We start from the raw sequence: 129,366 nt of genomic DNA, 5'->3' as shown, positions 1-129,366 counted from the left end.
TTGACGTTGAGACTGGTGTTGAGCGGGCACTATTTAATGAAGCTGCCAGTTGACGATTTGTGAGGCGTCTGTTTCTCAAACTAGACACTCTAATGTACTTGTCCGCTTACTTAGTTGTGCAACTGGGCCTCCCACTCCTCTTTCTATTATAATCAGCACAACAGTTTTCAACTGTGCTAACATAATTGCAAAAGGGTTTTCTAATGATCAATTAGCCTTTTAAAATGACAAACTTGGATTAGCTAACACAACGTGCCATTGGAACACAGGAGTTGTCAGGTTATCCCTAGGAGAGGTGGGTGTGGTGTCAGGCGCAGGAGAGTAAGAATTGCAAGAATGGCGTTTTATTGTAAGTCCATCAACAGAACAGGCACAGGACCACAACAGCAGCCACTAAAACCCAGGAACGCAGTCCAGTACAACACGGAGGAAACACTCCTAACCGAACGTGCGGGAAAACAGTCCCGTGAAAACACCTGTATAACAGAACAAACAAAAACGCAACACAAACCAACAACAGATACACAAACACTCCCGCACAAAACCTAGCGGGTATGGCGAGATAAATACCCCACTGATTAACTTAAACTAGACACAGGTGAACACAAGCCAGACATAACCAAACAAAAAAGAAAAGGGATCGGTGGCAGCTAGTAGACCGGCGACCGCCGAGCGCCGCTCGAACAGGGAGAAGAGCCACCTTCGGTGGAAGTCGTGACAGTACCCGCCCTCTGATGTGCGCCGATGCCGGCCTCGAGGACGACCCGGAGGGCGATGCGCAGGGCGATCTGGATGGAGGCTGTGGAACTCACCCAGCAGAGATGGGTCCAAGATGTCCCCCACCGGCACCCAGCACCTCACCTCCGGACCGTACCCCTCCCAATCCACGAGGTACTGCAGGCCCCCCACCCGACGCTTAGAGTCCAGGATGGAACATACTGTGTACGCAGGGGGCCCCCTCGATGTCCAGGGGGGGCGGAGGGACCTCCCGCACCTCAACGTCCTGCAGTGGACCAGCTACCACCGGCCTAAGGAGAGACACATGAAACGAGGGGTTAATACGATAGTAAGGGGGAGCTGTAACCCCACAAACCGTGGGCCCAGCTTCCGCCGGGCAGGCAGAGGGGCAGGTTTTGGGTTGAGAGACAAACCCGGTCCCCCAGTGCGAACACGGGGGCCTCACTGCGGTGGCGGTCAACCAATGTCAGCCTTTAAATGCCTATTGTCCTGCTAATAGCCCATCATGGGTGGACGGATTCTTTTCTATTCCAATGTTTTGAATGAATGTATTAATTACAGTAATTTACCATTCTCATTCTCGGAGTCTTGGCTGATTTCTTTTGATTTTCCCATGATGTCAAGCAAAGATGCACTCAGTTTGAAGGTAGGCCTTTAAATACATCCATAGGTACACCTCCAATTGACTCAAATTATGTCAATTAGCCTATCAGAAGTTTCTAAAGCCATGACATCATTTTATGGAATTTCCCAAGTTTTTTAAAGGCACAGTCAACTTAGAGTATGTAAACTTCTGACCTACTGGAATTGTGATACAGTGAATTATAAGTGAAATAATCTGTGTGTATATAATTGTTGGAAAAAGTACTTGTGTCATGCACAAAGTAGATGTCCTAACCGACTTGCCAAAACTATCGTTTGTTAACAAGAAATTTGTGGAGTGGTTGAAAAATGAGTTTTTATGAGTCCAACCTAAGTGTATGTAAACTTCCAACTTCAACTGTATATATTTTTATTTATAACCATTTTCTTTTTAAACAATCTTGGTCTTTAATGCAGGGCTGACAGACATGTTCCTTACTTTTCCCCCTTCCACTTGATAAAGGTTCCAATTGATAACGTCTTTTCATAAACCATGTGCCATGGAATCGGTACATCGAAAATCTCTTCTCAACTATTTTGCGATCTAAATTTTATTTATTTTTATTTCACCTTTATTTAACCAGGTAGGCCAGTTGAGAACAAGTTCTCATTTACAACTGCGACAAAGCAGTGCGACAAAATCAACAACACAGAGTTACACATAAACAAACGTACAGTCAATAACACAATAGAAAAATCTTGGACAGTGTGTGCAAATGTAGAAGAGTAGTGAGGTAAGGCAATAAATAGTCCACGGAGGCAAAATAATTACAATTTAGCATTAACACTGGAGTGATAGATGTGCAGATGATGTGCATGTAGAGATACTGGGGTACAAAAGAGCAAGAGGATAAGTAACAATATGGGGATGAGGTAGTTGGGTGTGCTATTTACGGATTGGCTGTGTACAGGTACAGTGATCTGCTCTGACAGCTGATGCTTAAAGTTAGAGAGGGAGATATAAGACTCCAGCTTCAGTGAGTTTTGCAATTCGTTCCAGTCATTGGCAGTAAGGCGGTCAAAGAAAGTGTTTGGGGGTGACCAGTGAAATATACCTGCTGGAGTGCTACGGGTGGGTGTTGCTGTGGTGACCAATGAGCTGAGATAAGGCAGGGCTTTACCTAGCATAGATTTATAGTTGAACTGGAGCCAGTGGGTTTGGTGACGAATATGTAGTGAGGGACAGCCAACGAGAGCATACAGGTCGCAGTGGTGGGTAGTATATGGGGCTTTGGTGACAAAACGGATGGCACTGTGATAGACTACATCCAATTTGCTAAGTAGAGTGTTGGAGGCTATTTTGTAAATGACATCGCCGAAGTCAAGGATCGGTAGACTAGTCAGTTTTACGAGGTTATGTTTGGCAGCATGAATGAAGGAGGCTTTGATGCAAAATAGGAAGACGATTCTAGATCTAATTTTGGATTGTGAGTCTGGAAGGAGAGTTTACAGTCTAACCAGACACCTAGGTATTTGTAGTTGTCCACATATTCTAAGTGAGAACCGTCCAGAGTAGTGATGCCAGTTGGGTGGGAGGTTGCGGGCAGCAATCGGTTGAAGAGCGTGCACTTAGTTTAACTTGCATTTAAAAAGCAGTTGGAGGCCTCGGAAGGAGTGTTGTACTGCATTGAAGCTTGTTTGGAGGTTTGTTAGCACAGTGTCCAAGGAAGGGCCAGATGTATACAGAATGGTGTCGTCTGCGTAGAGGTGGATCAGAGAATCACCAGCAGCAAGAGCGACATCATTGATATATAAAGAGAAAAGAGTCGGCCCGAGAATTGAACCCTGTGGCACCCCCATAGAGACTGCCAGAGGTCCGGACAACAGGCCCTCCGATTTGACACACTGAACTCTACCTGAGAAGAAGTTGGTGAACCAGGCGAGGCAGTCATTTGAGAAGCCAAGGCTATTGAGTCTGCCGATAAGAATGCGGTGATTGACAGAGTCAAAAGCCTTGGCCAGGTCGATAAAGACGGCTGCACAGTACTGTCTTTAATCAATGGTGGTTATGATATTGTTTAGGACCTTGAGCGTGGCTGAAGTGCACCCATGACCAGCTCGGAAACCAGATTGCATAGTGGAGAAGGTACGGTGGGATTCGAAATGGTCGGTGATCTTTTTGTTAACTTGGCTTTCAAAGATTTTAGAAAGGCAGGGCAGGATGGATATAGGTCTATAACAGTTTGGGTCTAGAGTGTCTCCCCCTTTGATGATGGGGATGATCTCGGCAGCTTTGCAATCTTTGGGGATCTCAGACGATACAAAAGAGAGGTTGAATAGGCTAGTAATAGGGGTTGCAACAATTTTGGTGGATAATTTCTAGAAAGGGAGGATCCAGATTGTCTAGCCCGGCTGATTTGTAGGGATCCAGATTTTGCAGCTCTTTCGGAACATCAGCTGTCTGGATTTGGTTGAAGGAGAAGCGGGGGTGGGTGCTGAAATGTTGGCCGAGGTAGGGGTAGCCAGGTGGAAAGCATGGCCAGCCATAGAAAAATGCTTATTGAAATGATCGATTATTGTACATTTATCGGTGGTGACAATGTTTCCAATCCTCAGTGCAGTGGGCAGCTGGGATTAGGTGTTCTTATTCTCCATGGACTTTACAGTGTCCCAAAACTTTTTGGAATTAGTGCTACAGGATGCAAATATATGTTTGAAAAAGCTAGCCTTAGATTTCCCAACTGACTAAGTATATTGGTTCCTGACTTCCCAGAAAAGTTGCATATCGCGGGGGCTATTCGATGCTAATGCAGAACGCCACAGGATGTTTTTGTGCTGGTCAAGGGAAGTCAAGTCTGGAGTGAACCAAGGGCTATATCCGTTCTTAGTTCTACATTTTTTTGAATGGGGGATGCTTATTTAAGATGGTGAGGAAAGCGCTTTTAAAGAGCAACCAGGCATCCTCTACTGACGGGATGAGGTCAATATCCTTCTAGGATACCCGGGCCAGGTCGATTAGAAAGGCCTGCTTGCTGAAGTGTTTTAGGGAGTGTTTGACAGTGTTGAGGGGTGGTCGTTTGACTGCAGACCCATTACGCAAGCAGGCAATGAGGCAATGATCGCTGAGATCCTGTTTGAAGACAGCAGAGGTGTAATTAGAGGGCAAGTTGGTCAGGATCATATCTAAGAGGGTGCCCATGGTTACAGATTTAGGGATGTACCTGGTAGGTTCCTTGTTAATTTGTATGAGATTGAGGGCATCTAGCTTAGATTGTAGGACGGCCGGGGTGTTAAGGATGTCCCAGTTTAGGTCAACAGTATGAACTCTGAAGATAGATGGGGGGCAATCAATTCACATATGGTGTCCAGGGTACAGCTGGGGGCTGAACGGGGTCTATAACAAGCGGCAACAGTGAGAGACTTGTTTAAGGAAAGATGGATTTTTAAAAGTAGAAGCTTGAATTGTTTGGGCATATAACTGGAGTAGTATGACAGAACTCTCCAGGCTATCTCTGCAGTAGACTGCAACTCCACCCCCTTTGGCAGTTCTATCTTGTCAGAAGATGTTATAGTTAGGGATGGAAATTTCAGGATTTTTGGTGGCCTTCTTAAGCCAGGATTCAGACATGGCTAGGACATATGGGTTGGCGGAGTGTGCTAATGCAGTGAATAAAACAAACTTAGGGAGGAGGCTTCTAATGTTAACATGCTGGAAACCAAGGCTTTTACTGTTACAGAAGTCAACAAATGAGAGCCCTGTAGAATGGGAGTGGTGCTGGGACAATAGGGTTTTGCCATTTTTAAAAAATCACCAAAAAAAAGTCCCCATGCTCTGTCATTCAATGATATTTATTCCCTTTTGTCCTGCTGATAGTTGAAATAAACATCTGCATTTTGAAAGAGTATTTTTTATCATTTTATTAACGAAAGCATAAATTCTGTACAGTATATGCTTGATCTGACATTTTGCGGTTGCATGAGATTACTAGTTACAAATGTAAAACTTTAGAGTACTAAATACATTGCACATTTGGGGAATTATTTTCACACCTACTGTAGCCGAGCTATTACACTATTATTCTGCCCTTGAGTTGCGTTCCCATGCAAAACTATACAGATAGCTAACAACTAAGTCTTCAATAAAACTCCCAAGGCGTGACTTTTCTTGAATGAATATATTGAAAACGTTTATGTTGTAAAACTGCAAAATACAGAAAAGAATATACTTTAGTATTCAATTCACACCGACATACTGTAGCTGTACATTAAACATTTCAAGTTGCATAAATACAAAGCACATGCTAAGGTACCATGCATCTGGCATGATGCCAAACCATATAGCTAATTGTTAACCATAGGGTAATTGGTTCCTTTCATTACTCTAATAATGTACAACCATCTATGTAGAATAACAAAGCATATTACACTAGAAACAGTAACAAAACTATAGTATTGTATATTTTACAATTCGTTTGCATGACGCAGGAGCAAAGTAATACAGCTAACGACATACATTAAAGGCATTGCAATTTGTGAGTAAATGCAACCAACCAACATTGATATGTAAGCAACTCTATCAATAACAAGATTATCATCTTAGCTAAATGCTTGAATCGAACTGACAAACAAATATTTTCCAAGGCTGAAGCGTGACAAGAAATAACAACATTGAAAGACCTGCACCGTAGCGTTGTTTGTAGCTGCTTCTATATGCGTGCAGAACAATACAGTGCCACTGACACGGCCTGCAATGAAAACATGCGGTCTCTCCTTCACTGCAGCCGAGGTGAAACAAACATCTTTCTGGTAAGAAGAGGGGCGGGGGCGTATGCCTTATGACTAACGTGACATGGTGTGATGAAAGAAACATACAGGAACTCAAATCCTTCTGTTCACCTGATTTAGAATTCCTCACAATCAAATGTAGACCGCATTATCTACCAAGAGAATTCTCTTCGATTATAATCACAGCCGTATATATCCCCCAAGCAGACACATCGATGGCTCTGAACGAACTTTATTTAACTCTCTGCAAACTGGAAACGATTTATCCGGAGGCTGCATTCATTGTAGCTGGGGATTTTAACAAGGCTAATCTGAAAACAAGACTCCCTAAATTTTATCAGCATATCGATTGCGCAACCAGGGGTGGAAAGACCCTGGATCATTGTTACTCTAACTTCCGCGACGCATATAAGGCCCTGCCCCGCCCCCTTTCGGAAAAGCTGACCACGACTCCATTTTGTTGATCCCTGCCTACAGACAGAAACTAAAACAAGAAGCTCCCACGCTGAGGTCTGTCCAACGCTGGTCCGACCAAGCTGACTCCACACTCCAAGACTGCTTCCATCACGTGGACTGGGAGATGTTTCGTATTGCGTCAGACAACAACATTGACGAATACGCTGATACGGTGTGCGAGTTCATTAGAACGTGCGTTGAAGATGTCGTTCCCATAGCAACGATTAAAACATTCCCTAACCAGAAACCGTGGATTGATGGCAGCATTCGTGTGAAACTGAAGGCACGAACCACTGCTTTTAATCAGGGCAAGGTGTCTGGTAACATGACTGAATACAAACAGTGCAGCTATTCCCTCCGCAAGGCTATCAAACAAGCTAAGCGCCAGTACAGAGACAAAGTAGAATCTCAATTCAACGGCTCAGACACAAGAGGTATGTGGCAGGGTCTACAGTCAATCACGGACTACAGGAAGAAACCCAGCCCAGTCACGGACCAGGATGTCTTGCTCCCAGGCAGACTAAATAACTTTTTGCCCGCTTTGAGGACAATACAGTGCCACTGACACGGCCTGCAACGGAAACATGCGGTCTCTCCTTCACTGCAGCCGAAGTGAGTAAGACATTTAAACGTGTTAACCCTCGCAAGGCTGCAGGCCCAGACGGCATCCCCAGCCGCGCCCTCAGAGCATGCGCAGACCAGCTGGCCGGTGTGTTTACGGACATATTCAATCAATCCCTATACCAGTCTGCTGTTCCCACATGCTTCAAGAGGGCCACCATTGTTCCTGTTCCCAAGAAAGCTAAGGTAACTGAGCTAAACGACTACCGCCCGTAGCACTCACATCCGTCATCATGAAGTGCTTTGAGAGACTAGTCAAGGACCATATCACCTCCACCCTACCTGACACCCTTGACCCACTCCAATTTGCTTACCGCCCAAATAGGTCCACAGACGATGCAATCTCAACCACACTGCACACTGCCCTAACCCATCTGGACAAGAGGAATACCTATGTGAGAATGCTGTTCATCGACTACAGCTCGGCATTCAACACCATAGTACCCTCCAAGCTCGTCATCAAGCTCGAGACCCTGGGTCTCGACCCCGCCCTGTGCAACTGGGTACTGGACTTCCTGACGGGCCGCCCCCAGGTGGTGAGGGTAGGCAACAACATCTCCTCCCCGCTGATCCTCAACACTGGGGCCCCACAAGGGTGCGTTCTGAGCCCTCTCCTGTACTCCCTGTTCACCCACGACTGCGTGGCCATGCACGCCTCCAACTCAATCATCAAGTTTGCGGACGACACAACAGTGGTAGGCTTGATTACCAACAACGACGAGACGGCCTACAGGGAGGAGGTGAGGGCCCTCGGAGTGTGGTGTCAGGAAAATAACCTCACACTCAACGTCAACAAAACTAAGGAGATGATTGTGGACTTCAGGAAACAGCAGAGGGAACACCCCCCATCCACATCGATGGAACAGTAGTGGAGAGGGTAGCAAGTTTTAAGTTCCTCGGCATACACATCACAGACAAACTGAATTGGTCCACTCACACAGACAGCATCGTGAGGAAGGTGCAGCAGCGCCTCTTCAACCTCAGGAGGCTGAAGAAATTCGGCTTGTCACCAAAAGCACTCACAAACTTCTACAGATGCACAATCGAGAGCATCCTGGCGGGCTGTATCACCGCCTGGTATGGCAACTGCACCGCCCTCAACCGTAAGGCTCTCCAGAGGGTAGTGAGGTCTGCACAACGCATCACCGGGGGCAAACTACCTGCCCTCCAGGACACCTACACCACCCGATGCTACAGGAAGGCCATAAAGATCATCAAGGACATCAACCACCCGAGCCACTGCCTGTTCACCCCGCTGCCATCCAGAAGGCGAGGTCAGTACAGGTGCATCAAAGCTGGGACAGAGAGACTGAAAAACAGCTTCTATCTCAAGGCCATCAGACTGTTAAACAGCCACCACTAACATTGAGTGGCTACTGCCAACACACTGTCAATGACACTGACTCTACTCCAGCCACTTTAATCATGGGAATTGATGGGAAATGATGTAAATATATCACTAGCCACTTTAAACAATGCTACCTTATATAATGTTACTTACCCTACATTGTTCATCTCATATGCATACGTTGATACTGTACTCTATATCATCGACTGCATCCTTATGTAATACATGTATCACTAGCCACTTTAACTATGCCACTTGGTCTACATACTTATCTCATATGTATATACTGTACTCGATATCATCTACTGTATCTTGCCTATGCTGCTCTGTACCATCACTCATTCATATATCCTTATGTACATATTCTTTATCCCCTTACACTGTGTATGACAGTAGTTTTTTTTTGGAATTGTTAGTTAGATTACTTGCTCGTTATTACTGCATTGTCGGAACTAGAAGCACAAGCATTTCGCTACACTCGCATTAACATCTGCTAACCATGTGTATGTGACAAATAAAATTTGATTTGATTTGATTTGATTTGAGTAAGACATTTAAACGTGTTAACCCTCGCAAGGCTGCAGGCCCAGACGGCATCCCCAGCCGCGCCCTCAGAGCATGCGCAGACCAGCTGGCCGGTGTGTTACGGACATATTCAATCAATCCCTATACCAGTCTGCTGTTCCCACATGCTTCAAGAGGGCCACCATTGTTCCTGTTCCCAAGAAAGCTAAGGTAACTGAGCTAAACGACTACCGCCCCGTAGCACTCACATCCGTCATCATGAAGTGCTTTGAGAGACTAGTCAAGGACCATATCACCTCCACCCTACCTGACACCCTAGACCCACTCCAATTTGCTTACCGCCCAAATAGGTCCACAGACGATGCAATCTCAACCACACTGCACACTGCCCTAACCCATCTGGACAAGAGGAATACCTATGTGAGAATGCTGTTCATCGACTACAGCTCGGCATTCAACACCATAGTACCCTCCAAGCTCGTCATCAAGCTCGAGACCCTGGGTCTCGACCCCGCCCTGTGCAACTGGGTACTGGACTTCCTGACGGGCCGCCCCCAGGTGGTGAGGGTAGGCAACAACATCTCCTCCCCGCTGATCCTCAACACTGGGGCCCCACAAGGGTGCGTTCTGAGCCCTCTCCTGTACTCCCTGTTCACCCACGACTGCGTGGCCACGCACGCCTCCAACTCAATCATCAAGTTTGCGGACGACACAACAGTGGTAGGCTTGATTACCAACAATGACGAGACGGCCTACAGGGAGGAGGTGAGGGCCCTCGGAGTGTGGTGTCAGGAAAATAACCTCACACTCAACGTCAACAAAACTAAGGAGATGATTGTGGACTTCAGGAAACAGCAGAGGGAACACGCCCCTATCCACATCGATGGAACAGTAGTGGAGAGGGTAGCAAGTTTTAAGTTCCTCGGCATAAACATCACAGACAAACTGAATTGGTCCACTCACACAGACAGCATCGTGAAGAAGGCGCAGCAGCGCCTCTTCAACCTCAGGAGGCTGAAGAAATTCGGCTTGTCACCAAAAGCACTCACAAACTTCTACAGATGCACAATCGAGAGCATCCTGGCGGGCTGTATCACCGCCTGGTACGGCAACTGCTCCGCCCTCAACCGTAAGGCTCTCCAGAGGGTAGTGAGGTCTGCACAACGCATCACCGGGGGCAAACTACCTGCCCTCCAGGACACCTACACCACCCGATGTTACAGGAAGGCCATAAAGATCATCAAGGACATCAACCACCCGAGCCACTGCCTGTTCACCCCGCTATCATCCAGAAGGCGAGGTCAGTACAGGTACATCAAAGCTGGGACCGAGAGACTGAAAAACAGCTTCTATCTCAAGGCCATCAGACTGTTAAACAGCCACCACTAACATTGAGTGGCTGCTGCCAACACACTGACACTGACACTGACTCAACTCCAGCCACTTTAATAATGGGAATTGATGGGAAATGATGTAAATATATCACTAGCCACTTTAAACAATGCTACCCTATATAATGTTACTTACCCTACATTATTCATCTCATATGCATACGTATATACTGTACTCTATATCATCGACTGCATCCAATACATGTATCACTAGCCACTTTAACTATGCCACTTTGTTTACATACTCATCTCATATGTATATACTGTACTCGATACCATCTACTGTATCTTGCCTATGCTGCTCTGTACCATCACTCATTCATATATCCTTATGTACATATTCTTTATCCCCTTACACTGTGTATAAGACAGTAGTTTTGGAATTGTTAGTTAGATTACTTGTTGGTTATTACTGCATTGTCGGAACTAGAAGCACAAGCATTTCGCTACACTCGCATTAACATCTGCTAACCATGTGTATGTGACAAATAAAATTTGATTTGATTTGAGAACTAATTCTCTACTTCCTGTTTGCGTAGTCTTTCTAAGTACCAGAAAGCTCCACTAGGGGGCAAATAACACCATTGAACACAATGAAAATCCAATTGAACCATTGGAATAAAATAATCTGTTACCTTCTAACAGGATGGCAGCACAACTATCCTTTTGTAAAGGTTGAAGAGTCTATTGTTGTGCTAATAGCCCTTCCTGGAAATTCCTCCAGCTGTCCATCACTACTGTAAATAAAAACACAGATTATTTTAGGGGTTTTTAATTCATTAGAATGCAGGGTTAATAATAATAATAATTTTGACACATAAATGACAAATCAAGTCGTTTTCCGATTTTCGTTTTTCAAATTTAAAAACAAAACAAATTAGCCGTTTTCCGTTTTTTCCAAGACATCTTTTGAATCAAATAACCAATTATCCATAAGCACATAGACCATTTTTGTTCAACCTCCCCTTACTCAGAATATATCATTTTCATAGTCATGGCATGCTTTGTGTAAGAGCTATTCAAGATTGAAATATTAGATCCTATTATTTAAAACAAAACCAAAAAAAGTGAAGATTTTTATCCCTCCAACCCTGTTTCAGAATATACCTTATTCAAAGTTATGGCATGCTTGGTTCAATAGCTATTTACGAGAGAAAACCGAATATCCACCAAACATCCAGTAAAAAACGAATTTAGCATCGGCGCTAAACCGAGCCCACGCCCTCTCAGAAGCCCTTCCCCTAACGTCTAGCCTACAGTCCCAGGAGTCTCTACTTTGTGCGCATGGGCAGAGAAACTACCGCTTGTTATTATTGTAAGAATAATTCCTCTTATGAAAATGGCGTCGAGTCAGGGAGGTGTGGGAGCTGTAACTGCTCTTCCAAACCATCACTTATCCAACGGACCTCACTGGAACCCGGGGATCAACCAGCATCAGCTCCACACGGCCCGGAGTTTAGACCGCGCTCTGGAGGATGCTGTGTGCTCAGGGACGTTGAATCTTAGCGGGAGGAAGCTGAGAGACTACCCTGGACTGTGCTATGATCTTACTGATACAACGCAGGCAGGTGGGTTTCCGAAGTGCTCGCTGTTCCTGAGACCCGCTGGCTTCAGCTGGTTGAACAAATAGGCGTGCCATGCAACAAGGTAGCAAAATATGTATACAATTGAACGTGGTGCGCACTATTATATTAGCCTACCATGGGCTATTTTCACAAACAGCTCTGTTTGATGAATAGTGCAATAGACACAGTGTTGCATTGGCTTTCTTATCGTGGTGTCTTCGCAAGGAATACAATGGCTGAGCTGAATGTGTAAAAATGTGCCATAGTATTCACGTTCTCTACAATTGTGATTGCAATGCCGCGGCAACGGTTTGTTTAGTTGTTTTGGTCGTTTACTCCCCAATTGCTCCCTTGTTGATACCATATGCATGAATGAAATGACAAGAGCAACCAAGTCAGGGCGATAGAGTGGCTTTACATTAACCTACATTTAGATGGTGAGTAGCCTGGCTAGGTGAAGCAAATTATTAGCGAATGGGAAGATGAATCGTAAAACCTTGCCCAATGAATATTTATGCATGTTCACTGAAATGCTATTTTGTCTCCGGCAGACGAAGACAAAAGATACACCCCTCATTGTGGCTATGGAGACGGCGTATAGGCGCATTACCCCCTTAGGGATGTACGAGATCGAGTTGGATTGAACAGACACATTCGTTTAATTTCTGTTGAATCATAATTTTAAGTGAATAGATATGACATGAGTAAATGTATATTTTATTCTCAAGAGGTCAAATATCACATGTCGATTTGAGAGTACAATGTATGCTGTTCACGTGGTTGAACACATAGCAGGCCTATACTATACACTGTCAATAGCCTACAGTTTATTGAATCCATGTAGATAGCTTATGTATGTTTTGGCAGAATGAAGCATTAATTTGTCTTATGAAATGATGATGCTGCTGGATTCCCACACTGCAGGGTCTAATAGCCAACTGTACATCATGCATGTGGTGCCTGATTGTGTGGCCTCTGAAGCCAGGTGGTGGAATTATTGATGGTGGTGATGAGAGACAGAATGCAGTTTAACATACTGAGCTTCATGCTTGTTATTACTTGGCTGGACAATTTTTAGGGCCTTCCTCTGACACTGCCTGGTGTAGAGGTCCTGGGTGGCAGGTAGCTTTGCCCCAGTGATGTACTGGGCCGTACGCACTAACCTCTGTAGTGCCTTGCGATCGGAAGCCGAGCAGTTGCCATACCAGGCAGTGATGCAAGCAGTCAGGATGGTGCAGAGGTAGAACCTTTTGAGGATCTGAGGACCCATGCCAAATCTTTTCAGTCTCCTGAGGGGGAATAGGTGTTGTCGTACCCTCTTCATGACTGTCTTGGTGTGCTTGGACCATTTTAGTTTGTTGGTGATGTGGACACCAAGGAACTTGAGGCTCTCAACCGGCTCCACTACAGCCCCGTCGATGAGAAAGGGGCGTGATCGGTCCTCTTTTTCCTGTAGTCCACAATCATCTCCTTTGTCTTGATCACGTTGAGGGAGAGGTTGTTGTCCTTGCACCACATGGCCTGGTCTCTGACCTCCTCCCTATAGGCTGTCTCGTCGTTGTCGGTGATCAGGCCTACCACTGTTGTGTCATCGGCAAACTTGATGATTGTGTTGGAGTCGTACCTGGCTATGCAGTCATGAGTGAACAGGGAGTACAGAAGGGGTCTGAGCATGCACCCCTGAGAGGCCCCTGTGTTGAGGATCAGCATGGCGGATGTGTTGTTCCCTAACCTTACCACTTGGGGGTAGCCCGTCAGGAAGTCCAGGATCCAGTTGCAGAGGGAGGTGTTTAGTCCCAGGGTGCTTAGCTTATTGATGAGGGCACTATGGTGTTGAACGCTGAGCGGCCAATAGCATTCTCACATAGGTTATTCCTTTTGTCCAGGTGGGAATGGGCAGTGTGGAGTGCAATAGAGATTGCATCATCTGTGGATCTGTTAGGGCGGTATGCAAATTGGAGTGGGTCTAGGGTTTCTGGGATAATGGTGTTGATGTGAGCCATGACCAGCCTTTTAAAGGACTTCATGGCTACAGATGTGAGTGCTACGGGTTGGTAGTCATTTAGGCAGGTTACCTTTAGTGTTCTTGGGCACAGGGACTATGGTTGTCTGCTTAAAACATGTTGGTGTTACAGACTCGGACAGGGAGAGGTTGAAAATGTCAGTGAAGACACTTGCTAGTTGGTCAGCACATGCTCGGAGTACACGTCCTGGTAATCCATCTGGCCCTGCGGCCTTGTGAATGTTGACGTGTTTAAAGGTCTTACTCATATCGGCTGTAGAGAGCGTGATCACAGAGTCTTCCGGAACAGCTTGTGCTCTCATGCATGTTTCAGTGTTATTTGCTTCGAAACGACCGTAGAAGTCATTTAGCTCATCTGGTAGGCTCTTGTCACTGGGCAGCTCTCGGCTGTGCTTCCCTTTGTAGTAGAGGTCGACCGATATGATTTTTCAACGCCGATACCAATTGTTGAAGGACCAAAAAAGCAGATACCGATTAATCGGCCTATATATATATATATATATATATATATTTTTTTTTAAAAATATGTATTTGTAATAATGACAATTACAACAATACTGAATGAACACTTATTTTAACTTAATATAATACATCAATAAAATCAATTTAGCCTCAAGTAGATAATGAAACATGTTTAAAAGTGCAATATGTGCTATGTAAGAAAGCTAACGTTTCAGTTCCTTGCTCAGAACATATGAAAGCTGGTGGTTCCTTTTAACACGAGTCTTCAATATTCCCAGGTAAGAAGTTTTAGGTTGTAGTTATTATAGGACTATTTCCCTGTATACCATTTGTATTTCATTAACCTTTGACTATTGGATGTTCTTATAGGCACTTTAGTATTGCCAGTGTAACAGTATAGCCTCCGTCCCTCTCCTCACTCCTCCCTGGGCTCGAACCAGCAACACAACGACAACAGTCACCACATCGAAGCAGCGTTACCCATGCAGAGCAAGGGAAACAACCACCCCAAGGCTCAGAGCGAGTTAAGTTTGAAACGCTATTAGCGCACGCTAACTAGCCAGCCATTTCACTTCGGTCACACCAGCCTCATCTCGGGAGTTGATAGGTTTGAAGTCATAAACAGTGCAATGCTTGACGCACAACGAAGAGCTGCTGGCAAAATGCACAAAAGTGCTGTTTGAATGAATGTTTACGCGCCTGCTTCTGCCTACCACCGCCCAGTCAGATACTTCGATACTTGTATGCTCAGTCAGATTATATGCAACACAGGACACACTAGATAATATCTAGTAATATCATCAACCATGTGTAGTTAACTAGTGATTATGATTGATTGTTTTTTATAAGATAAGTTTAACTTCTTGCGTCGAGCCATCCCGGATCCGGGATCGTGAATACAGCCTCAAGCTCATTACCATAACGCAACGTTAACTATTCATGAAAATCGCAAATGAAATGAAATTAATATGCTAGCTCTCAAGCTTAGCCTTTTGTTAACAACACTGTCATCTCAGATTTTCAAAATATGCTTCTCAACCATAGCAAAACAAGCATTTGTGTAACAGCTAGCGCAGCTAGCGTAGCATTTAGCATTAGCATCAGCAGGCAACATTTTCACAAAAAACAGAAAATCACTCAAATAAAATCATTTACCTTTGAAGAACTTCAGATGTTTTCAATGAGGAGACTCTCAGATAGCAAATGCTCAGTTTTTCCTGAAAGATTATTTGTTTAGGAGAAATCGCTCCGTTTGGAGCGTCACGTTTAGTTACGAAAAAAACCTGTATCCAGGAGTGTAATTATCCCCGCAGCTCATTAGCATAACACAACGTTAACTATTCATGAAAATCGCAAATGAAATGAAATTAATATGCTAGCTCTCAAGCTTAGCCTTTTGTTAACAACACTGTCATCTTAGATTTTCAAAATATGCTTCTCAACCATAGCAAAACAAGCATTTGTGTAACAGCTAGCGCAGCTAGCGTAGCATTTAGCGTTAGCATCAGCAGGCAACATTTTTACAAAAAACAGAAAATCATTCAAATAAAATCATTACCTTTGAAGAACTTCAGATGGTTTCAATGAGGAGACTCTCAGTTAGATAGCAAATGCTCAGTTCTTCCTGAAAGATGATTTGTTTAGGAGAAATTGCTCTGTTTGGTGCGTCACGTTTGGCTACCAAAAAAAAACGAAAATTCAGTCTTCAAAACGCCGAACTTTTTTCCAAATTAACTCCATAATATCGACTGAAACATGGTAAACGTTGTTTAGAATCAATCCTCAAGGTGTTTTTCACATATCTCTTCATGATATATCGTTCGTTGAAAGCCTCCTCTCTCCTCTCAATCACTGGATGACTGCGTGCAGCTTGTAGATTACGCACCAATTTAGACAAAGGACACCGGGCGGACCCCTGGTAAATGTAGTCTCTTATGGCCAATCTTCCAATGATATGCCTACAAATACGTCACAATGCTGCAGACACCTTGCAGAAACGATAGAAAGGGCAGGCTCATTCCCGGCGCATTCACAGCCCTATAAGGAAAATTCTAAAATTCTGCCCATTTCCTGGTTGAAGTTTCATCTTGGTTTCGCCTGTAGCATGAGTTCTGTGGCACTCACAGATAATATCTTTGCAGTTTTGGAAACCTTAGAGTGTTTTCTTTCCAAAGCTGCCAATTATATGCATAGTCGAGCATCTTTTCGTGACAAAATATTGCGCTTAAAACGGGCACGTTTTTTAATCCATAAATTAAAAGAGCGCCCCCTATATCCAAGAAGTTAATGCTAGCTAGCAACTTACCTTGGCTTACTGCATTTGCGTAACAGGCAGTCTCCTTGTGGAGTACAACGAGAGAGAGGCAGGTAATGGTTTGCAAGCCCTGCCACATCCAACGAACACCAGTGCCGGTGTAGTACGATTCGATCTTAGTCCTGTATTGATGCTTTGCCTGTTTGATAGTTCGTCTGAGGGCATAGCGGGATTTCTTATACGCTTCCGGGTTAGAGTCCCGCTTCTTGAAAGAGTCAGCTCTAGCCTTTAACTCAGTGCAGATGTTGCCTGTAATCCATGTCTTCTGGTTGGGGTATGTATGTACGGTCACTGTGGGGATGACATCATCGATGCACTTATTGATGAAGCCCATGACTGATGTTGTGTACTCGTCAATGCCATCGGCGGAATCCCGGAACATATTCCAGTCTGTGCTAGCAAAACAGTCCTGTAGCTTAGTATCTGCTTCATCTGATCACTTTTTTATTGTTCAAGTTATTGGTGCTTCCTGCTTTAATTTTTGCTTGTAAGCAGGAATCGGGAGGATAGAATTATGGTCAGATTTGCCAAATGGAGGGCAAGGGAGAGCTTTGTTTGCATCTCTGTGTGTGGAGAAAATGTGGTCCAGAGTTGTTGTTTTTTTAAAAATTTATTTATTTTTTCCTCTGGTTTCACCTTTAACATGCTGATAGAAATTTGGTAAGATCGGTTTGTTTCCCTGCATTAAAGTCTCCGGCCACTAGGAGCGCCGCCTCTGGGTGAGCGTTTTTCTGTTTGCTTGTGGCTGAATACAGCTCATTTAGTGCAGTCTTTGTGCCAGCATCAGTCTGTGGTGGTATGTAGACAGCTACGAAATATACAAATAAAAACTCTCTAGGTAGATGGAGTATCTCATGATAAGCTGTAGACCACACTAACTCAGGCGAGCAAAACCTTGAGACTTCCTTAGATATTGTGCACCAGCTGTTTATTTATAAAAATACATAGTCCACTGCCCCTTGTCTTACCAGATGCTGCTGTTCTATCCTGCGAGTACAGTGCACAACCACCCGGCTGTATGTTGATAATGTTGTCATTCAGCCACGAATCCGTGAAGCATAAGATATTACAGTTTTGAATGTCCTGTTGGTAGTTTAATCTTCCACGTAGGTCATCAATTTTATTTTCCAAAGATTGCACGTTTGCTAGCAGAATGGAAGGCAGTGGGGGTTTATTCGATCGCCTATGAGTTCTCAGAAGGCAGCCCGCCCACCGGCCCCTTTTTCTCCGACTTCTCTTCACGCAAATGACGGAGATCTGGGCCTGTTCCCAGGAAAGCACTATGTTATTCAGGTTGGACTCGTTAAAGGAAACAAAGGATTTTGCCAGTTCGTGGTGAGTAATCGCAGTTCTGATGTCCAGAAGTTATTTTCAGTCATAAGAGACCATATCAGCAACATGTACAAAATAAGTTACAAACACCACAAAGAAACAAACAAAAAACACAATTGGATAGGAACATGTAAAACGTCAACATTCTTCTCCGGCGCCATCTTAGCTGGTAAGCCTGCAAAAATCACTGAAGCTGGTGACTCATATCTCCCTCACTAGCTTTAAGCACCAGTTGTCAGAGCAGCTTACAGATCACTGCTGCACCTGTACATAGCCCATCTGTAAATAGCCCATCCAACTACCCCACCCCCATACTGTTATTTTATTTATCTTGCTTCATTGCACCCCAGTATCTCTACTTGCACGCTCATCTTCTGCACATCTATCACTCCATTGTTTAATTGCTATATTGTAATTATTTCACCACAATGGCCTATTTATTTCCTTACCGCCCTTATCCTACCTCATTTGCACACACTATATATAGACTTTTTCTATTGTATTATTAACTGTATTTTTGTTTATTCCACGTGTAACTCTGTGTTGTTTGTGTCGCACTGCTTTGCTTTATCTTGGCCATTTCGCAGTTGTAAATGAGAACTTGTTCTCAACTGGCCTACCTGGTTAATTTTTAACATTTTTAAAATTTCACCTTTATTTAACCAGGTAGGCTAGTTGAGAACAAGTTCTCATTTGCAACTGCGACCTGGCCAAGATAAAGCGTAGCAATTCGACACATACAACAACACAGAGTGACACATGGAATTAACAAAACATACAGTAGAACAAAAGAAAACAAAAAGTCTATATACAGTGAGTGCAAATTAGGCAAGTTAAGGAAATAAATAGGCCATGGTGGCGAAGTAATTACAATATAGCAATTAAAACACTGGAATGATAGATCGGCAGAAGATGAATGTGCAGGTAGAGATACTGGGGTGCGAAGGAGCAAAATAAATAAATAAATACCAGTATGGGGATGAGGTAGGTAGATAGATGGGCTGTTTACAGATAGGCTAAGTACAGGTGCAGTGATCTGTAAACTGCCCTGATAGCTGGTGATTAAAGCTAGTGAGGGAGATGTGAGTCTCCAGCTTCAGAGATTTTTCCAATTCGTTCCAGTCATGGGCATCAGAGAACTGGAAGGAAAGACGACCAAAGGAGGAATTGGCTTTGGGGGTGACCAGTGAGATATACCTGCTGGAGCACGTGCTACGAGTGGGTGCTACTATGGTGACCAGTGAGCTGAGATAAGGTGGGGCTTTACCTAGCAGAGACTTGTAGATAACCTGTAGCCAGTGGGATTGGCGACGAGTATAAAGCGAGGGCCAACCAACGAGAGCGTACAGGTCGCAATGGTGGGTAGTGTATGGGGCTTTGGTGACAAAACGGATGGCACTGTGATAGACTGCATCCAGTTTGATGAGTAGAGTGTTGGAGGCTATTTTATAGATGACATCACCGAAGTCGAGGATCGGTAGGATGGTCAGTTTTACGAGGGTATGTTTGGCAGCATGAGTGAAGGAGGCTTTGTTGCGATATAGGAAGCCGATTCTAGATTTAATTTTGGAGAGTTTACAGTCTAACCAGACACCTAGGTATTTGTAGTTGTCCACGTATTCTAAGTCAGAACCATCCAGAGTAGTGATGCTGGACGGGCGAGCAGGTGCGGACAGTGATCAATTGAAAAGCATGCATTTAGTTTTACTTGCGTTTAAGAGCAGTTGGAGGCCACAGAAGGAGAGTTGTATGGCATTGAAGCTCGTCTGGAGGTTAGTTAACACAGTGTCCAAGGAGGGGTCAGAAGTATACAGAATGGTGTCGTCTGCGTAGAGGTGGATCAGAGATTCACCAGCAGCAAGAGCAACATCATTGATGTATACAGAAAAGAGAGTCGGCCTGAGAATTGAACCCTGTGGCACACCCATAGAGACTGTCAGAGGTCCAGACAACAGGCCCTCCAATTTGACACACTGAACTCTATCAGAGAAGTAGTTGGTAAACCAGGCGAGGCAATCATTTGAGAAACCAAGGCTGTCGAGTCTGCCAATAAGAATGTTGTGATTGACAGAGTCGAAAGCCTTGGCCAGGTCAATGAATACGGCTGCACAGTAATGTCTCTTATCGATGGCGGTTATGATGTCGTTTAAAACCTTGAGCGTGGCTGAGGTGCACCCATGACCAACTCTGAAACCAGATTGCATAGCGGAGAAGGTATGGTGGGATTCGAAATGGTCAGTAATCTGTTTGTTAACTTGGCTTTCGAAGACCTTAGAAAGACAGGGTAGGATAGATATAGGTCTGTAGCAGTTTGGGTCTAGAGTGTCACCCCCTTTGAAGAGGGGGATGACCGCGGCAGCTTTCCAATCTTTGGGAATCTCAGACGATACGACAGAGGTTGAACAGGCTAGTAATAGGGGTTGCAACAATTTCGGCAGATAATTTTAGAAAGAGAGGGTCCAGATTGTCTAGCTCGGCTGATTTGTAGGGGTCCAGATTTTGCAGCTCTTTCAGAACATTGGCTATCTGGATTTGGGTAAAGGAGAAATGGTGGGAGCTTTGGCGGGTTGCTATGGAGGGTGCCGGGCAGTTGACCGGGGTAGGGGTAGCCATGTGGAAAGCATGGCCAGCCGTAGAGAAATGCTTATTAAAATTCTCAATTATAGTGGATTTATCGGTGGTGACAATGTTTCCTAGCCTCAGAGCAGTGGGCAGCTGGGAGGAGGTGCTCTTATTCTCCATGGACTTTAGTGTCCCAGACCTTTTTTTAGTTAGTACTACAGGATGCAACTTTCTGTTTGAAAAAGCTTGCCTTAGCTTTTCTAACTGCCTGTGTATATTTGTTCCTAACTTCCCTGAAAAGTTGCATATCACAGGGGGCTATTCGATGCTAATGCAGAATGCCACAGGATGTTTTTGTGCTGGTCAAGGGCAGACAGGTGTGGCGTGAACCAAGGACTATATCTATTCCTAGTTCTACCTTTTTTGAGAGGGGCATGCTTATTTAAGATGGTGAGGAAAGCGCTTTTAAAGAGCAACCAGGCATCTACTGACGGGATGAGGTCAATGTCATTCCAGGATACCCAGGCCAGGTCGATTAGAAAGGCCTGCTCGCAGAAGTGTTTCAGGGAGCGTTTGACAGTGATGAGGGGTGGTCGTTTGGTTGCAGACCCATCACCTAGTAGCACGAGCTCAGAAGATAGATGGGGGGCAGTCAGTTCACATATAGTATCGAGGGCACAGCTGGGGGCAGAGGGAGGTCTATAGCAAGCGGCAACAGTGCGAGACTTGTTTCTGGAAAGGTGAATTTTTAGAAGTAGAAGCTCAAATTGTTTGGGTACAGACTTAGCCTGCAGAGTTCTGTATTACTCTCTATCTTTGCAGTAGATTGCAACACTGCCCCCTTGGGCAGTTCTATCTTGGCGGAAAACGTTATAGTTAGCAATGGAGATTTCAGGGTTTTTGGTGGTTTTCCTAAGCCAGGATTCAGACACGGCTAAGACCTCTGGGTTGGCAGAGTGTGCTAAAGCAGTGAGTAAAACAAACTTAGGGAGAAAGCTTCTAATGTTAACATGCATGAACCCAAGGCTTTTACATTTACAGAAGTCAACAAATGAGAGCACCTGGGGGGTGGGAGTGGAGCTAGGCACTGCAAGACCTGGATTAACCTCCACATCACCAGAGGAACAGAGGAGAAGTAGGATAAGGGCATGGCTAAAGACTATGCAAACTGACCATCTAGCACGTTCAGAACAGAGCGTAAAAGGAGCAGGTTTCTGGGCATGATAGCATAGATTCAAGTCATAGTGTACAGACAAAGGTAAGGTAGGATGTGAGTACATTGGAGGTAAACCTAGGCATTGAGTAATGGAGAGAGAGATATAGTCTCTAGAGATGTTTAAACCAGGTGATGTCATCACATATGTAGGAGGTGGAACAACATGGTTGGTTAAGGCATATTGAGCAGGGCTAGAGGCTCTACAGTGAAATAAGACAGTAATCACTAACCAGGACAGTAATGGACAAGGCATATTAGAGAGAGGCATGCATAGCCAAGTGAAGATATGGGTCCAGTGAGGGGTTGGGGACACGGCTAACAAGCTAACAGTTAGTAGGCCGGAGCTAAACAAGCTAGCAGCTAGTAGACCAGGGCAAGCTAGCAGTTAGCATGGGCTAGCAGTTAGTTGACCAGGGCAAGCTAGCAGTTTATTTATTTTATTTATTTATCCATTATTTTACCAGGTAAGTTGACTGAGAACACGTTCTCATTTGCAGCAACGAACTGGGGATTATTAGGTGACTGATGGTTTGAGGGTCAGATTGGGAAGTTAGCCAGGACACCGGGGTTAACACCCCTACTCTTACGATAAAGCCTGCTGACACCGTTGGTAGACCTCAGAAAAGCAAACAGTTACTGAATGTACTGAACAAGACTCCTATTCCTTTCAATCTTTTACCAAGATTTGAGCAGAGATGCATATTTAGTTTATTTAAAAAGGAGGATGCAGATAAATGATTGTTGACATCGATTAAGCATAATGTTTATGGCTCTAGATGGTAGGAAAAAGTAGTTTCATGTGCTTGAAATTTTTTTTAAATTCTCCAATTTAGCCCACCTCCGGTCCACCCCAAAGCCTTCCTCATGTAATTTGTGCCCCCTCAGATTATGGTGGTGCATGACTCCCCTGGTGTTCAGTACTGTAGTGGGATGAGTCTCAATTCTTCTGTGAATAGGACAGTGATCTAGTATGACAATGATTCTAAAGGGCTATTCATAATGTGCGTGTTATGTAAAGTTGTCTGTTTTGGTTGCAGTCGTCTGCTGTCAAGGCCTCTGATGGAGTTAGTGCCCATGTGTTAAAACACAACTAGCTGTTTCTGGGTCAACCCCCTGTCAGCTCCTGAATTAACACACCCACTGTTTCTAAACAAGTCACTAGTTTCAGAGGAACAGAGTCTTCCTTTTGCAAACCCAGGGTAACTAACTCAAGAGGAAGTGACTGTATAGGAGTTGGTTTGTGTTTCTGTGTGTTTGTATTTGTTGCTTGGGTGTCTGTAATTATGTCATTGCATGGTCTTGGTGGGCAATGTAGGCTACTCGGGTGAGCTAGTTGACAAATGCAAACACATCAGGCAGTGTCTCATAACAAATGAAGGGGAAATGGCAAACACCAGCCTAGTCAGATTGAAAATAGCTCCTAGCCTGTGATGTTAGGGAAATTATTTAAATCAGGTTTCACAAAGGTCTTAGTTAAAATGAATACAGAGTAATAAAGTTCATTCCCACTGGGCACATACTGGTTTCTGTTGAACCAACGTGGAATAGAAATTGATTTGAGGTAAAGAATTGTGTCCTATATGCAAGAGTCCCCTCTACTTATACTGAACAAATATATCAATTAAATGCAACATGCAAGAATTTCAAAGATTTTACTAAGTTACAGTTCATAGAAGGAAATCAGTCAATTGAAATATATTAAGCACTAATCTATGGATTTCACATGACTGCGAAAACAGATATGCATCTGTTGGTCACAGATACCTTAAAGGTAGGGGCCTGAATCAGAAAACCAGTCAGTATCTGGTGTGACCACCATTTGCCTCATGGAGTGTGACACCTCCTTCGCATAGAGTTGATTAGGCTGTTGATTGTGGCCTGTGGAATGTTGTCCCACTCCTCGTCAATGGCTGTGCAAAGTTGCTGGATATTGGCAGGAACTGGAACACGCTGTCGTACACATCGATCCAGAGCATCCCAAACATACTCAATGGGTGACATGCCTGGTGAGTATGCAGGCCATGGAAGAACTGTGACATTTTCAGCTTCCAGGAATTGTTTACAGATCCTTGCGACATGGAGCCGTGTGGATGAATGGCATGACAATGAGCCTCAGGATCTCGTTGCAGTATCTCTGGATTCAAACTGCCATAGATAGAATGCAATTGTGTTCGTTGTCCATAGCTTACGCCTGCCAATACCATAACCTCACCACTACCATGGGGCACTCTGTTCACAACGTTGACATCAGAAAACCACTCACACACACGACCCAATTCACATGGTCTGCAGCTGTGAGGCCGGTTGGACGTACTGCCAAATTCTCTAAAACAACGTTGGAGGCGGCTTATGGTAGAGAAATTAACATTAAATTCTCTGGCAACCGCTTTAGTGGACATTCCTGCAGTCAGCATTCCAATTGCACCCTCTCTCAAATTGAGACATCTGTGGCATTGTGTTGTGACAATTGCACATTTTAGAGTGGCCTTTTACTGTCTCCAGCACAAGTAGCACCTGTGTAATGATCATGCTGTTTAATCAACTTATTGATATGCCACACCTGTCAGGTGGATGGATTATCTTGAGAAAGGATAACTCACTAACAGGGATGTAAACAAATTTGTGCACAATTAGAGAGAAATAAGCTTTTTGTGTGTATGAAACATTTCTGTGATTTAAAAAAAAAATATATATATTAGCTCATGAAACATGGGACCAACACTTTACATGTTGCCTTTTATATATATATATATATATATATATATTTTTTTCAGTGTAGATAGGAGAGACCTACAGTATGCCTACTAGACTGCCACAGAGATGTTAATTTATTCTCGCCTACTTTGAAGTGCTGTGTTTGAATTATACATGGAATGTTCCTTCAGCCAGCTAACGAGATACTTGTTGGTCTATTTTTGGAACGAGATGCATTTGTCAGCTGCTAAAAACAAACATACTAACGTCACAGTTTGATCAGTTCAACAAATTATCTGACTGACTTAAATCTTGTGACATGATGACCGTGTGAGTTGGTTTCAGCACATCATAGTAAGTGTTAAGTGTATACTGTTGCTATGGTCTACCACTGGACAAGAATACCAGGGTGACGTGTATAATTTTTTTTTTTAAATGCATCATACAGAGTCATGAGTAGCTGTGCATACAGGAAGTTTGTGAGCACTATTTCTGGCATGGCTGTGTGTGTGTGTGTGTGTGTGTGTGTGTGTGTGTGTGTGTGTGTGTGTGTGTGTGTGTGTGTGTGTGTGTGTGTGTGTGTGTGTGTGTGTGTGTGTGTGTGTGTGTGTGTGTGTGTGTGTGTGTGTGTGTAGTGGTGACCGAGCAGGCTTGTCTTATCAGGTAGGATGTAATGTTCCTGTCAAAGGCAAAACCTGCCAGTGAGAAGTTACTTGGCGAGTTATTTAAGTGTAAGGATAGTGAGGACCTGTGAAAGAAGAGAGATATGCCATCCATGTTGACATTGAACACATGGAGTGTTGATAGTGATTTAGAGTGTTGTTGCAGACAGTATGTAAGGCAAGAAGACGATTGGCTGAATATACTGCTATGGGTGTGGTGTGTTTGGTCAGTGCTGCTACATTCACCTTTTTCTCTGTGCTACAAAAGGATATGTTTGCTGTAGATTAGTGCTGCTAAAGGACAAGCAGATGGATAAAGAAGGTTGTTTTGGTTTTATAGAAGGTGCATTTCCATTCACACATGATTGTAACACCTTGTAGTGTAGAATGTGAGGATAGGTGAACAGTGGCGAAAAAGGCTTTTGCGTAAAAAAAAAATGGCAGAGCCTTTTCCTTTTTGCCATCTTCCACAAGGGATTCCTCTTGATGATGACTTTGTCATATTTGAGAGAGAAAGAAATGGAAGGCATACAATGTTTAAGCTGGCATACAATGTTTAAGCTGGCATTATCAAATCCTCCATTAAATCTCAACTGGCAGATGGAGATAGTCCTGTTCAAAGAACACTGTTGGGATGAAAGGAGAAATGCGTCAGTTGCATGGATAATGTGTTCTATTTCTGCGCTGATTTTAAGTCCAAGTACATGACTTCTGGTTCAGAAAAAGAAACCTCTCTATTTTAGTTTTAGGACGATTGAGTCAGTAGCGCTTTGAATAGCAGTTGACAGACGAATCATGTAAAGTGAAGGTTTTAATGATTGTGATTTCTTTATCCAAGATGCTGTAAGTCAGACAATTCTTGCACATGACACTGACAGTCATGACATGAAAATAATTGTCATTAGTTCAGAAAAACACATTATAGATAGATGGTTGGATGAACCAGGGCAGGCACTTCTTCTCTTCTTCAGGAGGATATGTTCATGGTAATTTCCATGAAGAAGGACACATGAGCACCAGGGCATTTCCATGTAAAAGGACACATGAGCACCAGGGCATTTCCATGTAAAAGGACACATGAGCACCAGGGCGTTTCCATGTAAAAGGACACATGAGCACCAGGGCGTTTCCATGTAAAAGGACACATGAGCACCAGGGCGTTTCCATGTAAAAGGACACATGAGCACCAGGGCGTTTCCATGTAAAAGGACACATGAGCACCAGGGCGTTTCCATGTAAAAGGACACATGAGCACCAGGGCGTTTCCCATGTAAAAGGACACATGAGCAACAGGGCGTTTCCCATGTAAAAGGACACATGAGCACCAATGGAAAAGGGGTCTTAGAAATCCAGCAGAAAAAGTCTTTAGACTATCAGAAATAAATCAAAACACAAGCATGTTGAAGTAAAGACCCCTGACAACTAATATCAACACTTTTATATTTAGTTTGGGAGAAATTCCGTTACCAAACATTTTGCACCACCATCAAACCCTGCACCTATACACTATCCCCAAAATCCACCACCCCATCCCACTACTTTGTCCCTAAACAATCCTACACCAGGCCGTCGGCCTGGGAGGATGGAACCCCTTCTCTCATCTCAAAACTTCCTGTAGATTTTCTGAACTAAAATATCTCTTACATTTCTCTGCTGCTGCAACTACCACATCCATCTTCTGTGATTTCCACTCCTTCAGCGCAGTGCAGTTGATCAGCATGGCTATAAATGCAAGAAATCCAATCTTACTTAAACGTGTACTTTCTGGATCTCTCTCTCGTCAGGCCTACTCACTGGGTGGCTCCGAGTCAAATCACTCACGCTTGGGCTATCCTCTACTCTCTTCACTGCGTCAGCATAGGAAACGTATTGCCCCACACAAACTCTGACACTCTCTCAACATGTTTCTCTCTCACAGGGTACTTCAAATCAGCAAGTGTGGCAACTGGCGCAAATACCTTAGGTGATGCAACTGGCCACAATGCTTCATCAAGTGCCACGACTGGCCCAAATGCCACTCTCTCTGACTATGCCCTCCTGCACATTTCTCACATCATGGGTTCTTCTTTCTACACACTGCTGCAACATGTCCGAATCCTTGGCACCTAAAGCAACATAGTGGGCCCGGGATTTTTTTGTTGTTGTCAAAGACTCCATCCACCCAAGTCATAGACTGTTCTCTCTGCTACATGTACAAATGACCTCGGCTAACCTGTACCCCTGCACATTGACTTGGTTCCGGTACCCCCTGTATACAGTAGAGCCTCCTTATTGATATGTAATCTTATTGTGTTACTTTTTATAACATTTTTATTATTTAGCAAATATTTTCTTTACTCTATTTCTTGAACTGCATTGTTGATTTAATGGCTTGTAAGTAAGCATTTCACAGTAAGGTCTGCACCTGTTGTACTCAGTGCATGCGACACTTTAAAAAAATTTGAATATAGGGCCTCTCAGAATAGCAAATATAACCTAACCTGACATAATCAGGTGGAAACTATAGCGGTTTCTCAATATGCATATTACCATGCTCCATGCTCTTGAGTGCATTCTCCAAGGACGTTCTTATGAGGACGAGAGTGTGGATAACGCATAAAACATGGATGTATTAACATATCACGATATGCCAGATGATTCTGTTTTGTCATTGTATGCAGTAGCGTTAATATTTATCTTCCCTGGAACTAAGGGGCCTAGCCCAAACCATGAAAAACAGCCCCAGACCATTATTCCTCCTCCATCAAACTTTACAGTTGGCACTATGCATTCGGTCAGGTGGAGTTCTCCTGGCATCTGCCAAACCCAGATTTGTGATTCATCACTTCAGAGAAGGTGTTTCCACTGTTCCAGAGTCCAATGAGAGTGAGCTTTACACCCACTCCAGCCGACGCTTGGCAATGCGCACGGTGATCTTTGGCTTATGTGCAGCTGCTCGGCCTTGGAAACCCATTTCATGGAGCTTGCTTCCAGAGGGAGTTTGGAACTCGGTAGGGAGTGTTGCAACCGAGGATAGAATTTTTACGCGGTACGCGTTTCATGACTCAGGGGTCCCAATTTGTGAGCTGGAATCCACTCTCCCAAACTTTTACTCTCACCGGTCCAAACTCTTCTCTGGTAGGATTCTACCACACCTGTCACTGCAGGTAGACCCACTTCGTCCTGGTCTGGCTCAACTTCAGAGTGCTCACCACTGCCAACCTACTCCACTTCGAGATCATCAAGGTTCTGAGGAAAGCAAGAAGACGTAACGTGACATTTTTACTTAGTTTATATTCAGGAGATGAAGATGTGTACTCCGGAGATAAAGGTCTAATCTTAGCGACATTCTTAAGCTTTCAGGTCATTGGGCTTGGGCCAGGAAACATGAGAAATGGCCATTAGACCGGTGGATATCTGTCCTTTTGGTCTGAGTCCAAATTTGAGATTTTTGGTTCCAACTGCCGTGTCTTTGTGAGATGCAGAGTAGGTGAACGGATGATCTCCACATGTGGTTCTCACCATGGAGGAGGTGGTGTAATGTTGTGTGGGTGCTTTGCTGGTGACCCTGTCAGTGATGTATTTAGAATTCAAGGCACAGCATGGCTACCACAGCATTCTGCAGCGATATGCCATCCCATCTGGTTTGTACTTAGTGGGATTATCATTTGGTTTTCAACACAACAATGTCCCAACACACCTCCAGTCTAAGGGCTATCTGACCAAGAAGGAGAGTGATGGAGTGCTGCATCAGATGACCTAGCCTCCACAATCACCCAACCTCAACCCAATTGAGATGGTTTGGGATGAGTTGGACCGCAGAGTGAAGAAAAAGCAGCCAACAAGTGCTCAGCATATGTGGGAACTCCTTCAAGACTTGTGAAGCTGGTTGAATGCCAAGAGGTGTGCAAAGCTGTCATCAAGGCAAAGGGTGGGTAATTTGAAGAATCTCAAATATAAAATATATATTTGGATTTGTTTAACAATTTTTTTAAAACTACATGATTCTATGTGTTATTTCATAGTTTGATGTCTTCACTATTTTTCCATAATGTAGAAAATAGTAAAATAAAGAAACTCTTGAAAGAGTAGGTGTGTCCAAACTTTTGACTGGTACTGTTGACTGGCACATAGGGCGGGGCGCACAATTGGCTCAGGGTCGTCCGGTTTGGCCGGGGTAGGCCGTCATTGTAAATAAGAATTTGTTCTTAACGGACTTGCCTACTTAAATAAAAATAAAAATGTATTCAGACCCTTTGCTATGAGACTCAATTGAGCTCAGGTGCATCCCATTTTACATTGATCATCCTTGATGTTTCTACAACTTGATTGGAGTCCACCTGTGGTAAATTCAATTGATTGGACATAATTAGGAAAGGCACACACCTGTCTACATAAGGTCCCACAGTTGACGGTGCATGTCTGAGCAAAAACAAAGCCATAAGGTCGAAGGTATTGTCCATAGAGCTCCGTGACGGGATTGTGTCGAGGAACAGATTTGGGGAAGGGTACCAACAACTTTCTGCAGCATTGAAGGGCCCCCAAGAACACAGTGGCCTCCATCATTCTTAAATGGAAGAAGTTTGGGACCACCAAGACTCTTCCTAGAGCTGGCTGCTTGGGAAAATTGAGCAAACGGGTGAGAAGGGCCTTGGTCAGGGTGGTGACCAAGAACCCAATGGTCATTGTGACAGAGCTCCAGATTTCCCCTCTGGAGCTGGGAGAACCTTCCAGAAGGACAACCATCTCTGCAACACTCCACCAATCAGGCATTTTATGGTAGAGTGGCATTTTATGGTAGGAAGCCACTCCTCAGTGGAAGGCATATGACAGCCTGCTTGGAGTTTGCCAAAAGGCACCTAAAGACTCTCAAACCATGAGAAAAAAGATTGTCTGGTCTGATGAAACCAAGATTTTAAATCTTTGGCCTCAATGCCAAGTGTCACACCTGGAGGAAACCTATCACCATCCCTACGGTGAGTCATGGTGGTGGCAGCATCATGCTGTGGGGATGTTTTTCAGCGGCAGAGACTGGTAGACAAGTCAGGTGCGAGGGAATGATGAATGGAGCAAAGTACAGGGAGATCCTTGATGATAACCTGCTCCAGAGTGCTCAGGACCTCAGACTGGGGCGAAGGTTCACCTTCCAACAGGACAACGACCCTAAGTACACAGCCAAGACAAGTGGCTTCGGGACACGTCTCTGAATGTCCTTGAGTGGCCCAGCCAGAGCCCGGACTTGAACCTGCTCGAACATCCCTGGAGAGACCTTAAAATAGCTGTGCAGCGACGCTCCCCATCCAGCCTGACCGAGTTTGAAAGGATCTGCAGAGAAGATTTGGAGAAACTCTCCAAATACAGGTGTGCCAAGCTTGTATCGTCATCCAAGAAGACTCAAGGCTGTAATTACTGCCAAAGGTGCTTCAACAAAGTACTGAGTAAAGGGTCTGATGACTTATGTAAATAAGGTATTACTGTTTTATTTTTAATATATTTGCAAACATTTCTTAACCTGTTTTTTGTTTTGTCATTATGGTGGATTGTGTGTAGCTTAAGGAACAATTAACCTTTTCCCCCCTTTTTTTTGGAATAAGGCTGATTCAAAAAATGAGGAAAAGATCAAGGGGTCTGAATACTTTTCGAATGCACTGTAGACGCACCCTATGTTTGAATAAAATCAATTATACAGTATCTAGGCTAATTTGACTGATGCTTTAAGCACTGAAATTTAAAAATGAAGACACACAAATGACTAAAGAGGCAGCCAGAAACCAATACGACCTAACCAGAAGAAAAAACACAGTTCCCCGCTGCTGCTAGCCTTCGTGGATTCTGCCACACCAGCGGTCAGCAACCTTTTCCATTTGGAATGCCATATTTTTGTACCATTTCCACTGATCCGCGTGCTAGTTAGGATTTCATATGCACATTTTGGAACAGTTTCAATTCATTGCAAAAAAAAAGTCTTCATATAGCGAAATCAATGTCATGTGGTTAATTCAAATTATATCTCAATGAACATTATACAACTCTAAAAGTAACTTATTGCCATTACCAATATGTAAAAATTGCCTACATAAAGCCAACAAAAACATTGCAGCCCACAGGTAGAAAATATCCTTATTAAAAATAAAAAAAATCCTATAAATCACTTTGGCTATGCATGGCCTGTCAGCAAGGAACTTGAAACATTGTATCAATTAACTTTGATACAGCCGGAGGTTCACTCTAGCAACATTGTGTAAAATGGTCTGAGCCCCCAGTTTCCTGTGCCAGCAGTCTCTGTACAGACACATAGCTGTAGGCTAATTCCGCAAGAGTTGAGTAATCAGGTAGGCATTTTTTTATTTTCTTCACAGGATCATCCCAGCAGCCTCAGCAATGGACTAGTCCACTGAGACGGGCGTGAATCAGACCGGTGTCTCGTGCGCCATAACATTTGAAAATATATATATATTTGCCACTGCTCGACTAACAAAAATCTAGCGACCAAACAATCGACATGTCAACTCTTGACAGAACCCCTGACGACGAGAGAACCCCTGACGACGAGAGAACCCCTGACGAGAGAACCCCTGACGAGAGAACCCCTGACGAGAGAACCCTGACGACAGAACCCCTGACGACAGAACCCCTGACGACAGAACCCCTGACGACAGAACCCCTGACGACAGAACCCCTGACGACAGAACCCTGTATATAATATACTCCACCTCCCAGGTGGAATCCTCAGCAGACAGAACTCTCAAACAGAATCATCAAAGATGGAATGCTGGAGCATGAAACCACACCACAGAATACAATCAGAGTACTTTGAGAATGCTTCACAACTTAGAGCAGCACAGCAACAGTGTTGTAAAATAATTAGAAGAAAAATGCTATTTCCATTGTTCTTTAGTGGTTGGGTTCTTGCAGGAGCTGTCAACATAGACCTAGGCCATGTGTTCATGCAAAACTCATGAGATGGAGCGTGTGTGTGTGTGTGTGTGTGTGTGTGTGTGTGTGTGTGTGTGTCGTATTTACATGAGATGCATACAAAGACCGAGAAAGGCAAGGTGTGTGTGTGTGTGTGTGTGCGCAGTATGTTGTTGACAGTTTGCCGGCAGTTCAGTTTGTTTTCCCATGGCAATGTGTGAGAGCTGTAAGCCGATGCCCTGACCTTGTAGAGAGGCTGGAGAGCAGATGCCCAACCTGCCAGATGTTTAAGCCAACATGCTGCTGCATGACCCTACTCTACGCTATGCAACTCTACCCTACCTCAAAGGGCACCAACACACTGCACTGCACATACAAGAGAACAAGAGAGACTTTCCCTCCAACAAAAAACAATGATAGGATGGGGGTAACTGCTGTAGATATAGGATATTTGAACATGATCACTTTATATTATTGTTTGATTTTGTCGTGACTCCTGAGCACTATAGTATTTCACTGTCAGTTGAAATTTGGCTACAGTGGTGAAGCTTGACTCTCTGTCATGTGATCACTTACAACCAATGAAAACAAAAGAGGGTATGGTTATACTGGACACCAACGCTCCCTCCATATACACATGTAAACACTCTTCGATTTTCCCAGCCGACCAAATCGCACAACCCACTACTCCCACACACACACATATAAATACACATTCCGCTGGCTCCGGAATGCTAACACTTTCCCATTTTACGCACACGTATTGACTCATGAAGCTGCCACACTCTTGGCAATCTGATTAGGATTTTCACAGATGGCTGAAACTCCTATTTCGTCCCTAGGGGTTTTGTGTAGATTTGCTAGTCTGCGTCAACATGTCTGGGGGGAAAACTGTCTGAACACATGCATGCCTGTCAGACAGGCCAGAGTTCTATTGTTACAAATTTTGCTGATGAAGTCTACATGCTCATTGTTAACATACAATAACATTAAAGAGAATCAAATATCAGTATTTTTTTTGCCAGTGACAATATTATATTTCCAAAACTGTTGATTTATACATTCTATGCCACTTTTGCATTAATTGACACTTATCCATGCTAGTCCATTGACACTTATCCATGCTAGTCCATTGACACTTATCCACGCTAGTCCATTGACACTTATCCACGCTAGTCCATTGACACTTATCCATGCTAGTCCATTGACACTTATCCACGCTAGTCCATTGACACTTATCCACGCTAGTCCATTGACACTTATCCACGCTAGTCTACTAATTCGTTACAAGTAACAGAAAGGATCATGTGAGAAGGTTAATCCAGTACACAAAATGAAATGATGGAGGCCTATATTAGGCGAGAAGAGCTCTCACCGTCACCCCCCTGTTTCTGTTGATGCCCGGTGTGCTTTAGACTGCTGATGATAATTCTATTAAGGACAGAATTCTATTAGGGAGTTTTATCTCGGTCCAAATGAATGTGATTAGCTGAGGAGAACATTGCTTAGAATGCTTTTAATTTGGAGCCATGTGTGTGCTGTGGTAACTTCAGAGGGCCATGTGTGCGGAGCAACTGCCCACAGGTCATCTCCCTCGATCAGCAGCTAGCATTCTGGAGACGCACATCAAATTAGCCCAGCAGCCCCAGTCAAACAACCACTGATACGATACTGTCTCCTTTGTTAAGCTGCTTTGCAGGAAAGGCAAACGGACTGAGTTGCTACATTTCATTGGAGCCAATCTCTCTTGCTCCATACAATGTACCATGTTTGCATAATGCATTTTAAGACAGAATTTACACAAACTGAATTGAAAGGAAATGTTCCAGTAAACCTTGGTGATAAATGGCAGCCATTTTGCAGCCGAGTACACCCCACCCCACTCCACTCTACCGGAGGGGTAATTATCTGATGTTTGAACCAGATAGTATGAGCTAAATGTCATGGTTTGGTTAAGTCTAGTTCATACGTCCACTAAAATCAAGGCTTGATATGTGAATAGGTAATGCCCCCGTCACACCTTCTCCAGTGGATGTGGTCTATCGTCTCGCAACAGACCGATGTAAATTAGCCTTGAGATAGGCTTGATATGTGAATAGGTAAGGCTAATTTACATCGGTCTGTTGCGAGACGATAGACCACATCCACTGGAGAAGGTGTGACGGGGGCATTACCTATTCACATACCACTACAAGTTCATTCAACCCTCCTACCTCCTCCTGCTCTCAGCGTCACTACAAACCAGGCTTCATCTATTAGTCTGAATGTCCTTTGAATAAAAGAGCCCTTTCTGGACTTGATGAAGAGGCTGCAGCATGATGGTTTGGCTGGGGGGGTAGTCAGCCGTGTTTTGCTGGAACTCTGTGGGCACTAACAAATGGACAAAGGACCTGCTGTCTGCCTGCTTCCCTGCTCCTGCCACAGATGGCGTTTGGTCAGGAGCAAGGATGGAGACAGAGAAACGGACAGCATCACAAAAGCAAAGCAGCACTCTTCTCCCCACCCCCTTCGTCATCAACCCCGTGCACATCAAACGCTCCCCAAACAATAGTGGCTAGGTCTTTGTTGAGCCCGGCGGGGGGGCTGGGTGGGGGGCTCCCCTTCATTTACAGATGGGAGCCGGCATCATCAAAACTTCCAGTTGTAGAAGAGGGCCCGGGCCAACTTTGGTCTTCCCCTCAGGGGGAAATGGGAATGTCTGTTAGTTTTATTTAATGGGAGAGATCCCTTTGCCTTTCCATTCACAGCACATCCACCCGACCTATCTCTTCCTGCACATATTAGCAGAAGAGTGACGTGATGCTCGAGTTGGTCACTCTCATATCGGTCTCTTATGTCTGTCTAGCCGGCCTGTCTGCTCCCATGATCCTCTCTGTCTTTCCCCCAGCTTTGTCGGTGTATCTCTCTCTGTCAGTCAGCCATTCTCACTGTCTGTGTCTGTGGGTAAGGTCTGGGTTATGTTGAGTCAGTCTGTGGAAAGGGGAATACCTAGTCAGATGTACAACTGAAATGTGTCTTCTGCATTTAACTCAACCCCTCTGAATCAGAGAGGTGCGGGGGGCTGCCTTAATCGACATCCACGTCATCTTGGCCCGGGGAACAGTGGGTTAACTGCCCTGCTCAGGGGCAGAACGACAGATTAATATCTTGTCAGCTCGGGATTCTAATCAGCAACCTTTCAGTTACTGGCCCAACGCTCCAGGTAGCTAGGCCCTGTGTGCCTGGGCCATGTGAGAGAACAAAGGCATGTAGAATGGACTTCTCTCACACGGTGCTCCCATGCAGCGCTCCTACCTTCTGACATCACAGGATTGGGACGAGGGGGTAATATCTGCACACGCATACGTGCATTTTGGATGCGTTTTCATGCCAGAAAGGGGAAATCAATGCACACCTGTGCTGTACAACATGAATGATGCATGTAGGAAGAATATCTCTCAGTATAGAATTGGCCGCAAAGCCTTTACGAGCTGTTAAAGATGTGTCGGACACCTTAAGCCTCCCATTAGGGGGTCCGAGAGAGAATTTATCTGTCTGTATGTTTATTCATTTTTCTTTTATTTAACCTTTTATTTAACTAGGCAAGTCAGTTAAGAACACATTCTTATTTACAATCACGGCCTACCCCGGCCGAACCCTAACCCGGACGACGCTGGGCCAATTGTGCTCCGCCCTATGGGACTCCCAATCCCGGCCGGTTGTGATGCAGCCTGGAATCAAACTAGGGTCTGGAGTGACGCCTCTGGCACTGCGATGCAGTGCCTTAGACCGCTGCACGACTCGGGAGCCCTAATATGTCTCTGTGTTTAGCCTGAGAGACTGAGATCAAGACCGTATTGGCTATGTGTTTGTGTGGGATAGAAAAGAGATGTCTCCTGAATCTACAGGACTCTACATACATACAGTACTTCCCAAAAGCTATGGGCTTGTATTCAGTTAAGCCAATTCATGTATTGCCCAATAGTTTATTTGGTGCTGCTGTACTTATGTACGTGTATGTATTAATGGAGATTGTGTGTGTGTGTGTGTGTGTGTGTGTGTGTGTGTGTGTGTGTGTGTGTGAAGCCATAAAAAGAGTAATTGAAAAGCCTGTGCTGTGTGTGTTTACCAGGGGCTGTGCAGCTCCTTAAACGGGTCTCTAATTACTGTATCAGCTCAGGCCCCAGCACACACAGGCCCACATGGGCCAATTAAACCTGCATCAGCAGAGACTCATCACCAGCACACACACACATGACAATATGTGTGTCGAAGTGCATGAGTTTCTGGGAATGGGTGTGTCTTAATGCCTCTCATAAATGCGTCAAGATTTTGTGTGAATAAACGCATTTCTCTTTAGAAACCGTGCAAACACAGCATAAATCAACTCGCAATCTTCCAATGTTTATGAGATGTGGGTGCAAGGACATGAGATAATTTACCAACCCATGATTTGGTCGCACCATTTTTGGTTGTTGTTGTGGCGTATAGTTACATTGTTGCTTCTGTTTGCTGTGAGGAAACAATCTAATCTTACTTCTGAAAGTCGCGTTTTCATTCAACTGGCATCTTTAGAAGGTCATTCACAGTGCTTTATTAAGAAGTGAAATAGACTACTGAGATGGTTTTCAACAAATGTTTTATTTGACATGGTGTGATTCAAAATATTTGAATGTGCAGCCTAATCCAGTGATTGTCATGAATTGTAAGTTGACAATGTTATATTTTACTGTTAAAATAGGGCTCCAGAATGTTCCGATTTTTGTTGTTGTTGTTCAGTAGATACATTTGCCTGCATCTATGCGCACTGATATCGAAGGCTACTTATTCGGGGCTAATTCACCACCTCAGTAAGTGGAAACACAAAACACATTTAGCTAGATCGCTAACTCTAAAAATAATAGCCACTGCTAATAGCCATGCATTAATCTAACAGTATGTAATGTAATGTCCCAAATAACTTTGCAGTTGTAGCCTAGACTACTACCTAATGAGGCCTATGCAATCGCAAAATGACCGACGTGCATTTTGCGCGCTCTGTACCTCAAAGCCATATCAAATATATTGGTTGTAAAATAGTCGCTATTGAGCTCAAGCATTATACCTGCACAAAACTGAGAACCTCTTCAACTGTGACAACAGTTGCTGTGTTTTCCCCCGCAATTTGATTTTGAAATCGTATACAGTCAGACCACACTTTCTTTCTCACTGGGCAGCTGTATCGTGGTGTCACCGACCGTAGCTAGTAACGTGGCCCATTTTTCCTCCCTTCCCAAGATTATATTTCAAGTAGGATAACAGCTAACACAAGAAATAACTAATATTGGTAGCCATATACACTGAGTGTACAAAACATTAGGAAAACCTTTCTAATATTGAGTTGCACCCCCTTTTGCCCTCAGAACAGCCTCAGTTAGGGGCATGGACTCTACAAGGTTTTGAAAGTGTTCCACAGGGATGCTGCCCATGTTGACTCTGTTTCCCACAGTTGTGTCAAGTTGGCTGGGTGTCCTTTGGATGGTGGTCCATTCTTGACATCACATGGGGAAACTTGAGTGTAAAAAACCCAGCAGTGTTGCAGTTCTTGACACACTCAAACCGGTGCACCTGGCACCTACTACCATAGCCCGTTCAAAGTTACTTTAAATCTGTTGTCTTGCCCATTCACCCTCTGAATGGCGCACATACATAATCCATGCCTCAATTGTCTCAAGGCTTAAACATCCTTCTTTAACCCATCTCCTCCCCTTCATCTACAACAAGTAACATCAATAAAGGATCATAACTTTCACCTGGATTCACCTGGTCAGTCTGTCATGGAAAGAGCAGGTGTTCCTAATGTTTTGTGCACTCGGTGTAGACGTCACTGTGATACAAGTCTACTCAACGGGGAGAGCATTTACGGCAACAACACTGAGACACAGTGTCCCTCGCTCCTGCTATCCCACAATGCCGTGGGAAGTAGCTACAAGTGTAGCCAATGTCAGGGGGTGACAGTCACAGCAAGCACACTCATGCAACGCATACAAGCACTCTTCAGTACTTTCATCAAAAACAAACAGCTGTCAGTTTTACTAACTGAAACTGTGCAATTATTCTGTGTGTAAAATGAACTGTGAACTCTGACTCTTCCTCTCTGGTCAAACCCAAACTCTCGCACTAGTTCAATGGTAAACTCGTCAATAAAACTGGTTGCTACTGCGACCCGTAAAACGAGTAAGTAGCCAGGAGCCAATCGAAAGACTGGGCGAGTTTTGCCTGGGCGGTTCTTGCATGCTCAGGTAAGAACCGTCCAGGGCGGGTCGCAGTCAGACCATATTGTGCGAAACCGGTACTGGGGCAGGCAGAAACTTTAATTACAGGAATCATGAGCACCGTATCATGGTTTTAGCCTTCCCAAAAAATCTGATGTTTTTAAGTGAGGTGACCATGTGCAATGTTCAGCTCGCACTGATGCCAATAATTAAAATCAAATGGTCACAGTTTGGAGCCCTGCTTTGGACAGGACTATTTTTCATTCTGATTAAATCACCTAAAAACAGAGTATGTAGGTCAAGGTTGTGGTGATTAATGAAGGCTGGGGGTTGCATCTCTGCTGTGGTCCACTGCCCCCAAACAATGCTGTGGGCCTGCTTTCTCCCCTCATCCCCTCTGGCTATTAGAGGAGAAGAGCCCTACATGTATCCATTTGCAGCTCTGTCTCTCTGGAGAGGTGTAAGTGATACATCCTCAGTTTGGGGGGCAGGTTGTGCGTGGGAGTGAAATAGGGTGACCCTTCTGTGGAGGGAGATGGTCCATGGAGGGGTGACATTGGGCATGGGGATTATACCCCCCTCTGGAACACACCTGAGACGATGGGTACCCCGCCCCCACCCCTTTCCATCATGAGCAGCCCCGAAACACAACCCTCTACCTGAAAAGCTGTGAAATAGGCCACGGTAGCGACTAATGTAATTTCTCTACTTTACATAAACGCACACTCTAAGCAGTAAGGCAGTATCAGGGGTTAGTGTGTGTGTGTGCTAGCCCACAACCATGGTATTTATTTATTTATTTTGTATTTCACTTTTATTTAACCAGGTAGGCTAGTTGAGAACAAATTCTCATTTACAACTGCGACCTGGCCAAGATAAAGCATAGCAGTGTGAACAGACAACAACACAGAGTTACACATGGAGTAAACAATAAACAAGTCAATAACACAGTAGGAAAAAAATGAAAGAGTCTATATACATTGTGTGCAAAAGGCATGAGGAGGTAGGCGAATAATTACAATTTAGCAGATTAACACTGGTGTGATAAATGATCAGATGGTCATGTGCAGGTAGAGATACTGGTGGGCAAAAGAGCAGAAAAGTAAATAAATAAAAACAGTATGGGGATGAGGTAGGTAAATTGGATGGGCTATTTACCGATGAACTATGTACAGCTGCAGCGATTGGTTAGCTGCTCAGATAGCAGATGTTTAAAGTTGGTGAGGGAGATAAGTCTCCAACTTCAGCGATTTTTGCAATTCGTTCCAGTCACAGGCAGCAGAGAACTTGAAGGAAAGGCGGCCCAATGAGGTGTTTGCTTTAGGGATGATCAGTGAGATACACCTGCTGGAGCGAGTGCTACGGGTGGGTGTTGCCATCGTGACCAGTGAGCTGAGATAAGGTGGAGCTTTACCTAGCATGGACTTGCAGATGACCTGGAGCCAGTGGGTCTGGTGACGAATATGTAGTGAGGGCCAGCCGACTAGAGCATACAGGTCGCAGTGGTGGGTGGTATAAGGTGCTTTAGTAACAAAACGGATGGCACTGTGATAGACTGCATCCAGTTTGCTGAGTAGAGTATTGGAAGCTATTTTGTAGATGACATCGCCAAGGTCAGGTAGGATAGGACAGGTAGGATAGTCAGTTTTACTAGGGTAAGTTTGGCGTTGTGAGTGAAGGAGGCTTTGTTGTGAAATAGAAAGCCGAATCTAGATTTGATTTTAGATTGGAGATGTTTGATGTGAGTCTGGAAGGAGAGTTTACAGTCTAGTCAGACACCTAGGTACTTATAGATTACTCTAGGTCGGAACCATCCAGGGTGGTGATGCTAGTCGGGCGTGCGGGTGCAGGCAGCGAACGGTTGAAAAGCATGCATTTGGTTTTACTAGCGTTTAAGAGCAGTTGGAGGCCACGGAAGGAGTGTTGTATGGCATTGAAGCTCGTTTGGAGGTTAGACAGCACAGTGTCCAAGGAAGTGCCAGAAGTATACAGAATGGTGTCGTCTGCGTAGAGGTGGATCAGGGAATCGCCCGCAGCAAGAGCAACATCATTGATATATACAGAGATAAGAGGCGGCCCGAGAATTGAACCCTGTGGCACCCATATAGACTGGGTCCAGGGTGTCTCCCTCTTTGAAGAGGGGGGTGTCCGCAGCAGCTTTCCAATCGTTGGGGACAACATGCCTTCCGATTTGACACACTGAACTCTATCTGCAAAGTAGTTGGTGAACCAGGCTAGGCAGTCATTAGAAAAACCGAGGCTAATGAGTCTGCTGATAAGAATATGATGATTGACCGAGTCGAAAGCTTTGGCCAGGTCGATGAAGACGGCTGCACAGTACTGTCTTTTATCGATGGCGGTTATGATATCGTTTAGTACCTTGAGCGTGGCTGAGGTGCACCCGTGACCGGCTCGGAAACCAGATTGCACAGCGGAGATGGTACGGTGGGATTCGAGATGGTCAGTGATCTGTGTGTTGACTTGGCTTTCGAAGACCTTAGATAGGCAGGGCAGGATGGATATAGGTCTGTAACATTTTGGGTCCAGGGTGTCTCCCTCTTTGAAGAGGGGGATGACCGCGGCAGCTTTCCAATCGTTGGGGATCTCAGACGATACGAAAGAGAGGTTGAACAGGCTGGTAATAGGGGTGGTATAAGATGTATATTGGTGTATTTGCCTGGCTGCCTCTGTGATGTAGCCAGGCAGGCCAGGGTTATACAGCAGTCCTCTCAGGCATCACATGCCCCACCTCTCTGGCTGTGCTGTGCTGTGTTGAATAGGAGGTTGAGGATTAGAGAAGTCACTGTCACATGGGGTTCCCATCACTGCCTCTCCCATCTGTCTGTCTCTGTCTGTCTCATGCCAAACCAAATGACTGTGTTGCCAGGTCTAGAACACTGCTGGTTTGATCTTTGTTATAAAGATTATCACTAACGAATGCATTATGTAATTATTAGAACAATTCTTTCTATGTTTGGCAAGGATGGGGTTTAGCTTAGGTTGAGGAACTGTTGTGCTTCTCTTCCTGTGTTACTCTGAATGATTCCTCTCGGTGCTGTGCTCTACATGTCTACAGGCAAGGTGATGATGGGGTGTGGAGAAAATCAATGGGACTCTTAAGACATGAAGCACGCAGGAATGGGATTTCAGATACACATAGAGAATGGGGAGGAAGAGTTGTGGGTAATGTAGTTTGGTTTGGGGACACCCATTTCCCACATTGTGTGGGTGCTGGCTCCCCTCTCTATATCCCATAAGGGCTGAAATCTAGGCCAGCTCTGAGTGCATACCTGAGCTCATCTCTCGCTCGCTCTTTCTCTCTCTTGCGCTCGCTCTCATATGCGTGCCAGTCGTATGCTGACCTCACTGAATGGGCTGCCGTCTGAATATTTGAGGTGCCCAGGTTCCCTGCAGGCAGGAGTAGAGGAACGGGCTGGTGCTGCTGCTGTGGTGGACTGGTGAGAGGCAAGAAGGGTCTCTTCTATTATGGTAATCGCTAATCCTCATGTTGTGGAATGGAAAAGCACACAGTCTCCAGACCCTAGTTGACTAACTGGCAACTTCTCACCGATGAAGTGGGTCAAGTTCACCTGTCAAGGATATTGAATTAGCATTATTCATTATTCTACAAGGACACTGACTTTGATATTTTATTGGAATAAGTGTAGGTATACAGTACCAGTCAAAAGTTCAGACCCTTCTACTCATTCCAGGGTTTTTCTTTATTTGGACTATTTTCTACATTGTAGAATGATAGTGATGACATCAACACTATGAAATAACACACATGGAATCATGTATTAACCAAAAAAGTGTTAAACAAATCTAAATATATTTTATATTTGAGATTCTTCAAAGTAGCCACCCTTTGCCTCGATGACAGCTTTGCACACTCTTGGCATTCTCTCAACCAGCTTCATGAGGTAGTCACTTGGAATGCATTTCAATAAACAGGTGTTATTTGTGGAATTTCTTTCCTTCTTAATGTGTTTGAGCCAATCAGTTGTATTGTGATAAGGTCGGGGTGGTATACAGAAGATATCCCTATTTGGTAAAATACAAGTCCATATTATGGCAAGAACAGCTCAAAGAAGCAAAGAGAAACAAAAGTACATCATTATGTCAATAAGAAGAGACACGAGCAATGGACATTATACCGGTGGAAATCTGTCCTTATTGTCCAAATTTGAGATTTTTGGTTCCAACTGCCATGTCTTTGTGAGATGCAGAGTAGGTGAACGGATGATCTCTGCATGTGTTGTTCCCAACGTAAAGCATGGAGGAGGAGGTCTGATGGTGTGGGAGTGCTTTGCTGGTGACACTGTCAGTGATTTATATAGAACATTTAACTACTTAACCAGCATGGCTACCACAGTATTCTGCAGCGATATGCCATCCCATCTGGTTTGCTCATAGTAGGACTATCATTTGTTTTTCAACAGGACAATGACCCAACAAACCTCCAGGCTGTGTAAGGGCTATTTGACCAAGAAGGAGAGTGATGGAGTGCTATATCAGATGACCTGGCCTCCACAATCACTCGACCTAAACCCAATTAAGATGGTTCGGGATGAGTCGGACCGCAGAGTGAAGAAAAAGCATATGTGGGAACTCCTTCAAGACTGTTGGAAAACTATTCTTCATGAATCTGGTGGAGAGAATGCCAAGAGTGTGCAAAGCTGTCATCATGGCAAAGGGTGGCTACTTTGAAGAATCTGAAATATAAAATATTTTGATTTGTTTAACACCTTTTTTTTATTGGTTATTTGATTCCATGGGTGTAATTTCATAGTTTTGATGTATTCACCATTATTCTACAATGTAGAAAATAGTTTTTTTTAAAAATGTAAACCCTTTTGACTGAGTAGGTGGGTACAAACTTTTAACTGGTACTGTATTTCTTGAGGACCCGTCTCACTGGAATGCAGATTGTGCTCCCTGTGCTACAGAGTCTTTGATGTGGTGTGCATGCTGACATCTCTGAGAAGGTTATTGGGGTTTTGTCCCATTTCACCAGTTGTGTGATGTGTTCTACTGAACAGCCTGGCTGGTGCTCTGTGTGATGGAGAGACAGATCTGTTGGTCTCCTCAGCTCTATTTTTGGTCTGTACCTTTTTGTACCGGACTGTGTGCGCGTGTTAGTGGTGGCTGTTGTTCTGTGGAGCAGGGATGTATCTCCGGCTCAGAACTCTCCTGACCCACTGCCCCAGGAATGGAGTTAAACACTTCCTTATGCAAAATGTCTCCCACACAGTTACTGCTGCAATTTGTAACAGGCTTGCTCAGAGATGGCCCTCCTTATGTTCAGCCAAAACAACTTGTCATATCTCTTGCTCTCTGAACAGAGAGTGGGTGACTGAAAAGTATTGATGTTTGTTGTGTTCCCACTCTGCCTAAAATGGCTTGTCTGCCATGTGAGATCTGACTGGATGGTTGCCCCAGTTTCCTCTTATTCTCATTTGCCTGACTCGTTATTCCCAGAAAACCCGAAAGAAAGGAATACGTTTCTTGTGAGTGGAGGAGATCAAATTGGAATTCATTCTGATTGGGCTTTAACATAGCTTAAAGATGTACACAAGAGACTCAGTCAAATATCTGGATTTTAGATTTTCTTTTTAAATGCAAGGATTCGTTGGGCTCTTTATGCAGTCTTGGGTTTAGTGATGAGAGACAAACGGGGCCATTATACCAGGTAGGCTGCCAAGGACTGTTAGTGGCCTAAAGTTTTAGTCCTGCCGTATCTGCCCTCTCTCTAATTAAATAGCCAATGTTGTTTTGGCAGCTAACACCCTCCTACTCACCATGCTGAACACTCGCTCCTACACACAGACACAGGGCTGGGGTCAGTTTATTAGTCTGTTCAGGAACCAACTCCCCCTGTATTTGGGGAACTCAACCTTTGTTAAAACCTGTTGTAACTCCCCATCCCGTGTCTGGGATCGTTGTCATCATCTGACACGAATTAGCATAACGCAACGGACATAACACAAGTGAAATATATTGAAACACAGCTTAGCCTTTTGTTAATCACCTTGTCATCTCAGATTTGGAAAATATGCTTTACAGCCAAAGCAAGACAAGCATTTGTGTAAGTTTATCGATAGCCTAGCATAGCATTATGTCCAGCTAGCAGTAGGCAACTTAGTCACGAAAATCAGAAAAGCAATCAAATTAAATCGTTTACCTTTGAGCTTCGGATGTTTTCACTCACGAGACTCCCAGTGTTCCTTTCTTCCAAAAATATTATTTTTGTAGGCTAAATAGCTCCGTTTGTTCTTCACGTTTGGCTGAGAAATCGACTGGAAATTGCGGTCACGAAAACGCCGAAAAATATTCAAAATTCGCTCCATAATATCGACAGAAACATGGCAAACGTTGTTTATAATCAATCCTCAAGGTGTTTTTCAAATATCTATTCGATAATATATCAACTGGGACAGTTAGCTTTTCAGTAGGACTGAGAGGAAAAATGGCTACCTCTGTATTTTACACAAGAATCACTCTGAGAGCCATCAGGTGACCACTTACGCAATATAGTCGCTTACGCTCATTCTTCAACATAAATGCGTGAAACTACGTCAAAATGCTGTAGACACCTTGGGGAATACGTAGAAAAAGGAATCTGGTTGATAGCCCATTCACTGCTCAATAGGGACGCATCGAAACGCAGAGCTTTCAAAACATGAGTCACTTCCGGATTGGATTTTTCTCAGGTTTTTGCCTGCAATATCAGTTCTGTTATACTCTCAGACAATATTTTTACAGTTTTTTTAACAGTTTTAGAGTGTTTTCTATCCTAAGCTGTCAATTATATGCATATTCTAGCATCTTGTCCTGACAAAATAGCCCGTTTACTCTGGGAACATTATTTTTCCAAAAATGAAAATACTGCCCCCTAGTTACAAGAAGTTAAGCATTCATTTAGAAATCAGTTGTATCAGCACAACCTCCTTCCCCCCTTTGCATGCACTACTGAAGCAAACAAAGACGCACACAAATGTCACGAGAATGTACAATCCCAACGATAATAACTGACCATCAATAGCTCTGCCCAATCCCCGAGATCTGTAAGACCATGGGTTTAATAATAATTGGTTTTATTTGGTCCCCCAAGTTTTTTTTGTACTTGTTATTTTCATTTTTGGAAATATATTCCAAAGTATTCCCATGCGTAATAGAGAGAAGGGATCGTATAATAATTGATTGGATTTATAAAGTACTTTTCTACTAACTGAGGTACTCAAAGTGCTTTAGGGGGAAACTCACCTCATCCACCGTCAATGTGCAGCACCCACCTGGGGGATGCACGGTGACCATTTTTGTGCCAGAACGCTCACCACAGAGCTATCAGTTGATTAAGGAAAGGGGAATACCTAGTCAGTTGTACAACTGAATGCCTTCAACTGAAACGTGTCTTCCACATTTAACCCAACCCCTCTGAATCAGAGCGGTGCGGGGGGCTGCCTTAATCGACATCCGCGTCAAGTAGCGTATCTAGACGTTGTTAGAATAGACGTAATACATAATGAACAGAGGGAGAGTAAGCATTCCAATTGCAGTGTAAAGTATGTGATGGAATATCAGCCGTTTTATAATGTAAAGTGTGGTTGTGATAGAGTCGTGTGTGTAAATAAGAATTGAGGTGGTAAACCAGAGTAGCCAGCTTGTTGTGAATGGAGGGTTTTGAAGTAGGTATCTACAGTAGTTGTATTGCAGACAGTGTTATTTGTGTTATTTGTGAACGGAGGCTGCCAGATAGCACAGCTGGGGCTGAGGAGGGGTACAGTAATGTGTGCTGTGCGCTCCACTTGCTATCCACATGAATTATTGGACAGAGGGACGGGCCTCCTGCATCACAACCATTTTTATCTGAAGGGGACAGTGACCCGTGTTCTTCATGGCTGTCTGAAATTAGTGTTCGCTCTGTGAGTAATTAATTCAGCGAAATATTTGTCTCATGAGGGAAGCATAATTATACACTCCTTACCCTAACCTTTTTTATTTGTAGCGGGGTTAAATAGTACCTGTCATTGAAGCCTATAAAGTATTATGTGATGTCATGATGAGGTCTGGCTGATTTTAAATGTCTCAGATTCACCATTGGTCAGTGAATCCCTGGCATATATTTGATAAAGGTATCCACTGCAACAGCGCCACAACGGAGCAATTGCAAAGCTGTTGCACAGATATAGCAGCGGAATAGGGCGGACTCCTGTAATTCAAGCGACTATATCGAGATGGGCAAGACTGACTGGATCTGGTGATCGTCTGTGTGTATTGTAACTGTGCTAAGGCCTAGTGTAATTTCAGCTCTGTCTTTTGAGGATCATGCCTTGTTCCCATCGATCACTCATTCAGACATATTGATCAGTCAAGGCTGCCTGGTATCAATCTACTCTCCCAGAGGATTTCATCCGGCTCAGCCTATAGCCGTTTCTGGAGCCACTATTTGGATCCTTTCTTACACTACATTTTGGATAGATATTGCACACCTGATCTGTGCTACTTGATGAATGTTATTTACCATATATACTATATACAAAAGTACGTTGACACCCCTTCAAATGAGTTGATTCGGCTATCGCACTTGTTGCTGAGAGGTGTATAAAATCTAGTAGAATGGCCTTACTAAAGACCACTGTGACTTTCAACGTGGCACGGTCATAGGATTCCACCTTTCCAACAAGTCAATTTGTGGAGTGATTACAATGGAGGAAACCAAGTCTAGATTTAACTTTAGCCTGCAGCTTTTTTATGTGCTGAGAGAAGGACAGTGTACTGTCTAGCCATACTCCCAAGTACTTGTATGAGGTGACTTTAAGGTGACCTTAAGCTCTAAACCCTCAGAGGTTGTAATCACACCTGTAGGGAGCGGGGCATTCTCCTTACCAAACCACATGACCTTTGTTTTGGAGGTGTTAAAATAAGTTGAAGGGTAGAGAAAGCTTGTTGGACACTAAGAAAGCTTTGTTGAAGAGTATTTAACACACAATCCGGGGAGGGGCCAGCTGAGTATAAGACTGTATCATCTGCATATAAATGGATGAGAGAGCTTCCTACTGCCTGAGCTATGTTGTTGGTGTAAATTGAGAATCGCGTGGGGCCTAGGATTGAGCCTTGGTGTACTCCCTTGGTGACAGGCAGTGGCTGAGACAACAGATTTTCTGACTTTATACACTGCACTCTTTGAGTGAGCAAACCAGGCCGGCTCACAAGATTGGAATGGTCTACCGTATCAAAAGCTTTGGCCAAGTCAATAGAAATATAGTAGCACAACATTGCATAGAATCAAGGGCAATGGTGACATCATTGGGGACCTTTATGGTTGCTTTGACACATCCATAACCTGAGCGGAAACCAAATTGCATACCAGAGAGAATACTATAGACATCAAGAGCGCCAGTCAGTTGATTATTGACAAGTTTTTCCAACACTTTTGATAAACAGGGCATAATAGAACTAGGCCTATAACAGGTAGGATCAGCTTGATCTCCCCTTTTAATTAAAGGATGAACTGTGGCTGCCTTCCAAGCAATGGGAATGAGACAGGTTAAAAAGCTCAGAGATAGGCTTAGCGATGATAGGAGCAGCAACATTAAAGAAGAAAGGGTCTAAACCATCTGACCCAGATGTTTTTTGGGGTTAAGTTTCAGGACCTCCTCTAGCACCTCGGACTCAGTGACTGCCTGCAGGGAGAAACTTTGTAGCGGGGCAGGGGGAGAAGCATCGGGGATAGTCACTTTAAAATGGGTGAAAGATTAGGAAATCTTGGACAGGCAAGGAGGCATGACTGAGTCAAATAGGAATCCTGACTTAATGAAGTGGTGATTAAAGAGCTCAGCCATGTGCTTCTTGTCAGTAACAACCACATCATCAACTTTAAGGGACATGGGCAGCTGTGAGGAGAAGGGTTTATTCTCCGGGTCTTTAACCGTTTTCCAGAACTTCTTGGGGTTAGACCCACAGAGACAGAACTGCTCAAAGTAACTAACTTTGGCCTTCCGGATAGCCTGAGTACACTTATTTCTCATTTGCCTGAATAATAGCCAGTCAGCCTGAGTATGCGTGTGCCGAGCCTTTCGCTAAATGCAAATCTTGAGGTGGAGTAACTCTGCAAGATCACGGTCAAACCAGGGGCTGAAGCTGTTTTTAATTTTAATTTTTTTTATGGGGGCGTGTTTGTTAACAATACCATTGAAAATATCAAAGAAAGTCCATGCGTCTTCGACAGAGGGGGATCAAGCTGATTCTATACCATTTTACAGAGGCCAGTTCATGAAGGAAGGCTTGCTCAATAAAGTTTTTTAGCAAGCATCTATGACAAATCAGGACAGGTAATTTCACTGAGCAGCCATTACGATCACAGGCTGTAAAACAGTGATCACGAAGGTCATTACAGAAAACACCAGACTGATAACTATCAGGATCATTTGTGAGGATAACATCAAGAAGAGTAGCCTTTTCTGTGTGTTTGGAGTCATACCTTGTGGGATTGATAATAATCTGAGAAAGATTTAGGGAGTCCCATTGCTTTAGGACTTGGTCAGGTGGTTTAAGCATGTCTCAGTTTAGGTCACCTACCAGGACAAATTCAGATTTAGTGTAAGGGGCCAGGAGAGAACTTAGGGCAGGTAGGGTACAGCTCGGTGCTGGTAGAGGACGATAGCACCCAGCAACAGTCAACAAAGAGCAATTTGAAAGTGTAATACTTAAAACCAGCAAATCAAATTGTTTGGGGACAGACTTGGTGGAGACAACTGAACACTGAAGGTGATCCTTGGTAAATATTGCCACTCCCCCACCTTTGGAAGATCTGTCTTGCCGAAAAAGGTTATAACCAGAAAGGTTAACTTTAACTTTAACCCATCCCGTTAGCGGGATAATTGTCATCAACAACCGCTGAATTGCAAAGCGCCACATTCAAATAATATTACAAAAAATATTTATAGTCATGAAATCACAAGTGCAATATAGCAAAACACAGCTTAGCTTTTTGTTAATCCACATGTCGTGTCAGATTTTGAAAATATGCTTTACAGCGAAAGCAATCCAAGCATTTGTAAGTTTATCCATCACTAGACAAAACATTATGAACACCTAGCATCAAAGTAGCTTGGTCACGAAAATCAGAAAAGCAATACAATTAATCGCTTACCTTTGATCTTCGGATTTTTTCACTCACGAGACTCCCAGTTACACAATAAATGTTCCTTTTGTTCCATAAAGATTATTTTATATCCAAAATACCTCCGTTTGTTTGCCGCATTATGTTCAGAAATCCACAGGCTCGAGCGGTCACGACAACGCAGATGAAAATTCCAAATAGTATCCGTCATGTCCACAGAAACATGTCAAATGTTTTTTATAATCAATCCTCAGGTTGTTTTTAAAATATATAATCGATAATATATCAACCGGGCACTGTCTCTTTTTCAGTAGGAGAGGGAGAGTCAATGGCTGCCCCACTGTGTTGCGCAAGCAAAACTCATGCGAACACCCAGCTATCCACTGACGCGATGTTATCTTTCTCGCTCATTTTTCAAAATAAAAGCCTGAAACCAAATCAAATCAAATGTATTTATATAGCCCTTCGTACATCAGCTGATATCTCAAAGTGCTGTACAGAAACCCAGCCTAAAACCCCAAACAGCAAGCAATGCAGGTGTAGAAGCACGGTGGCTAGGCAAAACTCCCTAGAAAGGCCAAAACCTAGGAAGAAACCTAGAGAGGAACCAGGCTATGTGGGGTGGCCAGTCCTCTTCTGGCTGTGCCGGGTGGAGATTATAACAGAACATGGCCAAGATGTTCAAATGTTCATAAATGACCAGCATGGTCGTATAATAATAAGGCAGAACAGTTGAAACTGGAGCAGCAGCACGGTCAGATGGACTGGGGACAGCAAGGAGTCATCATGTCAGGTAGTCCTGGGGCATGGTCCTAGGGCTCAGGTCCTCCGAGAGAGAGAAAAAAAGAGAGAATTAGAGAGAGCATATGTGGGGTGGCCAGTCCTCTTCTGGCTGTGCCGGTTGGAGATTATAACAGAACATGGCCAAGATGTTCAAATGTTCATAAATGATCAGCATGTTCGAATAATAAGAAGGCAGAACAGTTGAAACTGGAGCAGCAGCACGGACAGGTGGACTGGAGACAGCAAGGAGTCATCATGTCAGGTAATCCTGGGGCATGGTCCTAGGGCTCAGGTCCTCCGAGTGAGAGAAGGAGAGAATTAGAGAACGCACACTTAGATTCACACAGGACACCGAATAGGACAGGAGAAGTACTCCAGATATAACAAACTGACCCTAGCCCCCCGACACATAAACTACTGCAGCATAAATACTGGAGGCTGAGACAGGAGGGGTCAGGAGACACTGTGGACCCATCCGAGGAAACTATGTCTAAAGACCGTTGACACCTTGAGGAAGCAATAGGAAAAGGAATCTGGTTGATATCCCTTTAAGTGGAGTGAAGGCAGGCTATGAAACATGGAGCTTTCAAAATAGAAGCCACTTCCTGGTTTGATTTTCCTCAGGTTTGATATTCCTCAGGTTTTCGCCTGCAATATCAGTTCTGTTATACTCACAGACAATATTTTTGACCGTTTTTGGAAACTTTAGAGTGTTTTCTATCCTAATCTGTAAATTATATGCATATTCTAGCATATGGGCCTGAGAAATAGGCCGTTTTACTTTGGGAATGTTATTTTTCCAAACGTAAAAATAGTGCCCCCTAGCTTAAAGAGGTTAACATCAGTATTCAAAACACTCTTTCTTAAGCACGTCTCAGTAAAGACCAACACATCTGGAATGGAGCTCTGAACCCACACTTTCAATTGATCCATTTTAGGTAAGGCTTTTACAGGAGCAGTAATCAGTGAAGCAGATATCAGAGCACAAGTCAGAATTGGGGCTAGCAACAGTAGATGAGCCAGGGTGTACTTGCGCATTTCCAGATATCATCAACCGAAATACAATCGAGGCACGGCATAGTACAGGGAGAGCACTGCAGTGCTGATTTATGACGTGAATGTGCATCAGATGGCAACAAGATCATATTGTACAGGAATTTCATCAGGTAACATGAATACAAAGCCTGTGAGAGGTGTTTAGAATGGGATGGGTGGCCAAAAGTCTGTGTAACCAATAGAAAGTCAGAGTCTCGAGTGTGGGAACAAACAGTCTGTCCCACGGTTGGGTAAAGAAAGTTTGTAGTCAACAAAGCATGCAGGAGTCCTGAGGTAAATAGAAAAATGCACAATACAAAAAATTAAATATATAACGACTTGGGGGAAGTCATTGTAAATTTAGAGTCACTCGCCCCAACAGTGCATGTGTGCTGGAGGCGAGTGAAAGCTCGGGAGAGAGACAGAGGGGGGAGACATGCCAGGGTAGATGGTGAACAGATCGCCAGGTAGAATCCAAGCAGCAGTGCAGCAGGCAAAGGGAGTAGGTGTCACCCACTTGTGGTAGCCAGCCAATTGTTGGGCTCAAAGGCTTCGACACCTCTCGCTTCACACGTCAGTGCTAATTGAAGTTGTCCTAGCAAAGCTTGGTAGCCTGAGCATTCAGTCCTTATTAAGTAAAATATATAATTGTAATGTATTTTTCTTCTTGGCTTTTGATGGTAACATTTTTTTGCTTCAGACTGAGCATTACTCACTCAGCTCCAGGTTGGATGGGGTTTTCAGGTCTGCTTGTTTGCCAAAACATTTGATGTATAGTTTGGGAATAATAATCCTTGAGTGTAGGAAGCATTCCAAGTAATTTTATCCAAACCAGGTTGTAGGTTTAGAGTTTCGATTTGAAATGAAGGTTATGTTGTTTAGTGTAGCATCCTGTATATGTTCATCCCCCCCCAAAAAATCTAATTTTGTCTAACTCTAAATATATCTATTTTTTTTAAAACATGCTGAAAAATGTGGGAACTCATCTGCTCGAGTGGAAATCCTTCCCAGAAGAGTGGAGACACCAAATGATATTCAATTTTCGGCGAGCAGGTGTCCACATACTAATGATCATGTAGTGTACATACAGTACTGTGTATATAGTTCCTGTGTACCCATGACCCTCACCTGCTGTCTGTCTCTCTTTCCCTCCCCCAGATATGTCGAAGAACAGGCTCACAGAGATTCCCCCAGAGGTGTGTCTGTTCGCCCCACTCGAGTCCCTCAACCTATACCACAACTGCATCAAATGCATCCCAGAAACCATCATCAACTTGCAGATGCTGACCTATCTCAACATCAGGTCAGTGATGACTCATGGAGCACTGTGGTGTGATCTGTTGACCCAATGACCTCATACTGTTTGATATCACCAGGAAATACAAAGGCCCACATTACAGTGTTTACAGCAAAGCTTTTGTTATACTTTGATTATTTTTTCCCCCTTTGACATGATCAAATAACTCAGGCATATATGGCAATGGCACCGAGTGGCCTTTAGGTGGAGCTGTTATTTGCAGTCTCACTTAAAAACTTATTGGATATAGGGGGCGCTCTTTTAACTTATGGATAAAAAAACGTGCCCGTTTTAAGCGCAATATTTTGTCACGAAAAGATGCTCGACTATGCATATAATTGAGCTTTGGAAAGAAAACATTCTGACGTTTCCAAAACTGCAAAGATATTATCTGTGAGTGCCACAGAACTCATGCTACAGGCGAAACCAAGATGAAACTTCAAACAGGAAATGAGCAGAATTTTTGAGGCTCTGTTTTCCATTGTCTCCTTATATGGCTGTGAATGCACCAGGAATGAGCCTGCCCTTTCTGTCGTTTCTCCAAGGGGTCTGCAGCATTGTGATGTATTTGTAGGCATATCATTGGAAGATTGGCCATAAGAGACTACATTTACCAGGGGTCCGCCCGGTGTCCTTTGTCTAAATTGGTGCGTAATCTACAAGCTGCACGCAGTCATCCAGTGATTGAGAGGAGGCTTCCACGAACGATATATCATGAAGAGATATGTGAAAAACACCTTGAGGATTGATTCTAAACAACGTTTACCATGTTTCAGTCGATATTATGGAGTTAATTTGGAAAAAAGTTTGGCGTTTTGATGACTGAATTTACAGGGTTTTTTGGTAGCCAAACGTGACGCACCAAACGGAGCGATTTCTCCTAAACAAATAATATTTCAGGAAAAACTGAGCATTTGCTATCTAACTGAGAGTCTCCTCATTGAAAACATCCGAAGTTCTTCAAAGGTAAATGATTTATTTGAATGCTTTTCTGGTTTTTGTGAAAATGTTGCCTGCTGATGCTAACGCTAAATGCTACGCTAGCTACGCTAGCTGTTACACAAATGCTTGTTTTGCTATGGTTGAGAAGCATATTTTGAAAATCTGAGATGATAGTGTTGTTAACAAAAGGCTAAGCTTGAGAGCTAGCATATTCATTTCATTTCATTTGCGATTTTCATGAATAGTTAACGTTGCGTTATGGTAATGAGCTTGAGGCTGTATTCACGATCCGGGATGGCTAGAATCAAGACGTTAAACCCTCATATCCGCCGGCCCTTTTGACTTAGAGACTTAAACTTCGTATGTAGGTATCTTCTCTTGTGCTGAACAAATTTGCTTGAAGGACCCATAAAGGTCCGTCAGGATAGATTTTCCTCAATCTTGGAAATTTTGGATAACCTTTTGAAAAATGTATTCTCATGAACCAAAAGTCCAAGTAACACCAACAATTAAATAAAATAAAATAGTGTTAGTCACATGCGCCGAATACAACAGGTATGCTTACTTACAAGCCCTTAAAACCTGTTAGGGCTAGGGCAGAATACTGCCCCCTTTGGCAGAATTGCGTGCCCATAGTAAACTGAACAAAAATCTGTCCAAAATTGCTAATATATGCATATAATAATTATTATTGAATAGAAAACACTCTAAAGCTTCTAAAACCGTTCAAATTATGTCTCTATGTAAAGCAGAACTCACAGGGCAGCCATTCTTCCAAACTCTCTCTGTGATCAGAAAAGTTGGGCCAACTTTGACGTCATCGCCCCCACCCTTCCCAACCAGCTACGGATCCAGGAACAGTTTCTATCTGTTCAGCGGGATGTCTCCTTTCAATTGCCCGTTTCATTGTGAAAATCGCGCGCTCCCTCACCCTTTGGCGCGAAGAAACCTTCGGGTCGCGCGAAAATACATGCGCGCGTCGGGTCTTGAGCTCCCTTTGTTCCAAGATTCACCAAACGATGTAGGTTTGTCTGTTCACGCTAAGGATTGTTTTCTATGTTTAGAACATGCTAAAGCTCGATTCTGCACTTAGTTTGACCAGTTTAGTCGACATATAATATGTAATTTTGAAGTTTTGATGCGCATCCACTAGAATTTTTGGTGCATTTCAGCCGGAATTTGTCGCGTTTGATAACCCAAAGACACACATTTGAAAGCCAAACGCAGTTTTTGGTAAGTATGACTTCTTCCACGACTTCTGATCGAAGAACATCAAAGGTAAGGGAATATTTATGTGGTTATTTTGTGTTTCTGTGGACTTCAACATAGCGGAGTCATGTAGCTAATCTATGAGCGCCGTCTCATATTATTGCCAAGTGAACAAATTCTGTAACGTTAAAAATAAATGTAACACAGCAGTTGTATTAAGAAGCAGTGTATCTTTCTAACTATATGTAGAACATGTATATTTAGTCAAAGTTTGATGTGTATTGCTGTTATCTGGCAGAGTTATCATAATTTCTCCGGACATTCTAGTAGCATTTTTTGAACATGGCCGTCAATGTAAACAGTGATTTATGGATATAAATTGCATATTATTGGAAAAAACATAAATGTACTGTATAACATGTCCTATTACTGTCATCTGATGAAGATTTTCAAAAGGTTAGTGAATTATATTTCTTTTAATCCTGCTTTTGTGATTACATCTTTTGTTCACAAATATGGCTATTTAAATTAGCCGTATCTTTGGTGGTGGTTTGACATAAATATGTGCTATGTTTTCGCCGTAAAACATTTTCGAAATCTGACTCGCTGGCTAGATGAACAATGTGTTTATCTTTCATTTGAACTATTGGACTTGTTAATGTGTGGAGGTTAAATATTTCTAAGAATATTTTTGCGTTCTGTGCGCCACTGTTTCAGTTGAGCAGGGGGCGGTGGTACCCCTAGGGGTACGTGGTAGCGTGAACTAGTTTTAACCAACAATGCGGTTTTAATAAAAATACCAACAAAAAAATGAATTAAAAGTAACAAATAATTAAAGATCAGTCATATTTTACATGTCCAATTAAAACCTTTGTCAATCCACTTCACAATGGCCTATCAATTTGAAACTTTTTAGGTTAATAAAGTACATTACCATGATGAACCATGTTATATCTTACAAAATAAGGAAACTATTAACAATTCACTTTTTGACTGTAGCCAATGCTTAAAATCATCATAACATATATTTTTCACAATGACTAAAAGTCATATTCACTACAAATGTGGTCTTTGGACTCATTACAATACAGTCTCTAAAGAGTTTGAGAAAATAAAGTTGATGCATTCAAATATACCACACTATACCAGTAGATGCATTTTAGCACATACGCTAATATGCTAAAAAATACTTTAAAAATCGTCTCATGAAGTCATAGGACCAAATGACACCAAATTCTAGGCCCATGGTATTTATCTTAACTATCAGATTTTATGTGTCTATTTAAACCACCGTAAATCCACTCCACAGTGGCCTATCAACTTGAAACTTGTCATCGCTATCATGGATGTCCCTAAGATGAACCACACTGAATGTGGTAATTCACATCTCAAAAAACATAAGTAAACGCTCCAAATCATCTGCAATCGTCTTCCAACCCGTGAAACATATACGTCAGATTCACTCCAGATTTTGTATTTCTGAATAATTAGATTAGAGAGTTTTTCATCAGTCTTTGATGGTAATGAGAAATAAGTTGCTGCATTTAAAAATGGCCGCACTCTACCTATAGATGCACATATGCTAATGCTCAAAATCATCTTCTCATGAACCATAAGTCAGATTGACTCCAGATTTGGTTTATAGACTCAATGATTTACCCTCGAATGAATTTGAGAAAGATAACCAACCTACAGCACTAGACTAACTTTTGTTGCACATAAAGATAGACAAGGAGTTGCAGTCAGTTTTGGAATGGGTGGTCAGTAATAAACTGGTCCTGAGAATCTCTAAAACTAAGAGCATTGTATTTGGTACAAATCATTCCCTAAGCTCTAGACCTCAGCTGAATCTGGTAATGAATGGTGAGGCTGTTGAACAAGTTGAGGAGTTACTTGGTGTTACCTTAGATTTTAAACTGTCATGGTCACAGCATATGGATTCAATGGTTGTAAAGATGGGGAGAAGTCTGGCCGTAATAAAGAGATGGGGAGAAGTCTGGCCGTAATAAAGAGATGGGGAGAAGTCTGGCCGTAATAAAGAGATGGGGAGAAGTCTGGCCGTAATAAAGAGATGGGGAGAGGTCTGGCCGTTATAAAGAGATGGGGAGAAGTCTGGCCGTAATAAAGAGATGGGAGATGGGGAAGTCTGGCCGTAATAAAGAGATGGGGAGAGGTCTGGCCGTTATAAAGAGATGGGGAGAGGTCTGGCCGTTATAAAGAGATGGGGAGAGGTCTAGCCGTTATAAAGAGATGGGGAGAGGTCTAGCCGTTATAAAGAGATGGGGAGAGGTCTAGCCGTTATAAAGAGATGGGGAGAGGTCTAGCCGTTATAAAGAGATGGGGAGAGGTAGCCGTTATAAAGAGATAAAGAGATGGGGAGAGGTCTAGCCGTTATAAAGAGATGGGGCCGTTATAAAGAGGTCTAGCCGTAATAAAGAGATGGGGAGAGGTCTAGCCGTTATAAAGAGATGGGGAGAGGTCTAGCCATTATAAAGAGATGGGGAGAGGTCTAGCCGTAATAAAGAGATGGGGAGAGGTCTAGCCGTAATAAAGAGATGGGGAGAGGTCTAGCCGTAATAAAGAGATGCTCTGCTTTTCTGACACCACACTCCAAAAAGCATGTCCTGCAGCCTCTAGTTTTGTCTTATATTGATTATTGTCCAGTCATGTGATCAAATGCTGCAAAGAAAGACCTAGTTAAGCTGTTGTGCTGCTCTGTTCTGGGCCAGATGCAGCTTGTCTTGCTCTTCATTGTAATCAGAGGGCTGATATAAATACTACGCATGCCAGTCTCTCTTGGATAAGAGTTGAGGAGAGACTGATTGCATCACTTATTTTTTTATTTAACAAATAATAATAAATCTGAATTGTTTGCACAGTCAACTTACACACATCTCTGACACACACACACACTTACTCCACTGGACATGCCAGCAGAGGCCTTTTCAGTCTCTAAATCCAGAACAAATTCAAGAAAGCATACAATATTACACTGCTCAAAAAAATAAAGGGAACACTTAAATAACACAATGTGACTCCAAGTCAATCACACTTCTGTGAAATCAAACTGTCCACTTAGGAAGCAACACTGATTGACAATACATTTCACATGCTGTTGTGCAAATGGAATAGACAACAGGTGGAAATTATAGGCAATTAGCAAGACACCCCCAATAAAGGAGTGGTTCTGCAGGTGGTGACCACAGACCACTTCTCAATTCCTATGCTTCCTGGCTGATGTTTTGGTCACTTTTGAATGCTGGCGGTGCTTTGCTCTAGTGGTAACAGCTCCACCTAGTGGTAGCATGAGTCTACAACCCACACAAGTGGCTCAGGTACTGCAGCTCATCCAGGATGGTACATCAATGAGAGCTGTGGCAAGAAGGTGTGCTGTGTCTGTCAGCGTAGTGTCCAGAGCATGGAGGCGCTCCCAGGAAACAGGCCAGTACATCAGGAGACGTGGAGGAGGCTGTAGGAGGGCAACAACCCAGGAGCAGGACCGCTACCTCCGCCTTTGTGCAAGGAGGAGCAGGAGGAGCACTGCCAGAGCCCTGCAAAATTACCTCCAGCAGGCCACAAATGTGCATGTGTCTGCTCAAACGGTCAGAAACAGACTCCATGAGGGTGGTATGAGTGCCCGACGTCCACAGGTGGGGGTTGTGCTTACAGCCCAACACTGTGCAGGACGTTTGGCATTTGCCAGAGAACACCAAAATTGGCAAATTCGCCACTGGCGCCCTGTGCTCTTCACAGATGAAAGCAGGTTCACACTGAGCACGTGACAGAGTCTGGAGACGCCGTGGAGAACGTTCTGCTGCCTGCAACATGACCGGTTTGGCAGTGGGTCAGTCATGGTGTGGGGTGGCATTTCTTTGGGTGGCCGCACAGCCCTCCATATGCTCGCCAGAGGTAGCCTGACTGCCATTAGGTACCGAGATGAGATCCTCAGACCCCTTGTGAGACCATCTGCTGGTGCGGTTGGCCCTGGGTTCCTCCTAATGCAAGACAAGACCTCATGTGGCTGGAGTGTGTCAGCAGTTCCTGCAAGAGGAAGGCATTGATGCTATGGACTGGCCCGCCCGTTCCCCAGACCTGAATCCAATTGAGCACATCTGGGACATCATGTCTCGCTCCATCCACCAACGCCACGTTGCACCACAGACTGTCCAGGAGTTGGCAGATGCTTTAGTCCAGGTCTGGGAGGAGATCCCTCAGGAGACCATCCGCCACCTCATCAGGAGCATGCCCAGGCGTTGTAGGGATGTCATACAGGCACGTGGAGGCCACACACACTACTGATCCTCATTTTGACTTGTTTTAAGGACATTACATCAAAATTGGATCAGCCTGTAGTGTGGTTTTCCACTTTAATTTTGAGTGTGACTCCAAATCCAGACCTCCATGAGTTGATACATTTGATTTCCATTGATAATTTTTGTGTGGTTTTGTTGACAGCACATTCAACTATGTAAAGAAATAAGTATTTGATAAGAAAATTTCATTCATTCAGATCTAGGATGTGTTATTTTAGTGTTCCCTTTATTTTTTTGAGCAGTGTTTATAGAGCCACGATTGCACGGAACTCTCATTTCATATTGCTCAAATGAACAACAAAACTGTTTTTTTTTTAAAAACAGATAAAGCAACACCTCACAGACCAACTCTCCCCTATTTGACCTAGATTTTGTGTGTATGTATTGATATGTACAGTTGAAGTCGGAAGTTTACATACACCTTAGCCAAATATATTTAAACTCAGTTTTTCATAATTCCTGACATTTAATCCTTGTAAAAATTCACTGTCTTAGGTCAGTTAGCATCACCTCAATATATAGTCAGTTAGCATCACATCAATCTATATTTTAAGAATGTGAAATATCAGAATAATAATAGAAAATTATTTATTTCAGCTTTTATTTATTTCATCACATTCTCAGTGGGTCAGAAGTTTACATACACTTAGTATTTGGTCGAGTTGTCTTTAATTTGTTTAACTTGGGTCAAACACTTAAGGTAGCCTTCCACAAGTTTCCCACTTTGGCCCATTCCTCCTGACAGAGCTGGTGTAACTGAGTCCGGTTTGTAGGCCTCCTTGCTCGCACACGCTTTTCCAGTTCTGCCCACAAATGTTCTTTAGGATTGAGGTCAGGGCTTTGTGATGGCCACTCCAATACCTTGACTTTGTTGTCCTTCAGCCATTTTGCCACAACTTTGGAAGTATGCTTGGGGTAATTGTCCATTTGGAAGACCCATTTGCGACCAAGCTTTAACTTCCTGACTGATGTCTTGAGATGCTGCTTCAATATATCCACATCATTTTCTTCCCTATGCTGCCATCAATTTTGTGAAGTGCACCAGTCCCTCATTTTATTTATTTTACCTTTATTTAACTAGGCAAATCAGTTAAGAATACATTCTTATTTTCAATGACGGCCTAGGGACAGTGAGATAACTGCCGGTTCAGGGGCAGAACGACAGATTTGTACGTTGGCAGCTCGGGGATATGAACTTGCAACCTTTCGGTTACTAGTCCAACGATCTAACCACTAGGCTACCCTGCCACCCTGCAGCAAAGCAGCCCCACAACATGATGCTGCCACCCCTGTGCTTCATGGTTGGGATGGTGTTCTTTGTCTTGCAAGCCTTCCCATTTCTCCTCCAAGCATGACGATGGTCATTCTGGCCAAACAGTTCTATTTTTGTTTCATCCAACCAGAGGACATTTCTCCAAAAAGTAAGATTTTTGTTTTCATGTGCAGTTGCAATCCGTCATCTGGATTTTTTAATGGCGGTTTTGGAGCAGTGGCTTCTTCCTTGCTTGACCGGCCTCTCAGGTTATGTTGTTATAGGACTCGTTTTACTGTGGCTATAGATACTTTTGTACCTGTTTCCTCCAGCATCTTCATGAAGGTCCTTTGCTGTTGTTCTGGGATTGATTTGCACTTTTTGCACCAAAGTACGTTCATCTCTAGGAGACAGAACGCGTCTACTTCCTGAGCGGTATGACTGCTGCGTGGTCCCATGGTGTTTATACTTGCGTACTATTGTTTGTACAGATGAACAACCAGACTTGTGGAGGTCTACAATCTTTGTAGACCTGGATGATTTCTTTTGATTTTTCCCATGATGTCAAGTAAAGAGGCACTGAGTTTGAAGGTAGGCCTTGAAATGCATCCACAAGTACACCTCCAATTGACTCAAATGATGTCAATTAGCTTCTCAGAAGCTTCTAAAGCCATGACATCATTTTCTGGAATTTTCCAAGTTGTTTAAAAGACAGTCATCTTTGTGTATGTAAACTTCTGACCCACTGGAATTGTGATACAGTGAATTCTAAGTGAAATAATCTGTCTGTTAACAATAGTTGGAAAAAAGACTTGTGTCATGCACAAAGTTGATGTCCTAACCGACTTGCCATAACTATAGTTTGTTAACAAGAATTTTATGGAGTGGTTGAAAAACGAGTTTTAATGACTCCAACCTAAGTGTTTGTAAACTTCCGACTGCAACTATACGTGTTATGTGTGCCATTTTTAAAATCTATACTACCGGTCAAAAGTTTTAGAACACCTACTCATTCAAGGGTTTTTCTTTATTCTTACTATTTTCTACACTGTAGAATAATATCTAAGACATCAAAACATTGAAATAACACACATGGAATCATGTAGTGACCCAAAAAGTGTTAAACAAATCCAAATACATTTTATTTTTGAGATTCTTCACATAGCTATCCTTGATGACAGCTTTGTACACTCTTGGCATTCATTCAACCAGCTTTATGAGGTAGTCACCTGGAATGCGTTTCTTTCCTTGTGAAGGTAGGGGTGGTATACAGAAGACAGCCCTATTTGGTAAAAGACCAAGTCCACATTATGGCAAGAACAGCTCAAATAAGCAAAAAGAAACAACAGTCCATCATCATTTTAAGACATGAAGGTCAGTCAATCTGGAAAATGTCAAGAACTTTAAAAGTTTTTCATGTGGAGTTGCAAAAACCATCAAGCACTATGATGAAACTGGCTCTCATGAGGACTGCCACAGGAATAGAAGACCCATAGTTACCTCTGCTGCAGAGGACAATTTCATTTAGAGCTACCAGCCTCAGAAATTGCAGCTTAAATAAATCATCTCAAAATTATTGATGATCATTGATCATTGGAGACCGTGTGAATCAGGCCTCCATGGTTGGATTGCTGCAAGAAACCACTACTAAAGGACACCAATAAGAAGAAGACTTGCTTGTGCCAAGAAGCACGAGCAATGGACATTAGACCAGTGAAATCTGTCCTTTTGGTCTGGAGTCCAAATTGGAGATTTTTGGTTCCAACCGCCACATCTTTGTGACATGTGGATGAACGGATGAACTCCACATGTGTATTTCCCACCTTAAAGCATGGAGGAGGAGGTGTGATGGTTTGGAGGTGCTTTGCTGGAGACACTGTCTGTGATTTATTTAGAATTGAAGGCACACTTAACCAGCATGGTTGCCACTGCATTCTGCAGCGATACTCCATCCCATCTGGTTTGGTCTTAGTCCCATTATCATTTGTTTTTCAACAGGACAATGACCCAACACACCTCAAGGCTGTGTAAGGGCTATTTTACCAAGAAGGTGAGTGATGGAGTGCTGCATCAGATTACCTTGCCTCCATAATCCACCGACCTCAACTAAATTGAGCTGGTTTGGGATGTGTGAAGGAAAAACAGCCAACAAGTGCTCGGCATATGTGGGAATTCCTTCAAGACGGTTGGAAAAACATTTCAGGTGAAGCTAGAGAGAATGCCAAGGGTGTGTGTAGCTGTCATCAAGGCAAAGGGTGGCTATTTGAAGAATCTGAAATATAACATATATTTTGATTTGTTTAACACTTTTGGGGGGGTTACACGATTCCATATGTGTTATTTCATAGTTTTGATTTCTTCACTATTCTACAATGTTGAAAATAGTGAAAATAAAGAAAAACCCTTGAATGAATAGGTGTTCTAAAACTTTTGACCGGTAGTGTATGTAGTTCTGTCTTTGAGCTGTTCTTGTCTATTAATGTTCTGTATTATGTTTCATGTTTTGTGTGGGCCCCAGGAAGAGTAGCTGCTGCTTTCGCAACAGCTAATGGGGATCCTAATAGAATACCCCAAAATATAGTTGCTGCGTGACAGAGTGCTTGCTTTGTTATCCAACTGATCATGTGTCCTTTCTGTCATGCTGTGAACCCCGTTCATTGCTGATCACAACTATATTCAGTTTTATTCTGCTTTATCTCAGGACAATGGTGTTCCCCTTTCAGGGACTTCACAGGATCAAGTAACAAGAGCATTTCCTCTTTCATAGTGTGAGAAATACGCTGTGATGTTGTTTTTAAAGTTTTGAAGATGATTATATCTAGACAGTACTGTTCATTTCCTAGAAATAATTAGATAGCAGTCTCCTCTGGTTTCACTAACATTCTTTTAAGATGGTTGTCCTTTGTTGCTCAATACTGACTATAGTGAATATGTGTATTTTGTGTTTCTGTAGCCGGAACCTTCTCTCAACATTGCCAAAATACCTGTTTAGCCTCCCCCTCAAAGTGCTGGTGGTGAGCAACAACAAGCTAGTGTCCATCCCAGAGGAAATTGGGAAGGCCAAAGAGCTGATGGAGTTGGTGAGCACTGGCCCAGAGCACATGAGTGTGTGTGTGCGTGTGTCTTTCCACATGTATTTATGATCTATGTCCAGTCATTTGTAGGCCTCTGTATGACCGCCTGCTCTCGGTCTTCCCCCTGTAGGACATCAGCTGTAATGAGATCCAGGTGCTGCCCCCTCAGGTGGGGAGGCTCCAGGCCTTACGGGAACTCAACATCAGGAGGAACTGTCTTCACATGCTGCCTGAGGGTATGTAGCAGTTTCCGTTCTCTCCCCTGGTCCTCTTCACTCTTTCTCTCTTCCCAAACACCTCTCTGGACCCCAGAGCAGTGACAGATACCAACTATATAGGTTTACCGTACTCTCTCTCCCTATTCTATATCCAACCCCATGCCTTTTATGCTTTCTTTCTTTTTCTCTACCCCTCGCTCTCTCTCCAGAGTTGGCGGACCTGCCACTCACCAGACTAGACTTCTCCTGCAATAAGATCACAGAGATCCCTCCTGTCTACAGGAGACTCAGGCAGCTGCAGCACATCATCCTCGACAACAACCCTATGCAGTCCCCACCTGCACAGGTGTGTGTGTGTTCTTGTGTGGCAACATCTGTGGTAGTTTGTGCTGTACTTGACATTTGGCGCTGCATGGGAATATCCGCTGCCATCTGGATGTGTATCAGGGATGCGGTTACAGTAATACACAGGTTAACCTCAGCTCGGCAATGTGCCTAGAACCCCCCCCACCCACCCACCCAGCTGTGACAGTATTCATGAAATACCACCATCTCCGAGGAACAATTGCACACTTCATTTCATCTACTATTTGTGTATTTCAGATCTGCCTGAAGGGCAAGGTGCACATCTTTAAGTACCTGAACATCCAAACATGTAGGTTGAATAAGAAGCCTGACTCTCTGGACCTCCCCTCCCTGGGCAAACGCTTCCTTCCCCAGCCTCTGACTGACAGGTACACTCTTATATCATATCATACTACTACGTATACTACAGACAAGACAATAGACCATATGCATCATGAATGGTGTGTTCCATTAAACTATAATGACAACTGGTATAACATATATTTGAAGATTAATGACACAGGTTTGACGTATTATGAAGTGCTTATGATGTCGTCATGATTGTGACTTGAACAAAACTGTCTGACTCTCTTTAATTTCTGACTATCCCTTTATATGTCTCTGCAGCATGGAGGATTTTTACCCCAGTAAGAACCACGGTCCTGACTCTGGTATCGGCAGTGACAACGGGGATAAAAGACTGTCTACGACGGAGGTCAGAGTTCACCCACTGTAGTCAGACTGTAGTGAGGCTTAGACTGTATGAAGCCTATTGGTGTGCGTTCAACCACGGCAAATTGATACTGCCCCTTAGTATTTATTCTATAGGCAGTGCCAGACTTGGACTGAAGTAGGTGCCGGTACTCATTTTAGGTGCTGGAACACCACAATATTTTGCAGGAACTAAAGCAGTAGAATATTTGAGGTGCCTGTACAATGTTCCTGTCAGCTCCGGCCCAAGTCAACCACCTTCTGTAGGTCATGCAGACATGTTCAGTACACTCGTTTATGGTTCACCCTCACTTACCTCTTAAGTTCCCTTCTCCTCCTCGCCCCTCCCTCTCTTCCTCTAGCCTTCTGACGATGACACCATCAGCCTGCACTCTCAGGTCTCAGAGACGGCCCGTGCCGACGCGCTCTCTCTCCTCTCCAAGATGGACTCAGGCAAAGGTAAGGCCTGTTTTTAGATGCAGTGGATTTGACTGTTCGGTAACAGTATTTGAGCAATATTGTGCTCAACTGGCAACAAGCACATAGTCTGAGGTTCAACCTGGTGTGTTGTGCCCGTAGATCAGGAACCCTATGACTTCATCGAGCCCAACCCAGAGGAGGATGCTGCCCTGTCAGAGGGGGACGGGCAGCAGAGTGGTGGACCCTACATCTCCTGTATAAAGGTACATCACAAGACATCCATAGGGAGCTGTATGGCCACTACACGTACACCAGTAACTAGCCTGTCTTCCTCTGTCGAGCTATCCACGGGTGAGGTACTGTGCTACCACTCTCTGTTTCTTTTCCACTATTAGCTCCGGGGTATAGGAGATTGTTAGTACAAGCTTAATCCGCATAAAACTTGCGATCCCATACCTGACATTCACAGCTCTTAAGTGCCCTAAATCAGGCAAAGAATTAAAGTACAATATATATATATTTTTTAATTGTTTATTTAACCTTTTATTTAACTAGTGTTTGGTTCTGAAAATATGAAATATATTATTAATGTCACTGAGGGAGAGAGGGGAATGTATAACATTTCCGTTCTGTCCCGATATGTTATTGTTAGCCATCAGGGATCCTATTCGAGGAGAATGTACCCAGTCTGGTACGAGTCAACATGACAGCCATGAGTTGGAGGAGTGAACATTTTGGGGCAGAGGTCAGGTTAGAGGAAGTGAGGAAGAACAGATATCACGAAGGTTCTGTCTAGCAACAGAGATGCATTGGCTGTTCAGATGTGTAGGAGGAGACTCAGGGTTAAATAGGGTTAAATATCAGTGCTTGTGTGAATATATTTTGTGTTATGCAGCTGTATGGACCCAATTGGTGAATAAACTTGGTTGGAGCTTTCATAGTGTCCATCGATTTCTTACTCTGATATTTAGAACCTAACACTAGGCAAGTCAGTTAAGAACAAATTCTTATTTACAATGACGGCCTATCAAAAGGCAAAAAAGGCCTCCTGCGGGGATGAGGGCTGGGAGTAAAAATTTAAAAAATTAAAAAATATAGGACAAAACACACATCATGACAAGAGAGACAACACTACATAAAGAGAGTCCTAAGACAACAACATAGCACGGCAGCAACACGTGACAACACAGCATGGTGACAACACAGCATGGTGACAACACAGCATGGTGACAACACAGCATGGTGACAACACAGCATGGTACCAACACAGCATGGTACCAGCACAGCATGGTACCAGCACAGCATGGTACCAGCACAGCATGGTACCAACACGAAACATGTTACAAACGTTGTTGAGCACAGACAACAGCACAAACTAACATGGTCCAGCACACCAAGACAGTCGTGAAGAGGGCACAACAAAACCTATTCCCCCTCAGGAGACTGAAAAGATTCAGATCTTCAAAAGGTTGTACAGCTGCACCATCGAGACCATCCTGACTGGTTGCATCACTGCCTGGTATGGCAACTGCTCGGCCTCCGACCGCAAGGCATTACAGAGGGTAGTGCGTATGGCCCAGTACATCACTGGGGCCAAGCTTCCTGCCATCCAGGACCTCCATTTGACCTCTGATTTGATTTGAAAGAAGGTAGAGACAACAATACATCACGCAAAGCAGCCACAACTGTCAGTAAAAATGTTCATGATTGAGTCTTTGAATGAAGAGATCTAACAGTCCAGTTTGAGTGTTTGTTGCAGCTTGTTCCAGTCGCTAGCTACAGCGAACTGAAAAGAAGAGCAACCCAGGGATGTGTGCGCTTTGGGGACCTTTATAGAATGTGACTGAACGGGTGTTGTATGTGGAGGATGAGGGCTGCAGTAGTTTGGCAGCTGGGGTGAAAGAGGAGTGATTACGATAGCGGAAACACAGTATAGATTTAACTTTAGCCTGCAGCTTTGATATGTGCCGAGAGAAGGACAGAAGTATGTGGACACCTGCTCATCGAACATCTCATTCCAAAATCATGGCCATTAATATGGAGTTGGTCCCCCCTTTGCTGCTACAACCGCCTCCACTCTTCTGGGAGGGCTGTCCACTAGATTGCTGCGGGGACTTGCTTCCATTCAGACACAAGAGTATTAGTTAGGTCTGGCATTGATGCTGGGCAATTACTCCTGGCTCACAGTCGGCGTTCCATGTTCAATGGGGTTGAGGTCAGGGCTCTGTGCAGGCCAGCCAAGTTCTTCCTCACCAATCTCGACAAACCATTTCTGTATGGACCTCACATTATGCACAGGGGCATTGTCATGCTGAAACAGGAAAGGGCCTTCCCCAAACTGTTGCCACAAAGTTGAAAGCACAGAATCATCTATAAGGTCATTGTATGCTGTAGCGTTAATATTTATCTTCCCTGGAACTAAGGGACCTAGGCCAAACCATGAAAAACAGCCCCAGACCATTATTCCTCCTCCACCAGACTTTACAGTTGGCACTATGCATTCGGGCAGGTAGCGTTCTCCTGGCATCCACCAAACCCAGATTATTCTGTCGGACTTCCAGATGGTGAAACGTGATTCATCACTCCGGAGAACACGTTTCCACTGCTCCAGAGTCTAATGCGAGCTTTACATCACTCCAGCCGACGCTGGTCATTGTGCATGGTGATCTTAGGCTTGTGTGCGGCTGCTCGGCCATGGAAACCCATGTCATGAAGCTCCCAACAAACAGTTATTGTGCTGACGTTGCTTCCAGAAGAAGTTTGGAACCCTGTAATGAGCGTTGCAACTGAGGACAGACGGTTTTTAACGCACTTCAGCACTCGGTGGTCTTGTTCTGTGAGCTTGTGTGGCCTACCACTCAGCGGCTGAGCCGTTGTTGCTCTTAGACATTTCCTCTTCACAATAACAGCACTTACAGTTGACCAAGGCAGCTCTAGCAGGGCAGAAATTTGATGATCTGACTTGATGGAAAGGTGATATCCTATGCCACATTAAAAGTCACTGAGCTCTTCAGTACAGACCGTTCTGACTTGCCTAGTTAAATAAATTCCATTCTACTGCCAATGTTTACATGTCTGTGTGCTCGATTTTTGTACACATGCCAGCAACACCTGTGAGCTGAAATAGCCAAATCCACTAATTTGAAGGGGTTTCGACATGACCTTTGCCATATAGTGTAGATTAGTGCGATTGTGGATTTGCCACAGAGCTTGTGTCGGCCTGTAGTCTGTTCATATATACTCTGTTACAAACTTCCGTGTTAAGCATTGTTGATTGAAGAGGTGAATTATTTCTTCCTGCTGTGCCAACCAGGTCCGCACTCTGAAGTGCGAGATATCCTGTGTGGTGGCTCGTGCCAAGCTGGCCAAGCCCAAGGGGAGGGGGGGGGTCTAAATGAGACGACCTATCTTTTTCTGCTTTATGCATGGTGTGATACTATTAATTGAAGTGTGCATATTTATGAAATGTCAATGGGGTTACCTTATTGTGGTTATTGATGATTTCAAGTATGTATTTTGACCGTGTATTTGTGATTTGGTCGGAAGAGGTTTCTTCTAAGGCGAAGGCCGTGTTGAGATGTATTTAAGCCCTGTCATTTCATTGTTGGGCAGACCGAGACGGGGTAAGGATGGAATGCTGCCATTGGTTTCAGGCATGATTGGGGTTTGTTTGATTTATTGAGCTCAACCTTTCTTTGATTTTATTTTCAGTTGTTTGTTTATGTTACCGGTCTACGCCCTGTTTGTTTAATTGTTTGTACAATTATACGTAGTGTACAGTTTGCCACTCCTGCACTGTAAATAAATGTCCAGCCTGGACATTGTACTTCTTCTTCTTGCTGCCTCCTCACTGAAACCTCCACCAAAAGTAAGGCCTGCCTTACGAATGAAAGAGGCAAATAGATCATCTTGGTAGTTTTTTATGGGGGGGGGGGGATCTTGTGGAATAAGCCAAGGCACAGCGCTTAAAGGCCAAGTTAAATGTGTCTCGACCTGACTTGGATCGATAATGGAAAACAGGCTTGTGATTGAACCTGGATAGTAGTGTAGGGGTTTTACACATCTTGTTATAAACTGGATGGTTCGGGCCCTGAATGCTGATTGTCTGACAACCGTGGTACATCAGACCGTATACCACGGGTATGACAAAACATTACTTTTTACTGCTCTGATTACGTTGGTAACCAGTTTATAATAGCAATAAGGCACCTAGCAATAAGGGCTGTATCCAAGCATACTGCATTGCGGCACACATAAGAACAGCCCTTAGCTGTGGTATATTGGCCATATACCACACCTCCTCTGGCCTTATTGCTTAACTATAACTTTCTTTTTTTTTTAATGCTTTTATTGAATTAATGAATCTGACTATTTGTTCTGTGTTTCAGGAATTGGAGAAGGTTCTTAACAAGTCACACCAAAGCAAAGATAAGGAAAGTTGGAAAGAGGAGTCTGGGTAAGTCCTCACTACATGGATAGACAGGAGGAGGAAGGGCAGAGAATTCACCTTCAAGTTATTTAAGTTTGAACTGAAATAATATTGATCTGTCAGTCTCCTTAGATAATTTATTTCCAACCCTAGTTAATGTACTGTAGGTGAGTTGATACTTAGCAGCTAGATGATAGCCGCTAGATGATAGTAGTTGTGAAATAATAACAACAGTCCGGGACAGTAGACATGCTGAGAAGGCTGCCGTTGGATAGCTGCCACTATAGTATGGCCACATTGTGAGTTCATGCTATTACAGTGTGAGTGTGAAGCAGCTGGCGTATGTTTCTGACTGTCATGTCCCTGTGGCCTGCAGCTCTGATAAAGATCAGCTAGCTGAGGAGGAGGAAGAGGAGGAGGAGGAGGAAGAGCTGAAGGAGGTGCTGGACCTGAGGAAGATTGCCGTCCAGCTCCTGCAGCAGGAGCAACAGAACAGGTGAGAGGCTGACCTCTGACCCCATGGTCGTTTCCTCCTCTCTGACCTCACCTCACTCTGATCCCTGCTCCTAGCCCCATATCTCTCTGTCCTCTTCGCCTCTGCTGAGCTCAGCATCCCCCGCCCTCACCTCTGCTGAGCTCAGCATTCCCCGCCCTCACCTCTGCTCGCGCTCTCTCACTCCATCCTTGACCCCTTATCAGTGAAAGGGCAGGAAGATCCTGGGATGTTCTTGGAGGAGAGGGTTGGAAGGGGGAAGGACTCTTCTTTTCATTCTACAAGACAGGAAAGAAAGGGACTTGATTTACAACCTTGACAGTCATGGGTTTCTGACTGGTTATTGGGGTTCTACCCATAGTTATTAGGTTAACAATAATCAATTGTCAGCGTGAGCCAGCCATAGCTGTTGCAGACAGCAGGTGATACGTGAATTGTGCACGTTATCATTTCTCTTGCATTGGGTCCTTCTATACGCTCTCAGAAGAAAGCGTTCCAAAAGGGTTATTCGGCTGTTCCCATACGAGAACCCTTTTTGGTTCCAGGATGAACCTTTTTGGTTCCATGTAGAACCCTCTGTGGGAAAAGGGTTCTGCCTGTAACCAAAGAAAAACAGTTCTTCAAAGGGTTCTCCTGTGGGGACAGCTGAAGAACCCTTTTAGGTTCTAGATAGAACCTTTTTTTCCAAGAGTGTATTACCTGTATTTTATCCATTGTATGCGCAGACCTTAGTTCCTTTCCAGACATTTTACTACTCTTCTTTCTCCTGAAGTTACTCCATCACCACGCTCTAACTATCTCTATTCCTGCTCTGCATCTAACGAACCTCCCTGTCATTGGCTCCCCTCTTCTCTCCTCTTATTCCCTCCCTGCTTCATCCATCTCCTGCTCCTCCTCCACCTCGCCTCTTCCTTGGACCTGATTGGTGCACACATGATGTGTGGCTACTAGACGACGATCCTTAATTTGTAGAGCAGAGAGTCTAATTCATCGAAGGAGGGTTGCCGGCCGTGCACACAGGTAGAGTCAGATGTGAGATTGTGAACGTTTAAGGAGGTGGATGTATGTTTAGAAAACTGTCAGGTTGGAGAATTAAATGCATGTTTCTGTGCCTTGTGAGATGAATGCACACCCTTCGATAGATTGTCTGTTGTTCTCCAGTTCTTAAATCCACCTGAACCCATTCTATATCATGACTGCCTGAACACATTGTGCCTGCAGAGAGAAAATGGAGAGGTGGTACTAACCACCCCTCTGTCTACCTGTCCAGGTTCCTCAGTCACTCTGGCAGCTCCGGCAGCAAACAAAGGTCCACCTCTCAGGCTATCCGCAGGTACGTACAGCACAGCTCTACCTAAACACATTACTTCTGCCCGTTACACTCTAAGACCTTGGGTCAAGTGCATAAAATTAGCCGGTTTCCTGGGCGCAAGTTGAGCCTAGTCATACACTCAAAATCATGCCATCATCGAAACTGTCCCAGTGACTCGTGTTATAGGATCTTGTCTAAAAAATACAGTGCATTCAGAAAGTATTCAGACCCCTTGACTTTTTTCACATTTTGTTACATTACAGCCTTATTCTAAAATGTATTAAATAATTGTTTTTCCTCATCAATCTACACTAGAGGTCGACCGATTTATGATTTTTCAACGCTGATACCGATTTATTGGAGGACCAAAAAAAAGCCGGTACCGATTAATCGGTCGATTTTTTTTATATTACGTCTATTTTTTATTTGTAATAATGACAATTACAACAATACTGAATGAACACTTATTTTAACTTAACATAATACATCAATAAAATAAATTTAGCCTCAAATAAATAATGAAACATGTTCAATTTGGTTTAAATAATGAAAAAAGAAAGTGTTGGAAAAGAAAGTAAAAGTGCAATAGATGTGCCATGTAAGAAAGGTTACGTTAAAGTTCCTTGCTCAGAACATGAGAACATATGAAAGCTGGTGGTTCCTTTTAACACGAGTCTTCAATATTCCCAGGTAAGAAGTTTTAGGTTGTAGTTATTATAGGAATTATAGAACTATTTCCCTCTATACCATTTGTATTTCATTAACCTTTGACTATTGGATGTTCTTATAGGTATTTTAGTATTGCCAGTTTAACAGTATTTTTTTATTTTTTTATTTCACCTTTATTTAACCAGGTAGGCTAGTTGAGAACAAGTTCTCATTTGCAACTGCGACCTGGCCAAGATAAAGCATAGCAGTGTGAGCAGACAACACAGAGTTACACATGGAATAAACAATTAACAAGTCAATAACACAGTAGAAAACAAAAGGGGGAGTCTATATACAATGTGTGCAAAAGGCATGAGGAGGTAGGCGAATAATTACAATTTTGCAGATTAACACTGGAGTGATAAATGATCAGATGGTCATGTACAGGTAGAGATATTGGTGTGCAAAAGAGCAAGTAAATAAATAAAAACAGTATGGGGATGAGGTAGGTGAAAATGGGTGGGCTATTTACCAATAGACTATGTACAGCTGCAGCGATCGGTTAGCTGCTCAGATAGCTGATGTTTGAAGTTGGTGAGGGAGATAAAAGTCTCCAACTTCAGCGATTTTTGCAATTCGTTCCAGTCACAGGCAGCAGAGTACTGGAACGAAAGGCGGCCAAATGAGGTGTTGGCTTTAGGGATGATCAGTGAGATACACCTGCTGGAGCGCGTGCTACGGATGGGTGTTGCCATCGTGACCAGTGAACTGAGATAAGGCGGAGCTTTACCTAGCATGGATTTGTAGATGACCTGGAGCCAGTGGGTCTGGCGACGAATATGTAACGAGGGCCAGCCGACTAGAGCATACAAGTCGCAGTGGTGGGTGGTATAAGGTGCTTTAGTGACAAAACGGATGGCACTGTGATAGACTGCATCCAGTTTGCTGAGTAGAGTGTTGGAAGCCATTTTGTAGATGACATCGCCGAAGTCGAGGATCGGTAGGATAGTCAGTTTTACTAGGGTAAGCTTGGCAGCGTGAGTGAAGGAGGCTTTGTTGCGGAATAGAAAGCCGACTCTTGATTTGATTTTCGATTGGAGATGTTTGATATGAGTCTGGAAGGAGAGTTTGCAGTCTAGCCAGACACCTAGGTACTTATAGGTGTCCACATATTCAAGGTCGGAACCATCCAGGGTGGTGATGCTAGTCGGGCATGCGGGTGCAGGCAGCGATCGGTTGAAAAGTATGCATTTGGTTTTACTAGTGTTTAAGAGCAGTTGGAGGCCATGGAGTGTTGTATGGCATTGAAGCTTGTTTGGAGGTTAGATAGCACAGTGTCCAATGACGGGCCGAAAGTATATAGAATGGTGTCGTCTGCGTAGAGGTGGATCAGGGAATCGCCCACAGCAAGAGCAACATCATTGATATATACAGAGAAAAGAGTCGGCCCGAGAATTGAACCCTGTGGCACCCCCATAGAGACTGCCAGAGGACCGGACAGCATGCCCTCCGATTTGACACACTGAACTCTGTCTGCAAAGTAATTGGTGAACCAGGCAAGGCAGTCATCCGAAAAACCGAGGCTACTGAGTCTGCCGATAAGAATATGGTGATTGACAGAGTCGAAAGCCTTGGCAAGGTCAATGAAGACGGCTGCACAGTACTGTCTTTTATCGATGGCGGTTATGATATCGTTTAGTACCTTGAGTGTTGCTGAGGTGCACCCGTGACCGGCTCGGAAACCAGATTGCACAGCGGAGAAGGTACGGTGGGATTCGAGATGGTCAGTGACCTGTTTGTTGACTTGGCTTTCGAAGACCTTAGATAGGCAGGGCAGGATGGATATAGGTCTGTAACAGTTTGGGTCCAGGGTGTCTCCCCTTTGAAGAGGGGGATGACTGCGGCAGCTTTCAATCCTTGGGGATCTCAGACGATATGAAAGAGAGGTTGAACAGGCTGGTAATAGGGGTTGCGACAATGGCGGCGGAAAGTTTCAGAAATAGGGGGTCCAGATTGTCAAGCCCAGCTGATTTATACGGGTCCAGGTTTTGCAGCTCTTTCAGAACATCTGCTATCTGGATTTGGGTAAAGGAGAACCTGGATAGGCTTGGGCGAGGAGCTGCCGGGGGGCAGAGCTGTTGGCCGAGGTTGGAGTAGCCAGGCGGAAGGCATGGCCAGCCGTTGAGAAATGCTTATTGAAGTTTTTTTTTTTTTTTTTTAAGTTTTCGATAATCATGGATTTATCAGTGGTGACCGTGTTACCTAGCCTCAGTGCAGTGGGCAGCTGGGAGGAGGTGCTCTTGTTCTCCATGGACTTCACAGTGTCCCAGAACTTTTTGGAGTTGGGATAGCTTCCATCCCTCTCCTCGCTCCTACCTGGGCTCGAAACAGGAACACATCGACAACAGTCACCTTCGAAGCAGCGTTACCCATGCAGAGCAAGGGGAACAACCACTTCAAGCCTCAGCGAGTGACGTTTGAAACGCTATTAGCGCGCACCCCGCTAACTAGCCATTTCACATCGGTTACACCAGCCTAATCTTGGGAGTTGATAGGCTTGAAATCATAAACAGCTGCTGGCAAACGCACGAAAGTGCTGTTTGAATGAATTCTTACGATCCTGCTGGTGCCTACCATCGCTCAGTCAGACTGCTCTATCAAATCATGGACTTAGTTATACCTGACAGTGCTTGAGAGGATCTGCAGAGAAGAATGGGAAAAACTCCCCAAATATAGGTGTGCCAAGCTTGCAGTGTCATACCCAAGAAGACTTGAGGCTGTAGTAATCGCTACCAAGGTGCTTCAATAAAGCACTGAGTAAAGGGTCTGAATACTTATGTAAATGTGATATTTCCATATTTTTTATATATAAATTAGCAAATAAAATGAACAAACCTTTTTTTTTTATTATTATTTAAGGGGTGGATCAGCTTAATATTGCGGAAAGAATGTTGCTTCCACCAATGTAATTGTCTGCATAATTTCCAATCCCCCATATATTTTTTGGGGTAAATATACATATCCATATACATACTTACATACACATACCTATATAGACATACATACTTTTTTAAGAATATACCTTTATTCCCCGCAAACCCTTACCACCCTTCCCCCAATTGGCGTAAACTAATAAACACTTAGGCTTTTACTTTCAGTTTATACATCTTATACAGGTTTTACAGACAATCTATTTTACAATAGTTATATTTTGTTTGTTTTTAGTCCTTCCTCTATTTCTGATGTCCATCCAGTTTGATTTCTATTTGTAACTGTGCTATTTCACAACATTTCTGAAACCATATACATTTTACAGACGCCGTATGTTTTACATTGGTTACATTGTTATTAGTCCCACCCTTCATCTCCATTCAACCTCTCCCATCCATTTTGGATTTCTATTTGCCATATATTTTTCAACTGTGCTGTGATGCTTCACAAAAGTACTGAACCTTTCTATTCTCATAGCTTCTACAGATTGTAAATGAAAAATAAAACATTTAGCTAAAATAATTATTATATTATTGATTGATTGACTGTTTTTTCTTTGTCATTATGGGGTATTGTGATGTCATTATGGGGTATTGTGATGTCATTATGGGGTATTGTGATGGCATTATGGGGTATTGTGTGTAGATTGAGGGGGAAAAACTATTCAATCCATGTTAGAATAAGGCTGTAACATAACAAAATGTGGAAAAAAGTCAAGCGGCCTGAATACTTTCTGAATGCACTGTAGCTATAACTACGAGTAATTACATTTTTACATGCGAGTCATTTAGCAGACGCTCTTATCCAGAGCGACTCAGAGTGAGTGAGTGCATACTTTTAGTTTTGTACTGGTCCCCCGTAGGAATCAAACCCACAACCGCAGCGTTGCACATGCTCTACCAATTGAGCTACACCAAATCAAGTCCAATTTTATTGGTCGCATACACATATTTAGCAGATGTTATTGCCGGTGTTGCGAAATGCTTGTGTTCCTCGCTCCGACAGTGCAGTAGTATCTAACAATTCACAACAATTCACACAAATCTAAAAGTAAAAGAATGTCATTAAGAAATATATCAATATTAGGATGAGCAACGTCTGAGTGGCATTGACTAAAATACAGTAGAATAGAATACAGTATATACATATGAGATGAGTAAAGCAGTATGTAATCATTTCATGAAGTGACTAGTGTTCCATTATTCAGGTGGCCAGTGATTCCATGTCTATGCAGTAAAGGTTCCATTGTCTGTTGTTATTGACTGTTGGCTGCCCTCGTGAGGACACACTGTCCAATAACTGAGGGTATTGTCCATGAAGGTAAATATGTGTGAGTCTGTGTTTTCCTGTCTCTCTCTCCTAGTGCCTCTCTGGATGAAGCGAGCAGTGGCACGTCAGTGCTGAGTGGTCATGTAAGTACTTCCTGTCCTGTTTTCCACAGGGAACATGCTACTCATTGTTCCCATTTTGTGCGAGTAATACTACACCGTGGTCATTGTTTTCAGTTCCCCTTTTTAATGTGTCCGCGTGCGAGGCCTTGGTTTTGGTGTCTGGGTTTCACTCATGTCGTTCACCTCTCTCTGTCTCCCTCTGGAAAGGACCCTGACTTCACAGACGACGACGACGCTTTCTCTGAGGTCCTCCATTTTCATTTGTGCCTTTTTGTTTCCTCACCCTCATCACCATCCATGTGAAGACATGGCTGTGTGCATGTTAGCCTTTTATAACTGAGTGACGTAGGGAGAGGCTTTAGGTCAATCATCTCTTTTAAATTATGTTCTAGTGCTGCTAAAGCCAAGGGGGTTTTGTCCATTATTGCATTGCCATTTGGTTAATACAGTGTCCAGTATCTTGACCTGTGTCTCTCTCTCTCTCTCTCTCTCTGCAGCCCTCCTCTTCATGCTCCTACGATGGCAGCCTGAAATCCGAGTCAGACACGGAGCCAAAGTGGCCAGAGGTTCCACCTGTACTCAACCAGAACGAGGAGCGCAGGAGGAACAAGTATCTGAGGAAAGATTATCTGAAGGTAAGGAGACCATGGCTACCACATTGCACTCTGAATCCCATGATGTTGATTTCTATATGTATTTATTAAGGATCCCCATTAGCTGTTGCCAAGGCAGAAGCTACTCTTCCTGGGGTCCAGCAACATTAAGGCTGTTTTATATACAATTTTAAATATTACATCACGTTACATTTCACATCACATTAAGTGTGTTCCCTCAGGCCACTACTCTACTACCACATATCTACAATACAAAATCCATCTGTACGTGCGTGTCTTATCATGTGCGTGTCTGTGTGTGTCTCTTCACAGTCCCCACTGTTCCATAAGGTGTATTTTAGTCTTTTTAAAAATGTATTTTGATCTGATTCTACTTTCTTGCATCAGTTACCTGATGTGGAATAGAGTTCCATGTAGCCATGGCTCTAAGTAGTACTTTGCGCCTCCCATAGTCTGTTCTGGACTTGGGGACTGTGAAGAGACCTCTGGTGGTATGTCTTGTGGGGTATACATGGGTGTCTGAGCTGTGTGCTAGTCGTTTAAACAGACAGTTGGGTGCATTCAGCTTGTCAACACTTCTTACAAAAACAAGAAGTGTTGAAGTCAATCTCTCCTACACTTTGAGCCATGAGAGATTGACAAGCATGTCATTAATGTTAGCTCTCTGTGTATGTTTAAGGGCCAGTCATGCTGCCCTGTTCTGAGCCAATTGTAATTTTCCGAGGTCCCTCTTTGTGGCATCTGACCACACCTGTAGTCCAGGTGTGACAAAACTAGGGCCTGTACGACCTGCCTTGTTGATAGTGTTGTTAAAAAGGCAGGCAGAGCAGCACTTTATTATGTATCAACATGTTTGACCACGACAGTTTACAAACCAGGGTTACTCCAAGCAGTTTAGTCACCTCAACTTGCTCAAATTCTACTTTATTAATCAGAAGATTTAGTTGAGGTTTAGGGTTTAGTGAATGATTTGTCCGAAATGCTTATAGTTTTTGAAATATTTAGGACTAACATATTCCTTGCCACCCTTTCTGAAACTAACTGCAGCAACTTCTTCGGAATCGGTATCCCTTCCACGGAACGGTTGAGCTAACGTAGGCTAATGCTATTAGCATTAACAAGACAATTTCCCAGGCCATAGACATATCTGATATTGGCAGAAAGCCTCAATTATTTTTAATCTAACTGCACTGTCCAATTTACAGTAGCTAGTACAGTTTAAAAAAATACCATGCTATTGTTTGAGGAGAGTGCACAATTTTGAACATTGAAAGTTATTAATAAATAGATTAGGCACATTTGGGCAGTCTTGAAACAACATTTTGAACAGAAATGCAATGGTTCATTGGCTCAGTCTAAAACTTTGCACATACACTGCTGTCATCTAGTGGCCAAAATGTAAATTGCACCTGTGCTGGAATAATACATTATTATCAAAGCAAATTTTATTGGTCACTTACACATGGTTAGCAGGTGTTAATGCGAGTGTAGCGAAATGCTTGTGCTTCTAGTTCCTACCGTGCAGTAATATTTAACAGGTAATCTAACAATTCCTAACAATTTCACAGCAACTACCTTATATACACAAGTGTAAAGGAATGAATAAGAATATGTACATATAAATATATGGATGAGCGATGGCCGAACGGCATAGGCAAGATGCAGTAGATGGTATAGAGTACAGTATATCCATATGAGATGAGTAATGTAGGGTATGTAAACATTATATAAAGTGGCATTGTTTAAAGTGACTAGTGATACATTTATTACATGCAATTTTTTATTATTAAAGTGGCTAGAGATTTGAGTCAGTATATGTTGGCAGCAGCCACTCAATGTTAGTGATGACTGTTTAACAGTCTGATGGCCTTGAGATAGAAGCTGTTTTTCATTTTCTCAGTCCTAGCTTTGATGCACCTGTACTGACCTCACCTTCTGGATGATAGCAGGGTGAACAGGCAGTGGCTCGGGTGGTTGTTGTCCTTGATGATCTTTTTGGCCTTTCTGTGTTGTAGGTGTCCTGGAGGGCAGGTAGTTTGCCCCCGGGGATGCGTTGTGCTGACCTCACTATCCTCTGGAGAGCCTTACGGTTGTGGGTGGAGCAGTTTCCGTACCAGGCGGTGATACAGCCCGACAGGATGCTCTCGATTGTGCATCTGTAAATGTTTGAGTGTTTTTGGTGACAGGACAAATTTCTTCAGCCTCTTGAGGTTGAAGAGGCGCTGTTGGCATTCTTCACCACGCTGTCTGTGTGGTTGGACCATTTCAGTTTATCCATGATGTTTATGCCGAGGAACTTAAAACTTTCCACCTTCTCCACTACTGTCCCGTCGATGTGGATAGTTGGCTGCTCCCTCTGCTGTTTCCTGAAGTCCACGATCATCTCCTTTGTTTTGTTTGACGTTGAGTGTGAGGTTATTTTCCTGACACCACACTCCGAGGGCCCTCACCTCTTCCCTGTAGTCCGTCTCGACGTTGTTGGTAATCAAGCCTACTACTGTAGTGTCGCCTGAAAACTTGATGATTGAGTTGGAGGCGTGCATGGCCACGCAGTCATGGGTGAACAGGGAGTACAGGAGAGGGCTGAGAATGCACCCTTATGGGGCCCCAGTGTTGAGGATCAGCGGGGTGGAGATGTTGTTTCCTACCCTCTCCACCTGGGGGCGTCCCGTCAAAGTCCAGGATCCAGTTGCACAGGGCGGGGTCGAGACCCAGGGTCTCGAGCTTAATGACGAGTTTAGAGGGTACTATGGTGTTGAATGCTGAGCTGTAGTCGATGAACAGCATTCTTACATAGGTACTCCTCTTTTCCAAGTGGGTTAGGACAGTGTACAGTGTGATTGTTGTCTGTGGACCTATTGGGGCGGTAAGCAAATTGGAGTGGGTCTAGGGTGTCCGGTAGGGTGGAGGTGATATGATCCTTGACTAGTCTCTCAAAGCACTTCATGATGACGGAGGTGAGTGCTATAGGGCGATAGTCGTTCAGCATAGTTACCTTAGCTTTCTTGGGAACAGGAACAATGGTGGCCCTCTTGAAGCATGTGGGAACAGCAGACTGGGATAGGGATTGATTGAATATGTCCGTAAACACACCAACCAGCTGGTCTGTGCATGCTCTGAGGACGTGGCTAGGGTTGGAGTCTGGGTTGGCAGCCTTGCGAGGGTTATTAACACGTTTAATTGTTTTACTCACATTGGCTGCGGTGAAGGAGAGGCCGCAGGTTTTGGTGGTGGGCCGTGTCAGTGGCACTGTATTGTCCTCAAAGCAAGCAAAGAAGTTGTTTAGTTTGTCTGGGAGCAAGACATGGCCTTTCTCTTGCATTTCAAAGATGATGGTACAAACAAAATACTAAAGAACAGGTGGTTTTTTATTTGTATTATGTTTTACCAGATATATTGTGATATATTCTCCTACATTACAAATTTCCACAAACTGCAAAGTGTTTCCTTTCAAATGGTACAAATAATATGCCTATCCTTGCTTCAGGGCCTGAGCTACCGCAGTTATATTTGGGTATGTCATTTTAGGCAAAAAATGTAAAAAAGGGGCGATCCTTAAGAGGTTGTTGCAGTCATTTCACTCGCTGTAGTAGCTTACATGTACAATACAGTACATTCGGGAAGTATTCAGACCCCTTCCCTTTTTCCACATTTTGTTACGTTACAGCCTTTATTCTAAAATTGATTAAATAAAAAAATGTGCTCATCAATCTACACACAATACCCCACAATGATAAAGTGAAAACAGTTTTTTAGAAATGTTGGCAAATGTATTAAAAATAACTAACTGATACCTTATTTACATAAGTATTCAGACCTATGAGACTCGGAATTGAGCTTTTAATTGACTTTTTACAACTTGATTGGAATCCACCTGTGATAAATTCAATTGATTGGACATTATTTGGGAATGTAAGGTCTATGTCTATGTAAGGTCCCACAGTTGGCCGTGCATGTCAGAGCAAAAACCAATTCACGAGGTCAAAGGAATTGTCCTTAGAGCTCCGAGGCAGGATTGTGTCGAGGCACAGATCTAGGGAAGGGTACCAAAAATAGTCTGCAGCATTGAAGGTCTTCAAAAACACACGTTTGGAACCACCAAGACTCTTCCTAGAGCTGTCCGCCCGGGCAAACTGAGCAATCAGGGGAGAAGGGCCTTTGTCTGGGAGGTGACCAAGAATCTGATGGTCACTCTGACAGAGCTCCAGAGTTCCTCTGTGGAGATGGGAGAAGCCAGATGGAAGCCACTCCTCAGTAAAAGGCACATGACAGCCCACTTGGAGTTTGCCAAAAGGCACCGAAATTACTCTGACCATGAGAAACCAGATTTTCTAGTCTGATGAAACCAAGATTGAACTCTTTAGCCTGAATGCCAAGCTTCATGTCTGGAGGAAACCTGGCACCATCCCTACGGTGAAGCATGGTGGTGGCAGCATCATTCTGTGGGGATGTTTTTCAGTAGCAGGGACTCGGAGACTAGTCAGGCTCGAGGGAAAGACATTGAGCAAAGTACAGAGAGATCCTTGATGAAAACCTGCTCCAGAGCGCTCAGGCCCTCAGACTGGGATGAAGATTCACGTTCCAACAGGACAACAGCCCTAAGCGCACAGCCAAGACAATGCAGGAGTGGCTTCTGGACAAGTCTCTGAATGTCTTTGAGTGGCCCAGTTAGAGCCTGGGCTTGAACCCGATCGAACATCTCTGGAGAGACCTGAAAATAGCTGTGCAGCGATGCTCTTCATTCAACCTGTCAGGGCTTGAGAGGATCTGCAGAGAAGAATGTGAGGAACTCCCCAAATACAGGTGTGCCAAGCTTGTAGCGTCATACCCAAGGAGACTCGAGGCTGTAATCGCTGCCAAAGGTGCTTCAACAAAGTACTGAGTAAAGGGTCTGAATACTTATGTAAATGTGATATATCAGTTTTTGTATTATTTCATTATGGGGTGTTGTGTGTTGATTTATAAGGGGGACGAATAGATTTTAGAATAAGGCTGTAACGTACCGAAATGTGAGAAAAGTTAAGGGGTCTGAATACTTTCCGAATGCACTATAGAGACACGGGCTTTACTCAAAGCTAATGGCATGTCATTAGTAAAGATTGAAAAAAGTAAGGTGTCTAGACTTCTGCCCTAAGGAATTCCTGATTCTACCTGGATTATGTTGGAGAGGCTTCCATTAAACAACACACACTGTGTTCTGTTAGACAGGTAACTCTTTATCTACAATATAGCAGGGGGTGTTAAGCCATAACACAAGTTTTTCCAGCAGCAGACTATGGTCAATAAGTCTAAAAAACAGCTCCCACAATCAATTTCTCTCAGCCAATCATCAGTCATTTGTGTGTAAGTGCTGTGCTTGTTGAGTGTCCTTCCCTATAAGCGTGCTGAAAGTCAATTTGTTTACAGTAAAATAGCATTGTATCTGGACAAACACAATTTTTTCCAAAAGTTTTACTAAGGTTGGTAACAGGCTGATTGGTTGGCTTTTTGAGACGGTAAGGGGGCTTTACTATTATTGAGTAGCTTAAGTACTTTTGCTTCCCTCCAAGCCTGAGAGCAGAATTCAGTCACATTGTTTTAGCACTATCTACAGAGTTTTTAAACTATGGCTCATATCTACTTTTTTCATTTTTTTTTTTTACAAATGTCTGGAGTCTTGAAGCAAACATTGAGATCACGTGAACTCTGCTAATGACCATACAAAAACAGAGTAACAGAGAGCAATTTTCAATACGGCGAACTAGGTTCTAGGGCATGGATTAAATCTCTTTCTTAATGCGTCTTCTCCTCACAGAACAAGTGCCAGAGTGCCCGACGAAACTCCAGTGGGAACGACGAGTGTGAGGTGAGATTAGCTATCCAATCACATGCACAGTAAAAGCACATTACAATCAAATTATGTAAGCACATGCTCAAGCAAATATCCTCATTGGTTGTTCTATCTGACCAATAATCAAATGATGTATTTTGTGTGCAGGAGGTATTGCGGAATGCTGAGTTCAGCACCACCCTCACAGTGTTTGGCCTTAAACCAAGATCAGGTAATTTGAATTATTTAACTTGTTCAGGGGTTAGTCTTTCCTTTTTATAAGGCTTTTATTTATTATTGTATGATTAGGCAATACAAGTGGCACACATTTTCAAGTCAAGGTTTTTAACTCTTAAGTAATTGTAAAACAGAGAACATGTGGTGGAGCAATGAGTTTGAACATGTTGTTGTGCAATTATGATGCAGGCTATTAATAGTGCCATTTACTGTATTTGGTATTGTAATATGGTGATTCTGGTGAAGTATGACAGCTTGTCCCAAGCATGGCTGATACATTGCTTATGACCTCTTCTGCATACTATTCTGCTCTCCCAAGCAAAAAGGTAGTAACTGCTCATAGTGGAGCTGAGAAAAAATGTCTTCAAAAGTTTTTTTAATTGTCTAGCCAAATGAATTCCAGGGAGATCATTGGCGATGCATGAGTGCTATGCATTGCCTTACTATGAGTACTTTTTTTAAATTCATGTTGACCCTGACCTATGACATGACCTCTGACCCTTAAACGGCAGTTACTGCCTTCTTCCTTGGCATGATATGTTATAAATTGCAGGGTAATACCAAAGCAAAGAGCAGTATCAGCCATTTTCATTCGTTAGTTTACTATACTTCTCATTCATGCTATTAATACAAGAGAAGTGTAATTACTGACAGTATAACAGAGATGGACCTGCATCCTTTGTGTGTCTTCCACGAAGACACCAGTTGAATTTAGAGATGTAGGTTCTGCGTCAGTCACATTACATACTGTGTTTGACAAGTAGCCCATGTCTTGTTATAAGAATAAATGTGAAAAGCAGCACTGCAATTGTTTGAATTACATGAAATGATTACCTGTCTTGTAATATATAACGATGGAACATGATAGAAGTATGACGTAGGATAATACGAATGATAAAAAATTACCATGAGATTGCTAATAACATTCTATTTGTATTTTTTTCAAATGACACTTCTGAATGATTAAATAAATAACAGCTTTAAGAATATATTTTAAACATATTTACATGTTCATCATCATACTGTTCAACCATCATTTCCCCCCTTGAATGCTGTGCTATGGTGTTGTATCTGTAGATTATCAATGTGTATGTGTGTAGCTGTCAATCAGTGTCATACAGGTTCGATTGCGTTACTTAAAATGACATGAAACCAAGGTAAAACGTAGTAACTGCAGCCAAGGGCAGGTTGAAACGAAGCTAAAAGGCAGTAAGTTCAGTTACTGCCATTTACCTTGGTTTCACAGTAACTTTTTGCAGTTACGGCTAATACGACCCCTATTTTTTCCAAAACACAATACAATAGAGGCAGGATACTTGTCCACATGATTAAGCATGTGTTTTAATGTAACAAAAATGACATTAACTCATTTTCAACCAAATGAACAGTTACCACCTTTTTGCTTGGGAGGGCAGAAGAGTGATGAGCTAAATGTCATACCCCAGTAGTTATCATTATGTGACACAAGATATTTTAGTTTGATGCAAATACAATCAATGTCAACTGTTGTGTGTGTACATTTGACATATTAGTAATTTAGTAGAAGCTCTTATCCAGTAGTCCGTGCATACTTTTTTGTACGCCTGGGCGGCTTTAAAGGGGCAATCTGTGATTGCTACATCTATTTAAGGATTTTAAATTAATGATATGCACTACCGGTCAAAACTTTTAGAACACCTACTCATTCAAGGGGTTTTCTTTATTTTTAACATTTTCTACAATGTATAATAATAGTGAAGACATCAAAACTATAAAATGACACATATGGAGTCATGTAGTAACCAAAAAAGTGTTAAACAAATCAAAATATATTTGAGATTCTTCAAATAGCCACCCTTTGCCTTGATGATCGTTTTGCACACTCTTTGCATTCTCTCAACCAGCTTTGAGGTAGTCACATGGAATGCATTTCAATTAACAGGTGTGCCGCCTTAAAAGTTAATTTGTGGAATTTCTTTCCTTCTTAATGCGTTTGAGCCAATCAGTTGTGTTGTGACAAGGTAGGGGGTATACAGAAGATAGCCTTATTTGGTAAAAGACCAAGGCCATATTATAGCAAGAACAGCTCAAATAAGCAAAGAGCAACGACAGTCCATCATTACTTTATGACATGAAGGTTAGTCAATACAGAAAATTTCAAGAACTTTGAAAGTTTCTTCAAGTGCAGTCGCAAAAACCATCAAGCACTATGACGAAACTGGCTCTCATGAGGACCACCACAAGAAAGGAAGACCCAGAGTTACCTCTGCTGCAGAGGATAAATTGATTAGAGTCCTCAACTGGCAGCTTCATTAAATCATACCCGCAAAACACCAGTCTCGACGTCAACAATGAAGAGGCGACTCCGGGATGCTGGCCTTCTAGGCAGAGTTCCTCATCCCGGAGTTGCCTCTTCACTGTTGACGTTGAGACTGGTGTTTTGCGGGGACTATTTAATGAAGCTGCCATTTCTCAGAACAAGATTAGACTGACGAGTTTCAGAAGAACGGTCTTAGTTTCTGGCCATTTCGAGCCTGTAATCGAACCCACAAATGCTGACGCTCCAGATACTCAACTAGTCTAAGGAAGGCCAGTTTTATTGCTTCTTTAATCAGAACAACAGTTTTCAGCTGTGCTAACATAATTGCAAAAGGGTTTTCTAATGATCAATTAGCCTTTTAAATGATTAACTTGGATTAGCTAACACAACGTGCCATTGGAACACAGGATTGATGGTTGCTGATAATGGGCCTCTGTACGCCAATGTAGATATTCCATAAAAAAATCTGCTGTTTCCAGCTACAATAGTCATTTACAACATTAACAATGTTTATACTGTATTTCTGATCAATATGATGATATTTTAATGTACAAAAATGTGCTTTTCTTTCAAAAACAAGGACATTTCTAAGTGACCCCAAACTTTTGAACTGTAGTGTAGTTGAGAGTGCAAGTGTGTGCAAAGCTGTCAAGGCAAAGGCTGGCTATTTGAAGAATGTCAAATATAAAATATATTTTGATTTTTTTTTAACACTTTTTTTTTGGTTACTACACGATTCCGTATGTGTTATTTAATAGTTTTGATGTCTTCACTATTATTCGCCAATGTAGTAAAAAATCTTGAATGAGTAGGCGTTCTAAAACTTTTGACCGGTAGTGTAAACCCATTTGTTTCTTGAATAATGTTACTTATAAATGCCTCATGAGCTTTGTTCAACCCGTACCCCATCAGAACATACGCTTTTTTTTACTCCATTGTTTGTAAACAATTTAATTGTAAAATAAAAAAAATAAGACATGTATAGCCTCAAAACATATAATTTTGATATCGTGATCAGTCCTTGCATCCATAGCTCTATGAATCTGTGAGTCATTACTTTTCTCCAGCCCCATCCCTCAGCTGTTTACCAAATCAGTGGCCACTTTGTTTGAACTACATATTGCCCTTTTAAAAATGAATAAATAAATAGAGAAGAGGAACTATTTAAGGATTTCGTAGCAATCCAACAAACAGGGCAATGTGTTCTTGACCGGTGCACTCTGTTCTGTGCTCCCCTGTCAATCACTGGACATTTTGACCACACTTTGACTGCAGTTCCAGTTAGCATTGCAAAAGAGAGTTCACGATGATGCACGAGGTGACGCTCTGAACTGTCCTTCCGAGTAAAATGGTTGGAGGAGTTCAGTGGAATTTCCAATGGTATTCAGCAATCAATAAATAGTTTGCGAAAAGAAGAAATGTTATGTTGAACCCACAGACAGGCTACGAAGGAGATTTCCTTAGAAGTAGCAATAGATTTGATTATATAATATATAGTATTTATTATCCTCCATGTATGTTCATCTTTAGTGAGGGCTCAGGATTTCCACACTAAAGGGAGTTACTAAACAAAACTTGTTTGATACTCAAATACACACTCCACTGGCCTAGAAGTAAACCCTGGTCTGAACATTCCAAAGTTACAGTAATGGTTGGAGTGAAGCCTGTGTGTAAATGTGACCGGTGTCGATTGCATTTTGATCAGCTTTACAGATGACAAGCGGATCAAGGTTGGTGTTGATCTTTTTGTTCTCTGATAATGACAGGAAAAGACTTCCATCAACAAATGCTGTGCTGCCCTAAGACGCCAAACTCCTGTCTTCCACATGGATACCGTAGACAGGGCTAAGAATAACAATCTCGTTTGACAACTATATAATGCAATGTACAGTATAAAATGTAGCTAATGTCCAGTATAGCCTACGGGCTTTAACATTCATCAACAGCCAGACGTTACGTACAGCTCGTACTAACAGTCAAATATCGTCAAAATATCATAAACACAGACATGACATACCCGATAAAGAAACAAACAACATCCATACATGAAGTGTTGTGCTGCCGTTGTGCACCAACTCAAGTGCAAATGAACATGTCCCCTTTTGAAATAGCCATGTTAGCCCAATGATGACATGTACAGAGGAAATGACAGTAACTAGCTAGCATGTACAGCATTCACAAATCAACAGATACAAAGTGAATAAATGCTTGAAGTGCATACATTTCACAATATACTGGTAGAAACCCCTAATATTACAAGGTCAGTGACAATATAAACTCAATATCTATAGGATTGATTAGGATTTTCATGGGAACATTTTTGAGTAACCTCCCTCTTCCACGTGGAAGAGGTAAGGGGGGTGTAAAAGGGGTAATGAAGAAAGATGTATGCAACATTTTAAAAGGGCACGTACAACAACAAAAGGAATGTACACTAACATCAGACATATCAGATTGTGTAATTTTACAACATGAATTTCAACACTTAATTCATGTCATTAAAAAGTCTAGACTCTGAGCTCATCTCGGCAGGGCCCAGGGGTATACCCAGGAGTCTACTGTTTGAAAGTTGTGTAATTTCAGTATGTCACACGCTATATGCTTCCCATATGTTGTCGCAGCTTTTTGCCGAAGCAGCCGCCAGGAGCCGTCAGACCCCAGTTTCACCATGAGGAGGAAGATGGAGCACCTGCGGGAGGAGATGGAGCAGGTTGGCCTCCTACGGCAGGTCAGGAGATTCAGAAAACACAGGGTGACACACCATGATCAAAAGACACCACCAATAACCTGATTAGACTTTATAGATGTTTGCAAAAGGTATTATGTAGCAGTCCTTTTCATTTTACAAATTTCCATCATTAATTTGGACCCTTTATTGGCCTATGTGGATGAGGATAAATTGAAATAATATTTCTTACAGAAGAAATATGAAAACGCATATGCATGACCATGGTAGCAATGCAAAGGGAAGAGTTTAGAGATGATGGTAAAACTATTAGACCAAAGGTGAGGACACAACAGTTCACCTCGATCCGTTCCGAACAACCCAGGGTATGGTGCCATGTCATCTTGTGACTGTACATCAAACGTAGTGATCGTAAAGGTTGATGCTGTATAGGACATGAGTTTTATGATATGGAAATGTGAAGTGCATGGCGTGCTTGTTTGACATCAAAGCGGTATTTGTTTTACTCCTCAACGTCTTATCTTTCAAAATACGTAGTCCTCTTTATTTATAGCGTTTCCCTCACTTGGACAACAAAAAATGTGCTAAAGTTGCACAATTAGCAGGAGGGCAACTTCTTGTCATTCGAGGTCCTCAAGTTCAGAATGGCTGTCAGTCAAAACCCATACAGCGCTGTGATGTTACTGTACACCTCCTGCATTACAATGTAGGTGTTTATCAATGCCCAAATATGCCCTTCATCAACCTGTATACGGGTACGAGTGAAATGGCTATGAAAATCAGCAGCTTTCCAACAGAGGTGTGAACAATTGCCAGTTGGCAGAGTTGACAGCGAGCAGTTGACAGAGTTTACCAAAGAATACAGTATAATACTGCAATTCTGAGATGTTTTCCTCCTCTGATGGGCCTTGAATGGGCTCTTTCATGTTGTCTGGAGTTTCTCAGAATTCTCAACGTGTCGCTACTTGTTCCTCAAGACAGCTGCAGGTAGCATGGTATCCCGGTGGGTCACTCTGGGTAACAATGTGGGTTACTTCAAACTCCTCCTGTAAAATAATCTTCGTCCATGTCTTGCGTTAGCAGTTGTAATAGGTGATCTACAGTATTCCACAGGGATCTACAGAATCCATGTTGAGTGTGTTGTTTCTGTGACTCCTCTTAGAACCTGGAGTCCAGACTGAAGGTCTTGCTGCCGGACGATGTGGGAGCTGCTCTGATGGATGGCGTTGTCTTGTGCCATCTGGCCAATCACATTCGTCCTCGGTCGGTGGCCAGCATCCATGTACCCTCGCCCGCAGTGGTAAGCACCAGTTGAAAACCTGTTGTTTGAAATCCCTAAAGCCGAAGCAAACCACCAGCCAAGAATAAACAAAAAATGCCTGTAACTGTTGACCAACTCTGTCCCACAGCCAAAGCTTAGCATGGCCAAGTGCCGCAGGAATGTGGAAAACTTCCTGGATGCCTGTAAGAAGCTGGGTGTGCCACAGGTAAACACACACCACTTAATTAAGCAATAAGACCTGAGGGTGTGTGGTATATGGTCAATATAGTTCTTATGTAGTTACAGTGCCTTGCGAAAGTATTCGGCCCCCTTGAACTTTGCGACCTTTTGCCACATTTCAGGCTTCAAACATAAAGATATAAAACTGTATTTTTTTGTGAAGAATCAACAACAAGTGGGACACAATCATGAAGTGGAACGACATTTATTGGATATTTCAAACTTTTTTAACAAATCAAAAACTGAAAAATTGGCCGTGCAAAATTATTCAGCCCCTTTACTTTCAGTGCAGCAAACTCTCTCCAGAAGTTCAGTGAGGATCTCTGAATGATCCAATGTTGACCTAAATGACTAATGATGATAAATACAATCCACCTGTGTCTAATCAAGTCTCCGTATAAATGCACCTGCACTGTGATAGTCTCAGAGGTCCGTTAAAAGCGCAGAGAGCATCATGAAGAACAAGGAACACACCAGGCAGGTCCGAGATACTGTTGTGAAGAAGTTTAAAGCCGGATTTGGATACAAAAAGATTTCCCAAGCTTTAAACATCCCAAGGAGCACTGTGCAAGCGATAATATTGAAATGGAAGGAGTATCAGACCACTGCAAATCTACCAAGACCTGGCCGTCCCTCTAAACTTTCAGCTCATACAAGGAGAAGACTGATCAGAGATGCAGCCAAGAGGCCCATGATCACTCTGGATGAACTGCAGAGATCTACAGCTGAGGTGGGAGACTCTGTCCATAGGACAACAATCAGTCGTATATTGCACAAATCTGGCCTTTATGGAAGAGTGGCAAGAAGAAAGACATTTCTTAAAGATATCCATAAAAAGTGTTGTTTAAAGTTTGCCACAAGCCACCTGGGAGACACACCAAACATGTGGAAGAAGGTGCTCTGGTCAGATGAAACCAAAATTGAACTTTTTGGCAACAATGCAAAACGTTATGTTTGGCGTAAAAGCAACACAGCTCATCACCCTGAACACACCATCCCTACTGTCAAACATGGTGGTGGCAGCATCATGGTTTGCGCCTGCTTTTCTTCAGCAGGGACAGGGAAGATGGTTCAAATTGATGGGAAGATGGATGGAGCCAAATACAGGACCATTCTGGAAGAGAACCTGATGGAGTCTGCAAAAGACCTGAGACTGGGACGGAGATTTGTCTTCCAACAAGACAATGATCCAAAACATAAAGCAAAATCTACAATGGAATGGTTCAAAAATAAACATATCCAGGTGTTAGAATGGCCAAGTCAAAGTCCAGACCTGAATCCAATCGAGAATCTGTGGAAAGAACTGAAAACTGCTGTTCACAAATGCTCTCCATCCAACCTCACTGAGCTCGAGCTGTTTTGCAAGGAGGAATGGGAAAAAATGTCAGTCTCTCGATGTGCAAAACTGATATAGACATACCCCAAGCGACTTACAGCTGTAATCGCAGCAAAAGGTGGCGCTACAAAGTGTTAACTTAAGGGGGCTGAATAATTTTGCACGCCCAATTTTTCAGTTTTTGATTTGTTAAAAAAGTTTGAAATATCCAATAAATGTCGTTCCACTTCATGATTGTGTCCCACTTGTTGTTGATTCTTCACAAAAAAATACAGTTTTATATCTTTGTTTGAAGCCTGAAATGTGGCAAAAGGTCGCAAAGTTCAAGGGGGCCGAATACATTCGCAAAGCACTGTATATAGTTCTCATAGTTCTTATGTACAACACAATGCGGAGAGCCTGGATACAGCCTTTAGCCATAGTATATTGGTCATATAACACAAACCCCAAGGTGCCTAATTGCTATTATAAACTTGTTACCAACGTAACTAGAGCAGTAGAAAAATAAATGTTTTGTCATACCCTTGGTATACAATCTGATATACCACGGCTGTCAGCCAATCGGCATTCAGGACTTGAACCACTCAGTTTATAATCACTACTATCTTTTTCTGTCATCACCCATAGTTCTGATATGCCTCTCCCCAGTTGTGGTACACTCCCTAACCAGTAGACCAGCTACAGATATGAAAAACATCTTTGGATAACCATCTGTAAATAAACTTTTGTCAGATTCCTGAAGTTAATAGGTTATGATGGATGGGTTGAGCTGTGCCACTCTTTTTGGTTTAGCCAACTGAGTTGTCTTACCAAAAACATCTTTCAACAAATAAATAGACTGGTACCCAGAGCAGCATAACAGACATATAAACATCAATTCACTTGTACTGTCCTTTTAAGTGTCTTGAAAGGTCTGGTGATGACTGCGTGCTGTGTTTTGGCCCTGGCAGGACAAGCTGTGTTTGCCCCACCACATCCTAGAGGAGCGTGGGCTGGTGAAGGTGGGCATGACCGTCCAGGCTCTACTGGATCTGCCAGCCTCCAAGCCCACCCAGCTGTCTGCTGTCTAACAGCAGCCTGGACACTGCCTCTACCCTCCCTGTCCAGTCCAGTCAAGCCATTCACCCCCCCAGCCCTACACCCCACAGAGGAAGGGGGCTTCCAGCCCGCTTCGCTCATCACCAGAGAACCCTTAGGGGCGAGGACCCGGGGGGTTGCAGGGAGTCCATTGTCAGCTGATTGAGCCAGGAGAAGGAGGGGTTGATTCAGATCCTCCCACCCTTCCTATATGATGTCAGCTGGGACCCGCCTCCCATCCCATCAGATTGTTAGCTTCTGTCATGTCCTACCCTCAGGGGACCCTACTGTACTGTGTGTGTGTAGAGTACCAGTGTGACTGTCTGTGTGACCTGCACAGTGTGGACTTCATGAGTGCTGGTGAACCTAAAGCCAGGTCAGAGGTCAGACTAAGGAGGGAATCGCAGTGAAGATGAAGACCTGTCTGTCACCATGGTGATATTGACTGGCCCATGGTCAGACACCATTGACCCTAGTGGTGCCAACACTGAAGTCACTGGGTTTTCAATTCTCTGTATTAAAATACATTGGTAGTGAAGTGATAGCTGTTTTAAAGGCATGTACTCACTCTTTCACTCAGAGAACTTAACTGCATGCTGGCCCACCAGCCATACCACATAACTCAAGTGGTCCTTAACCTCTTTGACTTTTCTTTTGTAGAACAAATTAGCATTCAAATTGGATTTTGAGTCATATTTGTACAAGAGCGTTGTGTTCTATCACAGTATACCTCTGTTTGATATCACAGAGGTAAAGCTTGGGATGTCCTTAACAGTGCTTTACCTCAGAGGAGCCACCAGTAGCTAAACCCCATTACACACACTTCTTACAGTCTGCATTTGACTAGAATTATTGTACTGTCAATAACAGTGCTATTTGGGGGAAGAATGCTAAGTTTACTTTTAAAAGCATGGTGTCCATGATTCAGATGGATGTTAAAACTGCCGCACATTCGGAAAGAGACTTTCTCACATGCAAAAGGTTGCTGATGGTGTTGGTCTCATGTCCAATGACCCATCTGTCTACTGCTCTGCTGTGGTGAAGGGAGGATGCTCTGAGGTACTGCAAATGGTTTTGATAGCTCACCACACTGTACAGTATACGAGAGAGCCATCCCACTGTCACGGGACGTTCTGTCAAATGCAGACCTAAAGACATAAGACTACTGTGACTGCATGTAGCTTTGATTCGAACCACATGTTCGTTTTGAATAATACTAGTTGAAAGCACAGGGGTATGTAGTTGGGATATTGTACCATATACACTTACAATCCTGAGATTGTATCTTTTGTCATTTGATGCAATGAAACATTTTTTTTTATGTTGAAATATTTCATCTTTAAGTTTACAACTTGCTCCTCTGGTTGGATTCACATCTGCAAAACGTCAAATAAGGAAAACAAAATAAGCAATTAGGTGATCCCATAGATTAATCTTGACCATTGAAATATTTTATCAGGGAAACTATTTATCTATTTATTTTTTCTATTTATGTGCTTTGTTTGATTGTGTTTCACCCCTGATGACACCCTTAAGTTATGTGACAGGAGTTTTCAGCTCCAAACTTATGATATTCTCCTGCTTTAATGCTGCATTTGTAAAAAAATACAAATAGTGGGAAGTGGTAATTTACCACCATAGAGTTAGATAGAGGACTCTAGATTGATAAAAACCTGTTCTGGCGTTGCCATTGAGGGCTTCACCATTTTTAAAGAAGTCAACTGGGTGGGACTTCCTTGTGGGTGAAGGAAGGATCACATCATTCCATCTGGGTAATCAGGAGGGATCAGCCAATAAATTTTACTCATGAGCAAACATTCCATAACTCTAGGTGGCAGTAAATTGCCATCCTTGGCTTTATACCTGTTCAAGCAACACACTCTAGATGGCAGTATGCACCCTTTCAGTTTGTTTACCAACTCACAGAAGTAGTAGATTAAGAAAATTGAAAACGCCCTCTATGGCGCTGCCCGTGCGCTCACAGAGGCCATAATGGAACATGGACAAAGATCTCTACGTTTACCACAAAGGACTAGGAAAAATACATTTGAACAGCCCTCCAACTGGTAATTACTAGTGGAAAACTTGTCTCATCCTTGAGTGGGAGGTAGGAATTTACCAGTTGTGAAATTGTAAATACCAGTTGGATGCATTCACTTGCCTTGATCTGGTTGAGAAACCCCCGATTTGCTAATAGACAAAAAGCTGTTTCAAACATTAACTAAAAGTCTAGCTATCAGGTTTGTATACAAATTATAGTGTTTAAAAACCATATTAATATATTAGCATTTGGGTACGGTTTGTTCTTACGTGTCTCAAAGTCCGATTCAATTAACCTCAAATTGCAGGAAATCTAAACCATTGTTCCTGCTGCGAATAGTTTCACTTAAAAGGAGTTTCATTTGGTTTCCATTTAGTAATGATGGTCCTATTATTGCAAATATCCATTCTTAACTTCAAATTTGCTTTTGTGTGGGATGCAGGAACAATGGTATTTCAAATCAAATTTTATTAGTCACATGCACCGAATACAACAGGTGAACAGTGAAATGCTTACTTACGAGCCCCTAACCAACAATGCAGCTTTAAAAAAAATGCGGATGGGAATAAGAAATAAAAGTAGCAAGTAAATAAATGGAAGCAGTAAAATAACAACAGCGAGACTATATACAGGGAGGTACCGGTACAGAGTCAATGTGCGGGGGGGGTGTGTTACTCACTGATAAATATCTAACTCCTTACTCATACTGCTGTTTATGTTGCCAATAACACTGTTGTTCCCACTCCCATGTCTATCTGTTTTTTTCTGTCACTTTGCCAATGAAGCTCATCTCTTATTTGCTGTGTGTGTGTGTGTGTGTGTGTGTGTTTGGAGCTCATGTATGGTATCACAGTTTTTTAATATGCTAAGCATTTTATTAATGACATGATGGTGGAACTACTGTAAATACATTACCTGTACAAGAGAGAACATTCCATTCTTTTAGTTGGCTTTGTGTCTGTGTTTATCTGTTAATTGGAACGTGCTGTGCTTGTACACACTGAAATCCGAGCTGGCCACGGAAGCCTGCTTTGACTGACGTTTTTGGGATTGTATCTCTGATGCAGTTCAATTTTCGTGTATAGATTATTTTATTATCTTCTAAGTGATGATTGGTGGTTTCAGTATGTATTCTGTTTGGCTGCCTCCCCTGTTCAGAATGCCTTGCACGTCTTTTACCTGCCAGTGACCACCCACCCCAACCCACTGCATCGCAATTGCCAGAACAAGAGCTGTTGATGTCTCTGACTCATAGTTACTGTGTTCCCATTTGTTTATCTCTATACTCATCCCAGAAACATGCAAGCCCATCTCCTCCTCTAATCAAAAGTGCCAAGGCCCTCAAGGCAACACTTCAACAAGTTGTAAATATAGTCATCAAGTAGCCTACCAATGTGACAAGACTCTTCAACTAGTGTTTGAGTTGGACAGAGATCATTCCTTAAGATTCTCTTGACACAAGACATAAAAATCTACAATTGTTTGTTGACAGAACATAATTACCAGCTATCGTTCCTTATTCTTTATATCAAACAACTTTCATACAAGCCTTATACTTCGGTAATCCTAATACCAAATGAGTTGTTCATCCCTAATTGGTTGCCATGTCAGAGCATTAGTAAGCTTTGTGTCATGGTATAATGTATATGTTATAAACCTGCCCCATTTTCCTCCAGACCCATCCACATTAGCCTAGTCTGCTTTCCCACTTGTCCCTCACATCTACGTCTCTCATGCTGTTTTGAGCTTTCAATTCTTTGATTAAAAGAGCAGGAAGAATCATCTACACACTATACTGCCGAGAAGCATTCTGATGTATTCTGTACATACAGGTTTTGTATTTAAAAGAAACAAAGCATGCAAGGATCCTGGATGACCGAGCCCCATGTGTGTGTGTGTGTGTGTGTGTGTATATCCTCTGTATAAATTGTGGGGTGTTTCTAAAAAATAAAAACATTGGAAAACAAAGGAAAAATAAAGTGTAAGTCTTTAAAATAACTGTTTACACTTGAAGATGGTCCTTTATTTTCTTGGGTGTAAATCATTGTTAAAAGCTACAAAGTATTACAAAATAATAGCATAGTAATTATATTTTTTATTGCCTTTGTGAAACATTTTGTATCGGGGTAGTTAGGTCTGACAGGTCTTGTGTGGATCTTTGATGTACCAACAAGTATGCATTATCATAAGTAGTTACTGTATGCCATTTTTTAGCATGCGCTTTTATCCAAAGCGACTTGCAGTCATGCATACATACATTTTTGGTATGGGTGGCCCCAGCGGGAATTGAACCCACAAACTTGTGTTGCAACCACCATGCTCTACCGAGTCACACAGGACAATGTAATTAGTTAAATGTCTGTCCGTCAGTATACAGGAAAGGGTAGCTACATGTTTCAACAATAACTCTAGTGCTAGTAACTGAAATTGGATCAAGGCTGACTGGTTGATACTGGTGCACCAAAGTACTTAGAGTCAATGTGTACGCCAAGTAGCTATAATTTACTGTGAGCTTCAAGAGAAGTGTTGCGACTTTATTCACAGGAACCAGGACCTAATTTCTGGGAACAGGAAAACCAAAACATCCAACAGGATGAGAAACCATTACCCTGAAGCACCCACCCATCTAGATCAGTGCCACAGCCCAGCCCTGATATCCCTTCCACCTCAATACATCCATGACCACACTCCGAGGCTGGAAGGACAGGTTGGCAAGGTCCAGAAGTACAAGCAGTGTACAGTACATGTCCCCCGCTGAGACCTTGACTCGATTCACAGTAAGTACTTCTTGTCTGTGGATATGCACTTTTGTCCTCTGTTCTTTCTGTTTTGGATCCAAATGATCTCATCTTTATATTCTCATAAACTGTTTATATAAAATGGTATGATTTTCATTGTGGGGTGCATTTGTATAGACATACTTTGGATTTAAAAGCATGCTTGCACTGTGTAAGCATTCTTTACCGTATATGCTTGAAAAACATGTAGTTTGTATATTAACTTTGTCTACTGTATTTTAATCCCTTACTCATTTTTAAGAATTTTTCCCACTGTGAATTTAATGAATATAATAGCTACTGTACAATAGATTATAATTTGTGTATATCAACGATATATTATTTTCACAATATTCTTTAAAACTGTGAATTGTAGTTTGCTTCACAGTCACGTGAAATATGTATGTCTGTTTTAATAGTTCCCTCTGAATATAAACAAAGATTTATATCAAGACTATTACACATTTAACCCTATTTTAAATAAGTAAGGGATAATCAACGAGGGGATTATACATTAAGGAAAATAATGAACGCTCATTATTTTCCAGAGAACGCATAGAGCCCCGATTTGATATGTCCCTTTTACACCGTGGCTATAATTGAATCCACTGAAGTAGTTAGCACGTTTACTGGCATTTATTATTATTATTATTATTAAAGATTGTCTTGAAGGGCATTCTAGAACGTACATCATTTCCCACGGTAGAATTCAGTGGCTATAGTTCATTCTTACATGTTCTATGTTTGAGCTGCATTTGAAAGCAAGTCGAATTGAAAACATTATTGGCATTGTTGAATTCGATTTTCACAATAGCAAGCCAGGACTGCTGGTTTGAAGCGAGTCTGTTTGTTTGGTTACCAAGGAAACTACTATAGATATCTGGTACATTTGCTAGCTAGCTACTTCAGTGGATGTTGACCATTTCCACCGGCACATTAACACATTTCTAGAGGCAAATGTGTTACATTATAGCCATGGTATTGTAGTATACCCTACTATGGGGTCGAGCGTGCTGTGGACACAACTGACACAGAGTTTGCAGTTCACAATAATCCATTTGGCTATTAAACACAGAATGTCACGCAATAACCCAGCAGAGTTCGTCACACTGTGAGTGTTCACGAAATCCTCTCTGTCCGAACGCCAAGTTTGTATTTAGGCAACGATTCTTCGGCTCCAGCCAGACTCCGTCTCTTAATGGACAATGCAAACCGCTCTCTTCTTTAGACCAATGTCCTGACAAAATTCAGTGAACACCCCTCTTCGGCCGATGCCAACATAGTCCTCCTAATCGCCCGCGCCCAATTCTTCAACCGAGTCCAGAAACGCAGGCCGTGTGAAATGGTTCCTCAGCTTCTAAATCTTCAAACGAATGCCAAACGCCCGTCTTCGCTGACAAACTGCAATTTTCGGCATAAACCAGGCTAAACTATGTTAGCTGGCGCAGCCTAGTCTCACATTACACGTTACATAGTAAACGTAAATCCAGAATGTTGGATGCAAGGTCCGATCACTTCTGACAACAATGTAATGAAACAGGCAGGGAGCAGGTCTCGAACCCTCAACCTTCTAGCCCGAAGTCCAGCGCAATCAACTGTGCCGCAAAAGAATGCTCCAGCAGCAGAGTTGATATTGGAGCTTATAACCCCAGGGTTGTTACAATATCATACCAATTGTCATTTGTAAACATATCATGAGAAATGGTTGTAGGACATGCACAAATTAATACATACCATAAGAAATGTATCATATCATACCAAATGGAGTGTCTCGGATTTACGTACAGAAATAATACTAAATGCTCTGAGTGAAGTGTCTTGAATTTATGTGAATAATGATGAGTGAGAAAGATATACACACAAATATCATAACCCCAAGACATGCTAACCAAGTGTTTCCCAAACTCTGTCCTCGGGACCCCAAGCATGCAAGTTTTGTTTTTCCCCTAGCCTTACACAGCTGATTAAAATAATCAACTAATCACCAAGCTTTGATAATTTGGATCAGCTGATTAGGACAAAAACCAAAGCGTGCACCCCTTGGGGTCCCGATGACCGAGTTTAGGAAACGCTGTGCTAACGTCTCACTATTACAATAACGGAAGTTAGCATTTTTATTTGGGCGGGGGTTATCATATTTGTGCTTCTTTAACTTTCTCACTCATCATGATTTACGATTCATTTAGGATTGTCAGTAATCATGGTAGCATCCACATTAATGTAGAAGTGTTTAGAGACATTGATAGGAGAATTATGTTCTCCAGGTACATCACCCAATTCAATTATATTACTCTGTCTGCAAACCAGAATTTGTAAGATCCTGGTCGAATGAAACAGACGGAGGCCCAGCTAAATAGTCATAAAAGTTTATTCACGGAATGTTCTGAAGTCAAGAATACAAATCAATTCATTTTATACTGACTTCACACGCCCGCACACACACACAAATATACCCACACACACATGCACACAAACAGACGCACACACATGTCCTGCTATGCACACACTGTCTCACTACCCAGCTGACAGAGATAGTGACCTTGTCCTTGAGACGTACTCCCCGTTCTCTCCCAAATCTCTAGTCAGGTCGGCACCAAGCTCAGACACAGTCTGTGTTTAAAATACCATAAAGACATATTGTCTTTACCCTAATTCTGACTAGGACTACACATTTATTGATTATGATTTTATACATTCTAATCAATTCCATACAATTTATATGTTTCAGGGCGGAATATTCCAATCATTCAATTAACAGATAATTCTCACCTATCAATCCACCCTAAATGACTGAATAATACACACTGATACATCAATTGTATACAAGAATAATCCAGACCAATACTTTGCTTATCATATCCTGCTGCCATATGTTACAACAGCCATTGCAAGCCCAACTATTGCCTAAACATTAACTACAAAAAATGACACGTCTATTTTTATTAATATCGTCAATCAAAATCAATCTCACAAAATCAATGTGTGTATTTTCATTCCTTATCCATCAATGACAGTTATAGGCCTACATTAAGTATCCGAACACTTCCGAAATCGGTCCGTACCTCATCATCTGTTGCACCACTGACCTCTCCAGAGTCCTGATAAGCAAAACTTTCATACAAGGGACCAAGCAACACCCACACAGAACCAAAATACTCATACAGGTGAAGGTTGCCCACAACACAGTGATTATGACATTTTTCAATTTCCCAAATACACTATCAAACCAATTTGTAAGAGAATTATCTACCCCAGAGTTCTCAGCCAATTCATGACCTAAGGTGGTTAAACCAGCCAGGGCCTTGGTCGCTGATCTGCCTGGAGCTGTGTTATCGGGGATAAACGTACAACATTCTACTTCCGTATATCACACACCCCACCACCCTTTTCAGCTAGTAACATATCCAATACTATCCTATGTAAATTCTATTGTTAAAAGATCCAGACGGAGCACTCCCTCTCTCTCTCTTCTACCTGGCTCTAGGTCTTTGTGTTTGATAAGGGTGAAGGGCATGCCTAACTGCACTAGTGTACAACTACCGGTTCAATTGGTAGGCAGGTTAGGCCCCAGCCTTACACCTCCACAAACCACCAGACATCTGTTCTAGGCCTTTTTATCTTACTAAAGTCCTCGGACTCAACCACCCAGTCAGGTCCCTCATTGTCTTGTCAGCTGTGACATCCTCTGTCCTATTGCAGGTTCGTACGTCCCATCCATTTGGGATGTATCGGGCCATACAATAATAGTGGCCACCTGTAACTGTGAAAGCCTGGAGGTGATGGGCACATGGGGATGCAGATCAATGCAACTGTCATCGTCTGTCTTCCCTGCCTTCATGAACAGCTTTACCATACAGGCCATTCCCCTAGGTGTATCAATTTCATCAAATGGAAAGGGGATGGTAGTTAGCTGAGGTTTGGCTGTGGCGCAGGCATAACATTCTTCTTTCGCTACTGATCTGGCTGTATAGTGGATCCATTCTAACCAAAGGTTAGAATCTCCATAACCACCTCAATCACTTCCTTAAGATCTTTCGTCTGCACTATCCACACCGGCCCTTGGCTCTGGACTAATCTGCTGTCAGTGTCTGTTGTGTCAGATGCTCTGCTAGTTTTCTTGCTGACGATAGAGTTAGCCCCTGTCCTAACCTCCTCTACCCGGAACCGTACTAGGGTGTTGACCGAAAACTGGTCAAATCCAACATACCATAACCCTAGATCCTCTTTCATTACATTTTTAAGGGTAAGGCGTATCTTTATGCAATACATCTCTCTCTCCGGATTGCAGTCAAAACCCTCACCTTCACTATACTTCCTGTCTATCCCGACCTACGGATCTATTATGCTTGGTTAATACAAAATCCTCATCGTCTAAACCATGGGTCAAGTTACCACCCTCTGCATACTCAGGTGGGGTGTTGTGTATCAGGAATATGGCTCCCACGATAAGACAGCTCAGATCAACCAGCACTCCTGTAAAGCCCCACCCTTTCCCGGAAAACATATCAGCAGCCAGAGGTCAGGCCATACTTCTATGAACAAACACAGTGATGAAATGACTGGATCACGGAATCTTCATTAGAGAGATGATTGTGATGACTGTGATTGTTCGACAGTGTCCGTGTGTCTTACCCTTTTGCAGTGTGTGATATGAACCCAGGTAGCTCCTTCAGCTATTCTCACAGCGAAGGCTGTCACCAGGAAGTACTTGGTATGGTCCCTCCCACTGTGGCTGCTTCCAGTCCTTTCTCTTTAGTGATTGGACCCAGACCCAGTCCCCTGGCCCAATCCCGTGGGTAATCTCCTTCTGTAGTTCTCCTCTAGGACATAAAACCTTTGACTTACGGGTTTGGTTAACAAACAGTCTTCTACTTGTTCTATCTAATCGTGTCTGCCAAGTAAGTTGGGAACGCTATAAAAAAATGGTTTTAGTATTATCCAAAAGGCCACAAAGTGTCCTATCCCATCCCCCCTTTGATACATGGCTTCGCCCCTGTATCAATATATATCTACTTTAAGAGTTACCTGTGCTGTTTTCTATGGGCTTGGATGTATATGTGCTTGTCTATGTAAACCGTAATCTTTCTCTCCTTTTTTATTTCACAGGCCCTAGTCAATGCTAATATTTCGGCCTGTTGTGCAGAATAATTTCCGGGCAACGCTTCCGTGGTTAACACCTTGTTTCCAGAAACCAACTAAGCTTTCATTCCCCTTTTGTCTCCCCACAGTAACTGCTATCTACCCATTCTGTTATCTTGCTCATGTCCTAGCCCCCCTTATTAACCTTCTCCTCTCTGCTCTCAAACCTTCAAGGTCTCAGCAGTGCGGGGAGGGCTCCTCTGTCTGCCCTTTCCCCTATCTGTCTGTAGCTCTTTCTCATAACAGTCCGTAACAACTATGTGTTGTGTCCAAACATTAACTAAGTGTCTCACTGTTTGGCTTTATCTGAACTCATGGATTTTTTGAAAAAACATGTCTATGGTGGTGATTTCTAAAGTCCTTACATAGGTTAATTAAGGTTATCTCGATCCTATCAATAATCCTGAATCACCACAGATGTCATATATCCCTGTCCACTTTATACTATTTAAATAAAAATCTTCTACTGATCAAATGAGGCCAAAACGAATGCTACCCATATCCCATGCTGTCTGTACTAATGAAATCTCTCCTTCGGGAGTCCACTGTATTTAATCTAACAATAACATGGGTTAACCTTAAAATCAGTCTCATCAATAATTTCATATATGTTGCATAGTGTGGGATACCTTATCAACAGTAATTTACCATCCCTAAGATCTGCAACTTATTTATTTTCATTAATAATTTGAATGCTTATAAAATCACTATTTTTCTATCATGTATTTTCCTGCCCTATTGGCTTAAAATATTTCCTGTCCAAACCTCAATGTACCATGTCTTCCCCTATTTATTATTGATGATAAATGGAATTTTTTTCCCCTGTTGTAATACTAAATCAATAGTAACCAATTCGAAACCTTCAGTCAGTGTTTACAACAGAATCCTGAACCTCTTCCTCTTCCTCACTAGAGTTTATTCCCCCGCTCCTCATAATTTCTCCTGCCTCAATTCCACTTTCTCCACTGTGGTTCAAACCTATGATTATGTCCAAGAGCTATAAACTCCATTATAATTAATTTACCTTAAAACCAGTATCACAAATGACCACAAATTCATTATCCAAATGGCCCTCCCCTGAGGCTGATCAAATCACAAGGGAAAGCCATGATAGAGGTCAAAGGTTATACCACCCTTTTACAGTCGTGTTCCATACTATATTAGACGTATTAAAGAACCCTTTATCTAAATAATTCATGTGTTTAATTAAAACTCAGAAAATAAAACTCCTAATATTCCACATGTGAGTGTACCCCTTTAAGATATCTTGTCTCTGGGAAACATGGAAATCTACTCCCTCCAATCATTAGTTTTAAATTTCCTCAATGTTTCATGTAACTCATTCAGTCTTTCTCCAAATAGTCTCCCCAAAATGCTTGATAGGAATACCCTGCCATTAGACACACACAACTGTGATAAATGTGCACTGTCCCTTTAAAATAAAATACCCTGATGATATTCAGCTACTTCTAAAAATGTATTTGGAACTTTTAGCAACTTTTGAAAAGGGTCTCAAATCTATAATGCACGCATTTTCCCTCTAAATTACACACAATTTTCTCTGTCACACCCTCAGTCACAACATCATTGGCTGGCTGCAAAGTGCATTGTGAGTGACGTCAGCAGCAGGCGCTCTGCCCGTACCCAGGCAGCAGCAATTTCAGCGATTTGCTATTTATTGTTGGCTGACTGCAACAGCAGTAGTACGGGTTCCACAAGCCAAACCCAATGAATATAGTTGGTCACAAATGTTTGATATTGAACAGAACTTATAACATCAATCAACATCTCTCAATCAATATTGTACTGCCAGAGGTACAGAAAAGAGTGGAAGTCTGTACCTGAACAACTGTCAAATCAATTTGAGTAACGTTATTGTGTATTCTACGTAATGATGCAGTTTTATGTTATCACGCAATGATATCACAACATCTTTTAGCAACAACTCAACCTTCCTCTAGCAAATTTACCCTGAAAATTAGTTGGCAACACTGCAACCAACTCTCCTATTCCTGCCTCTAGGCAAAAATCGAACCCCTATTCAGACTGAGTTCTGCTTGAATTCTATCGTAAGAGTGAAACCAAACTTTCCAACTTTCTCTTCTCTTTCGGCTTCCCATTTATGAAATGTCCAAAATGTAAAAGTACCATGTACTTCGCTAAATATATAACCTATGTCAGTCAATCTATCGCAATTATCTCTCCGCTAATATGTAGAATTCATTAGACTTGGGTTAACTGTCTCTTCTATGATTCAATTTAAATACGACTCCATTCCCAATACGTTATTCCAGCGGTCCATTGAGGCAAGACAACGCATTCCATCAAGATCGCCCCACTATTATTTTGAATGGATTAGTCTTTCAATTTAACCTAAACAAGCTATTAAAACATTCAGTTTATATCCTAAAGAAACACTAACTAACCGTATCTCTCCCAGCAAAACATATCAGTATTTGGATTACAATCAGAATGAATTTCAGTCTATCGGTGCCAAGGCTGAGATACGAACCCGAGTCTCCCGCGTTGGAAGACAATAGTCATAATTTAAAGGTCCAAGCGTTTCCCCAGCGAGGCTTCTCCTTACTCTCTCTCCCTTGGTTCTCTCTCTATCTCCTACTCAGAATTTAGGAATAATTACTATTATGACTTTTGATAAGTTATTAGGTCTCACACGCACATACTTTCCTCCCCCCTGCTGATATCCTTATTGTAACTTGCTCAATAAGGTTGCCAAATCCTGCCCTCTTTTCTTTTTAAAATCTTTCCTCCTATTTCCCCAAGAGTAGCAATAAATATTCGACTCCTGTCTGTCCGCTCTCTCTCTTTCTCTGCTCTCTATCTACAGCCCACTGTAAAACAACCGCTGCCCCCTGTCCTGGGGTCCCGTCTCCTTTGACAGCCGCCCATCCTTTTTCTGTCTCATCTTCTTCTACCGTTATTATCCTTATCCTATGTTGATAAATTCCTCCCATTAATCTTTCCTCAAATTTTACAATAATTATTTGTATGAATCCTGATATGTCATTTAGATCACACAATTTATACGACTACAAGTTCTACTTATTCCTAGTTGTTCCTTATGACTTCTGACTGATAAATATATCTATGTGTGTGCTTTTAAAATTCATTTTGATTAAATAACTCCTATGTGTTTCACTATTGATGTGTATGTCACTACTCCCTATGTGTGAGCTCACAGTCGACAGACCTCAATTATTAAGCTGTTTTTATTTATGGTAGTGCACATGTACTGTACCTCAGGTCATTGCGGACCTGTTCCCTCAATCGATCTGACTTTACTTTATTTTGCCTTCTATATTACGTGTTCCGGCTACTGTACTTCAACCAGCTTTACTTTTAGGTCTTACTGTTAGATACCGTACTTCAACCAGTTTTACTTTTAGGTCTTACTGTTAGATACTGTACTTCAACATTTCTTAATTAGATCTCTGACCCAGTGCCGCCAACACTAACATAGATATCTTTGTCTTAAACTTTCTCTACATTAGATTATATGGACGGTATACCCGATACAAATCTTACTTACTGTTAGTTTTACAGTTAAAAATCCTCCCTCACATTTATCTTGCTCTAATTTTTTGTAAGTTTAGAATTTAACCCCAAACTAATAAATAAAGATCACCGACCTTATCTTGCAGCTGAGAATTCAATGTTGGTTGGATTTAGTCCCTGTTTTCTGTCATGTACCAGTTTGCCACCGGCCTGAAATGGAACCTCAATTTCCAGAGGTCAGGTCTTTAACTTACGGATCTCTGATCCGTCCGTGCACGGTTTTTGGCGCTCCCATGGGATGACAGAAAACAGGTATTGAAATCCGGCTCGAAGGACCAATTGATAAGAGAATTTCCAATCCCAATGATAATAACAATCAATCAATAGCTCTGACCAATTCCCGAGGTTTGTAAGACCACTGTCTGTCTCACTACCCAGCCGACAGAGATAGCGACCTTGTCCTTGAGACGTACTCCCCGTTCTCTCCCAAATCTCTAGTCAGGTCGGCACCAAGCTCAGACAGTCTGTGTTTAAAATACCATAAAGACATTTTGTCTTTAGCCTAATTCTGACTAGGACTACACATTTATTGATTATGATTTTATACATTCTAATCAATTCCATACAATTATATGTTTCAGGGCGGAATATTGTAATCATTCAATTAACCTGTTGATCCTACCTCCTACTTTTTCGAACATTCTGTTAAAAGTCGTGCAACATTTCGGCGTCCTGCTACTCATGCCAGGAATATAGTATATGCATATGATTAGTATGTGTGGATAGAAAACACTCTCACGTTTCTAAAACTGGTTAAATCACCGCTGTGACTATAACAGAGCGTCTGTTTCTTCGAAAAGCGCAAGAAAAACGGATCACTGAAAACTTAAAAAAATATCCATGCGCCACTTGCATGTATTGTTCAAGGGGCACGAAATTAAATAGGGCCGAGATTGCAAGTCCTACAGCTTCCACACGATGTCACCACTCTTGTCAATTGCCTGGGAGTTGTTCCTTGGTCAAACGAGGAAGAGAGACCACTTTCCATCCGGTCTCCGACAGGATGTTTTGGAAGAGAGATTTTGGAAGATGATTTGAAGACGTGGAGCTATTGAATACACATCGCCTCGTGATCAATTTGATAGATTATTAACGTTTACTAATACCTAAAGTTGGATTACAAAAGTATTTCGAAGTGTTTTGTGAAAGTTTATCGTCGACTTTTTTAATTTAAAAAAATGACGTAGCGTTTTGAAACGGTGTTTTTTCTGAATCACACAGTTTCCATAGATGGATATTTTGGGTATATATGGACCGATTTAATCGAAAAAAAGACCCAATAGTGATGTTTATGGGACATATAGGAGTGCCAACAAAGAAGCTCGTCCAAGGTAATGAACGTTTTATATTTTATTTCTGCTATTTGTGTAGCGCCGGCTACGCTAATTATTTTGTTTACGTCGCCTTCAGGTATTTCGGGGTGTTGCATGCTATCAGATAATAGCTTCTCATGCTTCTCATGCTTTCGCCGAAAAGCATTTTAATAATCTGACTTGTTGGCTAGATTCACAACGAGTGTAGCTTTAATTCAGTGCCCTACATGTGTGTTTTGATGAACGTTTGAGTTTTAACGAGTGCTATTAGCATTTGGCGTAGCGCATTTGCATTTCCAGATGCCTAGATGGGACGTCTGCATCTCAGGTCGACGCAAGAGGTTTTAACAGACAATTCTCACCTATCAGACATTCTATTCTTATTTACAATAAAAGTGACTCCAAAATGACACATTATTTACCATTCATTTCTATTGGCCACAAAATAATCTGAAATGTCACCAAAACGAACAGCAAATGCATCCAAGAAATTTGTAGAGTCAAGCTTGATGTAGTCATTGCATGCTGTGAAAATAGCACCAAATACTTAACTTTTTACCATCTTTAAAACACATGTAAGTGAATGTCCCAATACTTTTGGTCCCCTAAAATCGGGGAACTATGTACAAAAAGTGCTGTAATACATATAACGCAAACATCTAGCAAATCAAAGGTTGCATGTTCGAATCTCATCACAGACAACTTTAGCATTTTAGCAACTTTTCAACTACTTACAAATGTTTTGCTACTTTGCAACTACTTAGCATGTTAGCTAACCCTTCCCCTCACTCTAACCTTAACCCTTTTAGCCATCCCTTCGCATAACCCCAACATTAACCCTTTTAGCTAACCCTAACCTTAACACTTTAACCTAACTCTTAAACTTAACCCTAACCCCTAATCCTAACCCCTAGCCTTGCTAACGGTAGCGAGCTAGCTAATGTTAGTCACCTAGCTAGAATTCTTAACATATCATACATTTGAGTAAATTCTTTACATATTTTACATTTAGAAAATTCATAGTATATTGTACATTTTGCAAATTCGTAACATATAATACCAATTGTAATTCTTAACATATCATACAAAATCGGTGATGGACATCCACAAATGAATACATACCATAGTAATACATGATACTGATTTCTCAGATTTACGTACAGAATAATACAAAATACTCTGAGACCATATTTCAACAACCCAACCCAAACAACTAATGAAACCACTAATTTTATTGCAAAAATAACAAATTGTAAGCGAAGTGGGCAGACCTGCCTAATTCTCAATTGAAACATTGTTTTTGTGTTTAAAAGGCTAAATCACACATTCTGTTAACATATGACCTCAGATTGATCTGTCTTGCAATTTGTAGTCTGATATTTCAGATTAAGATATGATAATTTTTCACAAAATTGTTTGGATGTGGTGAACTACTTTTTCAACGTGACTTTAGTTAAGTAAACTATGTTATTTATTTGTAGTTGTATTGTAGCTTAACTTCTTCCAGTGTTTATTAATAATTGGTATCTTAGTAAACTATATTTTCAGAGTACTGTAGCTTCCCCAACACTGGATAGATATGATTGATTTATCAATAGTAAATTCTACAATTACATTCTCATGATGTTCCAGGTCCCAGAAGAATGTTGAAGAGTAAAACGTGGCAGTTGACAGCCATATTAATGCTTATATCTGATTGGAGTCAGTGCATCAAGTCACAACAATTTACAGGTTAGTCTCTGCAGGTGTCTTTCCATTCATTAATCACTGTTTTACTGTGTAATATCTCATAATAACAGGCAGATTTCCGTTCAAAGTTATGTTTGTACATGAATGTGATGGGCTGTCAAATACACTGTACTATATTCATTTTTTATTTTACCTTTATTTAACCAGGCAAGTCAGTTAAGAACAAATTCTGATTTTCAATGACGGCCTAGGAACAGTGGGTTAACTGCCTGTTCAGGGGCAGAACGACAGATTTGTACCTTGTCAGCTCGGGGTTTGAACTCCCAACCTTCCAACGCTCTAACCACTAGGCTACCCTGCCACCCCTATATATAGGCTATATAGGTGGTTATATCCAGACAGCACATGGCTAGGTGGGTGGTGGTGAGTGTGGGAGGTTGAAATGAAAGCACACTGCACAGTCACATGGCCGCTCAGCATCACAGAGTGTGTTTGCACATTGGCAAGATGTCGCCAAGAGATCTGGATTAGATCACATTTTCCCTTCAGCCGCTATTTGGACGACGCATGTCAAAGCTCCTAAATTATACTGGCAATAATAAAAAGTTACAGTCGTGAGTAAATACATTTTTTATACTCTTCATTTTTCATACTTGTCCCCTGTGGGAATCAAAGCCACAAAGCTCCATGCTCTACCAACTGAGCTAAATGAGAATATAATAGATTGGAAATGACTTTGTTTGTGGGTAAAATGAAGAGGGAAGACTAGAGTTAATGTCAAGTTTATTAACCTATTGCTATACCATCAAATTCTTACAATTACTCCGGCACAAAGAAGAGAGGAACAAGGAACAGAGAAACAGAAACATCACATTTAACAAAAATCTAGCTTATGCAGGCTGAGGAACACACTATTTACCAAGAGGGTTTTCATCTATATTTTAGCTGTCTATTTACCACCACAAACTGATACTGCCACTGACCGCACTCAACGATCTGTATAAGGCCATAAGCAAACAAGAAAATGCTCATCCAGAGGCGGCAGGGCTTGCAAACTATTACGGACTACAAAGGAAAGCACAGCCGCGAACTGCCATTGACTCAAGCCTACCAGACGAGCTAAATTACTTCTATGCTCGTTTTGAGGCAAGCAGTACTGAAGCATGCTTGAGAGCACTAGCTCTTCCGCACGACTGTGTGATCATGCTCTCCGTAGCCGACGTGAGTAAGACCTTGAAACAGGTCAACATTCCCAAGGCTGCAGGAACAGACGGGTTACCAGGAAGTGAATCCGAGCATGTGCTGACCAACTGGCAAGTGTCTTCACTGACATTTTCAACCTGTCCCTGACCGAGTCTGTAATACCAAAATGTTTCAAGCAGACCACCATATTCCCTGTGCCCAAGAACACCAAGATAATCTGCCTAAATGACTACCGACCAGTAGCACGCATGTCTGTAGCCGTGAAGTGCTTTGAAAGGCTGGTCATGGTTCACAACACCGTTATCCCAGAAATCCTAGAACCCACTCCAATTTGCATACCGCCCCAACAGACCCACACATGAAGCAATCTCTATTGCACTCCACACTGTCATTTCCCACCTGGACAAAAGGAAAATCTATCTTTTCTATTTATTTACCTTGTTTTTTTTGTTTTACTTCAGTTTATTTTGGTAAATAATTTCTTAACAATTATTTTTCTTAAAACTGCAATGTTGGTGAAGGGCTTGTAAGTTAGCATTTCACTGTAAGGTCTGTTACCTGTTGTATTCGGAGCATGTGACGAATCAAATTTGATTTGAATATGTGATGAATGTATTTACAAAATAAGGTGAAAAGAATGCATGGGACAAGTACTGTAATCAGAAAACGCGCTTTTATTCATTTTTTTTAATGATATTTTCTGATAAATGTATTGCCAACCATGACCTGAAAATGTTGACTGTCCATCGGTAAGCTATGCCTAAAAGTTGCGATATGTGGCCCCCACGAGTGCAGAATGATTATACACCCAGAGAAGGCTGCATTGTGACACTCGACGCCAGTCAGCACGCAAATCTTTGGCCGACATATATAAATGCGTAGGGAATATGTCGTTTGGAGAGCGTTTGTACATTGGTAAAATGACGCCGAGACATCTGAATAGAATGTTGATGCCTGGCCTATTTATATAAACGATGTAGAATGTAGGCAATGTGCTAATGCTCTCAATACTATACCACATATTCCCGATGTATCATGTGTACATCGTAACTACGTTCGGCAGACGTGTGTGCTATTTGGGTCCCAATTTCAATACAACATCTACAGCCGACTCGTTGATGCTGAGGGGCCATGTGACGGTGTAGCGCGCATGCATTTTGACCTCCCACAGCCGCTTTCCCGCCGACCTAAACTGGCTGCAAGGACTGAGCATCCATAATAGCGAAATTATAGGGTCTAACCATGTAGAGGCTATAACGTGCTTATTTACAATTAAATTGTTTACAAACAATAGATAAAACAAGCTTATATTTTGGCTTCGGATGGGTTACAACAATATATATAATGAATTGATGAACCAATCACAGATTGCCTCTTAATGCTTACTGCAAGCTTGCAGGTGCCTTTTGCTCTATTAACCTTTGACCTGAAAATACTGTGTACCTCATTGACTTCCAGTGGATCCTCCTGAGAACATTGGGATTGATGACCCTGGCCACCTCGGGCCGCTCTACATCCACTGGACGGCTCCAGCCAGCCTGACCAACTTGACTGCCTGCTCCATGAGATACCATCTGGAGTACTTCAACACATATCAGAGCAGATGGACTGTAAGTCACTGGACACAAAACTAGACATTGTCAAACGTGTACCCACCTCCCGGCGTTCTTCTTATCCTGCCAACACTTGTCTGCCAGGACAGGACTGTGTGTCCTAATGCTACTGTATTCTTATACACAGAATAACAGAGGAACGTGATACACCATCCATAAACATCCTGCCAAAACCAGTTATGATTTACATCAGAAGTCAATATTTCCCAATGATATCATCTCCTAAGATCTGTCTAGATTTGTGGTTGACTAGCTGTAATTGTATTTAGATTCAATGGAATTATTCTGGGTTTTTTCCAGTGAATGTAAAACATCCTACAGCCTTTTTAGGGGGAGTAAGAATTAAATATTCATGAACGTATTCATGAGAACATCATGAATACATTGGAGATTTTTTTAAACTCTTTTCAATATAGTAGTAATGGCCAGGTGCCAGGTATGCATAATATTAATGTGATATTGTCTGTGAATGGTTAGGTGATCAGGACTGTACGGACATGGTACCGTGCTCAGTTTGACCTGGAGAAGGAGGTCAGGGTGCGGATTTCCACCTTACTGAAGGGAGGCTGCACCAACGGCACTGAGCTCAAGAGCCCCTTCACAGAGATGGTTCTGCCACCCAATAACACAGGTGAGGTCAGGAGGACAATGTGCTTTTGTAGATATGGAATTGTTTGGATTAAATGACACCAATAGGCTGACAGAAAGCGAGATTCGTTCTATCCTCTTATCATCCTATTTAGGAATGAACAATGATTGAGTGCTGTATAGCTGGAATTCTCTACAGGCACCATTATGGACAGGGGCGGAATGGGGCGGTTCGATTTGGTCGACCAGCTTCAACCATCTATTTATCTCTTAACCTCTTTTAATTTGCTTCCAGGCCCAGTTGGCTCCAGGGTCCAGGGGTTTGGTTGCGTGTTTTATCAGAAGGAGTTCATGGAGTGCACCTGGGAGACGGGCTTGGAGGAGCCAACCCAATCCCAGTACAGCCTGTACTTTTGGTAGGTCACCCTAAATGGGTACGTTAGAACATCTCTCCTAATGTATGGCCTACCTACATGTCTGTACCTGTTATATACTGGACAAATGTGGCGTGTTGATGCCTGAGTGTGTCTGTGTGCTTCTCCAGGCATCGGGAGATGGAGCAAGCTGAGGAGTGTCCTCAGTACATCCACTCCAATGGGGTCAGGACTGGCTGCAAATTCACAGAGGAATCTCTCTCAGAATTCAGTGATTTCAACATATGCATAAACAGCTCCTCTCCCAAGGTGGTCTTGAGGTTGGCGTTCTTCTCCCTGCAAATTCAGAATTATGGTACTTAACACTCAACTTCACAACAAGGCATGATATGCCTCACTTATTCAATGTAATGCTGCTAGATTTTCTTCACATAAACATTCTTCAGCTGCACACAATGTTATTTTTTATAACGTCCTTTGTTCATAGCACATCCAGATATTATCTGCACAGTCTAATCTCTCCTCCGGTCTCATTACACCCACCGGTACTTGCAATGACATCATTGTCTTCTCAGTTCTGGTTTCTTTGTAAATAATCCACTGACTCCTTTGGGCCTCTCTGTACTCTAGTGAAACCTGCAGCCATTGAGACAGTGCATCTGGAAGCTAGTCCAGACAGGAGGCTCCAGGTGCAGTGGGACTTGCCCAACGAGAGGATTCCCAGGCACTGCCTTGAGTATGAAGTGGAAGCCAGAGAGGAGGGCGTAGGCGGGCAGCGATTGTTGGTATGTCCTTCTTGAACCTGTCTCTCAATACATTCCAATGACATTATGTGTCAAAACATTGTGTAATTCCCTGAGATAACAGGTAGCGTAGCAACTTGGCTCAGTCTGCAAGGTATAGTGGGCAGTGTTGCAATCTACTGCAAAGATAGCCTGCAGAGTTCTGTCCTACTATCCAGGTCTGTACCCAAACAATTTGAACTTCTACTTTTAAAAATCCACCTCTCTAAAAACAAGTCTATCACCGTTGCCGCCTTCTATAGACCACCCTCTGTCCCCAGCTGTGCTCTGGACACCATATGTGAACTGATTGCCTGCCATCTATCTTCAGAGCTCGTGCTACTAGGTGACCAAAACTGGAACATGCTACAATCTAAACTTGATGCCCTCAATTTCACGCAAATTATCAATGAACCTACCAGGTACCACCCTAAAGCCGTAAACACGGGCACCCTCATAGATATCATCCTAACCAACTTGCCCTCTAAATACACCTCTGCTGTTTTCAACCAAGATCTCAGCGATCACTGCCTCATTGCCTGCATCCGTAATGGGTCAGCGGTCAAACCACCTCCACTCATCACTGTCAAACGCTCCCTGAAACACTTCAGCGAGCAGGCCTTTCTAATCGACCTGGCCGGGGGGATCCTGGAAGGATATAGATCTCATCCCGTCAGTAGAGGATGCCTGGTTATTCTTTTTAAATGCCTTCCTCACCATCTTAAATAAGCATGCCCCATTCAAGAAATTTAGAACCAGGAACAGATATAGCCCTTGGTTCTCTCCAGACCTGATTGCCCTTAACCAACACAAAAACATCCTATGGCGTTCTGCGAACAGCCCGTGATATGCAACTTTTCAGGAAAGCTGGAAACCAATATACACAGGCAGTTAGTAAAGCCAAGGCTAACATTTTCAAGCAGAAATTTGCTTCCTGCAACACAAACTCAAAAAAGTTCTGGGACACTGTAAAGTCCATGGAGAATAAGAACACCTCCTCCCAGCTACCCACTGCACTGAAGATAGGAAACACTGTCACCACCGATAAATCCACTATAATTGAGAAGTTCAAAGAGCATTTTTCTACGGCTGGACATGCTTTCCACCTGGCTACCCCTACCCCGGTCAACAGCACTGCACCCCCCACAGCAAATCGCCCAAGCCTTCCCCATTCCTCCTTCTCCCACATCCCACATCATGTTCTGAAAGAGTTGCAAAATCTGGACCCCTACAAATCAGCCGGGCTAGACAATCTGGACCCTTTCTTTCTAAAATTATCTGCCAAAATTGTTCCCACCCCTATTTACTAGCCTGTTCAACCTCTATTTCGTGTCGTCTGAGATTCCCAAAGATTGGAAAGCAGCTGCGGTCATCCCCCTCTTCAAAGGGGGGGACACTCTTGACCCAAACTGCTACAGACCTATATCTATCCTACCCTGCTTTTCTAAGGTCTTCGAAAGCCAAGTCAACAAACAGATTACAGACCATTTCGAATCATGGGTGCACCTCAGCCACGCTCAAGGTCCTAAATGATATCTTAACCGCCATCGACAAGAAACATTACTGTGCAGCCGTATTCATTGATCTGGCCAAGGCTTTCAACTCTGTCAATCACCACATCCTCATCGGCAGACTCGACAGCCTTGGTTTCTCAAATGATTGCCTCGCCTGGTTCACCAACTACTTCTCTGATAGAGTTCAGCGTGTCAAATCGGACGGTCTGCTGTCCGGACCTCTGCAGTCTCTATGGGGGTGCCACAGGGTTCAATTCTTGGACCGACTCTTTTCTCTGTATACATCAATGATGTCGCTCTTGCTGCTGGTGAGTCTCTGATCCACCTCTACGCAGACGACAACATTCTGTATACTTCCGGCCCTTCGTTGGACACTGTGTTAACAACCGTCCAGGCGAGCTTCAATGCCTTTACAACTCTCCTTCTGTGGCCTCCAATTGCTCTTAAAAGTAAAACTAAATGCATGCTCTTCAACCGATCGCTGCCTGCACTGGCCCGCCTGTCCAACATCACTACTCTGGACGGCTCTGACTTAGAATACGTGGACAACTACAAATACTTAGGTGTCTGGTTAGACTGTAAACTCTCCTTCCAGACTCACTCACATCAAATATATCCAATCCAAAGTTAAATCTAGAATTGGCTTCCTATTTTGTAACAAAGCATCCTTCACTCATGCTGCCAAACATAACCTTGTAAAACTGACCATCCTATCAATCCTCGACTTCGGCGATGTCATTTACAAAATAGCCTCCAATACCCTACTCAACAAATTGGATGCAGTCTATCACAGTGCAATCCGTTTTGTCACCAAAGCCCCAAATACTACCCACCACTGCGACCTGTATGCTCTCGTTGGCTGGCCCTCGCTTCATACTCGTCGCCAAACCCACTGGCTCCATGTCATCTATAAGACCCTGCTAGGTAAAGTCCCCTCTTATCTCAGCTCGCTAGTCACCATAGCAGCACCCACCTGTAGCACTCGCTCCAGCAGGTATATCTCTCTGGTCACCCCCAAAACCAATTCTTCCTTTGGCCGCCTCTCCTTCCAGTTCTCTGCTGCCAATGACTGGAATGAACTACAAACATTTCTGAAACTGGAAACATCTCCCTCACTAGCTTTAAGCACCAGCTGTCAGAGCAGCTCATATATTACTGCACCTGTACATAGGCCATCTATAATTTAGCCCAAACAACTACCTCTTTCCCTACTTTATTTATTTATTTATTTATTTTGCTCCTTTGCATCCCATTATTTCTATCTCTACCTTGCACAGTCTTCTACTGCAAATCACCCATTCCAGTGTTTTACTTGCTATATTGTATTTACTTCGCCACCATGGCCTTTTTTGCCTTTACCTCCCTTATCTCACCTCACTTGCTCACATTGTATATATACTTATTTTTCTACTGTATTATTGACTGCATGTTTGTTTTACTCCATGTTTGTTTTACTCCATTTTGCTCTGTGTTGTTGTATGTGTCGAACTGCTATGCTTTATCTTAGCCAGGTCACAATTGTGAATGAGAACTTGTTCTCAACTTACCTACCTGGTTAAATAAAGGTGACATTTAAAAAATAGTAAAGACAGAAATGCATGATCTCAGATCATGCAGGCACATACTGTACTGAACATAGTTCTCATTTTGTTTTGACACATAACATCATTGAATATAACCTTTGAAGGAGAAAATAATAATATTATTGGTTAGAGAATAGACTAAAATCTCTCTGAAGTTTTGTTCAGATCTGATATTGTTCCTGTCACCAGCAGCAGAGGAACGTAACCAATGAGATGACGCTGACTTCCCTCTCAATGGATGGTGCCCGGAGGAAGTGCTTCCGGGTCAGGTCTAGGATGCACCACTACTGTGCTGACAGAGGCTTCTGGAGTGACTGGAGCCATTGGTCCTGTCACTCAGGTAACAGATTTCTCCATACAGAAATCATCTCCTGGTGTATATCCTTAAATTCAATTCATAGATTTGCCTGTTTGTTCTCCTCCATGCATATTTTCCCCCCTGTATATACAGTTGAAGTCGGAAGTTTACATACACTTAGGTTGGAGTCATTAAAACTCGTTTTTCAACCACTCCACAAATTTCTTGTTAACAAACTATAGTTTTGGCAAGTCGGTTAGGACATCTACTTTGTGCATGACACAAGTAATTTTTCCAACAATTGTTAAGAGGCAGATTATTTCACTTACAATTCACAGTATCACAATTCCAGTGGGTCAGAAGTTTACATACAGTAAGTTGACTGTGTCTTTTAAACACCTTGGAAAATTCCAGAAAATGATGTCATGGCTTTAGAAGCTTCTGAGAGGCTAATTGACATCATTTGAGTCGATTGGAGGTGGACCTGTGGATGTATTTCAAGGCCTTCCTTCAAACTTAGTGCCTCTTTGCTTGACATCATGGGTTACTCAAAAGAAATCAGCCAAGACCTCAGAAAATATATTGTAGACCTCCACAAGTCTGGTTCATCCTTGGGAGCAATTTCCAAACGCCTGAAGGTACCACGTTCATCTGTACAAACAATAGTACGCAAGTATAAACACCATGGGACCATGCAGCCGTCATACCGCTCAGGAAGGAGACGCGTTCTGTCTCCTAGAGATTAACGTACTTTGGGGCTAAAAGTGCAAATCAATCCCAGAACAACAGCAAAGAACCTTGTGAAGATGCTGAAGTAAACAGGTACAAAAGTATCTATATCCACAGTAAAACAAGTCCTATATTGACATAACCTGGAAGGCTGCTCAGCAACGAAGAAGCCACTGCTTCAAAACCACCATTAAAAAATCCAGATGACGGTTTGCTACTGATCATGGGGACAAAGATAATACTTTTTGGAGAAATGTCCTCTGGTCTGATGAAACAAAAATAGAACTGTTTGGCCACAATGACCATTGTTATGTTTGGAGGAAAAAGGGAGAGGCTTGCAAGCCGAAGAACACCATCCCAACGGAGAAGCACAGGGGTGGCAGCATCATGTTGTGGGGGTGCTTTGCTGCAGGAGGTACTGGTGCACTTCACATAATAGATGGCATCATGAGGGAGGAAAATTAGGTGGATAAATTGAAGCAAAATCGCAAGACAGCTTGGTCGCAAATGGGTCTTCCAAATGGGTCTTCCAAATGGGTCTTCCAAATGGACAATGACCCTAAGCATACTTCCAAAGTTGTGGCAAAATGGCTTAAGGACAACAAAGTCACGGTATTGGAGTGGCCATCACAAAGCCCTGACCTCAATCCTATAGAAAATCTGTAGGTCAGAACTGAAAAAGCGTGTGCGAGCAAGGAGGCCTACAAACCTGACTCCGTTACACCAGCTCTGTCAGAATGAACGGGCCAAAATTCACCCAACTTATTGTGTGAAGTTTGTGGAACGCTACCTGAAACGTTTGACCCAAGTTAAACTATTTAAAGGCAATGCTACCAAATACTAAGTAAGTGTATGTAAACTTCTGACCCACTGGGAATGTGAGGACAGAAAGAAAAGCTGAAATAAATCACTCTCTCTACTATTATTATTTTTTTATTCTAAAATAAAGTGGTGATCCTAACTGACCTAAGACAGGACATTTTTACTCTGATTAAATGTCAGGAATTGTGAAAAACTGAGTTTAAATGTATTTGGCTAAGGTGTATGTAAACTTCCAACTTCAACTGTATGCATATAAACTGAGTGTACAAAACATTAACACCTTCCTAATATTGAGTTGTGCCTCAATTTGTCAGGCATGGACTCTACAAGGTGTTAAAAGCATTCCAACAGGGATGCTGGCCCTTGTTGACTCCAATGCTTCCCACAGTTGTCAAGATGGCTGGATGTCCTTTGTGCGGTGGACCATTCTTGATACACTAGGGAAACTGTTGAGGGTGAAAAACCCAGCAGTGTTGCAGTTCTTGACACACTCAAACCGGTGCGCATGGCACCTACTACCATACCCCGTTCAAAGGCACTTAAATCTTTTGTCTCGCCCACTCACCCTCTGAATGGCACACATACACAATCCATATCTCAATTGTCTCAAAGTTAAAAAATCCTTCTTCTTTTAACCTGTCTCCTCAATCAATAAGGGATAATAGCTTTTCATCATGGTTTGTACACTCTGTGTATTTCCTGTAAGGAGGAGTCTCTGAACCCATATCTTTCCCTAGATACAGAGTCAGATGCTGTGGTGGGCTGTGCCGTGGTCATCGGGATCATCATCTCTATGTTGATCCTGTCTCTGTTTGGGTGGGCACTATGGAGAAAGTGAGTATGCGCACACAAAACCGTCTATTTAAGCACTGAAATACTGGTGAAGGATCATTGCATATCTTGATCTTCTCTCTGTCTCTTAGGTGGAAAGCCAGAGAGGGGGAAATTATCACTTTCGGTCCCCTGCACAAACTGATGGAATATTCCAAAGGACTCTCTGCTCGCAGTCATTTCAATAAAAGAAGAGAGAACCAGTAGTATAGCCTTTGCAAGCATTACCTTTGAGCAGACAAATGATAAAGAGATCAGAGTTAGACTGGTGTTCACACTTATTTGAAGCACCTGTGCAAACATGCTCAAACACACCCAAGCGCACACCCATGCACAGACACAACATGAGGATGAGACAGTTAAGCTCTGTGTAATTTCATATTCAAGACAGAATTGTATGGACTTGTATGCTGATATTCATCTCTTAAGGATCGATATGTAACTCAGTAGAATAGGAAGTGTTCTTACCAAACCATTTACGTAATGTGAAACTCCCGGTTTTATGTTACACAGTATAGACTTAAGAAATGCCATAGCTCTTTCCGGTTTGTTTACTTTCCACATTCATTCATTTATATCACAAATTATACTTACTGGAGTCGGTTTTTGTAGTTTTAGTTTGATGCCATTGCTTCCAGTCGAATGTATCTTTTAAGTGCTTTGCATAGAATTCCCCAGCCTGTTAAAATTGAATGCATTGGATGGTGTTGAACTAATGTTATGTTTAATACATTTATTTTTTTGCTGCTCTATAGCTATAAAGATGTGTTGTTTGGTATTTTGTTTACAGTATTGTATTTGCAGTGATTGGAGTCGTTCCCAGAGGGTTTTTGTCCTGGCAACCACCTGGTGTAATGGATCAATCTTCGGCACTCAGAGGTCTTTTGGAATCATACATATATGCTAGTTAATGCTCATCAGAACTCAAATAATGACATTTCTACATTTGCAATAGGTGAAAGGTCAGTTTTGCTTGGGTATCTATTGTTCAGACAATGCTGTGAGTAGATGATCGGTTTTGATTTGTTCAGACATTGATGAGGCATGATGCCAGTGGGGCCACTCTGCTTGACACAGATGATTGGACAAGCACAAACACACATGCACAAACACACAATCATGTTCATACTTGCTTCTCCCACAAAATACCTCATAACTGTACGGCTGTATTACCCTATAAATAAGAAATTGGAGGATCGTCACACCCCTTCTCTCTTCTCTTCTCAACCTGGGTTGGTGCTTTGGCCATTGGGTATGATCTGTCTCTGCCTCCCCCTGGCAGTGGTGTAAAAAGTATGCAATTGTCACACTTGAGTAAAAGTAAAGATACCTTAATAGAAAATGACTCAGTGAAAGTCACCCAGTAAAATACTACTTGAGTAAAAGTCTAAAAGTATTTGGTTTTAAATATTCTTAGGTATAAAAAGTAAAAGTATTAATTATTTCTAATTCTGTATATTAAGCGAACCAAGCAGCACCATTTTCTTGTTTCTTTATTTATGGATAGCCAGGTGCACAATCCTACACTCAGACATAGTTTACAAACTAAGCATCTGTGTTTAGTGAGTCTGCCAGAACAGAGGCAGTAGAGAGGACCAGGGATGTTCTCTTATAAGTGTGTGAATTGGACCAATTTCCTGTCCTGCTAAGCATTCAAAATGTAACAAGCACTTTTGGGTGTCAGGGGAAATGTATGGAGTAAAAAGTACATAATTTTCATTAGGAATGTAAACTGTCAAAAATATCAATAGTAAAGTACAAATACCCCCCCAATATACTTAAGTAGTACTTTAACGTATTGTTTACTTTACACTGCTGCCTCCTGGTCAGCATGTCCACAGAGCACTTCGACTGCAGGGTGACTTTTTTTGGACAATTACGATCACCATGTAATTTTAGGAGAATTCTAGTCTAACCATATTTTCTCTCACAAATTATTGCACAGAGGAAAACTGGTTAATCTGCAAATCCAAGTGATTTAATTGTCATTTATTTTCAAGAATTCAATCAAATCTATTCATACATTTTTTTACATTAATTTGATGTAATAAATACTAAACATCTTGTTGCTGTTTTTTGTGTCCAAGGTTCAAGGGTTTGTGGTACTTCGCCTATGGGGTTCTGTTTGTCTGTGGCTCCTCCTTTGCCTTCCTGCCTTCCCTGGTGATCCAGACACGCTACTTCCAGCAGTCTTTGTGCCTTTGTGTCTAAATATTTTTGATCTTTCTGACCTTCGCTGGGATTCAGTCTAAGGCGTGTTTTAGCAACCTTGACATCTAAAGGGAATTTACGATTAATCTGACATCTGCAGCGTCTAACGTGAATGCGATCTCTGCGAACATGGGATCATTGCCTTTTTGAATCCCGGCCATACTGTTGTTAATATTGATCGTTCTACAAAAGCTGCCCGTTGATTCAGTGTATCCTATTGATGTCTCTTGTCAGATGACTTTTGTGGAGGAGCAGTTTGTTGAGAGCCCAGTGAAGGAGTGTGTCCTGCTGCTGTGAATTGGGGTGTTCTCTGACATGGTCCACCTGCTGTTTGGCAGGATGGGAGATCTGCTCCAAGGGGTATGCAGGATATTCCTGCAGTTAACCACATCCAAGAGAACATAGAAACTACTGTGAACAAGATTGGAATGCAGTCCTCCTTCATTGGGTTGTGACTTTTCGTAGCAGGTCAGGAGAGCAATTTAGCTAACTCAGTCTCCTAACCTGCTATGCTAATTCTCCTAACCTGCTATGCTAATTCTCCTAACCTGCTATGCTAATTCTCCTAACCTGCTCCAAAAAAAACAATGTGGTGTCGTCTGAGGTTGTCCTTAGGACTCAATGTTGAATGGGATTAGAAGGAAACAGTGGTGGCCAAACCTCTTTAACCCTGTCCTTGTTATCATCCTCCAGATAGGCTCCTTCATGGTGCTGGGCTTGGCATCTATGCTGGTTCTTCTGTGTGTCAGGTTTGAAGGGCTGGTTGTAGTGTGTCTACTGCTGGGGGCTGTGTGACGGCTGCTCCGTCAGCTTCATGGCCCCTGTGGCCTTTGAGCTGGTGGGCCCCCTGAGAGCTTCCCAGGCCATTGGCTACCTGCTGGGCCTCAAGGCCCTCCCACTGACCGCCGGACCCCCCCTCACAGGTCTACCCTCCCTTCACCTCGTTTCGGGCAGTAATAAAATGGGCCACTAATTTGATGTGTGCTTTTTTTTAAATCACATACACCCTGTTGTAAACTTTAGTTGATCTATTGTCCTACTCTATACATGCATGAGCCTTATTGTACAATTGGTTTATCTTTGACACTGCTTTTGTCAGTTGTGATTGAATCATCATGAAGTGCTCCTCAATGATACCTCTCTGTGTGATACTGAGTAGTATGTATTCACCGGACTACTCCATGACAGACCATGACCACTTTGGGGATTACTACATGGCCTTCTACCTGGCTGGGGTTCCTCCTCTCCTTTGTCCCGTACAGTATATTCTTCAGTGCCTGCAGGAGAGTCAGCAAGAAACTCTCCCCTGACCTGCAACTTTTCCTTCCTGGCTCTGACCACCAGTCCCCTTCCATCCCTGATCACCAGCTTCCCCCAACCAGCCCTGACCACCATCAGTTGTAACAACCCAATGATGTTGCCAACTAAGTGACAGGCCACTGTGGTGAAGACTCATCTGTGACACGTTAGAGATCCCATAAGATGTAAATGGAGTGAACAAAAATATAAACTCAACATGCAACAATTTCAAAGATTTTACTGAATTACAGTTCATAGAAGGAAATCAGTCAATAGAAATAAATTCATTAGGCTATAATCGTTGGATTTCACATGACTAGGCGGGGGCGCAGCGATGGCTTGGCCCGCGAGTCCATAGGTCCACCCACTGGGGAGTCAGGCCCAGACAATCAGAATGAGTTTTTCCTAACAAAAGGGCTTTAAAACAGACATATATACTCCTGTAATTTTGGCTCTTTTTTTTATTTTTTAGATTTAGTCAAGTCAGTCATTGGGACTAAAATACCATTGTCAGTCACATTTTTGTAATTTGAATAATGATTTAATCTAGTTATTGTCAAATTATGAAAAAAGTGGGCCCTTTTAACTAAATGCCCTCTCATTTTAGTAACATCACATTTGTATGGCCTCATTAACCTATAGTAAACATAAAACACTCATTTCCATGTGCACAAACATCCTGTACAACCAACACATTTTCTGCATAACATCCTATTCTCTTCCAAACAGCAGAAATATGAGTATACAAAAAAATGATGAACACCTGCCCTTTCCATGACATAGACTGACCAGGTTAAAGCTATGAGCCCTTATTGATGAAGGGGAGGAGACCGGTTAAATAACGATTTTTAAACCTTAAGACAATAGAGACATGGATTCTGTATGTGTGCCATTCAGCGGGTAAATGGGAAAGACAAAATATGTAAGTGCTTTTGATAGGGGTATGGTAGTAGGTGCCAGGCGCACCTGTTTGTGTCAAGAACCGCAACTCTGCTGGGTTTTTCCCCACTCAACAGATTTCCATGTGTATCAAGAATGGTCCACCACCCAAAAGACATCCAGCCAACTCGACCCTTTGCTATGAGACTCGAAACTGAGCTGAGGGTAGCAAAATATTTCTGCAGCATTGAAGGTCCCAAAGAACACAGTGGCCTCCATCATTCTTAAATGGAACAAGTTTGGAACCACCAAGACTCTTCCTAGAGCTGGCCGCCCCGGACAAACTGATCAATGGGGGGAGAAGGGCCTTGGCCATGGAGGTGAGCTCCAGAGTTCCTCTATGGAGATGGGAGAACGTTCCAGAAGAACAACTATCTCTGCAGCTCTCCACCAATCAGGCCTTTATTGTAGAGTGGCCAGACGGAAGCCACTCCTCAGTAAAAGGCACATGACAGTCAACTTGGAGTCTGTCAAAAGGCACCTAAAGGGCTCTCAGACCATGAGAAACAACATTCTCTGGTCTGATGAAACCGAGATTGAACTCTTTGGCCTGAATGCCAAGCTTCACATCTGGAGGAAACCTGGCACCATCCCTACGGTGAAGCATGGTGGTGGCAGCATCATGGTGTAGGGACTGGGAGACTAGTCAGGATTGAGGGAAAGATGAACAGAGAAAAGTACAGAGAGATCCTTGATGAAAACCTGCTCCAGAGCACACAGGACCTCAGACTGGGGGTGAAGGTTCACATTGTAACGAGACAACGATCCTAAGCACACAGCCAAGACAACGCAGGAGTGGCTTGGGGACAAGTCTCTGAATGTCCTTGAGTGCCCCAGCCAAAGCCTGGACTTGAACCCAATCGAACATCTCTGGAGAGACCTGAAAATAGCTGTGCAGCGATGCTCCCCATCCAACCTGATGGGGAAAAAGTCTAGGGGTCTGAATACTTTTCATAATTTCCACTGAAAATGTTACGAAAACACATTTACAGGAAGAACTGTGCAGATACAGAAAAATTTGGTAACAGATTTTAAGTTTTTTATTTTTTATTTATTTACTGTGCACGTTGTACAAAGTATGCCATATTCCAATGTGAATAAAACAAATAAAAAATACATATTTTAAATTATTCTAAGTAATAGAAAGTAAGTAATGGGGAGATGCATTGAATCTTTTTGATATTGTATTAAAATTGAGAAGATGGATATAGGCTACCTACCTCCTTGTAGCTTAGCTAATTGAAGTTGGAGGCAAACAATTGGCTACAGTTTTAATACCATACATCAAGCACCTTGTTTTTATATTGGCACTGCTGCGAAAAGTTGATGGGCACTGCCAGTCGTCTGATATTAGATGCGCTGTGGCACTGGAGAAGCCTCCTGCATGCTGATCACCAGAGATGTCTGAGAGCTCCACCGTCTACACAGCTCCGCTCAACCGTCCTCCCTGCCATGCAGTCGGTGTCCCCTGTCACCAAAGCCATATTCATTGCTTTGTTTCTCTTCGCCATCCTGCTCATTCTATACGTCATCCTCTGGTATATATGCCGAGACACCGACAATGACTACATTTAAACAAGCGAAGGTCACTTATCGAGGTAACAGAACTGTCCAAGGTAAGGAAACGGTATTGTTCGAACTGCTGCCATTTTAACGGGGCTTGTTATGGCGTCAATGGCTTTTGTTGGACAGTGGCATTTGGTGACATTCCTTGCAATATTTTTTGTTTTTAGCCAACACATTTATGAATTGATGCTACCGGACGTTTTCCATTGTGTGCTTAGGCTACTTGTTGAATGACAGCGGATGTTGCGTCTTCCAAATGAAATGTTGATGTTTTAGCTCCCATATCAATTTGGTTAAATCCATCGTTAACAGTGCGATATTTTTAATTGAATAATCTCTGTATTATTCAGTAAATTTGGACATGTCATTTTTTTACAAGGTCAAAAGTGGACAACAATAGGCTTATAGGCTTATCGATGAAGATGAGATTTTCTGTGTAAAAATATTGCCTTGTGTTGTATTTCATCCCACTCTGTAAAATGTAGAGAAGATAGCCTATGTAAAATTGAGTACATATAATGTAGAGCTAGTGATGTTCTGTCCCCCTACAGATGCAGCTCCATGGACAGGTGAGGATCACCCCACCCCACCCCAGGCCTAAATACCATAGATAGAAGGAGCCTGTCCAATCCATTGCCAGTGAGACTGTTGGGCTCAGTGGGATTCATCAGACTTGGCGGTCAAACATGGACATGCTCTATCAGTGTGGTAAGATGTGCTTGGAGGCCACAGATAAGAGGAAGAGGAAGACGGCATGGAGCAGTCACTGCCAAGTGTAAACAACCAGGGAAGAGGGTGACTTCACAATCATCCTTCTCTCTGGTGGACTGTCCGCCGAGAGGATGGCTCAGCTTGGCCTTAAGATAGAACCCAAATACATTGTTAAATATACCCTGTGTCATGGTGACTACACCTATCACATTGCTGTATGCTCTCCGTCTGTGACGGTGATATTGTGATCATGAAATTGTAACATGTTGAGCTTTTATTTTATCCTAGTTGTCTAATAAATGTTTTATTTGGCAAGTTATGCAGCCATTTCTGTTGAGCCAATTCATTTTTCTGTAAAGATCCTATGGACCCTATAGACACCTCCTTCACATAGCTTGGGCTTATACATACTAATCATGATGATACTACCTTCATGTTATATTGCCTTAGAGACAGCCTTATAGACCATTCAAAGGAGACACTTTTTTTTATTTTTAGCTTTGAATCTGAATGTGTGTTCAAGGTGACTGTGTTACATTTTCATCAGTACTTACTAACATGGACAGTTGAAGTCTGAAGTTTACATACACTTAGGTTGGAGTCATTAACTCGTTTTTCCAACCACTCCACAAATTTCTTGATAACAAACGATAGTTTTGGCAAGTCGGTTAGGACATCAACTTTGAGCATGACACAAATTATTTTTCCAACAATTGTTTACAGACAGATTATTTCACTTATAATTCACTGTATCACAATTCCAGTGGATCAGAAGTTTACATACACTAAGGTGACTGTGCCTTGAAACAGCTTGGAAATGATGTCATGGCTTCAGCAGCTTCTAATAGTCTAATTGACATCATTTGAGTCAATTGGAGGTGTACCTGTGGATGTATTTCAAGGCCTACCTTCAAACTCAGTGCCTCTTTGCTTGACATCATGGGAAAGTCAAAAGAAATCAGCCAAAACCTCAGAAAAAAAACTGTAGACCTCCACAAGTCTGGTTCATCCTTGGGAGCAATTTCCAAATGCCTGAAGGTATCACGTTCATCTGTACAAACAATAGTATGCAAGTACAAACACTATGGACTACGCAGCCGTCATACCGCTCAGGAAGGAGACGCGTTCTATCTCCTAGAGATTAGCGTACTTTGGTGTGAAAAGTGCAAATCAATCCCAGAACAACAGCAACGGACCTTGTGAAGATGCTGGAGGAAAAAGGTACAAAAGTATCTATATCCACAGTAAAACAAGTCCTATATCGACATAACCTGAAAGGCCGCTCAGCAAGGAAGAAGCCACTGCTCCAAAACTGCCATTAAAAAGCCAGACTACGGTTTGCTACTGCACATGGGGACAAAGATCGTACTTTTTGGAGAAATGTCCTCTGGTCTGATGAAACAAAAATAGAACTGTTTGGCCATAATGACCATTGTTATGTTTGGAGGAAAAACCGGGAGGCTTACAAGCCAAAGAACACAATCTCAACCGTGAAACATGGGGGTGGCAGCATCATGTTATGGGGGTGCTTTACTGCAGGATGGACTGGTGTACTTCACAAAATAGATGTCGTCATGAGGGAGGAAAATTAGGTGGATATATTGAAGCAACATCTCAAAACATCAGGAAGTTAAAGCTTGGTCGCAAATGGGTCTTCCAAATGGACAATGACCCCAAGCATACAAAGTCAAGGTATTGGAGTAGCCATCACAAAGCCCTGACCTCAATCCTAAAGAACATTTGTGGGCAGAACTGGAAAAGCGTGTGCGAGCAAGGAGGCCTACAAACCTGACTCAGTTACACCAGCTATGTCAGGAGCAAATGGCCAAAATTCACCCAACTTATTGTGGGAAGTTTGTGGAAGGCTACCTGAAATGTGTGACTCAAGTTAAACAATTTAAAGGCAATGCTACCAAATACTAATTGAGTGTATGTAAGCTTTTGACCCACTGGGAATGTGATTAAAGAAATAAAAGCTGAAATAAATCATTCTCTCTACTATTATTCTAAAATAAAGTGGTGATCCTAACTGACCTAAAACAGGGGATTTTTACTCGGATTAAATGTCAGGAATTGTGGAAAAACTGAGTTTAAATGTATTTGGCTAAATTGTATGTAAACTTACGACTTCAACTGTACATGCAAAGCTAAAGACCATAATCTACAGAGGGTAGTGCAAACGGCCCAGTACATCACTGGGGCCAAGCTTCCTGCCATCCAGGACCTCTATACCATGCGATGTCAGAGGAAGGCCCTGAAAATTGTCAAAGACTCCAGTCACCCTAGTCATAGACTGTTCTCTCTGCTACCACACGGCAAGCGGCACTGGATAGCCAAGTCTAGGTCCAAGAGGCTTCTAAACAGCTTCTATCCCCAAGCCATAAGACTCCTGAACATCTAGTCAAATTGCTACCCAGACTATTCACATTGCCCCCCTCCCCTCTCCACACCACTGCCACTCTCTGTTGTCATCTATGCATTGTCACTTTAATTAACTCTACCTACATGTACATACTACCTCAACTAACCGGTGGCCCTGCACATTGACTCTGTACCGGCACCCCCCTGTATATATTGTTATTTCTTACTGCTCCTCTTTAATTTCTTGTTACTTTTATCTCTTATTCTTATCCATATTTTTTTAACTGCACTGTCGGTTAGGGGCTCGTATGTAAACATTTCACTGTAAGGTCTACTACACCTGTTGTATTCGGTGCATGTGTCTAATAACATTTGATTTGATTTATATAGGATATAATATATTCTCAGAGCAGATTTAAGCATTCTACTGATGACTCTGCGCAGATGAGTTATTTAACCTCTGGTGACCCCCTATTGGTCCGTACTGTTCTTTAATCCTGTAGAGAGAACCCCACAGAGACACAGTGGGGTATGAAGAGGCTGCACACACCCTTTGATGAGTCTCCTGGCCAGGTAGAATAAACCACTCAGTGTTGCAGCTCTCCACGGCTCTATGTTTCTAATGGGTTTTCTTCGGAGGATAAATGGACCTCTGAAAATTGACTCTGAAAATATACTTATCTCTGAGATCAGTGGCTAGCCCACACCTGCACAGAGCCATTAATAGACTTACCATGACACAGATTCAGTCCTACCAGGCTCCAGTTGATACACTTCACAGACTAAAGCTAACATTCAGCCTAGATTAAATCAACACCTATAACAATAAATATGGTTTTTTTGTTGTTCACCAAGTCAGCCTCTTTTATAACCCCTGATTAATTTGCAATAGTTTTATGATCACTCCTTTGCAAAACAAATTCATGCCTCCATAAGTTTGTTTGAAAGAACATACAAGAAGGATTTATAAGCCTTGAGACAATTGAGACATGAATGTTGTATGTGTGCAATTCAGAGGGTGAATGGGTAAGACAGAAAATGTAAGTGCCTTTGAATGGGGTATGGTAGTAGGTGCCAGGCGCACCGGCTTGTGTCAAGAACTGCAACGCCGCTGGGATTTTCAAGCTCAACAGTTTCCCTGTGTGTTTCAAGAATGGTCCACCACTCTAAGGACATCCAGCCAACTTGACACAACTCTGGGAAGCATTGGAGTCAACGTGGGCCAGCATCCCTGTGTAACGCTTTCGACACCTTGTAGAGTCCATGCCCTGACGAATTAAGGCTGTTTTGAGGGCAAAAGGGGGAGGGTGGATCACAATGTTAGGAAGGTGTTCCTAATGTTTGGTATACTCCGTGTATATTTTAGTTGCAACACTGCCGCTCTGCCACCTCTCAATTGAGCACATGCCATGCAACACCACTAGATGGCGATATAACGTGTTATCACTTTGATATGC

At 42.7% G+C, this 129,366-nt stretch overlaps 2 protein-coding genes and 1 long non-coding RNA gene across 8 annotated transcripts; all 3 read left to right on the top strand.

Annotated features, from left to right (window-relative positions):
• Positions 1-11,719: 11,719 nt before the first annotated feature.
• Positions 11,720-94,568, top strand: LOC112228856 (leucine-rich repeat and calponin homology domain-containing protein 2). Of its 4 annotated transcripts, XM_024394558.2 has the most exons (22): positions 11,720-12,014; positions 52,505-52,649; positions 63,313-63,439; positions 63,564-63,669; positions 63,861-63,997; positions 64,255-64,385; positions 64,624-64,711; positions 65,070-65,166; positions 65,287-65,390; positions 69,516-69,583; positions 69,933-70,052; positions 71,001-71,069; positions 71,320-71,382; positions 76,364-76,412; positions 76,599-76,637; positions 76,889-77,026; positions 82,800-82,850; positions 82,983-83,046; positions 87,972-88,078; positions 89,199-89,336; positions 89,446-89,523; positions 91,824-94,568. In XM_024394558.2, the coding sequence occupies exons 1-22, from the start codon at positions 11,780-11,782 to the stop codon at positions 91,941-91,943; spliced, it is 2,274 nt and encodes a 757-aa protein (XP_024250326.1). In that variant the 5' UTR covers positions 11,720-11,779; the 3' UTR covers positions 91,944-94,568. The 4 variants fall into 4 exon arrangements, with proteins under 4 accessions (XP_024250326.1, XP_024250327.1, XP_024250328.1 ...); XM_024394559.2 differs by lacking the exon at positions 76,599-76,637; XM_024394560.2 differs by lacking the exon at positions 71,001-71,069 and having other exon boundaries at positions 11,721-12,014.
• A 1,896-nt stretch (positions 94,569-96,464) lies between these two features.
• Positions 96,465-120,886, top strand: LOC112228857 (interleukin-13 receptor subunit alpha-2). 3 transcript variants are annotated; one of them, XM_024394561.2, is made up of 11 exons: positions 96,465-96,768; positions 106,705-106,814; positions 108,429-108,527; positions 111,147-111,298; positions 111,779-111,932; positions 112,185-112,305; positions 112,434-112,618; positions 112,894-113,048; positions 116,335-116,482; positions 118,729-118,825; positions 118,915-120,886. In XM_024394561.2, the coding sequence occupies exons 2-11, from the start codon at positions 106,733-106,735 to the stop codon at positions 119,027-119,029; spliced, it is 1,308 nt and encodes a 435-aa protein (XP_024250329.1). In that variant the 5' UTR covers positions 96,465-96,768; positions 106,705-106,732; the 3' UTR covers positions 119,030-120,886. The 3 variants fall into 3 exon arrangements, with proteins under 3 accessions (XP_024250329.1, XP_024250331.1, XP_024250330.1); XM_024394562.2 differs by lacking the exon at positions 106,705-106,814 and having other exon boundaries at positions 96,495-96,768; XM_024394563.2 differs by lacking the exons at positions 106,705-106,814; positions 108,429-108,527 and having other exon boundaries at positions 96,475-96,768.
• Positions 120,887-124,599: 3,713 nt separating this feature from the next.
• Positions 124,600-125,871, top strand: LOC121841417. Its single transcript, XR_006080446.1, has 2 exons — positions 124,600-124,887; positions 125,389-125,871. It is a non-coding gene; the product is annotated as an uncharacterized LOC121841417 (long non-coding RNA).
• The last annotated feature ends 3,495 nt before the right edge of the window (positions 125,872-129,366 follow it).

Source organism: Oncorhynchus tshawytscha, linkage group LG30 (genome assembly GCF_018296145.1).
Source record: "Oncorhynchus tshawytscha isolate Ot180627B linkage group LG30, Otsh_v2.0, whole genome shotgun sequence".
Lineage (NCBI taxonomy): Eukaryota > Metazoa > Chordata > Actinopteri > Salmoniformes > Salmonidae > Oncorhynchus > Oncorhynchus tshawytscha.
This window is presented reverse-complemented; position numbering and strand designations above follow the sequence as displayed.

Excerpts from the sequence above, each read along its gene's own strand:
- LOC112228856 (XM_024394558.2), top strand. The coding sequence starts at position 11,780 with ATGAAAATGGCGTCGAGTCAGGGAGGTGTGGGAGCTGTAACTGCTCTT. Across the intron at positions 64,712-65,069 it reads AAAGACTGTCTACGACGGAG|CCTTCTGACGATGACACCAT; the intron begins GTCAGAGTTCAC and ends CTCTTCCTCTAG. Across the intron at positions 88,079-89,198 it reads AGGTTGGCCTCCTACGGCAG|AACCTGGAGTCCAGACTGAA; the intron begins GTCAGGAGATTC and ends GACTCCTCTTAG.
- LOC112228857 (XM_024394561.2), top strand. The coding sequence starts at position 106,733 with ATGGACCGATTTAATCGAAAAAAAGACCCAATAGTGATGTTTATGGGA. Across the intron at positions 112,619-112,893 it reads CCTGCAAATTCAGAATTATG|TGAAACCTGCAGCCATTGAG; the intron begins GTACTTAACACT and ends TCTGTACTCTAG. Across the intron at positions 113,049-116,334 it reads TAGGCGGGCAGCGATTGTTG|CAGAGGAACGTAACCAATGA; the intron begins GTATGTCCTTCT and ends TGTCACCAGCAG.